The sequence below is a fragment of the Xiphophorus couchianus genome, chromosome 10 (assembly GCF_001444195.1).
Source record: "Xiphophorus couchianus chromosome 10, X_couchianus-1.0, whole genome shotgun sequence".
In the NCBI taxonomy this organism is placed as follows: domain Eukaryota; kingdom Metazoa; phylum Chordata; class Actinopteri; order Cyprinodontiformes; family Poeciliidae; genus Xiphophorus; species Xiphophorus couchianus.
In genome coordinates, this window is record NC_040237.1 from 10441969 (window position 1) to 10571960 (window position 129992).

The 129992-nt window shown below is 38.6% G+C and overlaps 1 protein-coding gene and 1 long non-coding RNA gene across 2 annotated transcripts; one reads left to right on the forward strand and one right to left on the reverse strand.

The window, feature by feature from the left end:
- Nucleotides 1-8535: 8535 nt before the first annotated feature.
- Nucleotides 8536-121614, reverse strand: thrab (thyroid hormone receptor alpha b). The gene is made up of 11 exons (XM_028029424.1): nt 121174-121614; nt 105253-105335; nt 71681-71752; nt 32402-32781; nt 22924-22985; nt 19177-19277; nt 18460-18607; nt 17570-17775; nt 12726-12872; nt 10253-10511; nt 8536-9283 (listed from the first exon to the last, which is right to left on the reverse strand). Exons 4-11 carry the CDS (start codon nt 32455-32457, stop codon nt 9033-9035), a joined length of 1230 nt encoding a protein of 409 aa, XP_027885225.1. The 5' UTR covers nt 32458-32781; nt 71681-71752; nt 105253-105335; nt 121174-121614; the 3' UTR covers nt 8536-9032.
- Nucleotides 82785-93727, forward strand: LOC114151905 (uncharacterized). Its single transcript, XR_003597041.1, has 3 exons — nt 82785-82795; nt 90212-90215; nt 93646-93727. It is a non-coding gene; the product is annotated as an uncharacterized LOC114151905 (long non-coding RNA).
- Nucleotides 121615-129992: the final 8378 nt, after the last annotated feature.

Genomic DNA, 129992 nt, shown 5'->3' on the forward strand with positions numbered 1-129992 from the left:
GATGTTTGAGTTTCTCTGACTCGGTTTCTCTTCTGAGTCAGAGAAACGGACTCAGAATCAAAAGCATTAAGGTTTTAGTAAACATAAGCTAAAGCACAAATCTAAGAACTAACATTACATTGACTAAGTGACAGTATATAAAGGCAGCAAACGGGATTAAATTTAGCTGCTGGTCCTAATTTTAAAATCTAAGTTTCTTGATGCACCGATCCCATTAAGGAACCATGAGCAGAACCCAAGCATGCACGCGTACACTTAGACTCACGCATCACACTCTGAGCAATTCACAGAAAACAACACATCTCGCTGAATCCTTGTTTTCCACAACATCCCAATGAACCCCGCCTACTTCTGTGGGATACGGACTGCTGGAAAGAGCTCCTGCGCCTTTGGACCAGCCAAAAAAGCTGGGCGGTAAGGCCAGCGCCGCTGAGCAGTCAGGATATGTGCCCACACAAGAGCAGCAAGGGTCCTTGGGTCATGCAAAGAGCCTCTGGAATTCAAGCCAGGTCAAATTTGATTTTAATTAGTCAGACTGGCTCTTTGTTGCAGTGAGCTTGTCTTTCTTTTTTGGGAAAAAGATTTAGGAGGGGAGATTGCATAGACATCTTGCTGTTTGCATGTCTCAACAAACTCTATATTTGGCATAGGGGGAGGGGCAGGGAACCAAACACAACCAATAAGAAGAAAAACAAAATGAAACAAATGACATTAGAGACAATCTTCACCTTTGTCCAAAGCATCAACATGTGAGAATAGATCAAAATTAGTTGGGGCTGGATTTAAAGTTTCTCAAAATCAGCCTAAAAAAGCTCACTTTGAGCTTAGTAGGTGGTCTACAGATGGAAGAAGCACCAATCAAACGGCCAGTTTTCCCGTGACCTACAGTATTTATTTAACCCATCAATGGTAAGGATACCAACGTTATGGATACTGACAGTAGTCAGTATCCATAACATAACTTTTATAAAAGTTGTAACTTTTATAATTCCTTTTGTGCCAGATACAAGAGAACTGTGGGTCCTTAAATAATTTCTTAGCAATTGCCATTATAAACTTGAGTGCATTGTATTATAAGTAGGATTGAACTGGAATTGCAATTTCATTGAATTGCAATCTGTCCATCTGATTGGATTATATTGAACTGATTATATTTCTAGATATAAATTGGGTCTTTTTGTTTTCAAACTTCCTTGATATGAGATTTGTTGTGAATTGGTGCAATGCAAATAAACCGGTCTGGGAATAGGATATCAGTAGCAGCCAGGAAAAGCCTGATTGGTGCATCTGTAGTTAAAACAGAGAAAAATTTTACCCTTGAATGAAACAATGGAAAGTTCAAACTGCTGTCATCATCTAAGACCCCATTTACACGCCATTTTATGTATCAAGGGCAGAATGGACATTCAATTTTGGGGAAAAAATAATAATTCTCCCAGAACCACACATACATAAACCAATAGAATTTTAAAATATTAGTGTAACTGGGGCCAGTATAAGCTGATGCTGCAACATTTCCAAGCTAGCTTTTGGAACCCAACGATGCTTTGGACAAATGGTCAGATCCATTTTACACTTTGATGACAACAATGTGAGTGCTTAGCAGCTGAATTAGCTGAGATAGATGCTAGACAAAGAGTCCAAGTGTACTTCTTTCCTTTCCTGCAGCTAACTGAGCTGCTGTCACCACTCGCATCATCAGTTTTAAAGGACAATATCTGAGCACGCACACACAAAAACCCACAGCCACACATGTAGCGCTTCATGTCGTCATGAGACTACAGAGGGTATAGGCTTTTTATCTCTTTGCAAACAAGACGAGGCACAGGGGGTTATGATTAATGTCAAGGGTCACTTTTGATTATGGACCTGCATGCACATGTGACAGCGTGCACACATAAAAAGTTGTAAAAAGCATTACACATTTCTTCGCTTATTTTGTTGTCTTCACTTACATGACAATGGGATGGAGCGGTAAAGGTGACTTTTTATAATGAATCTTGAGTGTTTTTGTATGGTTTTGTATTTACATCATTGATCATGTTTCCCCTCCCCACCCCTGAAAAAGTAAAAAGTAAACAAAAACTAAATCCAAACCAAAAACATACAAAAGTACAGAGTATTGCACCTTGCAAACGGGCAATATATCCTTTCAGTTTTTTTCCCCCCCTAATGTCTGTGTGACACCACTATCCTCTCTGCTGGTGAGTGGAAGCTGGGTTGTGGGTGCCAGGTTAAGGTCCAGTGCCCCCCTCATTCAGCTACATTCAGTTCCATAAAACAATCAGCCATTACAGAAGCAAACATCCCTCAGTCTCTGGGCCGTTCACATTTTTTTAAGTCATGATCTACAACAGAGTCAGAGAAGTGCTGAGTGATTTTAGCAAAGCATGTCCGTGGGTTCATCTGAGATCCAAATCAATAAGAGGGCCCCAAACCTTGAGGAAAAACCAACAGACGCATCTCAATAATGTAGAATATCATAGAAAAGTAAATTCTTTTCAGTAATTCTGTTTGCAAAGTAAAACTAATTTGATAGATGTATTGCATACAGTGACAGTTGGTTGATTATAGCCTACAATTAATGAAAACCCCAAATTTTGTTTCTTAGAAAAATATGATATCACTAAAACAGGATATTATTTTATGGCCATGTTATGCTCAGCACAATTATTTGGAAAACTCCAGACTTGACAGTTGAGCAGCAGAAAGTGACGGACATCTTCTGCAAGAGCAACAAAAAGCTATAGTTAAAAAAACTGGACCCTAATAGTGTTTCAACCAAGCTTAATAATAGAAAGTTCAGTGGAGGGACAAAGCTTGAATATAATTTAGAGAACTTTGGAGAAGCTAATCTTGTTTTCTAGCTGTCATGTCAACAGTAAGGGGCCACGACCACCCGCAAATAGATAAAATCCTGAAATACTTAAAAGCCCTTCTTAAAAATTCCTGAAACTGACTATTTTATACCAAACACCAAATATACCTCAATATGCAATAATAATCACCGTGGAAACTGTCTTAGCACTACCACAGGAGCCAATATCTAAATTCTACCTTGTCTCTGTACTTCAGGGTATAGCCAAACAACGGCAAGATAAATCAATACTACTCCTGGATTGGCTGCTTTGCAAATACCAGACAATAGAGTGTCACGTAGCCTTGCTCCTAAGCTGCATTTTCAGTAAAAAAAGGTGAAAAGGCGGGTTTTCTGCAAATAATTTGGCGTTGCATTCCACAGAAAAATCTGAATTGGTGAATATGCCAATAACGAGCTGAATCTTTTTGTATTTCATGCAAAAAAAAGCCCTGACCAAGTATAATAATAATAGTATAGTAATAAGCTGCTTCAGCCTCAGTCCATGACTTTCATTTTGTAGTTATCCTTTTACTTGTGCATCTTTCCCTTCTACTCAATTTTCCATTAAAATGCTTGAATACAGCACTCTCTCGTAGCTTACCTTCCTTGTAGAGCCTGTCAATGACTATACTGTCAGCTGTCCAGTCAGTAGTCTTCCAAATGATTCTGTAGACCATAACATATTGGTACGATATATCACCCCCACCCCCATTTTTTTTTCCAGAAAAACTGGATGTGTTTTTTTTTTTTTTTTTAGCTTCGAGCCATATTCATAAACATTAACTCAGAAATAAATATTTGAAATTTATCAATGTGTGCAGGAAGTCTTACATATGATTTCTCTTTTGAATTGAATTACTGAAATCAATTAACTTTGCAATAATAATCTAATTTATTGAGCTGAACTTGTATACGGATGCGTACACACAGGCCCAATACGTAACTCTCTGTTCCTTTTTAGTCTATATGCATCTCTGCAATTTTACATGTGCCTGCAAAACACGATGCCTCCCAAGTTCATATGAGTTTTGTGTTGCGTGAGGTATGACAGGCTTGTGTTTCAGTATTTTTCAGTTTAAGGTTGCATTATTTTCTGTTGTATTCCATTACAAAAAGAGAAATATATATAAGAATATAAAAAAAAGCAACTCCTGTTTTGTTGGTTCTAAGTTCCTCCTCTGATAAAAGAGGACAGACAACTGGAGAGACACTAGACAAAACACATCAGTTGGCTTCTCAACACAAAAGACAGATGTGGGCAAAAGAAGTGAAATTTCTCCAACGTTACACTGCACACATGGTCAAAAAGTGACTACAGCCATTTTCTTTTTCCTCTCTCTTTTACACGGAGCAGTTAAAGCATCAAAATACAAAGAAATATACGAAAACAAGGAAAAAGAAAATCTCCAATAATTCTGTTTAGGAGTCTTTTTTTTAAAGTCCTCTCTTTTTTAATTTTGTTTTATGGATTCATATCATTTCAGATTTTATTTTGTCCCATAAGGAAAAGCAGCATTTAACCCCCTCAGTGACACACAAAAACCATGTCAGCTCAACAAAAGGACATCAGATTTCTTACACTCCTCTTTCAGTTGTTTAACAAAGAGGTGATCCAAACCTCAATCTCTGGAATGTGGGATATCTTTTCCGACCCCCACAGTATTAAAATTTTCAACTGGAACTGAGAGGAGGAGGTGGGGGCTGGGGCTCATTTTGGGTCCTCGGCTGGTGTGGGAGAAGAGGTTGGGGCACCTAAATTGGGGGGGACATTGCATATCCAACATTTCCCCATCCACAATTCCCACTTTAATCCAAGTTAATAACGGCATTTTGTTTTCTTTAGCTTCCTTGCGTCTTCAAATCTCTCGATCTCGTCTCTACTGCTTTGCTGTTCACATTCAATCGGTGGCGCCTCTCTGAAAGGCGGTTATAGCCAGCCTTGTCTCACAAGGTGGAGAGGCCCGGAACCTGTTTGGTGTCAGGGATTCTTGGCCAAACCCGTGGGGAAACAGCAAGGTTAAGAAGAGGAGGAAAAACAATTTGGAGGGCCCCAGATCTGAAAAGTAATGATGATGATTACGAGAAGACGATAAGTGCTACACAGCCCTCCAAACCCTCCCATGCAGGGGTCTCTCACAAACCTCCCTGTTTTTTCTGGATTGTCAGCATGACGCCGACAACAGGAAAGGTTTGGGCCTGAGGCCACTGTGGCTGTCAGCCTCTGTTATACAGAGTGGTCAAGGATTCCCATTTAGGGTGAGTTGGGCCAACAAATGTGTACAGATAAAACTTTGAAAAGGAAAGGGTGAAAGTGAGGACCGCTCCAGTAGTGCAAAAACTCCCACTAGCCTGGCTGAATGGGGATGTAATGACGGCTTGAGCTCAGCTCCAAGGTAGGCCATGAGGATGGCAGAACAGGAGAAGTGATCAATCCCCAGAAGCTGTAGATGTGCTTAAGGAGCAACATTCCAGGTCCTCTTTAGCATTTCATTGCGGATGCTTATCCATCTGGTAGAGGTGTGAGTTATCCATTATGTACAGGACTGCTGCTTGACATTTAAATAGAACTGATTCTTTTATAGGAGGGGAACCCAGATTTGGCATGGACCCAAAATTGAAGGAACAGAGTGGGATTTTATAACAGATGCTGTATTCTTTAATAGTCATTCAGCTGCCTCATGTATGATGTCTGCCATGGATGTTTTACACATTACTGGTATAGTGACAAGAACTGGGATACATAAGACATTTGATTACAATCATGACAAAAAGAAATTCCACCTTTGTTGCCATGGGGTTTAAAAGTAAGTCTAGTAGAAATCAATTCACCAAGTGTGACCCAGAAGCCTCTTCAAAATGGGAGTTCTGATAGTTAGCTGGTTGGGAGTCAAACATTAGTGGGCTAGCACAATGTTAAGGCAGAAAGACATCAGCAAAGAGTTTATGGAAGGAACTGTTGGTGCCGCCAATGTAGGGATGGCTATAAGGCCATTTCTGAACATTCTACTCTGAGTTTATGAACATGATTTAAACTTGTAAACTGCCCAAAGTTAAAAACAAATTCCGCCCCAAAATGAAAATATGCAATACTCGTAAGAACTGTGAAAACCCAATGAGCATTTTAAATGTTAAGTTTTATAGCAATATCAAATTACAGTGGCATGACTTAGGGTTCCTGGTCAGCAATGAATCGTAAGACTTCAGGAACAAAGTCCTTCACCAACTCACAAGCACAGTGGTGGAAGGGGGATGATTTGGCCTCGATTTGCTGTCTCAGTAAAAAGGCGGCTTGATCATATATTCCTCTATAAAACAATGTATTGTAGAGTGAAATAAGAATTATTCTCTCCGACAGCAGGAGCATGGCTGAAATTTGGACTCAACGGGACAGAAACACCAAACTCAACAGGGAATATTTTGCTGTAATGAAAAGTGGAGGATAATCTACAGTGCTTAGAGAAACTAATAAATCCTACAGTTGATCATTCAATGTAGTTTTTTTTCTATCACTGTACTGATCAAAGGTGGAAATCAACACTGGTCACTGGACAAATATCAAATAAATATTTTTTTTTTTACATCAAAAATCAATATAGCAGAAAAGGGCGCTTAGGACTATGAACTATTTAAAGCCTCTCAAATGTCTGAGTGGATGGCGCAAATTTTGAAATTAAAATGACAGTGACCTTGTTAGAAACTTTCTTTTTCCCATGATTGTAAATCTAATGTGGTGACCATCAATCACAGATATCCTGTTTTGTTCTATATCCAGTGGCAGAAATCATGGGCGAGCTGTGGAAAGTCACTCGTTTGCAGACGCCCGGTCTCTGTGTGCTAATTCAACGGGGGAGGCCATCTGGGAGGCCATCATGGACGCTTGCTTCCTGTGCCTCGTCTGCTCCTCTTGCTTGCTCTCAGAGGTGGTCTAAGTTGGGGGTGCCCACCATTCATTGGTTGCTCCTGTAAGTCAGTTTCTGTTTTTACAGAGCGGGGGTGAAAGGATGACGCTTGGTCCCAAATAACAGAACACGAGATGATCCGAATATGATGGGTACCACTCCCCCCTGCAGGGTGGGGAAGGGTGGTCGGCCCTCCTGTCTTTTTGTACAGTTTTTCATTAGAACCAAGTGAGAGAGTTAAATGTGTGTCTGTGTGTGTTCTTTGAGTGTTTTTGTGCCGCTATGCAAAAGAACAACAACAAAAAGAAAAGTCTGAACTTTTGTGTTAGTCCACATATGAACCAGTTGAATGGTGTATGTCTGGCTGTGGGCAGCTGCCCTGTGTCCACAGAGGTGAGGTAGTGCCTGACACCGTGGGGCGGCATGGCCGCCCCATCCTCGGGGTGTGTCCGTATTTGAGGTAAATGGTAGCCTTCTTGGCCTTTTTGCCTACTCTCAGTGACTCCCATAGATTCATTTCTTTTTTTCTTTTTTTTTTTTTTTTTTTTAAAAAAGGCAAGTGTGTATGGAAGCCTGGAGGGGCCACACTGAGCTGAGTCCATGAGGAGAGGACTCTGTAGAAACCCTACGGATTAGGGCTTTAAATCCACACTGTCGTGCAGTGTGTACAGTAAAATGAGGCATTTATGTTACTCTGAGGTGAAGTTGTGTGTTTTCATATAAATGTGTGTGTCAAATGAAGACAGAGGCAGACGGGGTGCAGGAGATTTACTTCTGACCCCAGTCCGGGCATTACAACGCATTTCCTCTCCCTGCCTTCGCTCCTCCTTTTTCTGCTTCTCAAAGGGAATCTCTCCCTCCTCCCATCTCGTTTTTCCTTTCCTTCTTTCAGAGTCGTAACTCCTTGGAGAGAGAAGCGCTTCATTGTCATTCATACGACGGTATGAACAGACAGTGACTGCCTGCACATATGTATGTATGTACGTATGTATGTTTGTTTGTATGTGTATGAGTCACAGGAGCCGGTCCAATGACAAAAAAAAAAAAAAAAGTAAATATGGTCTGCCGCCTTTTTAAAGGCTGACAGAACATTTTCATCAAACTGGACTAGCCTTTTTTATATAAATATAGCACCTGTTTCAGTGGGATCTTAGAGGAGGAGCAGCTCCAAAACAAAACAACAAGACAGCAGTAACGGCTCAGATTGAGTTGATTACCTGGCAGCCGAGTCCAGTTGCTTTTGCTTCCATCGGCGCCATTGCACACCAAAGAAATGTGGAGAAAAAAAACAAACAAAAAAACAGGAAATTTTAGCTCGCAGTGTTTGCTGACTGCTCACATGACTGTGAGAAATTAGGCTGTGTTTTCTGAACTACTGTTTTAACACTAGGGCTGCACAGTGGCGCAGTTGGTAGCACTGTTGCCTTGCAGCAAGAAGGTCCTGGGTTCGATTCCCGGCCGGGGTCTTTCTGCATGGAGTTTGCATGTTCTCCCTGTGCATGCGTGGGTTCTCTCCGGGTGCTCCGGCTTCCTCCCACGGTCCAAAAACATGACTGTCAGGTCGATTGGTTTCTCTAAATTCTCCCTGGGTGTGTGTGTGTGTGTGAATGGTTGTTTGTCCTGTATGTCTCTGTGTTGCCCTGCGACAGACTGGCGACCTGTCCAGGGTGGACCCCGCCTCTCGCCCGGAACGTAGCTGGAGATGGGCACCAGCAACCCTCCCGACCCCATTAGGGACAAGGGTGAACAGGAAATGGATGGATGGATGGATGTTTTAACACTTATTCAGAAATAATACTGAAAGATTCTGACCAGCTCTGAGGCTGCTTCAAAACGTGAGCACTGCGAGAAGCATTAAAAAAAAAAGGAAACAAGGAGGGGAACCTGATCCCCACAAACAACGCTGCCCTGAAGAACTGAGGTGAAACAAGCTGTGGCTCTGTGTGTGAGTGTTTTTATGTGTTTGTGGATGTGTCTTGGCAAATGGCAACAACTCTTTCTGGATAAAACAGCTTGCTCAGACAGAAGGGCCCCCACACGGATGTTTAAACAGGAGATGGTGTAAGAAAGAGAGGGAGGAGGTTCTTGTTCCATTCTCCTGTTGCTGGTGTGTGTTTTCTTTCCGGTTATATCCAGTTTCTTTGTAACCACAAACTGTGAATTTGATGTCGGAGAAACGCAAATTCCTGCCGATGAGACTCTCCATGTGTCTCTGTGGCTTAGCCCATCTCCTGTTTCCTGTTTCCCATTGCACATGCTGGCATCTGCACGTGTCACACTTCCTGTTCCTCGAAGACCTCGAGGAAAAGCGGCGGGAACAGTTCGTTGGGACACTCCACCTTCATGTGAAGGAAACGGCTGGCGTGGCATGCACCGATCATCCGCAGGTCCGTCACCTTCATCAGGAGTTTGGGCCAGAAGTGGGGAATGTTGTGCTTGCGGTAATTGATGTAGTGTTCGAATGCCAGCAGGTACGTCTCCTGGCACTTCTCTATCTTGTCCACAGACGTCAGGCCTGAGCGATCTGTCAACAAAGGAGACAAAGGAACATTTAGAAAGCTCTGAACTTGGTAGCGTTTTCTTGACTTGTTATGATGATGTGTGGCTACAGCAATAAATCACTGAGAAAGCCAGGAGCAGGTGCACAAATGTTTTACTCAATAATGCTACACCAAAACAAAAAAAAAACAGTTTACTGACAATATAGCAGAACTGACAATCCTGTTGGCAGTTAATGGATGGCTTTGTTGAGAAAAAATGTAGGTGCAATTCAGAGAAGCTATGGGGACGGATTTTTGGTTGGTCTCAAGGAAGTTCTGGAAGTGACTCAGAAAAGAAATCATAGGATATTCCCTATGTCTTGTTTGGCATAGGGTTTGAGCTGCTGACCCACACAAAGGACCTTGTTGGGTAATGTAAGGATAACTTTGAGGATCTCCTTAATCCAGTCCCCATATCCTTAGTAGAAGAAGCAAATTTTCCAAGTTCAAAATTTATTTCCTCTACATGACTCAGTTAGTAGCGGATAGCTCCTCATCAGCACGTTGCCTGGAGTGCAGAGCATTTATCCTCAGATGGTGAAGACTCTGGGCATTATTGGCCTGGTTGACAAGCCTCTTTTCTGTTACATGGAGGACTGGGACAATGGCTCTGGAGTGACAGATTAGGACGGTGGAACCAATCTTTAAGAAAGGGGACCAAAAAGTGTGTTTCAATTACTGAGAAATCACGGTTCCCCTTTCCCTGGGGATGGTTTACACAAGACATTTCTTCAAAAGATAGTTTTTGGTTTTTAAACACCTAGTTCTAAGCACTATGTACAGTATTTAGTGGGCTTATACATGTTACCTCCCAGTGAGAAGTACGATTGAAATTTTTATTTAAATAACATTAAGTAAGACCTCATGTACTTACTACATGTTTCATTCAATGGAATGTAAAGCCATTGAAATAAAATTATAAACTGAAAGATGCCTTTTTTCTTTAAGGATACCTGAACTCATGAGAAGCACGGCCTGCAGAAGCGCCACTTCCGTGTCGTCCAGGTTGAACTGCGCCAGGCTTTTGCCCAAATCAAAGATGGCATCAGACACCACACCCAGCCCTCCGTTCTTCAGCTGCTCGCGCTTCACAGCTATCTCCCCGCTCAGCGTCAGCGTCTCGCTTTCGGGGTCATAACGGATTGCTGCACGCAACGACATGATCTCCATGCAGCAGCCCTTCAACAAGATGATCTGGTCTTCACAAGGCAGCTGGTGATCAAATAAAAAAAACAAACAAAAAAACACATTTATCATTCAATGCAAACATAGAAATGTGAAGATATATTCTGCATCCATTTACATTTATGTTGTTGAAAAAAAATTCCTTACAATGAACAAGTTTCCTCACTTGACCAACGCAATAACATTGTGTTGGTCAGGACAACACAATGTTATTGTGTTGCTAGCATAACATGAAAAATGTTTCATGTTATGCTAGCCCTCAAATCATTGCACTTTATGATAGTCTATATGGGTTATTGTCTATGGGCCAAAAATAAATGTTAGTCAGTAACTCTAACCCGTAATGTCTCCAGTATCAGAACTAAACAAAGGGTGGCAGCATTTATTTTCTATGCTTTTCAGCTCTGTGAAAACATGCTCCCTCCATTCCTGTGTTTGTGCATTTTCCAGGCAACATCAGAGCACCACATCCTTTCACTTATGGTGTTCTTATATGAATGAAGACATTTATAGCAACAGTGTTATTTCTATGAGAATATTTTAGGGAAACAAAAAGATTGTTCAGATCCGTTGTGTTCTCGTGTGGGCATGGCCTAATTTCCTCAGTTTCAGTGTTACACATGACGAAAAAAATAAATAAAAAAAATTCCCAGCATCAACCAAAGTTTAACAGATAATGAGGGAGACAAAAATATAATAGTAAAATAAGTGGTTCAAGAACAGAAGAAAAACGATGGATGAATACCAAGCATGTATTTGTTTCCATGAATAAATAGATTATTTCAAAATCACCCTGATTTACATGGATGCAAGCCCCTCTCAGCGGAATCTCATCTCGTTACGTGTGCAGAATGCGTTCACTGAATTAATCTCACCTCGGTGCGAACTCTACTCTCCCTGTGTCGCTGCTGGCACCCGAGCAGATTAATTGACATTTGTTGCCTTGATCTGTCTTGTAAATTTGTAATCATAGCTTGTAACTGAAGCTCAAACCAAACACTTACAATGCATTTATGGCTGTGTCAATTTAAAGGAGCAGCAATTAATTAGTGTTTTTTTAGTGAGTAAATGACTGCTGGCCTTGTTTCTGTGCTATCAGCTGTCCTATCAGGGCTTCAGACAGGCAGCATGAAGAAGCCTCATGGCTCAAATAGGTTTTTTCCATAGTCCAATGTTATCAGATTAAACAGCCAAATTTATAGTGTCTTTTATCATTTTGAGATAAAACAAGGCAGATTCTGGCATTGCTATCTACTAAGCTTTAATTTTCATCTCAGTTAACACAATGAGTTTTTTTTCTTATTGATTTCAGTGGTATCATCTATCAAGGAAGAAACAGTTAAACACACATTTATACTGAAAAAAAGCAGATTCAACATCATTGCCTTCGATTTTTGTTTCTAAATGTTGTACAGAATTACAGTTGCAACTTCTTCACATCTGTAGCTAATTATGCGACAAATTCCCACTCACAGGCCTATTTAAATCCATCTGCCCCATCAGACAATAACTCTTTAATCAGTGCCCAATAATATAATGCCTTGTCACTGCTTTATCAGCTGTTAACTAATTAATATTACCCAAACTGACTATCATATGTAAGAAAGCTTGTTCCCTGAGATGTCTACCTGTAAGTCAGTGCTGGAGGAAATATTGACTAACACAAGTGTCTGTTCGCTTCACAAATACAAAGCGACAAGAAATAAATCCTTTTTGAAAGAAAGTCATGAAGTCTGTCAGAGCCGAAACATACAACCAGAGCCACAGAAGGACACTTCAGATCAAGGCAGACAAGTCCAGATCAAGTCCAGATCTATATCAGACTGAGAATCTTTAGAAAGATCTTAAAATCAATGACAACAGATTGAAAATGATGAGAGTGTGCAAAGGTAGTACAGAAATAACTGAAAGACTTGCAGCTGCAATTGCAGCAAAAGGTGATACTTGAATAAACTTTTGAGAACCACAAGTCCTTCTTTTACTTCTGAAGTTATGGAAATCTATAATAGAAAATCCCAAGATGAAACTAAATGTAAAGCAGTTTAAATGTTTAAGAAGTTTGAAGAAATTTGCAATGAAATGCATTAGCCTTTCCTTCAGACAGATTAAATGATCTGCTTGACAAATTGTACTTATGACCCTCACACCTCTATGAGCACTTACAAACACACACAGCCTGACAGGGGCATTCATCTATGCACGAACTGGTCGTCTGCTGCCAAATAATCAACCTTCCCTCACCTCAGAGAACATGGGCAGTTTTTTGGCAAAGTCGACTACTCTGGTGATGGCAGGGGTGATGATCTTGGTGAATTCGCTGAAGGCTTCCAGGTCGACCTTGTCTCCGTCGGACGTCGGGGCAACCGGAGATTGGCCAATCTTCTCTGGCTGCATTGGAAAAAAGGCAGTGATTAGCGCTGGGTGTTAAATAATCCTTAAGAGATAACACCTGAAGAGGACATTCTTAAAGATCTCAATTTTCAGGGGTATCTGTCAAGACATACCGTACAAGGATCAAAACCTTCATCATGGTCCTGTAAGAACATTGTGCAGCTTTTGTTTGCCTTTGCGGTGTACAGTTAAGGCTAATAATTTTTGTGCATTTTTTATCATCACTAATTAGTTTGACAAATTCCTTTGACAATGAAACACATTTCTCATCAAGGTTAAGGCTGATGTTTCACAAAGCCCCATCCATTGCTCACCTCAAATAATTGCAAACCAACCTTTTCCAGTTTTTAAAAAAATTTACGCTCCACTTTATCTTGGTCTATCACATAAAATCTCAATAAAATACACTTTCGTTTCAGGGTCTAATGTGACAAATGAGGAAAAGTCAAGGCTTTGCATTCAGAAATCTGTGTAAATTGAGGGGTGATAATGATACATATTGTGTCACCTTCCACTGAATAAAGCATGTGTCAGAGCTATAGCAATTAATTTAAGTTGGGCTCTGGCCATGAACAGGATAAAACTAAAGCATGAGAATAATCATGGTAAACAGTAAGTCATCAATCATGAAAGACAGAGATGGATGCTGTGAAAAAGCCAAAAACTAAGCATAGTGTTTGTAGGTCAGGGACATTTTTTACATCACTATTGAGAAAATAGCTGTCAAGGGAGACGCAAGAGAATCAGCTGCAGGTTATACATACTGAAAGCATAACACTCCTTCCGCAGTCTTTCAGTCATATTTTACGTTGTTTAATGGCTTTTGTCTCTGCAGAGTTCATCCTTAACCCCAGTGTGATTAGAAAAGTGCGGAGAACCTAAAAAATTGCAGCAATAAGCAAAAAGAAGTCTTCATAGTAAGCTCTGCAGATTACCTAGATTAATGCAGGGAAAAACTTTTGGAAGCTGATGGGGATTAATCACGGTGCTTTTCTATTTCCAAATCAGTCCGATTTCTAAAATAACTGAGGAGCCTTGATAGTACTAATAGAAAATGTCTGTTTTAAGATTTATGTGGAATGCAAGCTTACTTCTTTGTCTCTTCTTGGGTCTTGTTTTCAAGAAAGAAAGAAAAAAAGGTGGCCTGCTCCAAGGTTCCCACCCATTAATTGCGTAAATACTCCACACTTTTCCAGTCAACTTTTCAGATTTCATTTGAAAGTACACTACTCTATCAATACACCATCAATTTCTGACTATGGAAGGACAGAAGAAAGGACAAGTGTATGGAATGGAATGAATGAAAAAGAGAAGAGCACTGGAGGAGAAAGAAAGCAAGGAAAGAATGAAGGTGCAAAGAAAGGACACAGTGTAGGAAGACGAGAAGGAAAGAAGAAGGAATGTAAAGACGGAAAGACAGGAAGAACATAAGGAATGATGGAAAAGAAAAACAAAAAGGCACAGGATGGAATTTATGAGACAAGGAAGGAAAAAGTAAGAGGGAGAAAAGAAGGAAGGCAAGAAGAAACAATAGAATGGAGGAAAAAAGAATGAGAACAAGAGATGAACAAAAATAATGATACAAGGAAGGAAGGAAATCAGAAAGAAAAGAAAGAAAACAAAACAAATGAAAGGAAGAAGAGAAAGAAAGTCAAGTTTCAGAAAGTCAGTCATGAATCTGCGTAGTCAAAACCAACTTTTGAATGAAAAGATGTTTTTAACAGATTTACAGACTGAAAAATACCAAAGTGTCTCATGGTGACCTTCACACAGAGCTTCCTCTTGCTCGGTGAGTCAGAATGTAATTCTAGATTTATGGGCAGTTGGGGAGCACAATCCATTAGAGTTCAAAACAAACTACACTAGGACGTTTAGGAGTAATTTATACCAGTACTTACTTTCCACCCAGTATTTTTGATGCTGTCTGCAAAACTCGCTCATTTTCCAACACAAAGCTTCCAGTTCAATATTATTCTAAAAACGTTCCAACAGCATCAGTCTTAATTGTGGATTCCTGTTGGGGGACTTTCTGACCCATGACTAGGTTTCAGAAAATTCATGAAATTTTTTTATGGATACATTGAGATTATTGAAGTTAAAAACACAAAAGTTTAAGTATTTAAGATAATACATAATATTTATTTGCCCATCTTCAAGACCTCCTTGTTTATGTCCAAGGTACATAGATGGAGAAAAGAGAAAATTTTAAAAAATGGACTTCAAGTGAATTAAAGAATCAATCAATCAGAGAAATAAAAATTAGCAGCTTGCACATGATCCATGGACCTAAGTATGAATAAAGTTCAACTGATTTACTGACAGGGGTTGGGGAGGTACCTTGTTATTGTATTTTCAGCATTAAAGTGCTGAACTGTTGACATATTATATACATATTACATTATCTCTGGAAGCTTTGTTCATAATGAGCTTATTGTACGTCTGCTTCATACCAACGGCGATTAAAACTGGTCACTCACAATGAGTCAAGTTCAAAGCCAATTTCAATCAATAAAAGGTGCTTTGCCACAATTTTGGCATCGTGGATCAAGAATAAAACCAAAAAATGTATGAATATACAATGTATGTAAAAATGTATGAATTCCCAATGACATACAGATGTTTTTGTTTTTTTAAGATGAGATAAAACGTTCAACAGTTAGAAGCCAAAAATTATAAACACAATGCACACAACATCTGATAGGATGATGAGATCTCCTCTGGGAACCTGCAGGTCTGTGGTATGGAACGTGTTTTTTTTGTGTGTTATTTTTTACTTAATCTGCACTGAACTAAAAGCAGATGTTCAATGGGCCTTAAATTAGATCAGTTTCTGTTTCTAATTGCAAAGACAGAAAACAGAGATTCAAATTCAATATTTGGCAAATGTTTCTAAGAGCAACAGTTTAAAGTTTAGGACCTGTGAAAAACAGGAGATTTCTGTGCACTGAAGGGTTGTGGAGAGGTTTTATATTTTATTTGGCTCAGAGAATAGAACAGAAAACCGAGAAGGATGGTGTGTACAAGATGATCCAACACTTAAAATGAAAAACTATTCCCACAGTTTTTGTTCCATAGAAGTTCATTCTGGATGCATCCAGCTGTTTGAAAGTGCTACTAGTAATCTTAGCTTTGACTTTCAAACAGATATCACACTGCTGAGTAAAGCTATCAGTGTGGTTAGTGTTGCTGGCATTACATAAAGCAGCAGCTTCTCTGTTGGCATTCAAGGGAAAGCACCTTAACTTAGAGATGTCCAAGAGGCTGACAGCATGTTCAAAGTCAGCATATTTCATGGCGGGGGCCTCACTAACACTGAAAAACAGTTAACTTTGAGCTTTCTTCACTCAGAAACAGCATCTACACTGAAAGATGTGGGTTGTCAGAAGAGCTGGAAAGTTCCTGAATCGGCAGAAATACAGCAGACTCAGCCGATTAGGTGGATTTGATTGACTTACTCAACTTAGTGGACTCCCCGGTAACAACATTCCTCACACTGAATGTGTGAGTCAACCGCAACATGCAGCCCCACGTCAAAAGGTGGTGTCATACACACAGCAGGTAAAGCAAACCACGACTCACTCCAGTAACAGCAGAAGAAAGGCAATTATTTGTTTTTACTTTTCTTTTAGGAATAAGGAAGTGAAAAATCAAACAAATTCCTTATCTGTGTAATTTATCTCTTATGGACAAGAAAACATCATGCATTCATTTCCCAAGAGGTACATTTAATTCAATTACTTTCTACTTTTAATTATCCCTCCTTCCTTCTAACTGGACATTTTTCAAACCAGAATGCTATCACCACCTTAATCCACAGAGACTGATGCAAATCAATATAATAAGCTGAGTTTACAGTCTCAGCAGGACCTGGTGACGCCTGGGCGTGTTGTGTTCACTGATGATAAACTAATCAAATGCTGGCAAGTCACCTGTCAAATACAAAAGTCACAATTTTTGCAAGCAAATTTTAAATAAGGTGAATGAAAGAGATAAAAATGTAAAACTATATAAAACGAGAACACAAATACAGATGGTAGAGTCTAAGAATAAAATTAACAGGCGTCATGACTCCATGTGGTTTAATTTATTTATATATGTGCATAATAGTGTGTAAAATATAAACAAATAACAGCTTTTCAAGAATTTTACATTGTGATATACATTCCTAAACCATGGCAACCAAATCTGTTTTTCCTAAAGCAGGTCTTATCTGTATTACAGAGAACTGTGTCTATTTAAATGAGTAAATAAATAACTTACAAAATGTTACTGTACAGATTTGCTTTTGGTCTCTTGGCCTTATTAGACTGAAAAGCCTTCTAAAATATTATATATTTGTTGTAACTAAGAGAGCTCAACCTGTTCACGCTTTGATTAGTAACAAAAACAAGTTTATGCACAGACTTTTGTTTCTGATGCTCTCAGGTTTGTCCTATAAGGCTTCACACCTCACACAAACTCAGGCTACGACCTTGTGTTTTGGCTGAGGATTATCTGAAGCATTCAGCTTTTATGCACCTTCAAACACTTTCAGAGCCAAACTCCTCCCTGCAGCAAGCTCTGACCTTTAGAGGAGACTCTCTTGGATTAATTTTTTTTTTTTGCATTTGAGTGTCAGACCATGAAATATTGTACATCTAAAAGAAAGTGGAGTTATCTGGGCAAAAATGGAAACCAGAGCAACATGTTCTTACCAGGAATTTGCGGTTCTGTTTCCACTGTGCGCCCTGAGCGTTGGTATGCCGATGGGCCTCTGTCACCAGCCGGATCAGGTCCCACTCGGCCACAGTGGGCTCTGGACGGGTCTGCAGGGACTTCACCATCTCCTCCTTTTTGCGTTTCTCCCTGTTCTCCTCAATAAGGCGCCGTTTAGCCACACGCTTTGAGTCATCCAGGACCACTGGGGAGGAAGAAAGAAAATATTTAGGTTTAGTTACATTAAGTTTAAAGGTAGATTTTTACTACAAAACACATTTCAACCACAATAACTTGTGAGTTACATCACTTATTATTTCCAATCCAAACTTTAATATCAATTTTCTGAATGCATACCAGTATCTACACTCTTTAAATATGTTCAAATTCTGCCATCAAACTCATGTTTCATGAGATTTTATTAAAGCCTTTGTATAATAGTTCAAGCTCAGCCTGAGTGAATGGAAAGCATCAATTTCATGCGTTGGCACAAACTTTGAGTTGGACACATAGATATACTATCATCTAAGCTGTTCCATTGTAACTCTGGACATATAATTAGGGACATTGACCTTGTAGAAGGTCAACCTCCACCCCAGTCCAAAGTCTTTCTCAGCACCCAATATGATATTTTCAAGATGGTGTAAAGTCTGCTCCACCTAATTGGGTTGTGGGCAACTGTAAACAGGAATTCGAGATTGTATTTAAGGGTAACAGATTGATAGGGGCCAAATACAAATGTGTGCCATTACTTTCTAAATTTTCTGTTTAAAGAAAAAGTAAAACTATTTAACTTTTGTTCTACTTTACCATGATTAAAAATCCCAATAAAATACATTGAAGTTCATGTTTGTCAAGAGACAGAATGTGGAAAAACCTTTGCACTTACAGTCCATGGCCATTCCCACTGAGATGCACTTCTTAAAGCGACACAGCTGGCACTGGTTGCGGGTGATCTTGTCAATGATGCAGCAGCCATCATACTTGCAGGAGTAGGTGGGGTGGAGGTTCTTTTGAATGGTCCTACGAAAGAAACCCTGCAGGCACGACGAAAAGCACACAGAGAGGGAGACTGATGAATGAATGAACGCTTCAGGCAGAGTGACAGTAGGTCACATACGGTGGAGGCCTGATGGGAAACAGAGCAGGCAGAGATTAAAGCGATGGAGGACAAGAAAAGGACAAGATAAAATGAAAACCTTAAATCCCACGTCCTACAACAGCTCAGTAAAGTCAGGATCAATCAGTCCTCCTGCTGGTCTTGTTTGTGAGAAATGTTAACACACAGTATGGTGTAAAAACCTTACATCAAGCTTCAGTTATTTTATCTTAGCTTCCACGAAGGAATAAATTTCCTATAATCTTGTATCTGATCCAAAGATCCAAATAAGCTGATTTTCAGCCTGTCTGAGGGGTTTTTTTTCTTTTTCTTTTCTTTTTTTTACTTTTATTGAATTCTTCTTACTGTGAATCACATCCAAAACATAATCTCTCCTAAGCATGCAAAGATCACTGTATTTTTACACTGAGAAAAGCCTTGGCCTGTAATATGAGCACAAAAAAATAAGCTACAGATAACTGACGGAGCGTCTCTGTGGACGCATACCTTGCAGCCCTCGCAGGTAATGCAGCGGTAGTGGTACCCTGTGGCCTTGTCGCCACACACCACACATGGCTCATCCTTTTCGAGGTAGCTGGGGATGTACCCTGAAAGAAGAAGGAACACAAGCATAAACATAAAGGGCACATTACTGTGGGAGGATGGCTATTTAAACCAGAAACTCTGCGCTCATCAAGAGTGTTGCGTTTGTATCTTTTAGGATTCTTACAGAGTTTTCAATGAAAACATTCGGAATCTTTCCAGGCTCATTATGCTAGCATTCTCATTCCTTTACTTTCCTTTTACAGTAGAAACAATGTTTTATAAAATTAGAAGTATACAAAACCTTGAAACAAATTTATTTTGGAAATAAATTTATTTAATCCATTAATATGTGTGAGGTTAATATGTTTAAAATAAGGACAGAAGGAAGGAAAGAAAAATGGAGGGAAGGGAAAAGATCACAAAAGGAAATAAAAAAAGAAAGAAAAATGCAAAAAAGAATTTAGGAAACTAGGTGGGCAGAAAAAAAGGAGGGAAGAAAGAGAAGTAGGACACCTGGAAACAAAGAAAGGAAGAACATAAGAAAGAAAGTGGAAGAAAAACCTAAGAAAGAAATTAAAGAAGGACATAATACAAGAAGTTAAGATGGAAAGATGTGGGACACAATGATGAGAGAATGGTCACAACATTTAGACAAGAGCACAGGAGATGCAGTCTGTAAGCTCAAATATCTTTCCTCACTTTTTTTTCTACACTTTGAAAATGCAAATCAATTTCTACAAGCACTGTGTGAGGAACCCTAACTTTAAATGCTCCCTCTCTACTTCTAAATTAACTTCCAGAAATGTAATTTAAAACTTTCTAAATATCTTTAATGGGTTTAATTGGACATGAACTATATGGAACTAGTTACACTTGTTTTGACACAGGGAATAAGTCATAGGTTGGGAACGGAACAGCTCGTTCTCCTCCTATGCCGCCTCCAAGACTGGGGAGAACCAAGGAGTTTGCTCAGAAACACAGGAAATAGCAGATTTCCAGACATTTCATGTGCCGTATACGTGGCCGAGCAGCTGGGAGGGGAGGAAATGGTCCAGTGCAAGTCGCAAATAAAGTCGGTGTGGGCACAAACATACACAAACTGAGTGACTTCATCATGCGTTTTTAGCTCCACAACTGCTCAGAATTTTTCAGCCCCTTCTGATGGATATCACACTGTATCAGGACTGAGGCGGACAGACCTCTTTTATGGTATGATAACAACCCCAAACATGAAGGGAGAGAGGGAGGCAGCAGAGTGCAGACGGTTTGGCCCCTGCAGAGTCTCAGATTACATCCAGACAGAAGAATCGGAGAACCTGAATCCACTGATAAAATTAAGACTCGTTTCCACGATCTTAGCTTTTTTTTGCATGTCTGTAACTGCAAAAGTGCAGTGAGGAGAATGGGCAAGGTTATGTGTGGTCAAATAGTGGCCCAATTCTTTGTCTGGCTTTAACTTATTCAAACAGATTATTAAATAAAAAGCCTTTCCTTCTTTACTCTCAGCGGATGAAGCAGCTGTGTGCGTGTTTGTATTGAGGCGTGTTGAGAGCTGTGACTGGCAGTGTCAGTTGCGCCCTGCTTTTTGGCTTTGCTACAGATTCCAGATGAGGAAGAGGATGAGGAGAAGAAGGAGGGGCAGTGCAAGAAGAGGATGGTGGGAAAGCAAGGCAAGAGTGAGTGCCAAGGGGGCACAACAAGTCACATTTCAAGCCAAATCGATTTGAACAAATACCACCAAGTTCAAGCTGATAGAACCCCACAGGGAATGGAATAAGAGTTTAGACTTGCTGAGAGGAAATAAAAACCCGCAGAACTGAAGAAGAAAATATAGAAGCTCAGAAAAGCATGAGGAAAAAGATAAGGAGAACATCAGAGGTAAGCCTGTGAGAGGAATGTCAGTGCTGCTGCCTTGGCAGGGCCAAACAGTGGTAGACCAATCCCAAAGCTAGTCTGTGGCTGCTTTCGGAAGCCAAGCCCAAAATCAATACCGCTGCAGCTCTCTGGATGTGGATGTGCCCCCTTTTTGGAACAGGAAACTCAAGAGACATCAACGAGGGTCGCTGCTGCAGAGGCAGAGCCCAGATAAATATTCAGTCTTCAAGAGGTTTGCGCCAGAAAAGCTGCTTTCTTTGTTTGGATCGGAACGTAATGGATCAGGTGTCTGACGGAGTCCCGTGGTTCTTTCTCTGAGGTCCTGACACAACAGGAGTCCGGGCGGGACGACATATGAGACTGTAAACACTGAGGACATTAGGGGATAATCCTGACTACACACACTAATCCCCTGCTGCTGTATGAACTATACAATAAAACTTTAATAGCATAATAAGCAATTACTCATGCTTATAATGTTAAAAAAAGAAAAAATTAATGAGCTCCTAATTTCAAAAAGCTTGTTATCCTGTCTTGACGTTAGATCCTACACATATTTCAGGATATGCGGTGATGAAAAAGGAGGATTTCAATCAATATCCCAGGCTTTAAACATCTCAGAGAGCTCTGCTCAGCTCTGTAACTGCCACCATCAAGTGCTGGTAGTTACTGAACTGACTATGAACTCTAAGGCGTAATATAAGACTGCGAAATGAGCGTGGCATGACCCAAAGCAACAACAACTGTTCCTGCAGGTCAGAGACATTAATCATACTCTAGTGTCCATCTTTTTGAGAAACATGAGCAGAGCCTGATGAAGATAAGATGCTGAGGATGGTGGGCAGCAACTTTGCTTGTATTTAAAGCACTGAATACTTTTGGAGAATGTACGCGAAGATTGACACACGGAGTTAAGTCCAGGTAAACTTCCAAGAAGAAATCCTCACAGCTGCCAGGTTGCAACCTATACCTTTTGGTTTCCACGATCGCAGTTCCTTGAGCTGAAAACTCACAATTAGAGGTGGATAAAAATATCGACTCATCAATGTAATTGCAATTATTTATTATCCAATTCAATATCAATATGGGAAACTCTGTGAATTGCCAGGTTGCCAGTGTTGTTCACACCATGCTGAGCAACACTTTGATGAGCTGCATACACATTTGCTGCGCTTCCAACAAAAGATGCGTGGAAGCAAAGTCTCTTTGTGTGTGGGGGTGGGTGGTGTGTGTGTGTGTTTTCTTCTCAAAACCTTTACCGTAACACCAGCAAAGAAGACTCTTTTACAAGAGCAACCTGAAGAGAAAGAGGCTCAAAATGATGGCATTAATGGGCTATCCAGCAGTGATGCAGGTGATTCAAACCATATGCTGGCTTGGAGGGAAAACAAAAACATATCTGGTGCTTTATTTTCCTAAATAAAGCTGTTCCTCCCACCGTAATTCTTTCACTGCGTCTTTCTTCGCCTGTTTACCTCTCTCCCTCAGTTCCCATGATTTGGAGCTGTCACTCTCACAATAAACACTGACCAAGGCAGAGGCAGACGAAGCAGAGGGCTATTGTCTATCAACGGCAGATGCCCAAAATATTTTTGCTCCATATTTGAAAGCAAAATGTTCACAAGGCAGCTTTCAAATAGCTACCACCAACCTTTGTACAATTGCACAGTTGCCTAGATTCACTGTGAGGAGCTTTCCTATATAAATTATAAAAAAATGTTACATTCACTTATTTGTTTAGTTTTCTAAAGTGAACATCTGTCTGCATCTGGACAGCCTTTAATCTCTGGATTAGGGATTCATGGATCTTAGAAGATTAAATCAGTCACTCACCAGTCATACTCTTCACCGAACATTGGCTGTTCTTCCTCTTCCTCTTAGGGCCATTGAGCCACCTGAGGGATGATAAAAGAAACAGAAAAGGAAATCAGACTGTGATGAATTTTCTGTTTTACAATGAGACCACCTGGTTTGTTTCACAGCTGTTATATTAAGCAGTCACAGAAAAGTTACATACACACAAGTTAGTGTGAGGTTCCCAGTTTCTGTACACCTTTATCCATCTATTGAGTTTCTGCCTCGTTCTAATGAGCCACCACAGCAATTTCCAGAAGCTGAGGCGTGGTCTTTGACCAGAACACTGCAACATCTTGATAATTTTCTTTTCCAAACATTTTGTGTTAGATTTGCTGCTGGTGCTGTATCATTGTCCAGTTGAGTACCCAGTTTGGACCATGCGCTAATTGTGTGACAGAAGGCCTCACCGAGGCCAGTATGAGTTTTTAATTGAACTAAAAACAGATATGTAAAATTTCTCTATAATGTAGTTATCTATATCAGAGTCAGACGATCCAAAATTTATACATAAAAAGCCAGAGACAATATAAGCTCATCTGTATAAACCGTCTCTGTACCAGCCATCTGCGCTCTAAAATCTAGAAAGTAACAAGAGTGTTTTCATGGAGCAATGGAGCACTCAAAGCCAATACTATTAGGAGGCCTTTTATACAAGTAATTGAGTGTATTTTAACAGTAAAAGCTTTCCTTTTGACCGTGCTCTCAAACTAAATTCAATAGCAGGAAAATGACTCTGCGGGAAATACACAAATAAGCCCCTTAAAGCCCTTCAATTACATGGCTACACATGGGGGAAGCCCCACACTGACAAAGCAGGGGAGAGAACCACTCCACAGGCACATCAACACACAGCACATCAGACGCACAGCTGAAACCACGCCAGCAAAGTTTGAAAGACATGTTGGAAACAGCCTGCTCAGATGGGAGGGGATGGAAGGTGAAGGAAGAACACGATCCCATAAAGACCATGCGTGACACACAGTCAGGTTGTGCAGTCTGTTAATGTCGGAGGTGTTTGCAGTTCAAAGAGTGTGTAGGGTGGTCGGGCTCAACCTCAGGGAGAACAAGGAGTACCAGCAGAAATTGCACACCCTAACCACAGAGATTTCTGCAATAATTAATGTTTTATGCCCAGTTTGTTTATTATTGTCGCACATAAGGACACCATGTGGAGCTTGGAAAGCCACTGAGGCAGCATATAATATGTGCTTAAATAAATAAGCTATAAAAACAGTTTTATTTGCCAAATTAAAATTGTAGGTGAAGGCAGCATTAGTTATTCAGTCTGTAATAAATGGAACAATAAAGACTAGAACCAAACATAAAGTTGCTATTCAATTAATATACCTGCTTTGATTTCTCTGCAATATTTAATAAAAAAAGTTTCAAACAAGTTGAATAACTTAAGTCATACTAAAATTAATGTCACTAAAGAAATTATAAAACATATTTATTTTTTATTTTTATAACTGAATTTTGCAATAATAATTCAATTTAATTAGTACATGTTAAGTGTTATCTAAATTACCATTAACAAGATACATTCAGATTCATTAATGAACTAATTACATAAAAAATATACATTAAAATTAGACCAATTTACTGTTTGTCATAAATAATTTATGTAGTAAATATGAATTAATTGTATTTAAATATTATATATATATATATATTTTTTTTTCTATCCATTTATGTTTGTCTCACTATGCACAACTATAATTTATTATATTAACTGTTTGTCTTTGAATTAATAACTTAATTAATAATAACAGCTTTTATCTAAGTTTATCTAACAGCTTTTTATCTAATCCAAAAACATTTCACTTCCTCCATTTCTTATTTAAGTATCAACGTTTCCTCAATTTTAGAAAATCTGCTTCTTTCTGTTTAAGTGTATTTAGCATTTTCATTCAATAAATATATTATTAATTTTCAATAGCAAAAGTAGCTTCTAGTTTTACAAGTCCCGGTGTGATGGTGCAAAGATGGAGACAATTTTCTTCTAATGTTTGCAAGGTTGATAACTTAAATTCATAATGATATGATACAGAATCAAAAGTCGAAAACAGGACTACATGTCTAGACATGCTTGGTGTTTAACCTCCCAGTGGGAAAACAAATTGAATTGCCTGTTAAGTTACCATCATTGTGCCCTAATGCTGCCCTTTACATGTTAGACTTTAATTATAGCTTGGCCCTGCTTATAACTCCCTTTGCTCTTTTCAAAATCTATAGGATGGATTACAACAGCATAAAATAAAGCTCTTAAACACCCAATGGAGCCTGATTTATTTTGACTGTTTTGTTTGGAGCGTCTTAAAACTCTCTTGTGGCCCAGTTGATTGAGATGATGATCCCATTCTGTTAGGATGTTGAAAAATGCGACTTTAGCAGCTTTTAAGCAAAATGTAATTTAATGAATGTGATCCACTGAAGAACACTCTCACATGTTTGAACTTTTCCACATTTTAAAATGTTGCAGGCAGAAACCTTAGGGTATTTCACTTGATTTGAATTTCATATACAGACATTAAGTACTGCTTGTTTATAAATTTGTGGAATTTGTAAACGAGATGCAAAGTTTAGCCCAAAATTATTGATACCCCTGGAAAATTCAAATCTTCAACTAGTGAAGAATTTTGTTTCTTTTATGAAATTAGACAAGAATCTCTCAGAAGATAATACCACAACATAAAAGGAATATCGATTTTTTTAAAAAATATCTCCAAATAAAATATTAATAATTGCAAAGTTAAAAATTACACCGTTTCTAATAATTAAAGAAAAGCTATTTACTGAAATTACAGTAATTGAACCCTTATTGAAAGGGTTCAATACGGGTTGAACAGCTTTGTACATGTTTCCAGTATTTATATAATTTCTTTGGCTTTTGACGTTGGAAGACCTCTTTGCCATCACCCTAATCTTAAGCTCGCTAGATTCATTTTATATCAGATTCACAGCTCTGACTGGGATATTTCAAAACCTGTTACTTCCAGTGAGAAGAAACATGATGGAAAAACTAAAAGATTCCTTTATTCCTATTCAAACGGATTATTAATTTGTAAAGACAACCTTTTCGCTAAATTTCTAACAATTCTGCTTATCCCAAACTGAAATGGAGAGTGTCTGTGGATATCAATTTTCGGGTTTTGCCACAGATTTTAATAAAATTCTGCATAAATTTGATTTGATCTAAAACAAATCAAATTTAGGAGCTCTCAGGAGCACTTAACCCTCCTGAGTGTTTCAAGCCTTTTGTGGTCTGTAAGGCTTCTTTTTTTCTTGGGCTTGATCCACCTTCATAACACCAACTTTTTCAGATTTTAATTTTTAACTTTTTTTTTTATTTCCATTGACTTCAAAATGGGAATCAGTTGTTTTCAAAGCACCGTACGTCTGTTTTTCACTTGACATCAGTGTTTTGTTTACATTGAGGGTGAAATTGTCAGTAATAGTTGTGACAGCACAGCAGCATCAAGATAACATTTGAGTTTTTAGCAAGTGCGGGTAACAAAAAACAAACTGTGTCCTCGTAGGTGCTTGGGGCGACAGCCCCTCAGTCTGTCAGTGGTGTGACAGCTCAGACCACCACTGTGACAGTGTGTTTATGCCGTCAGAAGCATCAACAAACAGATACTCTTTTTTTTCCAGCTTTCTGTCACTCCTACAACTGTGCATTTCTGAAGAAATCATGGTGTGGAAAAAAAGATGAAAATCACAGTTGCCACATGCTGCGGTTTGGTTTCCCTCCTCTGAGTACCACACTGTTCTATTTGCAAGCACACATCTGTTACATCACTGCACAACAGCCGGAGAACTGGCACAGTAATGATATGATTATAAAACGATAATACAAATCTCTGGCTCAGATAGAGCTCTTGCTGTAATCCTCTCTATTAAGTTCTGATTAAGCTCAAGGCAGAACCATTACTGTTAAAAAAAAAAAAAAAAAAGTTTTGCTGAGAAAATATATATATTTTTTAAAGGTTTTGTGATGTTATAAAAAGCAGGATGTTAGCAAACCGTCTCATACGACTGCTGAACATGTGCACACGTAAGTATCTCAGTTTGGAAATAAAAGCAACATGCATAATTGAATATTATGCACAGCATTATTTGCTGGAGAGCCTCAGAGGGCTTTCTGATTCTAGCACTCTTAGACTCTCAGCAGCAAGCGCAATAAGCCCCACAAACACACTTAACACCCCACCAATTACATAGCACACACTTGAGAACAACGACAGAAAAAGATTAGTATGTCCTAAATTTGCGCATAACAAACACAAACATACACACACATGTTGCTCAATAAGAGAGTCACCTTTCTTAAAATAAAGAGAACAACCAAGAATATAAAACCAAAAAAACCTGCAAATTCTCAAACTCACAGCACTGCTGAGCAGATGACACAGCGAGACTGTAAAATATGCATGGCAGAGGAGTGGCTCTAGCCGAAGCTACAGATGTGAGCTGGGGCGCTGCCTCCATGCATCTCTAACATGCGATGCTATGTTTAGTCTGGTGACCCACTCAAGTGCACTCTGCCTCTCCCTTCTTATTCTTTCAGTCTGTTTCACTCTCTCTCTCGGCTACAAGAACAGTACCACCCATTCTACCCTGACTGGAGCACTGCCAGCCTCTTTGCTGGTGACCCAAATGGTTGCTGTGGATTGTTTAGAAAGGAGTTTATTGACCCGACCACCTGCAAAAAACTAAGAAAAATGTGTTGCTTTTTTTAAAGGGGAAAAAAACATATATATCGACCTAAAAGGTCGATATATAAAAATGACAGAACACAGAAAATAAAAAAACCTAACAAACCCAACAGAAATGGGTTTGTTATAATAAATAAATATTCGAATGGTTTACAACATTTTGTAGACTGACTTTATTGCATTGTATTATAGAGTTGGAATCTTGATTTTAACACCATAAACAACCCATAGCCGAAGGATGAGAACATAAAGTTTATGTCATGAAAACGACAACAGCTTGAGCAGCTGTTTGTGAGCATAAGGTTTATCAGGTAAAAAAAAAAGTTTTATTTTACAGATAACTGTCTTTTTAGTTTTTCCAGTGTCTGAGCCAAACAAGGCAAAATAACAAAAGGATGTTTAGTTGCGGATGCAGCTGGAGCGTTTAACTTTTACTCTCATTTGCCATTTTTTTGTGTGTATATTAGTTTGGTGTGATGCTTTACACAACATGTGAGATAGTTAGTTTAAGTTGATATTGTCAAATCTGTTTTAAATTTAGTGTAAATGGACTGTTCCTGCTTTCTATACACAAACAAGCATGAACATCAATGTTTAATTTCCCTAATCAGTTGTGTGTTAATTGCATGACAGCTGTAGAAGAGAAGGCGCTTCTGTTTTTATTTCTTTACACTTATATAATATTTCTTCTTATGCAGGTGAGCGCAACTGAAGCCTAAGCAGCAGCATTGAAAGGCTTTTACAGAAAAAGGACAAAAAAAGACACTTAGTACAGAATTATATCCCTAATAGTGTCTAAATGAGGCCCCTTGTCCTATGTCTAGAGTGCTACAGTCGCCTATTGTTGTCCCTGTATGTTATCGGCTCACAGCTGAGCCTGTCTCGGCCCATGCATCAAGCGCTAATGAACACTTTATTCCCTCATGCGTCCCCTCAGTGTCTAAAACACAGTCCAAACCAGCGAAGGATACAACATGCTACTGGCTGTGCTTCTACACCACACGTGTCAAACTCCAGTCCTGGAGGGCCACTGTCCTGCAACTTTTAGATGTGCCTCTGCTGCACCACACCTGAATAGAATAATTAGGTCATTAGTGAGGCTCTGGAGAACTGATCTACACAAGAAGGAGGTAATTAAGCCATTTCATTCCAGTGTTTTGTACCTACGGCACATCTAAAAACTGCAGGACAGCAGCCCTCGAGGACTGGAGTTTGACACCCCTGCTCTACACAAATGTACTTTAAACAGCAAATAAACATGTCAGCTTCACATGTCATGTAGTGAGGCACAATGGTGACATTAAACCAGCTTGAACCTTCTATACTGAAGAACACCATCAAGAACTCTGATGGTGGACAATAACATCCAGCTCTTTGGTGGGAAAGAATTGATATCCTTCCCACATGGTCGTGATCTTCATTATTCCAACATGTATTCCAGTTTAGTAAATGCACTGCACAACTGGGTGATTCATTTGACAAAGTTTATGATATTTGTTTGAATGAATACTTTCCTGAAAGTACTAAATGCCACCTCAAATCTTCCAACGCACCAATACATTTCCAAATTACTGTCCAAGGTCAGAGAAAGTGTCAGTCCTCCACCAGCCTAAGTTGACTCAGAGTGCAGTTGTGCAATGGACATTTGTAGCCAATATATTCCAGGGCTAACACAAAAGGACTGGAATTTGAACACTTCAGACTCACTCATCAACTCTTGCTAACTTTACATGCATTCATTTTTATTGTAAGGAAAATCTAGAAAACAGAAAAAGCATGCAAACATCACATAAAAATGCCTCTGGAAACTAGTTGGTTCAAACCCAAAATCACCAAGAGGAGGTAGAGAAGGCCAAATATTCACACAGGCTTGAAAAGATGTTAATACCCTGTTGTGTTTTTCACATTTTGAGAAGTTACAACCACAATTTTAATTGCACTTCTTTTGAATTAGATAGATAAACACAAAGTGAAATAAAATCGTAAACTTAAGGAAAAATTACAACTTTTTTAAAGACATAACCTCACAAGTGTGTTGTGCATCAGCCCTTCTGAGTCAATACTTTTGATGCATTTGCAACTCAGATTAAATCACACTGTCTCGTAATTATGTGACTTCTAAATGCAGTTTATTACACATGATTTTATTTAGGGATTTCTAAGTAAGAGAGTATCACAATAACACACTGTTAATTTTTGTGTATATTCAGAAATACCAGCTTTGCCTCTTTTTAAATGAAGGAAATGTTTCTTGGGTCTCTTGTTATTTTGCTGCCATAACACAGCTGACTAATAGCGCACTATAGGTGAGATTTAGGAACTCTATGCTCGATATGACCAGAAATCAAATGGATCCTGTAATGATAAGTTTACATCACAGAAATAGTATGAGAAAAACATTCTAGTAGTTCTTATTGTTTCAAATTATGGCTCACATTGACGCTAGAAGCTAAGCTGCACTACATGAATAAATGCAAACACGGATGATCAAGCGGGAAGTGGAATCTTCTGCTGTGCAAAATGTAAAAACATAAAAAAGGCCTATTATAGCTCATAGACAAATCACACTCTTTAAGGACGTGAGCTAGTGCCATAAAGTTGTTGCATCAAAGACTATGCAGGCTTACATCAGCTGCTGTAACATGTTTGGAAACGTGATGCAACACCCAATCCATATTTACCATGAAGCCGGAGCACAAAGCTTCAAATTAGTGTCAAAAACAGCATCAAAGGTAATTGTCCATCAAGAAGTTTTCTGTTTGTGTGAAAATCAGACCGATAATCATTCCCATTTTGAACTGGAATAACAACGTTCACATCGTACAACACGGGCCTGACATCCACAGAAAGCACCGACCAACCAAAACTCATCAGCAGTGTAATTAACAGTGAAAGCACTGTTAATTATCTCAACAACGCAACAAATTGCAGCTAGAATGTGATGCTGGTGTTAGGAGAGAACATTGAGCTGAGACACCCTTAAACATGTCAAATGAAAAATAAAAGTTTGAAGGATTTACTCCCAAAAACACAACAACAACAACTGTCACCCAAGAGGGAGAGCTGGTATTCCTCCAACAGGTGTCTGTGTTGGCTGAGGAACGCATCCGAGCTTTACACAGTGAAGGAAACCTGATACCGCATTACCGCACAGACACTCAGCCAGTTCATTTACATGGTAATAAAACATTTACTGCTTCTTTTTTTATTATTGTCATGAGCCATTTCATGGATAACTTATGATTCACTCAGGATTATCTTCAACATGTATAATGATAAGCGTTTTGACTTTATTACAATGTAAGACAGCAATGCTATATTAAGAGAAATTTATAAACCGATATAGAAATATTGTTACGAAATTTAAGTGGCCACATATTTTACCATTCTCTGCTATTGTTTAATGTAGGACTGCATGATTTTAGGAAATCATGTGATACGGTTGAATACTGTGATCTACATTTTTTTCAACTCTTTCTCAGATGTTACTGTGATGCTCTCAGCACTCGCTTTGCACTGTAGTCTGCTGCGAACTGTCATAGGTCTTCAGCACCAGATTGAATAGACCTGTCAAAGAATTCACCAGTCAAAGGGTGAATTCATACACATTTATGTTATAGAATATAGCGGCCAACAACCACACACCTGTATATTCTGCAGTCCCGATGTAATGTGATAAAACTGCTATGAAGCTTACCTAAATTATTGGTTAAAAAAAGCAAATACAAATAGTTTCCCCACACAGACAAAAAATCAGTAAGTTTTTACCTGTAAAGACATCATGTGAAAAGATGTTTTATTCTGTGTTTGAAGATTTCATTTTTGTTTTTGTGCACTGTCCGGCCAGTAGGTGGCAGGCTGTTGACTAATACCTATACAACAAAACGGCATTTTTACAAGTATTCCTTCAAACGGCACATATATAATAGAAAATGTGTTTTGATGTTGTTCATTTTAGTTACCGTTATGTAAGAAGAGGTCAGATATATTTAAGATTTTGAAAGTCAAAGGTCTGGTGACATTCATCTGGGGGTAAATTGAAAGCTAACAAAAAGTTCATATTGCCCTTATTTTGCCAAAATAAGTTTTAATAGGCTGGGTGATCACCATGCCTGCATTCTAAGCTAAGTTTTGTAGCTAGGTAAATACTGTTCTGCAATATTTAATCCATGAGACAAAATTAAGAAAACAACTGAGTCGAAGTGAGACCTTAACAAATGCATACCTTAATTTGCATTAATTTAATTAATTCCCAGTCAGGGTCAGAGCAGCACCTTTAAAATTCCCACACAAATCAGCTCAATAAGTTCAGAATTTTCCTCCACAGAGTTTTTAAATATCAAAGTAGACTGATGATAAATGATAATCCTTTCTATTGGACTCCAGCCCAAAGACATTTCCTTTAAAAGGCCCCTGTTGCCTTCCTCTTGCCCTCCGTGTCACTAATATTGTTTTTTCAATAAGTAGCAGTAGCTTAGACAGTACAGTGTTTGTTTGCACTCAGCTCTGCTACTCAAGAACCGAACGTAAAGGTCAACATATCAAGGCTAAAAGCAGCTACAGACCAAAGTCCACTTGAAACCGTTCACACATGGAGTAAAAAGACCGGTGAGCAAAGTGTGTTTTACCGCTGATGCTCCAATAATGTAAAAAGTGCCTATTAAAAGAGAAAAAAACAAACAAAAAAAAACTGGTGACATGAAAAGAAAAAAAATGTCCAAAAGACTTGAACTCACTGTTTCTCTTCTCCCTCTGATGGGTTAGAGTCCTGCTCCTTGGGCATGTGTTCCATTCACCTCAATTCCATCCAGCAGCCAATCATGAGAGACTGAGGCAAGCCCCGCCCTCCGAAGCACGCTCGTCATTCGACGGTCCGGAGGGGTCTGTCTGTAAAGCACAGAGTCGTCTCGTCCCTGGAGTACCTGGGAGGGGAGCCGTGGAGGGCGGAGGGTAAGGGGTGAGGGGGGGTTGACCCCCTGTGAGGTTGTTGCTGGGTGTGAAGCTTCAGGACACAGAAGAGGTTGGGGAAACCGCGGGGGTAAATCTGCTGGCCCTGCAGCCAGGGCTGGAGGTGGACGTCGCTCTTAGGCAGACGGAAGGAGGAATGGGAGACACCCTGCAGGAGAACACACACGTACAGAAAAAGATTACAGCATCTCCAGGAGAGAAAACAATGGCCCCATTGTCCCTGGATTTCTGCCAAGTAGTAACAGTATATTTTTATAATTTTAAATTGAAAAATTAACATGCAAAAAAAAAAAAAAAATGCTTTCCTGATCTTTGTGGGTGTGGCCAAATGATGTCAGAAATGATTATATATAAGTTTATTGGTTGGGATTTACTGACTGTGGTGAAGTTGGAACTACTACAACAACGCTTTATGGCAAGAAGTAAAATTTTGAAGCCAAGCACCTCCTACATATCTCCTTATTTCTATATCAGGGGATTTCAGAGACACTTTTAAACTGTCCTTGCGACGAAAAACACATCAACTGGATTCTTCGCTTAAGACGACACCAATCAGGCAAGAATCTTTTCTCTGCTCGACAGCGTAAAAAAAACCATCACACTAACGGTTGCAAAGGAGAAGCAAATGAAAGATTCAAAAACAATTCCAAAGCGACGGCCAGCAAGAAACTTTCTTCCAACCTTTCTCGTTACTTATCACTAACACATTTTCACAAAGACAAACCGCAGTGCGAATGAGAAAGCAACACCTTCACCACATGTTGTGCCTTCACGGTCTATTGCTCCAAAGTCCCCTGGATGCAAATCTCATATTTCATCTCTCACAGCATGACCCTGGTCAGATGAAACTGGCTGTATCTTGAGCATGCAGCAGAAGGAGGGATCCTCTGAGTCACATACCAAATCAATAGTGACAATAGTAAAGAAGGTGGTCTGCAGGTCAAAAAGTCCCCCGTCTTTGTTCTCCAATTGACTAGTTCCTGAAAGCTGAAATCGTAAGGAATGTCTCCTACCATACATGCTTAAGTAGTTATTATGACCAGTGTAATCTGGAAGCACTTGGAGGGTCTTGATGTCTTCTCTTGTTTTCTTTCGACAGCTTTATCTGTTCCTCTGTTAATCCCATTATTCAGTATCTTTCTAATCCTGAACAGTCAGGGACTGGCCAGGATGCTGACCTCAGAGAGAATGGATATTATTATTGCTTTCCTGACTCAAACTGATTTTCTTGCAAGTATTTATTTTTTCTAAAGCATCTTATCACGCAAGCAAACCTTCAATAGGAGATTTAGCAATGAATGATAAGCAAACATTTAATGACAAAGCAATAAAAGAAAAGAGAGAGAGAGAGATACCACGCTCTGGTAAACACCACACCATCAAACAGATGATATTTAGAGAAAATTTGACTTTAAATCAAATTCCAGGGTTGAAGCAATCACATCAATCAATTTCAATTAATTGCTAATGAGTTTTTAAATGCTTCACAAATCTGAAATTAGGAATTTTAAATTACTGAAGTTGAGCATAGGGCTGCTGTGCAACATAACAGTTCTATATTTATTCAAAGTGTGAAGGTGGTTTCCTCTCCACAGCCACATCTTGTCAATAAAGGTATATGGGTACAACGTTAGACAGAGAGGTAAAATAGAAAAAAGACAGAGCCCAGAAATGTAACCTCAATTTCAATGAAAACTGTTCTAAGATCCACAAATCAACCAACAGGTTTTGGTTATTCAGATGCTGGGATCATTTTGTACCTAACTTTGTTCAGGAATCAAAAAGAGCCATCTGTCACATGAAATTCACAACTATGCAGCTTTTGTACCTTCCTTCGGGATATTTCTTAGGCCCAAATTAATTATGGCAAATATATTAGTTCTTTTGTACGTCTGCAGGGATTGCTAAGCATCTCACAATAAATGATTTTTTATTTTGGTTCCCTGTATCATGGTATTTTAAGTTTTGTTAGAAAATAACAATACCCAAATACTTGGTGCCAGAGATACAAATAACAAAATTACTCAATAAGGGGAGTTCAATTCTCCAAATTAATCTGAATGAATGGCAGTCAAAATTTAAGACATAATTAACAGTAATTGCAGAACAAACTGCCATGGACAATTTAGAGGTATTTAATATTTTTAATGAGTAAAGTTCAGGATTAAAATCAAACACACTTTAAAGATCTGTTCAAAAGTCTGCACAAACACCTTGTTCTGTAACAGACAATATTTACCAGCTGGTGGTCTCTTATAGAGACTTTGGTCTTATCTGAGCTTGTAAAACTCATATTTAATGTTTTAACTTGTCTGCAGGAAGATTAGAATTATCTGCATTTCTGACATCCCCACAATGTTTCCTTTAGATTAGGCTTTTTCTGGTTGGTATCAATTTCAGTCTAAGGGCTGACCTTCCATAGCTCATCATTTTATGGATTCTGTTTTCTTTCCTAAGAATTATGGGCGATGAATTGGGGAAAAAATCCAAAACAAAACAAGCAAAAAAAACTGAAAAAATATGTGCTGTGAGTTCTTTAGAATAGAACAGAATAGAAAAATAGGAACACCATGCATGTGTAGTCTAATAACATTCCCCCCCCATGCATCAGTCTCAGTTGTGTGTTTTTATTGGTGCACTTAATTAAAGGTTGTGTTGTGTCTTCATTCCATGCCTCATCTGCTGTCTCTTACTTAAAGTTTAAGATTGCAGATAAAACCATTAAACCCATCACTGCAGAACAGTTTGCTTTGCATTTTTCAATCTAAGCAGGTTTATAATAAGATGGGACAAATAACACCCAAAGAATGGTATATTTATGAAGCTCAAACTCATTTAAGAGAAAAAAAAAATGAAGGCAAACTTTCAATTTATTTTTATTTATCTACTGATTGAAATAACAGATAAGAATGCAGTAAATTAATGGTACATCTTGTCACTATTACACAGACAAATTACAACCAAAAGAATCACCAAAACATCTACCTCTGCAGCTTTCTGTAAAACAACGACCTCCAGAATAAATCTAAACACATGATATTTCTGCAAAATATTTTTGCAGAGTCTGCGGATTTGGAAATCCGTATAAGTCTGAGCTTCAGGCTCTTCTACCCGAGCACAACTGCTGAGAGTGGCAGGGAGGGTGATGACATAAAGCTGGGAGGCAAACCGCTAATGGAGTGTCCTTTATCAAAGGGCCTCTCTCTATCACATCAACTTCTGCCACAAGTGGAACCAGCCTCAGTTCGTGTTTGTGGCAAATACAATTAGTTGTTTATCACACTGGGACAATGAGGGGAGAGGAAAGGGGAAGAAAGAAAAGGGTATTGTTTGATTAGCAACTGCAATAACATTGAAACATTAACTCTCTGGTTAAAAAACGGCCAACCCACTTTAAAAGAAACTTCAATCTTTTCAATCTTGTGTTTAAAACTGTTTTCATCTTGCTCTCCATTAAAAGCCAGGCTGTCAGGGAACATTATGGAAACCCTTTGATTTGTTATGACCTGCATTTAGAGAGGCAACAAGAAATAGGGACTGGTTCTGACTGCCAATGAGTCAGGAAAGACCTAAAAACACAAACAGGTTGCCCTGAGAACAACACTACTCAGAGTGGCAGTTGTCACTGAAGGAAGACGACCCAGCATGTCAGTGAAGTGCTTGAAAAGAAAGAAGACGATAAAAATCTAAGAGGTAGAGACACCGGGAGAAGACTTCAAGAGATAACAGTGGATTACAACAGTGAGTGGATTACAACTAAATTTCTCCAGATAAATTTTTGTCTGGTGTGTAATGCTGATTCTATTTCACTTTTTGCTACAGACTTTAGCACTCTATCAAAACATGCTAGTGATATTACAATTAATGTTGAAACAAAGTAAGGATCAAACATAGAGAACTGATATCAGACTAAGACTTTGTCAAAATGAAAATTCTCCAAGAGTTGCCTTAGAAAATGTTTGTAGCACAACTTATCTGCTCCACTCACAAGTAGCATAATTCTCACATTTTCTTAGCTACTGTGTCCTTGTTTGCTCTTGCTCCCATGCAGGAAGTTCTGCTAACATTAATATCCTCTACCCGGGGGTCGGAGGATGAAAATTCATTTTGTCGAGATAAGGTGGGAAAGAAAGCAAGTGAGATAAAATTGATTTCAGATAATACACAGTTTATAAAATGGGGGTGGAAAAGTTGATGAAAAAGTGAGGAAAAGATTATGCAAGTCAACGTTGGAATAAAGATGATGCAAACTTTAATCAGAGAGCAACAAGACCTGTCAAAATGCAGATTTTAGAGGTATTCAGCTTTTTTTCCCCTAGAAGCAGTGAACACTTACTAGGTGCCACATAGTATATTTAGGTGAAGTGATTTGTAATAGTGATCACCTTTTCAAAAGTCTTACTAATGTTTTAGTGGCAACTAAATAAGTAAACATCTGTGGGGCCACAAAATCATGCCAGTGCTATATTCACATCAGGGCAATTTATTTAGGGTCAATTGTCATGGATCAAAACTGAACAAAGTAGGCCAATGATCGATGAAGTACAACAAAGCTCACTGAGTGGGCAATGCTACAAAGAAAACAATCACTGTGATATAAAAAAAAATTATACAAATCTGACATTTATAATTAAGGATTAAAATGATTATGATTTTAATTAAACAGACCAAATGTCTAACTGCCCCAAAAGCCGTAAAAGGAAAGCAGACAACCAACCAGTGAATGAACCACAAGTCCTGGAGAAGTTGAGGAACAAAAAAAACCTACGTATTTCCTTCTAACGGCTGAAGAAAAAGAATCCATGTCCCTCATTAAAAAACAAAGAGGAAAACAGGGATGGTGAAAAACGGATGGTGGGATGGTGGTGAAGCAGAGGCAAAGTGTTATGTTCCGAACTGGTTTGCTTTTGCTTTTAGAACAGACACAAATCAAATTTGCTTTCAGAACAGACTCCTAGTTTTACTTGTCAAGTCTGAGTTGTGGTACGGAACCATCACAGCAAGCATGATGCCCATTACAACTTTATTTATTTTTTAAATTTATTTATGTGCAATACAGAATTTAATGCTGCCGAATATACACAGACAGTTTAATAAGTGAGAAGGTTTAAGTTAAGGATGATCGGAGAGACAAAGGTTAACTGAATGTAGAAGTAACATACATTCAGTGAGTGCAGCTTCTCAGAGACTCAACAGTTTGCCATTAGTTTTAAATGAGGAAAGATGTGAATGGGATTAAATATCCCTGTGCTGAGTGCAACTAAATATTTGGACAACTGTAGGTCCGCTGGACCTACTGGACAAGTAAATTCAAAAATAGTTTTAGAGATAAACTGTATTCTAATCTACAACTTTGGTAAACTCTGACCCAGTGATTCATATTTTAGACTGTTACTGTCCTTATGAGCTGCAATAAAGTGAAAAATATTAGAGGAATATGCCCTGGATTTTTACAATTTTATTTAAAAAATAGTTATCCCAAACTGTCTGTAGCATCTTAACTAAGATTTCTAACTTAGCAGTGTTTTTGTACATTTCCCACAAAATATAGATCTTTAACTCAGATAAGGTTGATAAAACCTAGATGTTCCATTACAGGTAAAAGTTGAAGGTTTAAACAGACAAATCAGAGCTTTGTTGTACTCTGTTCAGCCTTCTTGTTATCTGCTGGAAGTTCTGCTCTCTCTTGTTCCTTTGAAGTCTGTAATAATTGCACATACATAATTGGCGCTAAATTTAAAATCAAAGGTTGGATTTTTCTGACATTTTTACAACGGAAGGTTTTGAAATTGCAACAATAGATGAGTTAATTTGACAGCTTTTTCCACATTTTACCTACTCATTATTCAACAACATCAAAAGACAAACTAAGAAACATTAGACATTTGCAATATCAAACGTTACAATTAACTGTAATTTGAAACTACAATCCCCTAACTGTCTGATCACAGAAATAGATTAAAATCTAACACCTCAACAAAATAGACAGCGAGCTTTGGAACTGTAAACACATGGCCATTGTGCAGTTGCTGCCAAGCAAAAATTAACAAATTGACACAATTGATGTGCTCAGAATAAACAAGATCCTTTTGTTTATGTCCTTCCATAAAACTGTCCTTGTGGAATTCCTTCTGCCTACGTGACGGCTGTTCGGTAAAGTAGGTGGGCTATAAAATATGTGCATGGAAACAAATAAATAGATGTGGCTGCAGAAAGCATACCAAACATCCTTTTGAAAGTGGTCTGAGGAATCAATCAGTGCATGATGAGTCTGACTAAACCCCCTCAAACTTGCATGCATTTTTATTGGGATTTTTTCTTCAACAGTTAAACCAACATGATAAACTATTAACCCTTTCATGCATGAATTATGATCCTTTGTGTCAGGATTTTTTTCTCCATTTTGTTTATTTTCTTAAGGCATAAAAAAGGTAGGAAAAAGAATTTGTCAAAATTTGTTTATTATTTTTATTTTATTTTTTAGGTGATCAATTGTAATTTTCTCCAAATACAAAGTTGTTATTTGAAAAATACATCAGTAGTTTTGTTCTTTAGGGGTTATCTGATGTCAATATTTCTTTTACGTGCAAGAGTCGTCTACAGTAGAAGGAGGGACAGGGTCGGTTGGCATGCTTTATTGTCTGTCGGCCATATTGGATTTAACAAAAATAATTTCTTGCATTTGCAGCTGATGGCCAGTAGTTGATAGCTTATTTTATGATGCATTAGTGTCCACTTCAGTGGTCTGTGTGCATTTATAACATAAAAATCCACAAGAAGCACAAGAAAAAGGCTTTTAGATAGCTGTCCACTGTAGTGACTACTGTGCATGAAAGGGTTAAAACTGCGGCATGTATTTTTACAAAGAAGAATATCATAGATGGAACTATCATGTTCCTCTTCTTTTGAGAATAAAAACTATCAGAGGCTGCACAAGACCTGACACTGGGGTGGCGGTTAACCTTCCAGCAGAAGAAAAACCTTCAACATACAACAAAAGGATCTTTTTGATACAAACATATTCATGTGTTAAAGTGGCCTTGTCAAAGTCATGTTGTATATCCAATTAAAAACCTTATAGTAAGACTGGGGCACTGACATTCTGAGTTGACTGAGATTGAGCTATTTTGCAAAACAGAAAGGGCAAAAATGTCTGTTTTCTGTTTTACAGAATATGATTTATATTAAAAAAAAAAAACATCTTTTCATTCAATACAATTTCACATGTTCATTGTTTGTGATAAATACTTTTGCAAGGCAGCGTAAACCTTTCGAGGATCACAGTGCATTCTTGGGCAGCCTGAAAAAGTTGATCTTGCGAAGACAACCTTTGTTAGACTTCACACCCCCGTACCAGAAGTGGGGTCAGTGACCTCAACTCATATTGCTGACCTGACTAATTAGAGGTTAAGTGACAGGGCAGGGAAGCAGAGCTGACCTGTGGATGTGGTGAAAGTGCTCTGATTATAGGTTAGACTGCAGTGAAAAGTGGGGAGGAATAGTCCAGCAGCGACAGACATAAAAATCAGCTTCTCTGCACCATTTCAGTTTATTCCACCAGTTTGCAAATTTGTTGCTGGAGAAACTTTAACATGTGGCTTCAGGTGAGGGTGAAGTGGCCATGTTGTGATATGTGACCTTGTTGTGTTGACGTGTACAGGCAGCCATTTGCATAAACTCTAGATTATGTTTACAAGTGATTCAGCGTTTAATACTTTAGAAGCAAAACTATTTGAAACTCTACACATGTGGCTATCTATAAAATTTGTAAACAAAGCCGAATCATTTACTTCCAACATCTGACTGTCGGCTGCTGCAGTAGCTCTCTGTAACATCTCTTAACTCATCATGTCGCCTCTTGTGTTGTTGTTGCTGCTGTCAACTTCTCACATTGGCGAATTCAGAATCTTTATTTTAGGCAAGCCGAACCGAAATACAAACACACACACACAGAAGCGATGTCCACGTTTGAATTTTCCTACTTTCTGAGCACACATTTTGTTGATCCTCAGCAATTTTTTGCTTAGTGGCCTGTCAGCAGCAGTTGTTCAAGGAGAAGGAGAACAGACTGGTGCCTGGCACCGAACCTGACAAGAGGTCAAAAACATACATTTTCATGAGACATCTGCATAGTTCTAGGACACAGCTATCTGACCAATTACCTCCCTCTTTCTTTCATGCCTTCCTTTTTTTCCTGCAAAGTCCCTCATTCTTAACATTTTATTGCAGATTTACAGTAAACAGGCTATGAATCTGAAAGAGTTGCATCACGATGGAGGGAGCAACAGATGTTTTGTGAGCTTGCTAGTTTGCAGGCAGCTGAAGTTTTAGCCTTCATTACAAAACATCTGTTTTCTGACACTATCACAAACATGTTGCTTGTAAAAAGGAATATAATCTGGACACAACCCTTAAGTAGTAATAATAATAATTATTATTACTACTTAGCAGTGGAAAAACAGAACATCTAAAACTGACAAAATGTCTTTAAAATGGACTGGAAATAAATGTATAATTTATTATTTTGTTTTAGGAACATACCTAATTGTTTTAACAATGTGCATATAACGGATCAGAAAACTGCAGCTAGTTCAAACATAGCAATAACAATATCTTTATTGGAGAAATTGAGGAGAAGTTCTCTCTGAATTTTTGCTCTCTATAATACTGACAATGAAATGTCAATGCAATCAGAGGAGATTTAGTTTGTTTACTTGAACTGCTTACCACGTCACAAGAAAAGAAAAATCAATGACTCAACAGCGTGCGCTTCAAGTCAATGGCAATGTGCATTAACGGGTTGATTTTTAATGTTTGCCAGTCCTGAATAATTGTATTATGTCCAAAACATTCAAGTCATTTTTTTAAAATAATGTTCTCAGTAAATGATCAGAAAAATAGTTAGGTTTTTTACATTTACAACCAAAGTCACTTTGTTTTTGTTTTCTTTCTTTTTTTTAACCACTTTGTTATGGTCTATCACAAATTCTTAAAATACATATGAGATACTGGTTGTAAGGTGACAAAATGTGAAAAAAAGTCTAAAGGGTGTGAATACTTTTTCAAGTCACATTTCTACTTTCACACATGAATAATTCCTGCACAAAAACAAACTGAATGACCCACCAGTATCATAAGCTGAAAACCTAAGAATTCAGCCAAATAAATTTAAAGCCACACATTAAGGAAATGGGAAAAGAAACCAACTCCCCTCTCACTTCTACTTCCTCTTCCCTCTGATTCCTTCCCTTTCTTCCATTCATTGGCAAAGACAAAACACAGTCCTACAAAGTGCTAGCAAAACAAATGAATCTCTCCTCTTTTCTTCCATTTCCCTTCAACAGTAGTTACTCTCTTCTCCTTAAGGAGGGTAAGAGCTTTGCAGTACTGCTAAAGGGTGGAGATTTTAGGAAACAAAGTAGATCAACTGCAGGAAAATGTCTTTTTTTCCCCTCCCACATCAGCCAAGACAAACACATGTCCACCTGTTTTTCAAGGCCCACCTTAAGAGAAGCAGCAATCTGTCTGAAACTGTTGGAGTGCTTTATTTCCTCATAAAAAAAGCACAGGGATGGACGATTTATCACAATTACTGCAGAAATAAAACCCAATAATACAACTTGATAATTATACATCTAAAATCTGGCAGGTTGGTGCTTAAATTCTGTATTGTGTATTAGTTCGTACTTCACTCTGTTTCCAGACTGAGATGATAGTGCTGAAACAGATGGCGAGAAAAGGTTTACTTACACACACGCATGCACGCACGCACGCACAGACACACAGCAATCGATGCTCTTTATCACTCTTTTCTGCTTCGACTGATTCCCCCCGCCTCATCCACCCAAAGAAGTTCTGTTGACGGTGTTTGTGGCCATCAAGAAACTCAAAAAGGTCAGCTTTCTCATCCCCTTCTGCGTCAAAACACACCCTGGATTTGCCTTGATTTGCTCAAACTTTAAGACCAGCATCCTGGTGAACAAAACACCCGACGCCTCTGGTGTGAACATGTAAAAAACAGCTGGACAACTTCGGGATGATTGCTAACAATTATACCAGGATGTCAATATAGAAAATAAAACTTAAGGACGAGGCTCCTAGCATTTGGCTGAAACTGTTTATTTTAAAACGTTTTTTCTACCACAGCTACAAGAGAACCTTACAACTGAAACTAACTCACTAGTTGTAGCAGTAGCCTTTTAAAGGTTTCCTCAAAGAACTGCCAGTGGCATGATGTTGCCATCACCGTGATTCACAATGGGGATGTTGTGTGTATAGTTATGAATGTGTACCCCATACATAGCATTATGCATGGAGGCCCAAAAGCTCAGTTTTGCAGAGGACCTTCTGATACTGAAGTCATGTTGCAAACGTTAAATTTGATCTCTAACGGCTTTTTCTCAGCATTTTTTTTTTTCTTGTCATATCTTCATAAAGGCCTGATACAGTATGTGGAGCAGCTGAATTTACACTGAGGTTAAATTACACACAGGTGGACTTTATTTATTCACTACGTGGCTCCAGATAGCAATGCATGACAAACTTCAGATATTTATTTGTATTTTATTTACAATTTTCTTCCACTTTGTTGTCGTCTATCCATTAAAATACAAAAACATTTCTTACACAGCCCTGTTTCCGAAATTTTAACTACAAAAGCGTCAAAGACACAGACACTGCTCAGTTTGGTGCGCAAAGTAAACTTATTTTACAAAAATGTATGAGTCAATACTTAAACATCATGTCTTTCCAAAGTCATCTGCATGCACTAAACTGGAAGCAGGAAGATGTTGACAAACACTTCTGTACACATCAGCTGTGTGTGTACGTGTGTGTGTGTGTATGAGGTGGAGCCCACAATGAATTATTTGTCTCGCTGGAGAGACATTTCCTGCTTTTTAGAGTGTCTGTTCCTCCCTCTGCGGCTTTTAGTAAGTTCTCCTCCTGCTCTGCTAGCCGGATCAAATTGGCTGATTTGTAATTTGCCTGGTGACATTTATAATGCCCAAAACCAACACCGGGTACATGTTCAGTGTTTAAATACTGATTCATTGCACGTTTTTCTTTCATTGACGAATGTGTACAACTTGTGAAACTTATGAATAATGAACAAACTTGCTGTTTGTTTCACCAGCAGGTCCTCGTTTCCTCCAACTACATTCTCACTGTATCATCTATAACCGTGTTTTTCCCCACTTTTCCTGGATATCTGCAGAAAAAACTAATTGAGAAGAAACCAAAGTGCTCACTTTCTCGACCATGAAAAAGATGTATGCAGTGTGAGGAGGAGTGCAAAGCTTCTGCAGCTTATACTGCCAGGTAAAAAAAAAAAAAGATCAATTTCTTGCTGATTGTGCCAATGGTGGAAAAAAGGGAGCATTAGTTTCCTGTAATATTTACAGCTTTGTATAATTTTTTTCATAAAAATGCTCTCTGCATTCTTAATCAATAGGAGTAATGGCTCTGGTATTTTAAAATGACTATGACTGTGTAGGTTCTACACATTTTTATGAGCACATGAGGCACACAGTTGCACTAAAATAAAATAAAATTTCTAAACAGGGCCTTCATGTTTTAATCAAACTGTGTTTTTCCCTCACAGAGAAAGTAGTTTTGGAACAGAATAACAGCTGAAAAGAAGCAGGAATTTTGTGGCTAAATTCTGACCACATTTGTTGATATTGGTTGTGTTTATCCTGCACTAAACTGGCCAAGAAACTAAATGCCCTATAGAAGCAGCTTAATTTTGGCTAAAGTACCAAAATTATACATATATATATATATATATATATATATATATATATATATATATATATATAAATATATATATATATATATATATATACATATATATATATTATTATCCAGTTTAGGACATAATAGCTTTAGTATTAACCTATGTCTGTGCACCTGGTTTGGATTTAGGTGCCAGATGCACCTCAAATAACACAAGCCCTAGTGAATCAGATGAAAACCTGCAGATGATCAAGCAAAAACGCAAAGCCTGTAAAATGTCTGATGAATTTATCAGACTATGGGCTGAGGTGAGGCATCTCAGAGTTTCACAGAGACGAAAACGATCAAGCTGCAGCTCTTCTTTACTGAACTATTGCCAAGTTCTGGCAGGAAGTGGATGGAAAATGAAGCAGGAGGACTATTTCTTTGTCAACCCTCACCTTTTTGGAAATAAACAACTGGATGTTCTAACAGGAAAATTATCCCAGACATAAAATATTATAAATCTAATATTAAATCTAATATCCAACCCAAACTGACCAATTTAAATGAACAATATTTGATAAGAGGAGTGGGCAAAAAGGCAAATGTGATGATGCCAAAAGCTCATTTATAGAAGTGCACTGTTTCTCTTAAACTTGCTTTATGACATTTACTCAAATATCAGTGAGGATGTATTTAATTTAAAGCCTCTGTGGATAAAAAAAAATGATTCATTCCAAACTGAACAGTTTAAATGCGTCATCGAAAGCCCAAAATGAACATGACATATATGCTGATGGCAAGTGGGTGTACACTACTGGCCAGCACTACATACGTAAAGGTGGAAACAATAGACACCAAGGAATATGGGTTGATCTTGCTACACTGCACTCCAGCATACAGGGAGCCATTTTCTGCACGCCTTGTGCTCTGAATTATTATCCCCACTGTTGCTTTGCAAACAGAAGACTCCTTCGAGAATACGCTTTCGACAGCACAGACTCCATCAATTTTGCTTATTCTGCAAGGAACAATAACATAGATTTTTCAGTTTGGAATTTGTGGAACGAATCAGAACCCATGTTCACACAATCCTGATCCGGCGATCCATGTTTAGCCTGTGAGGCTAGTTTAAGACACGCAGCCTGTGCACATTACACCTTCCCATTCATTCCCACATCTCAGCCACCTCTGTAATGAGCAACAACTGCATACTGTAAAAAAGACCACAGACACACACGCGCAAAAACTCACAAAGGACCAACAAGCTCATTTCTTGCATATGCCCTCTTCCCACCCCTCCCCCTGCCAGCTTCTCCCACCCACTGGTGTAATGAAGCCTACGAGGCCTCTTGTGGCCTCTGAGAGCACCAGGGCCATAACAACACCCACCTCACACCTCTGTCTTTTTCTGGCTGCAAACAGCACATTTTGTGAAAGCGGAGAAGGTGGTAAAAGGGGAGGAGAACAAGCTGGGGCCACAAAGGTGGAGCCGGCAGGCTGGAAGGTGATTTTCTTGGCAAAATGTTGCGTTTGGGAAAGGGGCCCGGATTCCCGACCGGCTCCCCCCGGAACGTCTGTGTGGTCCAGGACCTGATTAGATCCAAACCTTCTGTCATAGAAAGGCAATGTGCAAGGGGCACGGGGGCACAGATGCCCGCTGAAGTGCTTAACTTTTCGACACATACGATTCATAACGACAGAAAGCAGCGAGAGTCAAAATCTGTCAGAGAACACAGCATCTTTTTTTTTCTTTGTTTGTTTTGTTTTTACTGCTAACAGCCCTGAGGAATAAAATGGAAACAAACTCTGTGTTTAATCTGTTCTGTAAATTCCCCTTGTTTTCTTTACGTGAATGCTCTGCATGCTCACAAGATACACAGGTACAAAAAAGTCCTAAATGCATCAGATTGAGCAGTGTTCAGGCACCATTTCCTGCCAGCAGGTATTTCCCTGAATACTGTGACAATATGGCAGATATTACTTCTTCAAGCCAAACAACATGTTGTGGGACAATTAAGCTTACGAAGACTTATGTTTGGTTTGACAGATGGAGTCTTTAGAACAATATTTTGACCTTTACATTATTACAGTCCAGTTATACCATCATGAGTAAATCACTGATGTATTATGTGGAGAAAAGTGAGAGTTGCCTAATCACTACATGGTTCACCAATATAACATTTTCTGCCTATACTGCTGACTGCCAGAACAACAACGCTGGTCAGATGGAACAAAAGTTACATCTACCTGAATACCTCCAGAACTTTAGTGTTTGATATACTGTATATATTTTCTTTCTCTCTCTGTGGTAAAAATTACAGACAAACTGGACTGAAAAGCAGTTTTGTTTTTAAGTCTCCAAGCTACTACTCTCAGAAAAACATTTCTCCCACCCACAAAACTTTTGCCTTATGAACCCTAATTCAAACCTGGAGGCTTTCCTCCCATTACTTTTGTCTTGGAAGGAAAAATATGTTCTCCATTGTTGCCCAGTTTTCACTGTTCAACTTCTGGTCTGTGTTCCTTTTGTCTGCCTTTTATAGTTTACGCCTTTTTATAAATTTTGGTGTTATGGCCTTAAGAGCCTGAATACAGTTTAAAAAGGAGAAGTTGTAAAAATGACAAAATACACCCTTCAAAGGACTCAACGTGCAGCAGATGCATGTATGAGGTAGTGATGCAGGGGGATGGTGATGGTTATTTGATTTTACTTGGTATGACATAGATGCAGTAACATATAGTAACATAACAGAGCTGCTAGTGTCTATCTCCACCTAACGTTCCGGGCGAGAGGCGGGGTACACCCTGGACAGGTCGCCAGTCTGTCGCAGGGAAACACAGAAACAGACGGGACAGACAGCCATGCACACACACACTCACACCTATGGAGAATTTAGAGAGACCAATTAACCTAACAGTCATGTTTTTGGACTGTGGGAGGAGTACCCTGAGAGAACCCACGCATGCACAGGGAGAACATGCAAACTCCATGCAGAAAGACCCCGGGCAGGGAATCAAACCCAGGACCTTCTTGCTACAAGGCAACAGTGCTACCAACTACGCCACTGTGCAGCCCATTATGGAATCCATGGGAGCAAAAAAAAAAAAATTCTGCTTCCTGGGAAAGGTTCTGGAGTAGAAACAGACTTTGAAAAACAGAGCATATAGATGGGTTTTATTCTCCTTCAACTACCTTTGAATATATTTGGGTTCGTTTTGTAAAGAGAAATGTTAACGTATAAAAAAGGAGCAGATTTTGTCTTGGGTTTGTGTTCAGGCAGGCTCCACGAATGCCTCAGGACCTACCAGTCATTTTGTCCCATTTCTCAATTCATCATCTTAGCGGTTTCTTTCCACCTGAATTTACAAGATCTGCTTCTTCACGTAAAACCAGAGTCCCGTCTTCTTCTTGCGAGAAGTGTGTGAGAAGCACACACTGACCTACACACGATCCAGGAAACACTTTCACTCATTTTACTTCCCACTATTTATATAGCTTTCCCCATTTGCACCGAGGACCTCGGAGGAGGAAGCGGGGTGAACAAAAAGGCAAGATATGTCAGGAGCTCCTCACTGCCACCGTTTGCTTTGTGTCTCTGCCTTGTTGGCTTGGAATGTGCATAATGATCAGTTTGGTCCATAAAAGATGTGTTGCAGCAATTTGGCAGGGCATTTGTGGCCAGAAAGGTATTTCAACATACCTCTTTCATTACTTTATATCCACAATATTTCATAAAAACGTGCCAACAGTCTAACTTGTTATGGCATAAACTAAATTTGTATTCTACCTATAAAAGACGTTCTGCCTAAAGCAATAAAACTGTGCATATCAACTCTGAGGATTCCTGAGTGATCTTCTGCAGCAATAAAAATGGAAAGAAATATCTCAGTAATGATGCACAAATAAATTGTTCCTTTTCCCTTTGTTGGCAAGTGAAAAAGAAAAATCATCAAAAATGTGAATCTCTTGAAAACAAAATTTTGGTTTGAGTGCAGCAAGAGTCAGATATAGTTTAGCTGTGAGCTGTGGCTGGAAACCGTTCAGAGGAATGCTTTCCAACTACAGGAGATGTTTTCTGTCAAAAACATCTCCTGAACAAAAATGTCTCTGAGAAGCAGCAGTTTGCTTTTGGTAAAAGAAGAAAAGCCGAGGCTTTAAAGAAGACTATAACAGCCCATAAGAATTTGTTTCTGACCTCATTTAAGTCTAATAATAATTCCAGATGTAGCATCTTTAGACCCGTCTTTTGTTTAGTGCTTTGATGCATCAATGGAGGAAAAACTTTAAATTCCATTTTTTTTCCAATTTTCTATCAAATTTAAATTTTTAAGATAAAACATTTGTTCTAAAATGATGCACAGATTAAATGAAAAACGCTAAATGTAGTTCATCCAAACCACCCTGCCTCCCTGAAGTAAACACACCTGATAACTGGCCACAGCAGATCCCATCGAGTGTCGTTCACATCACTGTGGATGAACTTTGACCCACTCTTCTCTGCACAATTATTTTAATTCAGGTGGACATGCTGGGGTGTTTTCGATTATTGTCATAACTCAAGTGTGCATGAGCTTAAGGTCAGGAACTGATACCCAAATATTATTAAACTTTAGGATTTTCTGTGGAGAGCAGAGAAGGGTTCAATCAATTAGAACAAATTGCCCAGATTCTCCAGACCAGCAAACTACTGCCTCTGATTCGTCAGTACAACTGAATCTTTTGTCTCATTATTTTTACAGAATGTTCTCTAAAAGTTCTTTAGGAATTATCATGATATATTTTATGAATGCAAGACTAACCAATATTTTGATGTGCAATGACAGCACTTGGAAAAATGTAGTATTTCAATTGTTGATTTTTATGTTTTTATGATGTAAAGCAAGAACTGCCCTCTTGCTGAAATGTGCAATATTTGATTGATTGATTGAGATGGGTCTGTGTGATCTTTTTATTCAATATTAATTTGGCAATGAAACTTTCCCACCAATGTCATTGGTGCCCAGTCTCTGTTATTGTTGAACCACTGGCATTAACCGAGGCCCACAATACTTTAAATGCTATTCTAGGATCGTTTTGCCTACTTGATGTTGATGAACAGGTCCAATTAAAGTGATTTCTTGGGTCTGACCAATCAGCTTTGAGTGCGGATTCCAAAACTGAACAAAGCAAAACAAAAAAAATCCTTAATCAAAGCTAATTTATGATTGAGTTTTAAAGAACTACTGAATTTGTGGTAAAATTTAGACTTTACCTTGAATAAATATTTTTTTTTGCCATATCACCAACCATGTGCGATAATAATATTATTTAATAAAAAAACCTTATATCCTGTTAGTTCATGTCTGAGCAGAAGCCAGTGCCTCATTTTTATAGTAGTGAGGAACCATGGAAACAACAGTCCGGTTTTACCAGATGAGGAACAGCCGTTACAGTGTTCAGGTAGCAGCAGAGAGGCCCCTTCATAGAATCTGTATTCAAAACAAGCTCATATACAAATGTTTCTAACCATGTCACATACACAGCGCAGCATGCAAGAGCAGAGAAAATATGCACTAGGTTCAGTCTCGTACAGGTGTACGAACACAAGGTGAGGATGCTGCAATGCCCCCTGGCTCACTGCTCCACAGGACATCCAGCCCACTCCTCTTCACCAACAGTATTTAAGCAAAAGCATGGGCTGGCTGACCCCTGAGCGCTCTCCCCCGTACAGCCTCCTCTCACTCAAAGAGAAGCTGGAGCAAACAAAGAACGGGGGAGGAAGGGTCACCAAGAGACATCAACAAAGACGAAAGAGAGATGGAGAGAAGCAGCATGGCTGACTTCACGCTGCGTGCTGTGTAGTTGATTTACAGAACACGTATCGAGGTGAGCGCAGTCATACATGCTCACAATAATTGAACAGAGACATTCTAGCAGCACAGATCTGCAGCTGGTAACAGATGGACTCAGACACCCATGTTCAAAAGTTTTCCTGCTTTAGAAATTGATCATTGAACTCATTACTGCAGCAAAAGTATAATCCTAGAATATTTTATGCTTTCAAATTGGACGTCATGTTCGTCAATAATTTACTGGATTAACAGATTCAGTTACAGAGCTGTCAAAATATGATTTACTTTTTAAATTAGTCCAATTTACTGTAATTTATTAGATTTATTTGTTGCTATACAGATCAAATATGAAATACAGATATCAGAAAATTATATACAGCTTTCAAAATTCTTCAGACGTAAAAATGTAAACTAAACTTACCATCACTGAAGTAAATCTGTTAGAAGCAACACAATATTGGAGACTGGGCCGGATGTAAAACTACAGCCAAAGCTGCAATGGAACAGTTGATATCGAAGCATCATTGATGCATTAGGAAGACCTAGTCAAAGTCCAAACCTAAATTCAATGGAAAAATCTTTGGCTCAGTATTGAAACATGATTTTCACAGAAGCTATGTATTTTTCTAAGAAAAATAAAAGAAAACAAAGTTACTCCTCCGATGTACAGATTTGGTAGAGACATATCCCAAAAGAATGCGGCTGTAATACGCCTCGACAAAGTATTCACTCAGGTGGGGTGAACACAAATGCATGAAAGCCTATCATAAAAAAAATCCCAATGAAATGCACTGGGATTTTGTGGAATTATGTGGCTACGATGTGACAAAATGTTCCATGTACTCCGAAGGCTGCAAGTGAAAAGTGGAATTATATCATCATGTGGTAGGTAGTATTGTTTTTAATCCTTCATTTATCTCACTGACTCAACCGAAAGCATTCAAAACAAACAAATCGCTGTGACTCGAACACCCTCACTTATCTGCTCCAACTCGCTCCGTAGGCCACATACAGAGTAACAGCCAGCAATAGTGATGAACTCACAGCCTGCAGCTGCTCCCACTGCTCCTATTCGTTAAGACGGATTTGGCCTGAGTCAACATGAAAACGTAAAAGAAAAAAAAAGAAAAAACAGCAGAAAACTGGGCTATATTTCTCTGAAACGGCCAAGTCATGTCTGTGAATGAAGTTAAAACAGGGGCTTTTTACTCCAAAGTGACATGAAGAGAGCGTAACCTCAGCAAGCCCCATTACATCCAGCAGCAGAAAAAGGGATGAAACAAAAGCAAAAGCATCATAGGTGGAGATATGATGTGGGAATCAGATGCAGTAATGGGATGCTAAGCTACAGAGACACATTGAGGATTTCTGTGATTTAAGCTGAGCTAAGGATTGTGCTGGAAGGAAGATTCTGTGTCGCAGTGACACAGAAGGCTGGAATCACAGAACGGCGGTGGAGAAGTGTCTGCGATGTTTCCTGACTCGGTGCCTAAGTAGACCAAAATGTAACCAGAGAACACTGAGCTAGGCGGTATCTAATGTTGACAAGGGATCATTGTTGTGTACACTGTGCCTGAGGTCATGAGCAACACTTTGCAAATAGACCATGAAATTTCAGTTGAGCTTTGGATTCTCAACAGATATCCTCAGGATATCAGGATTCTCAATAGATATCCTCAAAAATGAGAATATTCAAATGTGTTTTTCTTTTTTTCCCCCAGTATAAATTTAGAAATATCTGTTAGTTCCTTAATTAAAAAAAATAAAAATATATCTAGATTTATCTTAAAGTAGATATATTGTGTATTTGTAGCCCTTAAATTGCACTTTTAAAAAACATTTTTTACTATTAGTGGTGGAAAAATAACACTGCAGGTCAGCCTAAGCTCACCATGCCATGTTGAGAGATGGTGTTGACAGCATCGTTCTGCGGGGTTGCATTTTTTCCAGCAGGGACAGGTCAGAGTTCATAGGAAAGTGGATCAGGACATTGCTTGGTTATAACAAAAATATCCCTTGCCCCCTTTACTCCCATATCACCACTCAAAAAACACCTCATGGGACACAGTCTTAAACCTTCTCCAGACTCATATTTTGGTTATTTTAGTATGAAATGACCTAACTTATATCAGCTCTATTGTAGAATCTATTACAGAGTTGTTAACCATATCTTCTCACAATCTGCAGGCCACCCTTCACCAGCTGCCGGGAGCTCATCATGTGACCTATCATTACACTAATGGATGGTCGATTAAGGTTAACATGCCAGCAGGGCTCATATCAGTCTGATCTAAAGGTCAGAAGGGAGCCATTATTAACATAATCAGCAGGCAGACTGGTGGTCTTGCAGCATTTTCTTTATGATTCCTCTTCACTTTACCTTCTGGCAATCTGCATCAATAAAGCTCTAAGCGATTATTATTCTATTTCATTACAAACAGCATCTGAAGTATCTCTGGGGTGTCTTGTTGCTTCCCATCCCTCCTAAAGAAATCATGCAAAAAAAAAATTTCTGGAGGATCAATGTAATGCGTTGGTTTCACATCTAAAGATTTTAACATCCTTGTGTTAAAAGGCCTGTTAGTCGTTTTGTGTAATGTAAAAATAATCCAAGCCACAGAGGAGGAGTAAGATAGTAAAGTTAAAAATGCACCACACGACACTTTGAATTATGCAAATTATTGTTGCAGTTGTTTAATACTGTAAATTTGGCAACAACTTAAAAATGTTACAACTGAAAAACTGAGAAAATGATCTGTGTTACTTGGTCGTTCCTTTGTGTGGTCCATCCAAAATTTTGCTTTGCAATATTAATAAAAATCTGAGCTCTTTAGTCAAGTTTATCGTTCTGCCTTAAATCAGCCAATGCCTGAATAATAGAACAGTGACACACTGCAGACATAATTTACTTTAACATGGATGCTTGGAGCAAGTAGTTTCCAATATCCCCGCTTTAAGAGGATCGGGGATTCCAACCTGGCAGTTTCTGCTGACTAAAGTATCACAGCTGGAGGGGTCCCACACTGGCTAAGTGCTGCACGCTCTCCACAGAGGTGGTATAATAGTAACTTTTCTGTGAGAAACGGCATGCTTGAGGGGGACAAGAAAAAACCCCCGGCATTTTACCAGTTTGGACCCGCACGCCGAGCTGTCGGTTTTAATCCTTAACAAGAGTTTCAACTAAATGTGCAGATAATGTCACATTTATGCCATTAAAGGGTAAAATCGCTCAATTCTCTTTTTTTCCTTATTATTCCATTTTGAGAAGCATAAAGTTTAATGGACACCTCTTTTTTTAAAAAACCCTTTCAAACTGATCCATTAAAGAACATAAAAAGCCCTAAAATAGTTTCATACTGAAGAATTGAAGTGCAAAGTCTTTCCCTGTGGTAGTGGTGTGTTCAGGGTGATGTCTTTCCCGCTTCACAATTACGCAGTACTCTATGCTACCTCATAAGTCCCAACACAAATACATTGGAGTTTGTGGTTTTAATATGAAAAGGTTTAAGGAAATATTTTTGCAAGGCAGTGTAAAAGAATAAACAAAACACAGAAAACCAGAGCAAGCAGCAGCAGTGGAATGATGATAAAAGTTTTCCATGGAATTTGCTCTGAAAAGCAAATATGTATCACAGAGGATCGTCTTAGAAAGTAAATCAATCGGCTCTCTGCTTTTCACCCCATTTTTATTTGCCCAGTAACTACTTTCGATTCTTTGCTAGACTTGCTCCCGGGGAATAATTCAGGCTGTTTGGTTTTGCAGAAAATAAATATTAGTGAAATATCATGCCGAAACATAATCATCATTGAGGTGGCAACAGCTAAACAAATCCTGTACTTGGGCCTCCCGAAAACATTTTTCTCCTGCACATCAACCTTTGTTTGCTCTCCCTCCTTTCAGGCATTTTAATGTTTGTGCTCGCAGAGCAAGGCTGTAAAGGCAAACATATGTTCTTTGATTGTGTTGAAGTTTTAGCTGAAGGTTTAGATCCAAGACCCCCTTTTGGTTTGATGTTTACAATGAGGCTGAAAATGTTTGGATTATCCATGAGGCTGATAGGTTGAAGGATGTGGCCTCTCCGTGCCATCATCCATTAGCAGAATTAACTACAGATCAGGACATGATAAAAATTGGCTATTTACTAGATTTTCACAATAGATTTGTGTATATCTGACTTCAAGTGAACACAAACAACAGATTCCAACTTGTCTTTATTTATTAAATAGATCAAACCACAACAAAGAACTAAGCATACCCTATGATGAAGCAGCATGCAGATTCACTGATAACTCCCAGCAGCCAGTTACTGTCCAACTTTATCAGTCTCTCACATTGTTGAGGAGGAATGTTGGACAAATCTGATATATGATATTGCTTCAGTTTATTGAAGTTTATTTGCTTCAACAGAGCTCTCTTTAGATCCCACTCCAGCATTTCATTCAGATTAAACCCACTGTGATACCTTCATCCTTGTCTTTTTCAGCTGTTCTGTTGTAGATTAGCCATTGTGTTTGGGATCGTTCTTCCGTTGATCACCTAGTTTGGGTCAAGCTTTAGCTGTTACAGGTGGCCTACTTTTGCAGAATAGTCTGGTGTACAGAGGAGCTCTGGTTGACATATTGGCTGGACGGTGTCATGCAAGGCTATTTATGCCGTCTTCCTAGCCTCGTCATTGAATTCTAATTTCAAAGCTCTGTCTAGGATTTGTCCCATTGAGCTTGATTTCATAATATGAATCTTGGCTACTCAGCAAATAGAAGGCGTAATTATACACAATAATCTTGAGTTTCTGCCCTGGTTTAGAACTGTCGTCAGGGTTGTAGTTTAGCAATGGTGGCAGAGGAAGTCCATATCGGCCACGCTCCCAAATACTGAGCAATTAAGGTCAGAGCAAGAGGAATTTTTACCACATTTTGTTGCTTGTAGAGATCCTGTGGTCGTACTTTGTTTACAGCAAACACAATTTACGGTAAGCCTTATGGCATAGCTTCCTTCACAATTGAGCTGGCATAATATATAGTTACGGCCAAACGTAACACATATATATGAACTTCAACAGAGTCTATGCCTCCAACAAGCAATCATTTCTCAATCACCAAGAGTCTAGACCCTGTGTGCGAAGCAAAGAATAGAACAAGGGGAGGCGGTGGTTTACATAGCAGCATCTGGCTGCTACATAAATCCCTAAAAGTAGCAAAGTGGCAATCAGTTTTCCTTTTACATTTTTTTTTCAATTTCAGCTTAATTTTTATGTAACAAACAACAACAGAGGAGGACATTTTCAGTAGTTTTGTATATCTGATGATGAATTTAAATACTTGGTAAAGGCCAAATCAAATAAACATTAAACCTTAGAATGTATGACTATTACTTGTCATCAGATGGCCGATCTGCCTTTATCAACAATCTGATCAGTTCAAACAGGGAACATTAAACACATGAAAGGACAGAGTCTGATTGCACCCTTGGCATGTTCAACCCTGTTGTCACTTTTTTGAGAAAAGATCTGTGCTGACTTTAGTTGAAGCCAATTTGTAACACAATTGCAATTATATATTACAACAACACAGCTCCAAAAAGACATGACTGATGCACAACCACAATGACTCATAATCACACCGCCTGAGGTTCTGCTGGAACTAACAAGAAGTTAGGACAGACGGCCCAAATAACGAGCTGGATGTACTCGTGTGTCACAATCAAACACACTTGCAGAATAACGTCAGGTAGAGCAGGAGACAGAGCGGCTATGCTGCCTCTCCTCTGCACTGTCATCTAAAGAGGCCAGACATGCATGGCTGATGTCAGATGGGAAACATTAAAACAACATGGGACCTTAGGGGCCCCGGGAAATAAGGCCTGGTGCCATCCTGCCTCTCCCGTAAATGTGCGTGTGTGTCCCCTCAGTGACCTCCGAATGCAGCGGCAAATCACATTGTGCAGTCTGTATAATTATCCATCTTATTAGTAAAGGACCTGAGTTATCTTCATTAACGGCCAAGCTGCCTGACTTGTTGAACAGTGTCTATGTTTAATTAATTACAAGTGGAATGAGTGTCATCAAAAGCTATTCAAACCTTAAGAGTATCGTAGCCTGTCATTAATGACCGTGTTGAACATTTAATGTGAGGTTGTGTGACGCTCAGACGTAAAATGTTGGGACATCAGTGTGTTGATGGGTTAACATGAGTCTGTGTTTGTTTCAGTGATTTGTACAAACAGGTTTGATCACTAAAACTCATACAAATGTGATTGTAGCTTCTGAACAGCCAAGAATTCTTTAATCTTATGAAGTTGTCGCCACAGTTTAGAATGTAAATCAAAATTACGTCTACAAAAAAGGAATTTGTCTCTGGTGTCTAGCGCTCACAATGTAAAAACACTAAGTGCAACGGAAGCCAGGTAGGGACAGTGCAAACAGGCTTATTTTGTTTCACAGAATAGTTAGTGACTACTCAGGCTGTAAGGTGTTTATTTTGCTCATCAGAGCGAACCTTGTGGAAGAAAAGGTCAATGTGCAGGCTGCTTTTTGCAAATTGCACTCTGTAGTTCTGGTCTGAAGGTAAAAAGCTGAACAGTTGGTGTCCAGGATGTGTGGGGTCTGCAGAGATGTGTTCTAAACAACAGTTTTCTTTTTTGCTCATTCTTATCTCATTTTCAGACAGGATTATTTTTTCTAGGGTATTTCCTTTGGTCATATAATGAAAGATAAATCCATACATTGTATGAAGACAGGTTCATAAAAACTGGACTTTTGTCTCAACTTTAACAACATACATTTTATTTAAGACAGCAATATGATTGAAACAGTAATTCTAGACACTTTAAAGCTGCATTGCTAATGTAGTACATATTTTAGAATAATATTAAAATAAGATGACAAAGTATTTTGATTTAAGTTAATTAGTTCATCTATGTTGCACTTATTAGCCTTAACTTTTAATTTTACTCAATATATTTTTTAAAAATTGAAACTAAATTGGTCATCTGACATTACCAGAGAAGTCAGTGTGACAGTTTTAGGCCATGAATTACAGTTTTCTAACCATCTAAGTTAGTGTTTCTAACTTAGAAGACAAGAAAATCTGAATCACAAAATTATGTTCTTTAATCCTGTAATTATACAAAGGTTAAGAGAAAAAACATGTAGTTTACAGCAAAAGCACAGAACTGTGCAAATGAAAAACTAACAAAAAAAAACAACAATCCGACATTTTCTTTTCTGAGCATCGGGTTTACAAGAAGAGCTGTAATTATTATTTTGAAGTAAATAAATTACGTTTTGAAAGCACTGTAATTTATTCAAGACGATTTGGCTCCAACCCCTCATAATAGGTTTGCACACCTTTAACACTGATGAATGATGGGCCCATAAATCTTAAAGCTGACACAAGCAATCCTCACATAGTGGAGGTAATCCTAGTTCTTTGCATACAACTTTTTTAAACTCTGTCTTGCTCGCTCACAGAACAGCAGGGTTACTCAGGATCGTTCCCGTCTATACCAAGCAAAGATAATATTTATATAAGGTTGACACGTCTGGGAGTACAACAGAGCAATAGAATTCTGTGTGCACAATAAGGTCCAAAACAACTTAAGCATAACTGACTTTTTTTTTACTCCAGCATGTGTTGCCGTGTCTAGTTAACTGAACTACTGGGCCCTGTGCTGTAGGTGTTGGTTTACAGTTCCAAGTTTCTCTCCCTATTAAAAAAAACACTACCATTTATTTTCCTGGATATACCACGTGCACATATTTGAACACAATGAAATGAGGTATAAAACATAACAAATAAGTGTGAGCAAGACACTGTAGGGTCATTAAACCAAAGCCATCACATTTTTTCCCATAATTTGAATGGTATCATCCCAAAGCAGGAAATACCAGCGATTGAGCTTCTCCTAGGAGATCCGGCATTTATGTCTGCAAATGCAGCAGAGGTTGGAAATCTGGTTTAATAATATAATATAATATAATATAATATTCTTTCTAGTCTTTTTTTGATACATTTAGATATCAGTCTTACTCTTTACAAGACAAGATCAGTATCATGAAAACCACACAGTCATCACAAAAGATCAATTTAGGTACCAAGTGAGTTGAAAGTCTATATTGCTGCTGCTTTGGGTTTAGTGGAAGCAAATGCAAGACACCCTGGATGTAGATAATAAAAGCAATATTAAGTAAAAGCAATATGAAAATGACTGAATTCACATTAAATTTACTGAAACTTTTTATGACATTATTGACTTTCAAAAATGCTGGCTACAAACTTAGAATCAATAAACTGATAATTAACCATCCCAGTCATTTCAAGGCAATGGCTCAAGAGTTTTAAACTGTTACTTTTTCAACTATCTTTTGCAATTCTAAGCTACTAAAATAAGCTTGTAATTCTAACTAAGGCTTGGAATCTGTGTGCTAACAGTTTAAAGAAACATGAAGAGGTTTCTCATCTAAATGATTGTTTCTTTTGACTTCTCTGTTAGAGTATACTATAAACAAATGCCAAAACTTTTGAAATATTGTTTTAATAGAGTTCTAAAATGTATAAATTTCTAAAGTGACTGTATCATACAGCTTCATTGAAGTGCAATACAATGCCAGTTCAACTTCAAATGGCAGCCAGGGCATTAGTGCAAGAGATGATGATGGGATTGTGATGCACTTTAGGCTCACCAAAACCCCAAAAAGTCAGAAAAACAGGATTTATTGTTTTGTGATTTCTCTTGGGTACATGAGCGCACATGACCTGAGTTGCCCTTCGCCCAGTTTGTCTACAAGCGCATATTGATTTACATAGACAAGAGGGAGCTGTACTGCTGTACTCGGAGTGCTTCTCGTTAGTGTGTAATCTTTGTGCAAAGATGTGCCAGAAAGGCTCTCCATACATGTGCGAAATTAATAAAGATATTTTTCTGCAGATTTCCAAAGCAGCTTTCAAAACAACCATCAAAGACAGAAAGAGATGAAATGTACTCACTTGCCTCATGGGAGAAAAATGTTTTATCTCATGAAACCCCAATCTAAGATAGCAGGGACCAAAGAAACACCAGGAGAATTTTACTTTGGTTTATACAGCTCTGCTTAAAGCCAGAAAGACAGTAGTAAATCAAATGCCTATTTGATATATAGGTATTTGATCTGATCTGAGTGGCTAAGCCATTGTACTGTGGGGAATGGGAAAAAAGAAACTATGTAATTTAAAAAATATCATGATTTAGTCAGTGAAGGAAGGGGATCATTTTAATTTGATTTTATTTTATTTTTCTAAGGCATGACTTTATTTCACTCATGCTTTGTAACATCTGTTTCTTTTAATTTTAATAAACTGGCTCCAATCAAACTGCTCCTGCCAAAAACAATATCTCAATTACATTTTAAAAGTGCAAAAATTAAGTTATTTTTAATTGTTAAAGACATGTTTCTTATGACTGAAAGTAAAAAACATTTTGGACAAGTCTAGTGACTACCTGGTAAAAAATGCATCAGATATCAACAATCTTTTTCAAAACAATTTCTACTTTTTTCATTCAATTTATAAGGTTTTTCTTTCATTATTGTCTTAATCTTGACTTGTTTACTGTCAGAAAGAGAAAAAAAATCTTGAGCCATATTAAAATCTGTCATTGGTATAACTTGAGGCCTAATTACATGTGTGTTTATTAAAATGGAATTAGAAAAAAAAACAATAAATCGGTATATAAAATAATAAAGCAAATACATACATTTAATTAAAGGTATTTCAAATAAAAGTATTTAATCATATAGTCTTATAATGTATCAAAAAGATAAATAATAAAATAATTATTTACAGAACATCACAATTGAAATGTTATTGGAAACAAATTCATTTACAAAAAAATTTTACTATGTAAAATTTGAGTTAGCCTCAAACAGAAATTTTGTTTTACTACTGTGACCTGTTGCACGTGGAGAAACAATTTTCCTATTTAAAGGACAATTCTAATTAGTAATTCAGTCTTGGAATTTAATATGCTCTGTGCAAATTTTGATGTGTGCCTTTGGTTGACCTCCTTTTTAAAACAAGAATAAAAGCTTTTCAATGACCTTGTACAAAGCAGGACTGCAATTCTTCTGCTTCAACTGTACTGATATGCATGTTTATAAGTTCAAATTTCCTCAGTCGAAAAATTTAAAAAGCATCTGTATGTTAAACAGTTACCAATTTAAATAAACTACAGAGGCTATAAACAGCTCCCATCTGCAATCCTTTTGATTCCCTTTTTGCTGTCAACACGTGTTCCAGGCCACAACTTCCTCGCTTAAATCTGCAAGTCGATTGGATGAGAGTGGCACATACCCCCGACACGCCTACTGCAAAATTCTTACTGAGGTTTCTGGCACCAGTTCTTGGCCTCTCTGCAAAGTCAGCTGGAGGTTTGCATTTCTGCCGTGTGACTCGGCACACAAACAGGCCCGTTTAATCATTAAGAAAGAGGAGGACTCATCAGCGACTGAGTCAGCACATTAGCAAATATCAAAAGTGGGTTGTACCCTTCAGGACAGCTGCCAGGAGTGGCACGCTGCCTTGGTACACACAGAGTGTTTTTATTCACTATTATGTCACTGATGCACTCAATGAAACACGCTTGTGATATAAAGTTGATCAAACAATTTGTCTTTTGAAGGAAGAGCCTAAAAAACCACACGCCAGTCTCTCAAGCTGCCAAAAAAACAACAAATATTTCAATTTAAACTTCTAACCTCAGGAACCCAAAAGTTGTTTTGGGAAGAAATTGGGCTTGTTCTACTCAACTGGTGTCCAGGCTCGAATCAAACATAGGAAATGCAAAAGTTTGATTTTATAAAATCACACATGGTCCCTAAAGGTGGGATAATTTAACTTGACCGTTGTAGCTCAGGTGGAAATGTCAGAGCGACAACAACTTTGGACAAAAACAAACCTCTTAAGATAGTCATAAGCAATCCTAAAACAGGCAAAACAACTAATGAATGTGTATTAAATGTGGCACTTGGTTCTGAGAGGCACTGCTACAGATTGCTTTAAGACATACAATGACCAGAAACACTGCTAATGATTGTGTGTTTGTTTCCTTTCAATTTTAGACTCACTCACATGTTTAAGTCATAATGTACGATGAAGAAAACACAGTCCAGCTTCCTTTCTGAGCGGCAGCCGTTTCAAGGGATTAGAACTTGTTGCCTTGAAGCTGTTTAGAGCATGTAAGCAAAGCACAGAGCAGGACGCTGGGTAACAGTGGTAGGGCGATCATCGATTACAGTAATTAGCAGAGAGGAAATGGGGCTATTTTTCTTTTTTTTCCTTCTCGAAGCCAAGGAGGGGAAATGAAGGAAGGGAGGCAGGGAGGATTAGGAAAACAGATGTGGCAGGAAAACATAAAACGATAAGAACAATGCAGTCGTGGCGAATGTAACATCAAAACGAGATCATGCCAAGGGGTGGAAAAACTAACGCGTGCAAACCCGATTGTTATAGCAAGGCTGTAATAGCATTCATACAATGAGTATTGATTTAAAGGGGCAGAATTATGTCAAATGTTACAATGTTATTCCCTAATCAAAGCCATACCTGCAGTGTTGCCTGAATTCTTCCATGCATGTTTGAGAAAGCCTTTAATCTCCCATGGCAACCATTCAGCTGCCCAAAACACGTTGGTGGACTAAGTGCCGCCTTCGAGGCGCAGAGTCTGCTCACAGCTGCAGTTTCTATGCTCCTCACAGAGCAGTCCTCCCCTGCCACTGCCCCCCTCAGCTCCTTCAGACTAGCCAGCAGCATTTAGCAAAGACCTGGCAGAACTGTGCATCTGCTAAGCTCTTTATAGGAGCTACTTCTCAGTACAACTCTGATAAAAATGTTGTTAAAGAGTTAATAGAGGAGCCATGTAGAGATGACTTCCTGAAGGCGGAGTTTCAGAAAGAGCAGAGTTTTTAAAGATACAGAAGCCCAATTTCAAGGCATTAAATAACAAAGTTAAATTTCAAAAATAAATAATAACAACTGAAGGTAATATCGTTACTTAATTCTATAGGAATTCAAATAAATTCAAGACAATCCTAAAGGAAAATCTGCTAAAAGCAGCAGAGAACTTGAAACTGCTACTTGCCATCCAGCAGAACTATAATCCTAAGTTTACAACCAGAACTACAAATGAATGGTTTAGTTAAAAGCAGTCTGAGTTCAAGTCTAGATCTAAATTAACAATTTATGGCTAGACTTGAAAATTGATGTTCTTCATTCAATATGCCTGAGCTATAACTGTTTTGCAAGGAAGAACATGCTAAACTTGAAGAGACATAACCAAAAAAGGGTGTGTAGCTTTAATTGTAGCTAAAAGGAATTCTACACGTACTCTCTCAGGGTCTGAATACAATTTCATGGCACACTCTGTATGGTACCCAAAGATTTTGTTACTTGCTTTGTACAAAAACATCCAAATTAAAGAGCATTCACCTGGGGAAACCATTTGAGACATATGGCAATCTTTTTAGGTTCCATTTTAGAGTCTAGATGACCATGTTAGCATGTTCAATGTAAACTCTCTAGCAGTCTAATTAAAAAATAAGAATAAACAAGGTTAGCTTGTCATGAAGGGTTGCCAGAAAAAAATATTCTCTCTCCTAAAGGAATTTGCTTAAAGTTACATCTGAATAAAGCATTTATAGAACAATGTCTTTTGGTCCAAAGTAAAGGAGATTAGCTACATACGTTTAGGAGAAACTCACCACTGCATATCAGCACAAACACCTCATTCCAACTGTCAAACACCACAAAGGAGGGGTGATAATCTGAGCTTGAGTTCAACAACATGACCTGGACATGATCCAGTCAGTGACTCAACCATGAACTCCTCTGAATACAAACGTATTCTAGAGTCAATTGTGAGATAATATACCTGGCAGTTGGAGCTTGGTTCAAACTCAGTCATTAATTCTGTTGATAATCTAAAACAGGACGCAAGGACTCTCTTCAAGGTCTGTAAATTGAACAAATAATTTAAATGATGGCAATCATGACAAATTTTCATTAACATTTTTCTAAATTTCTATTTTGAAGCCCGCCAGAACATTTGGGTCCAAACCTGACCACTATTTGACTCCTACAAATAAACCCTCTTTAAAACATTTCTTGAAATGAAATGTTAATTTTTTCCCCCTAAGAACTAAACTATAAATATCACATTTCACCTCCATGGTAAGTGAGCACTATCTGTTGGTGCCAGAGCTCAGCGGTGGGCTGCCATGATCAAGCCTCATATAAAAAATGAGTCTAAATGCAGCTTAACAATTTTACTTATTTTTGTTGCCAGACCTTGTTTAACTGCAACATGTAGCGTGCGGCCAAGGTTCTGTTCAGGCCAAGAATGTGACGGGAAGAAAAGGAGAAACTGAAACAAGGTCCTACAATTCAATCCCTGGGGTAATGTTTATGTATGCAGATTGAAATAAACTGGTAATCCAACATACTCGAACTGTGGGTGGGCCCTAATAAGATGCTACATTTGTTACAGGACTTAAATGTTGTCTAAATTAACATTTTTGGACAGAAAAAAACAAAACAATTTTGCTCCCATACTTTCTGGAAAACATTATGACGATATGTGAAAAACCTTGAAATTAAATCATCTTTTAATGCAGCAGTATATAAAAGTATTGTTTTTTTTAACTCACCCTATGGGTTTAATGTAGGATTTTGTTTTTTCTGACATAGATAGGTGTATAAGAAGATTGATTTTTGCATCTTGTTAGCCATTTCTGAGTTAATTTGGCCGTACGATTTTGATAATTATCCTCCTGAAAGACTTTACAACGAACCGTTTTCAGTTTTCTGCCAAGCTTGTCTTTCTGGCAATGTACTTAACAGTAAGCATTAGGTGCTTTTACACAGAACTTAAATGTTGCCATCACTAAGAGTTGTTGCAGATGTTTGTGCTTGAAGGAACTCAGGAAATGCAACAACTGTGAAGATGCCTCTGACTGACGACTGTTGCTTTATGACTGTCACATGACTGTCAAAACATGCTAACACATCAATATCTGGGCAGCAGAGAGGATATTTCACAATAACATGTCCTGAATGGCACCATCAGTTATTGGCAAGCGCTGCTAATTCACCTCATTTGCCCTTGCGGCGGTTCTTTAAATCTCTGTCTGGCTGTAGGGTTATAAAGTCATACAGACACATTTGAGTCACTGATTGAAGAGAGGGTTTGAACTTTCTCCCTTTATTCTCCCTTTTTCTTTTTCTCTGTTCTTTGGTTCTGCTCTGCATCCATAAAACCTCCTTTACAACTCTCCTGGGATTCTGGGTCAAAGTTCAGGTATTATTACAGCTTTTGAGCTAATCAGCTTTTGCCAACTGAAAGAAAAAACAAAAACACTTTATTGCCATGGTTACACATCATAGCAACGTAAGCGCACATGACTGAACCGCATCACTTCTGATCATCACACGGTGATCAGTGTCAGGTGTAGGTGATTCGCTGCTGTTAGACTGAACATTACATTGGTATTCAAAATGTGAGCTTCAATCACTTAGAATATACTAGGGAGAAAACCTTGTCTTATAAACAGTCTGCTGTGCCATTTAAATCAAACTGATTTGTAGTGACTACATATACTTCACACTTATGGAGCAGTTGTTTTAGAAATGTTATTTATTTTCTCTTGAAGTAGATGTGTGCAAGTTAGCCATTTTTTTAAAACTTGCTCGGACCGTTTCCCCATCTCTCCCAGTTTTAAGAGCGGCTAGGGGGCTCTGTTTCACAACATACCCCCGGGAGACAGGCAGTTGTGGACTACCAATTAAAACCTCCTCGACACTCCGCTGGAACTTTTTTGAACGCCATTTTCACGTGGTAATAGACCAGATGGAGACCTGAAAAGCCCCACCAGGCTTCTAGCTGTTAGTTAAAGAAACCAGGCCCCAACTTATATAACTGTCTCCCTCCATGACTCCAGTTTTTACCTCCCACTCTGTCCCCGTCTGCAGGATAAAATGGACTTCATCTGCCCTGCAACTGCCTCCTTCAACATCCCTCTAATGACATTTATGACCTGATTGATGGGACAATGACCAGGCTGCTGCTTGTGTCCATGTGTGGCTGTTTGATCAGTGAAAGCCCACCCCGGCGCATGATGTTTTTCTCCCGCTTCGAAGGCCGAGGCCTGATGAAATACAGTAAACGTGCAGGGGAGAAAAAAAACATCGACAGAAAACCCAAAAGGAGGAAAATCGAGAAGAGAAACAAGGAATTCTTTATGCTGTCTGCTAAAGCTGACATGTTTAAACACACAATGTTTATCCATGATGAGGCAGTTGCTGCTTAGGGATAAAATATTGTGTTTACAATCCGACAGACCTGATGACGTGTGGGACTGCAAAGGAGCCTATTCAGAGCAAAAATAATAACAGGAACACATTTAGAAAGAAGCAAAAACACACACACACACAATACGAACAGTCTTAGCAAGCAACAATATAACCAAGTGGCAGCAGAGTAATTCTGTTCGCTGAGCTGGATGAAACAGAGAAATGAGTCGCACGTATCATTGCATCCAATATCATTGAAATGAGATAGACTTTTAGAGAGGAAGAAAGGCTTGTTTATTCCACTTCATTACATAAAATGACTGCGATCAGAGTGAAATGTCTCCATTACTGGATAAATGTATCAACAAGGATTCCTGCAGACTCATCCAGTGAAGGGTCGCACTCAAGTACACAACAATCAATAGGACATAAATTTATGTCCCATTAGTGACACATACAGGCCCGTTTTTTTTTTTTTTTTTTCCTTCACGAATGAACTAAAGATAAATGATCAAACTCAATGAGAATCTAGCAAACAACTTCCCACAGCTTGGTAGGTATTCTTGTGTTATTCCACAGAGCTCCAACATTGTTGCTCGGTGACCTGTTTCTTAATTACCATAAACACACACACGCTAGAGTTTATTTTGAGGTGATCCCACACACACTTCTGCTCCAATAAAAACTCACTGCATAACCAAACGTTTAGAATCAGTTGATTTAACTTGCATCCTAAATCAGGTCCAGGGGTTCCTACACATTTTTCCCTGCCTTGATTTCAGTCTTTTATCAGACGATGGTTAGTAATTGTCAGTGCTTGGTATAAACACAGAAGTTCTCTATGAATTTAAAGCGTATATTTCTGTTGAGGTACAGCTTTAAATATAAAACCATGGAGGGGAAAGGTTGGATGACTCGTTTGATGGACTATTACAGCTTTTCAACCACATTTAAACAAGAGCAGATGTCCTAATGTGCACGCCTCTTCAACTCTCACTTATTGAGGTCTGCTGAATTTATAAGCGAACCCATCCTTATCCAGTATGCAACCTGCCAGTGCTCTAACACAACAGCTCATTAACGCTGAATGGGTCTGAAAACACAAAGCAAAAAGAACACACCCTCAAGGAAAAAAGAAAAAAAAGGCCTAAGAGCAGAGGCGCAGCTAGAAGGCTGACATCCTCGAGCACAAATAAATGCCACAGGGCAGATGAATGAGTGTGGAATTCAACCAGCACACCCGGGGGCCTTACTAGTGTGTGACAGCTGCAAATAGCCTCGATGAGCACCACTGAAGTGTAGTGGTTAGCTGAAGACTTGAAGCCATGCGTTTTTTCTGCTAATGTAGTCGATCTCCCGCTTGGCCAAAGGTTGACAGAGTAAGAGGAGAGAGAGAAAAAAAAAATACTGTTCACTTTAGTGACTGCAATGGAGCAGGCGAGCCACACAGAACAGACTCTGTCCATGTCCGGAGCCTCTCTGTTTGTCAGGAAACTATTCCCCCCCGGAGCCACAAGCAAATAGCTCCCAAGCGCTGGGAGCTATTGATCAACAAGCTGTGGACAGGCTGGCAGCAGACGGGTAGTTAGCTCTGTTGATGATAATGCTCTGACGAGCAAAGCCACTTTCAGGATGATTGAACTGGAGTCCCTCAATGTGTGAGTATCGCTCATCGACTGCTACGGCTAAAGAGGCAGTTCAAACACAGCAGGAAGAGTGAAGGAATGCGCATGGCCTGAAGCCAATATGCCCGGCTTTATCTTCATGTTCCCAGTGTAGGTCATTTGAAGAAGTAAAAATAAGTAAAGAAACAATTTCTAAAGCCAAGGCTGTGCAATTAACCTACAATTAACACTGATAGGCACTTTTTGAAATCATTTACAGGGAGTCCTAAGCTTATTCAGTTCAACCTTTTGGATGAGATTCAAGACAATCTTCAGGAAACATGAGGAAAAAGTCCATATTCCTTCTACTTAAACACTTACGACTGTCATGTCCTATGTAATATTTAATCAAATCCTTCTTAGAATGGACAACCAAGTATTTATCTTTATTAACAATGTTTTTTTTTATTAACAATGTTTTTTGTTTCAATTTAATTTCAAAGAACCAGAACATAAAGTGACTTCAACTCAAAAGTAGGACACAACATAGCAAGCGCTTTCAAAGAAAGAGACACACTTGCTTCTGACAATAGTTTAGAAAACCTCTAGATCAAGAAAAATAATTGATAAAATATAAATAAGGCAAAATAAACTTTTTTTCCCCCTCATGTTTCTGCTGAACAAAAGCATCCCGATCACCATGTTTCAACATAAGGATGGTGTGTTCAAGGTTACGTGCAGCTTCAGTTTGATATAAGATGAGCATTTCAAATGACGTCTTCACGTATTGCCTCTACAGTTATTTATATATAAATGTAAATCAGGGGGGACAAGTCACATCCTCAGGGTCAACTTGTCGACGACAGCAGTCACTGAGAGAAAATACCATTCTAATTGACTGCCTGTGTGTATTGCACTAATCCAGTGCCAAGATTGAACATATGCCAAAGTGGTTTGGTAGAATGTGCAGCTGGATCCTGTTCAGAAATAAAAATAAAATTAATTGTATGAAGTAACAGCGGAGTCATCAATTCTCCTCCTTAACTTGGCATGAAAACGGCATCTCTGACCAATAGTGGTCAGGACTTTTTTGAGTTTTCTTATAAAGGACACTTGCATAAGTGCATATACTGTATGATGACAAATAATCACATATTTATATTCTATTTTAAAATGCATGAAACAGTGGCACATTTAAAGAGACCAATCTCCACTGAAAGAAAAATCAGTTAGAAAGGTGAAGTAAAAAAAAAACAACTGATTATTTCTTTGTCTTACACTCAACCTGACATAACTATACAGGCCTTCATAATTCAGAGTGGATTCTGCATAGTCATCTGAAAAAAAAAAAAATTGACAGAGATGCTTGCTGCAGTAACATATGTTGTTCTTTCATCACTTGAGCACTACTCTGCAGTGATATTACTCCGCCTAAAAGTAAACTAGTGGTTGCTGTGCAAAAACAAACAAAACTCTTCAAGTCACCTGATAAAATATTGGCAACTTACACGGCGAGAAGGCTAAGCTATTTTCATTTAGTGGAAAAAAAAAACAGAGTCTTTGTGAGAACGTTGGGGAAAATGGGAGTTTACCTGTCAAGCCTTTCCCAAAATAGATCCCACTGAGGCCACTAATGCGGTAATTGAAGCCAAATCCAGCCAATGTGCATGTTTGTGGTTGAACATGAGCCATCATTACTGACTGTCCTGGATTAAAAACAACAGAGCAGGTGCACCAAAGGGAAAAGGGCTTCAGAAATACACATTTTCTAGTTCAATCCAGAGGTGATTAATTGATATTTAAGGGGAAATCTTTATTGCTTCTGTAGAAAAATTTGCAACTGCTGAATTTCTTTCACAAAGACGTAACAACCATCTAGTGGGACCTGGCTTACTACTGGTGGAAATAAAGAGAATAACAATGATTTTTTGTGATTTAATCACTTATGAGTAAAATGAGTAAAAAAAAAAATTTAAAAAACGCCAAAAACAACTTTTAAATAACTATTAATAGCACCAATAAAGCCTGGATGAAACTCTGAAGAAATTAAGAGAGTTTTCAGGGGTTTTTCACAGCCAGCAACACATTTCAATCAAAACTCCAAAATCTGTTTAACTATTTGGATCTGTGGATTATAATCTCTATAATTAACATTAGAGACTAATATCATTCAAGTCAGTGCAGTTTGGTACATAGCAGTATATATCTTTACAAATGGCACTTCTTCATAGTTAAAGCAGGGTATAATTATGAAGTAAAGGACAATGCTTTTTTTCTACACTTATTACAAAAAAAAATTTAAATATAAATATTTTCAAATCAGTGATTGGAAATATTTTAAATTCAAATCAAGGTGGGGACTGTGTGTGATTAGTTGTCAAGTCCTGCCAAAGATCCTGAACTGGACTTATGTCTGGTCTTTGGCTAGGCTGTTCTAACACATCAGTAACCTTTGATCTAAACCAGTCCCTACATTTAGGGTTGTTGTCCTGCCCAGTATCTTCTTTCACATGTTTGCTATGTTTCCTTTGTCTCTCTTGGCAGTTAGCAAGCAGAACTTTTCATGACTTTCTGTCAGCAACTGTAAGACAACAGAAATGCACGCTGCAGTTTTCTGACTAGTTGTAAAATCTTTTGAAAACAGTGTGTATTTACTTCCACTTCACATTAATGCACGACTTTGTACTTTCAGGTTTGAAGTTGTAATGTGGGAAAATGTAAGGAGGTTCAAGGAGATTGAAGACTTAATAAATACAGTGAAGTTTGGCTGAACTCACAGCTTCTGTAAACGTTCTCTGGTTGCGAATGCTTATTAAATGGTTATAAATGGGGTCTGGCTTGTAGCAATGAGAAATTCTTCTCTAAAGCATGTAACGCTGATAACAGCTTTACATGTCCTTACTCGCTCCCCGAAAGTCGTTGAAGACAGGTGGAAAGTGTAAGAGAGTGGCAGATGTGCTTAAATAAAAATATACCGTACATTTAGCTAAACCTGAACAGAGCACTGGAGGGTTTTAGCCAGAAGCATAACAAAGCCAGATGTTACTGCTTCTTTTGGTTTGAAAATAAATTATTTTCAATAAGTGGCGCTTTGTTCCAACAGCAGCCGCTTACGGACACATCATACATCATATTATTTTTCCAATTTCTCTCTTGCTTTTGACATAATCAACCTGTGTGCAGCGCGCACCACAAAATACCTGCGCTGTCTGTGTGAGCATGCACGGCTGCAGCTACATCAGAAGCGGGGCTTGTAGCACAAGGTGAGATTTATGAGGTGTTGCACAGGCTTGCTTTTAGCCCAGTGATGTGAGACTGATCCCACCTCCTCGCCTGACACCCCTCCTGACAGACACATAGGCACTTACAGACACACATTCGCACAGTCAAAAACTCAGCTGTACGATACGCACGCAGCACCCAACCGTTCGTATGCGCACATCGACCCCCAACACAAACGTGCAGACCACATGTAGGCAGCGTTCAAACTTCCTGGGGCGAAAACATGCCTTCTAAAATGTCCCGTTAACCTTGTTCCATCACAACAAGAACAATTTTCCTACTAAATCTCACCTCCCTCAGAGGGTTTCTGGCTAATGTGCGCAGAGATATTGTACAGAGGGGGCAGCTGTGATGGAAAGGACCCATATGAGGGTCCTTTAAAAGGTCACTGCTTCGATGACAGATGAGAAATCATTTTCAAGCTTTTACAAACATCAGTCTGAGCAAGATTTGTTTATTTTCTATCTGTCCTTCACTAAAGAAGATTATATTCATAAGAAATGTTAAGTTGGAATTTATCTTGCAGTTCATGGCTTATAAGGGTAAGAAAACGAACCGTCAGCCATGTTGTGAAAAAGTGTTTGCCTCCGTTTCAGATTTCATTTTCTCTCTTTTGCTCACACCTAAATGTTTTAATGGAACATAGATCATGTGAAGCTCAAGTTCTTCAGCTTTAGCTCAAATTAACAGCTAGCTTGGTTGAAACGTGAACAGAACCAGGTGTTCTGCCAGACATTGATCCAAAATACAATAGCTGACTGGTTTTGAACTTAGTAAAGCAGGCCTTTCAAAAAAAAAAAAACCTACCAATTTAAATCAACTACCAATTGTGCAAGACAAAGTAGTCAAATATACAGCCAGAGTTATGCCAGAAGCCAGCTAAGGGATATTTAATCACATGCAGGTAGGGAGCAATAATAGGTAGGGGGTGTATTTGAACTAGTGACTTTTTTTTTCCCCAGAAAATCTGACCTTTTTCAGAAGTTCTTGTTTTAATTATGGCTCTTGCATCCTTTTCTGGTAAATCAAACAGAAAACAGATCTTTAAAAAGTGATAGCTATACACCCACTTCCTTAGAGGTAACAGTATTCTTCTAATCAGAGCTAAAGCAAGAGTATACCGTCATATGAGTCTGCTTCCTATATAAGAAGATAACTGTCATTTAGAGTGATAATGAATAGCTATATGAACACCACGGCACCTTCCCGAGACTGCGCTGTGTGTGCATACATGATTAACATATGTTTATTTCTGAAAACACATCTGAAGACAGGAAGAACAGAACCTACCAATCATACTGTACGTGCGTGCGGTTAGTGATTCCCACGCCCCTCCGACGTGTCGTCCACCTCGTTTCTGTCCTGGAAGAGATAAAACAAGGACAATTTAGGATTGCGCAAAAGCTGAAACAGAGTAGAAAACAATACAAAGGCCAGTAATAGTACCCTGAAATCCCATGTGCTCTCATCCTTCAACAATTTTCTTTCTTTTATTTGTTTTTTTTTTTTTTTGCTTTCCTTCTTTTCTCTCCATATGCTCACCTGCTGCTGATCTGCTTCAAAAAGTTTCTCTCATCCATTGTTTTCAATCATTCTCTTTCTACCTTCCCTTCTCTTTCTACCCATCTTTTTCTTCTCTTTCTACTTTCTCATCTTGAAATCAGGAATCTCTGACTTTTGACACCGCAGATAGATTCATCTGAGGAAGTCACGTTTTTAGCCGACGGAGAAATATCTTCCTACGGCCAATGTAACTGGCTAAAAGTCAATCAAAGATAAAATAGTACTGTAGATTATCACAGTGTTCAGGTTGTTAGTGCTTACTTAGACCTTTTAAGTCCTTGCTAATCAATGCTGTGGGAAAAAGTTCAAATTCTATATTCTATCTTATCATTTCCTGTCAATGATGTGGAAATCTAACTTTCATTTGATATTTATATGGTTGTCCTAGACCAAATAATGGATACTTTAGCACTTCTTGCATGTATTCCAATGAGATACAACTTTGTATTTACGTCGCTTTGTGAGACATGTCATACGACTTGAAGCTTTCCAGCTGACCTGGTGAACCTGCAGTGAACTTTGCTTTTAAATGAGTGTTATTTAAGTGTGATGGATGGCACTTTTTTAGTTTCCAAAACATGACTATTACGTATTTCCAAACAGCTGAATTTGTCTTTTTTTTTAAAAACAAATATGGATTTTTTGAGCCTCAGAAAGATGACCACTTCATAGCAACAAGAAAGGACGTTTCAGCGCAGGTTTACTCCGGTATTTCTTTTAAAGCACCTTAAATGACGAAGCGAGGCAATTTTATTTGTACAGAACATTTTTAGCAGCAGGGTAACTTGAAGTGCTTTACATGATTAAAATAAAAATGAAACAACATCACAGTAAAGCAGTGTTTCCCAATCCTGTTCCTCAAGGTACATTGCCCTACATGTTTTAGATGTTTCCTTGCTTTAACACACCCAATTCAGATGACTGCAGTTCAGCAAAAGCCTGTAAATCAGCCATCAATTGAAATGACGTGCGCTGAGGGGAAACAGGGAAACAGGGAAATGCCTGAAATATTTGGGGCAGAGTGCCTGGAGGACCAGGACTGAAAAACACTGCAGTAAACAGAAGTTATGACAGGTTGAGAAACAGACCACAATTTATAATGTTCCAATTGTTATTAGTCCAGGGCAGCTCTAAGCAAATGGGGTTTAGCCTTGATATATAGGGACTGAGTGTTTCAGCATTTTTGCCGCTTCCTGGAAGTTTCTTCCAGATAAGACGAGCGTAAAATTTGGATGCTGCTTCTCCGTGTTTGGTTCCGATTCTGGGGATGAAAAGTAGACTTGATCTTCTAATTGACATTTTTATACAGCCATGTCAAGGGAATTTTTTAGTATTCATTAGACACGATAATTTTAGTACTTTCAATGCTGATTGAAGCTGATGGCAGCACCAGGTCAATCCACCCCTTCACCAATTCCTGCCCACGTATTGTAATTCTGACCCTTTCCACTTGACTTGACTTTTTCTGAACCTGAAACACTGCAGTTCATACCTGCACACTTAACAATTGTGTATTCATTTTCTCTCTCTCCCTATCCCTCTAGGTAACTAATACTGCACAAAAAAGATAACATCAGTCTTACATCAAGGGTTAAAAAAATATATATGCATATTTGGCAGAGGTAAAACCAGGCCAGTTGCACTGCTCTCAACAGGCTGAATTCCAAATGCTGTCCCTGTAGCACAGCATGTGTTTACTCTGAACCACAGGAAACATCAAGCAAAACTGTCAGAAACCGAGAGAAAGGAAGTCACTGTGCATCACTGTTAGCTGTGTGTTTAGGTTAAAAATGCTATTTAATAAAATGCAAAAAACAGCAGGATAGTATAAATACACAACAGGCCTCTAGTTGGAGCCATCAAGTAAAGCACAAATGCTTTAGATTCAACATCCTGTCAACCAAATCATCAGCACAGCTGATGTGTTTCGTCATGGGTTCAACAACAAGGTCATTTGTCACACAAAGCAGCTGTTTTGTATGCAATAGTGAAAAATGAGAACAAGAGTGAGAGGGGAAACATGAAAAATGAATCTTCGCAAAATATGGGACAGAACTGTGAGAGTGAGAAAGAGGAAGGAAAGCATAACGCCTGAATCTGAAAGTGCTTCACAAAGGTAGGAGGAAGAAGGAAGCTGTTCATGTCTTTATGGTCCACTCAGACAGGAAATGCTTGAAGGAAAGGATGGGTTTCTCCCTGTGTGTGTGTGTGGGGGGGGGGGGGGGGGGGGGAGGAGTTTGCGTGCATGTGGGGGTCTATATGTAGAACTGAGTGTGTATGCAGTTTTGTTCACATTTGCAGAAATTACATTACAAAACACACTATCTTTGATTATAGCTTAATCAAAGATAGTGGTTTGCATAGTATGGAACAAATATTGAACTTTTCCGCACTTTATAATGTTACAACCACATACTTGAGTGTATTTCATTCGGATTTTGAGTGATAGAGCAACACAAAGTAGAGGATAATTATGGATGCCTTTCTGTTTAGACTTTTTCATCTGACACCTCTAAATCCAGTCAGTCGCCTTCAGAAATTGCCTGGTTCATAATTCTACTAGTGTAGCATTTGGCCAAGAAGTTGCTGTTCTATGAAGGCCAAATGCATTTGATAGGGAACATTAGAAATCTAACAGTAATATGAAGGTTAAAGAACACTGCTGACAGGTCAGGAATGAAGTTGTGGAGAAGTTTAAAGCATGACCAGGAATCTAAACAGGACCATATGCTAAACGTGTAAAAAGTCAACTTCTTGGCCAACATGCAAAATATTAGGTGTGCAGGAAAACTAACATTGCATACAACCAAAACCAAACTATTTATACAGAATCATAACAAAAATATGCTTTTTTTGTTCAAATTCATCAAATGCAAAAAAAAGAATCGTTAGTGGCTTGTGTTTGTCTGGCCCCAATGGTTTTACCAGAGATTTTATTATCTGATTCACAGACCTCTGGAGAGGCAATACAGATTTATTCTCAAACAAACACCTATTACTATCAAATCTACCAGAAACTTTATCTTTTGGCCTGCATAGACTGCATATCAGTGGCATGATGGTGGCAGTTGCATGACAATGTATGACACCTTATTGAAATTTTCCTCTTTTTTCTTTTTAAAAATGTCTCCTTTTCCTTCCACTTCACAACTGGGCACTACTTTGTACGGGTGTGTCACAAAATCCCAATAAAATACACTGATATTTATGGTTGTAATGACATAAGAGGATAGGAGCCTTAGCAAAGGGTGATCAAACAGTGGGCCAAGGTTAGCAATAAACCATCGCTGTACAGTAATTCATAAAACAGAAGAAAAAAAAAATCCATAACCTCCCACACTAAATGCATTCTCGGAGATTTTTATTAGAAGAAAACAGCCAAGAGCTAAGGGCTAAAGAATTAATGTTTCTGAGGAAATGCCAGATGGGTAGATAATTCAATAGGTGGAAGTGTGAGAAAGAGCCAGAGCCACTAAACACGACTACAGTAATTTGTCTAATTGATCAGGTTGAGGGTCACTGGATCAGTTTGCTCAAAGGATTCCTGAGTCTGCAAGCGTAGTCGAAAGGTGGATGAACAGCCACACAGCGGACAGGGATTTCTACAAGCTCGGATGAGCCAGCAGCTAGACAAGACAAGTGCATTAAAGAATATGGGTCAGATGTGCCACAGAGGCAGCAGATCAACTCCATGAAATCAATAGGACAGGTCTGAACTATCACAGCCCTGTGCTGGAAGTGCGTGCCAGCAGTCAAATCCCACCTGTCTCCCCACAGTGTAAGGTGGCCAAAGATGATGGAGTGGAAAATACACACACAAAAAAAAATAGAAAAACGAGGACAGAGCTGCTCCTTTAAGTCAAGTGCTGGGATGTCTTCACAAGAGGGCGCGTTTCAAAGAGAAGCCTCTGCCAGTGCAGCCTTTCACCAGCATCATGACCTGAATGGCTTCTTTTGTCTTCTGGAATTCCACTGGCAAAGTCTCTAATTAGCCGGAGAGCTCTTCCCATGTGTGGGCACGGGAGAAGAAAGAGCAAAGAAAGGGTACAAGGAGGGAGGCGGCTTGGTGTGAAGTAAACTGTGCAAACAATAAAGAAGCTGTCAGTGTGATGCTCCCCTGCACAAGCTAAAGCTTATTATTTACTGATCTGAAAGGAGGAGAAGAGAAAAGACTGAGAGGGAGAATGAGGACTGAATCGTTGATTCCCTGAGCTGCAGTGGTGTAAATCTGACAGGTGGTTAACCAATGCTGCGTTGTCAAAAGCCCAATATGAATACCCAAGATGGTGTTCACTTTGACCCGACAGGGTGTGGCTAACCAACAAAGGGTTTCATATATCTTTGACTGTCAGCAGCTAAAGAATAAAATGATGTAACGGCATCCTGATCAAACTTGCTCTAACGGGCACTTTACTGATTTCCTCGCATAAAAGTGTCTCTAAGCTGCAGATGAAGATCATTGAGAAATGTTCTTCATTAGAAATATTTCACCTACCAAAAACTAACTTGGAGACTTGCGGCATACTGCATTTAGATGTTACGAAGTTAAAAACGGATACATTTCTGTGAATTGTGAATCGTGCAAGGTTTTGTCGCTCAAGTCATGAAAGACAAATTTAGTCCACCTTAGTTCCTTTTGTTCTTTAGAGGAAAACTTTAAGAATTAACATTAAATAATTAACATTAAAAGGGTAAAACTGGGACATAACGTATTAAAAGTCTGTTCTACAAAATGAAGTGACTGTCAGTTCATATCCTCATTTTGTAAACAAATTTCTAGATGTTTTTTTTTTTTTTAACATGCTAAGATCTTGTTATGGTTTTAATCCCAAAATAAAGCAGTTGGCTCTTATGTAATATAACCAAACTTAATCTCCATTTGATGCATAATCTTTATCAGACTCACAAGAGCATATTTACTAACAGAAAATAACAAGATGTAAAAACGTATTGAGAAAACAAAGTATATAGTCATATTATGAATGGTTTTGTACGGCAATAGACATACACACAATGTATGAAATCATTGACCAAACCTCAATGTTTGCAACATTGAAGTTGCAAAAAAGTGTGTGGATAAAAAAAAAAAATGGTAACCAATAATTTAGATTGCCGGCTGAATGGACTTTCACTTCCATTAATGCTGACTGGTGATAAAGAATAAAGAACTAACTGACTGAAATTCAAAACCATGTGGAAGGGGAAGCAAAAGCAGGCTTTGTACAACCAAGAATTGAAATATTGCCTGCAAAACTTTAAAATGCCTGCAGCAGAGGAAGACCAGTTACATCATAATGCCAAAAGTATCACCTGTCTGTTTTTATAGCATGAATGTGAGCAACATCCCATTCTTAATCCATAGCATTTAATAGGATGACTCAATCTTTACACCTCTGATAGCTTCATATATCCTGGGAAAGATTGTGGAGTGTGTTTTTGGGACTATTCTTCCTGAGGTGCATTTGTGAGATCAAACACTGATTCTGGATGAGATCCTCTCTATTCTAATTTATCCTACAGATGTTGGCTTGGATAAACTGAAAATGTAATTGTTGTTCTCACTATAAAATGTTTATGGTGAAATAAAACAATGATTCTCCAAAAACAGACCAAAATTACAGCCCCATCTCTCAGTACATCACTAAAAACCGACAAATAGAGGAGAGTTCTCCAGATTACAGGACAGAGGTAACAAGACAGATCACCAACTCCTGTTCTGCATACCTGAAAATGGTAAAGTGCACCATACCACTTTTTTTTTCTGTAAGACCATTGAGGAACAAATCAGTGACAGATTAATCATTTATTCCTACAATTTTACAACAAAATAACTGCAGATAAACAGGATTCAATATTGTTTCAAAACAAAAACAAAATAGGTATCAAGTGTGCATTTCAAACAGTCTTTCAATGCTTAAATTAGCAATGAGAAGGCCGGCATTATAAAAAAAAAGCAATTCACAAAATTAGTAAATAGTATGCATATTCCATAATTGATCAAACTTTAAATGGGAACAGAGTCACTTTTTGTAACGCATTTAGCTTCCTGTTGGCATCTTCTGACATTTAACTCTTTGTTGTGGCAACCTGAGTGAATATCGATATCAGTTCAAATTTTCATATTGGTGTTTCCCTGGTCATAAGCATACTTGGCTGACAATTTGAGCTCTCTCGGGAGGAACAACGTGTTGACAATTACATTTGTGAGGACAAACAGTCAAACTTCCTGTTAAAGCAACCACAAATACCGCAAGTAAATAATATGGAGATGAGAGGTTATGCACTCTTAGCACTATGCAGAATATGGGTTTCATGTTCTTTGCAGGGCTTTCATATGACTCAAACGCTTAATGCCAGAAAGTAGCTTCCTAACAAGGGTTTTTAATTATCCAATAGCTCTAAATTATCTATACCAGCCTGAAATCACAGCAGAAATTTGAGACTGAGGCGCTGCGATAAAAGACTGAGTCTTGTGCTCACCGTGACTGATTGTTTGATGTTAATCTCCCTACGCCTGCCCTCAGAGTCCCAACATCACCACATGCTTACACTTTCAAACTGAGCACCATAAAAGCTGCCCTGTAAGTACAGTTTATGGTGTTTTTTAAGGTCTGGCTGTAAGCTCTAATTTAGGGAAATTATGGGATGTTATTTCAGAGGCTTTTAAGCAACTTAAAGACTTTTTTCCTTCCCTTTTTCTATTTTTTCCCCCACTGAAAAACCTCCTTGATTTATAAAAATCTCATAGTGTAGCTGATTCACCAGAGAAAAACTTATAGAAGCTCAAATGTTCTGTACTCCTAGAGATGTGACTTTGATGCCAGTGAGTTGTTTTGAAGGCTTTGTGCTTCTTCCTCTTTCTCCAAGTGTCTGCAGAGAGGAAGAGTAAAAACACCGCTTGTGAGTGCTTAGGAAAGTCTAAAACAGAAGCAGAAAAGATTCCTGCCTCTTCACAGGACACTCAACTGAAAACATCTTGAGGGTAAATTCTGACAGTGGGCCCCAAGTTCACCACTACAGCCCGTCTCTAGTGGCAAATGCAAAGCTTTGAACTGCAGCCTGGGATGGCCGAGGGGAATTCGGCTGCCTGTCAGAGCTATGAATGATGGCGGATGGAAAATATCAGATGCTGCTTCGCTGTCCTGCCTTTGGTGGGGAGAAGAACCCCTCACATGGCAGACTGAGTCATGAAAAACTAATCACTGCAAGTAATAAAGAGCTCCAGCTCTAGCATTGCAAAGTGTTAACATAAAAACATTACATTACTCATACACGTCCTGCAGAAATACGGTGTAATTTTTAATAAAATTGGCAAACAGTGTAAGAAAAGCAGTCTTGCATAAATATTCCTCTGAGGAGAAAAGCAAGGATCATCAACACAAATAAAAACAAAAGAAGAACTTGGGCACAGACAATCATGGAAACTCTTGTGACTTTACACTTGTCCTATGGTCAGTGATACCCTCTGAATAGAGGGTAAACTACAAAAGGTTGTTGCTACATAAGTTGCAAAGTGGACTGAAAGGGAGAAGTGTGGAAAAATGTGCAAAAGCGCAGGATTGTTCGTGGAGGTGCAGGGAGGCAGACTCCAGCTGCAGTCAGAGCTTCCATAATCACAACACACAGACATGTACAGGACATGGTCTGTCTCTTTCCTAACGCCAAGTCATTTCTGAACCAGAAACCATGTCAGTTGCATCTTGGTCATGCCCTGACTAACCTCCTGTGTCCACAATGAGCAGCACATTCATTTCCCCACTTACTGTAAATATCTTATTTCATTTTGGCAGAAGACCTATTGTCAGCAACCAAACAGCACAGAGACAAAACAGCATCAAGCATGTACTCATTAAATATGAATATTTAATGTAATAACATTGATTCTCATAAAAGGTCCAGGAGTTGTTAATGTGATTGCCGTGTTTCTGCTAGCCTGGACAGAGAGTGCAGACAAGCAGATTCAAAATTGGGTTGGGAAAGGATGTTGAGGGAGACTATAAAGCAACAATTAACCATGAAGAATAAATAGTAAATTCCACGATTTTAACAAGCAAGTCTAATGAGAGCTCTTCAGTAAACCGTAAATGTTCACAGCTGAAAACAATCCCTGAATTAATTCCAGATTAGACGCATTTTATTCTCAAGCAATGGGATTATTGAAGAACAAAAAATATACATGTTTGATTCTGATACTGTGCAAAGATTTTTTTTAAACACAAACTGATCTTATAAAACGATTTTAAATATATGGATATAAAATGTGCTATCGCCTCAGTTAAAAAGCCATGTTTCATAAGTTAGTTCAAGATCAATCACTTTTTTTCAAAGTTTAAGTTCTGTTTGAAGGGGGATTTAGTCATTTTATCTTCCCATTTAACATCATTACAGCAAATGGTTTTAAATAAAGCTTGACTCACTCGAATCCTTTAACTAAAACCATTCTCTGTAGTGAGGTGACAAATGCTTAAAAGGTATCAGACAGAAGAAGTGTACCAAACAATGTACAGCATTTTTATACCACATGGTACAGAAAAGACAGTCAACAATAAAAGTGACTGGTCTGCATTACTGATAATAAATCAATTGAGCTGAATAGAGGGTAGACCCAGTGACTCATATGTCCTGATTGCCCCATTAGTGACCTCAATGACCCCATTAGTGTTTGTTCTGTGCCTGTTTTTTCCAACCATGTTCAAACTTAGGAAGCTTTTTAGAGGAGAGGTGAAACATCTTCAAGAAACAAGAGAAGAGGTCCAGCTGCCTGACTGTCATTTCCTGAATGATTGAGAGTCTGCACCAGTGTACAAGATAGAAAACGGTTAGGGAGGCAGCCAGGAGCCTGGGAGGAACGCTAAAGGAGCTGCAGGTTGTATTCTGAGGAGTAGAGAGGTAAAATAGAAGCGGATTCTTTTAAAGATCCCACTCAGGCCTGGCTAAAATTCCTTCAAACCTTGTGGGAAGCATGTGTTGCGGTTAGAGCTGGCCATTATATCAAATCATAATCATCTTTACAATGCTAGAGTGTGCACCAAAGGGGTGCTTGGAAGCAAAATCTGATAGGAGATATTTTAACTGTTAGTTACTCCTGCTCTGCACATCAATAATGTATCTAGCCATTTGGATGGAGTCCCACTTCCCTTAATGATGTATGTTTTAACGGCTCAGATGTTAAAACTCATCTAGAATTGGAGGACACTGAGTAAAGAAGAAAAAGCGTGATGAAATTTCAGTTAAAAATAATCAAACCTATAATTACAGCTTCCGTCAATAATATTATAGTTAAATACATTCCTTCATGTTTGGATGAAACAAAAATGAAACATTTGGCAACAACTCCACAAAGTTAGTCTGGCACAAAAACACCACACCACATCACCAGAAGATGTGCTGGGCAAAAAGTGATGAACAGCTGCAAATACCAGACAGTGTTGTAGACCCAGATCCTCACAGTGTCTGCTAGAAAACTGAACATGAAGAACACCAAGATGAAGAGACCTTCAGAATCAGAGAGGTTTGGAAAGGTAATAGCACAAATATTGACCAGTAAAGGATGTTGGATGCAGACGGACTCCTAAGAAAAAGTTGCTGCGTTAATGGTGAAACAGGTTTTGACTTTATTAATCATGGTCACAAAAAAACAGAATTTTTTATCTGGAGAGTGAACATCTTTGGCTCCTGCACTCTGACCCTCAAAGACAGACGCTACAGCAAGAGTCCTTCAGGCTTGCAGTGTGTCAGTATTTTCAGGTTGTGGATGGGGTTGTATGGGGATGTCAGTGCATTCACAGTATCAATTCAAGGTCGGTCGTTTGGTCTCCCTTATGGGGCTGGGTTCACCACATGAGCAGTCATAAAACTCATAGTGCTCCGTAGGAAAGGGCTGATGAGAGACGAGGGGGACGACAGGATGGAGAGATAGGCTGGGAGAAACGGCAAAGAGCGGAGGACACAAGGCCTTGTTGACGGGAGCCCACACTATGCACGGTTCAAGGAGACAGGAGGAGGGGGCGGATAATCCTTAGGTCACGACACACAAGGAGAAGACAATGATACGAGGCTTGTCAGAAGGAAAATTTACTGTTGGCACAGAGGCTGCAAATAGTGGAGCCTCTGTGCCCACCATACTGTATTTGCATAGAGGATGGGTTGGATAAAAAGAAAGCAACAAGGGAGGCAAAAAAAAAAAAAAAGAGCCAGAAAATTCAAACTGTAGAAGTCCTCAAAAAAATATATGGCTCTGATGAATCTGTAAATGCATAGTTAATATCTCCTACAACTATTCATGCTCTTACCAAAGCAAAAGAAGCACATAAAAAACTAATGTGATGTCACGAATGAGAATAAAATGTTTCTTAATGTAAAGTGAGATGTGACTGAGCTTAATAATCAGAGGAAGAACATGTGTATGTATTTATACCGCACCATTCATTCAAATACAGCCTGAAGTGATTTGCATTCAAATCACAAACAATAAATGATTGAGACTGAGAAAAACACACTGATTCATCATCATCAGTGCAAGACTCATCAAAATTTCATGTTTGTCATGAACCCAAAGACTGATTCATATTTTGAACACATGAGAAGAGCTGTGCTACGAATGGTTAGATATAGATAGTCAAACTGTTTTTTTTTGTTGTTGTCTTTTAAAGAGCATCAAAAATTGTTGGGTTCTGTGTTGTTTATTATTGCCTTTCTTACATGTCAAGTAAATTTTAGTAAAACACATTGGACCCCGATGCATTTGTGGGTGTTTGAGACCACAGTGATCTGCAAATAGCTAAAATTAGCAAATACTTCGGAGCCCCGTCTAAAAAACCCTCTTGACTGCTTATTTTAATGGTTAAAACACCAAGCATTCCTTAATACATATTAATGTGCAGCTTCTGTAGCACTACCACAGCAGCTGGCAACCATGGGCTTTCTTACAACTGCTCTTGGGGGAACAGTCAATCAAGGAAAATAAATAAAAATACCACTCCTAGATTGACTGCTTTGCAAATGTCGGCCAATAGCGTTTTAAGTATGACTGTGCTGAGGAATTTCAGGTTCTCAAGCTCCATTTTCTTTAGAATTTTTCAAATGTAAATAAATAAATAAATAAATAAAAATGAATAGGCAGTTTTGCTGGAAATAATTTTGAGTCTCCTTCCACAGAAAAATCTGTGATTACTGAAAAGACAGTCTTCCCTTGTAATCTATTTATTTTTGTTCCTTAAAGATATTTAGAACTATTTTGCCCTTACCCTATTTCACTTCAAAATAGGGGCCAAAGAAATAAAGATTTTTGCGCAGGGGTAACTTTTGGAAGTATGATCACCGTCTGTGTCTTGTATTTCACAGAATCTTGTAAGAAATACTGATGAGGAAGCAGAACAGTTGCCTGACAACAGCTGGGTAAAAATCAGGGCCCAAATCAAACAGGAACAATCATCCCAGAGACTAAATGCGATTAGTGTCCACTGGTAATCTAGGACCTATTCATTGCTACCTCGGGTAGGTGACATATGTGATTCAGCGGATTAGTCCGCCCCTTCTCACTAAGGAGAGGAGGGGAAATCAAAAACCTCACATTAGGGAAGTAGTGAAAGAAATCTGAGGTAGAAGATGAAGGAATATCAAAGAAACAGAAAGGGGAGCAGGAGCAAGGAGCCTAACACTCTTCCATAATTAAAGCAGGCCGTGCCTTTGTACAGCCATATCATTAACATAACCCAGAATGCTGCAGGAGCCAGCAAGCTCTTTACTTAGTGTCTTTGGAGAAGATACATGATGAGTGGGTGGGAGGTATGACTAGTCAGATGCAGCAAGATTTCACTACAGCATGGTCATAAGATCCTTTAATGTATACGACCACACAAACACCACTGATGGGGGAAGAAAGAACAGGCTACACTTGGATTTAAGGACGGGGAAGTTAACTGCTTTCTCTGGTAGTGTATAATTGATACATGGCTTTGAAGGACACAGATTTGACATTACTTTTTTAATCCCAGCTCTGCACTCATTGTTTTAGACACCCCATTGATCAGTTCTGTATTTCACTTTTTTCTATTGTGTTGAAACAGCAGACAGAAGCAAAAGAGCCTGGTTCACTTGTAAAATACAGTAAGATTAAAGCCAGAAAAAAGTGGAAGTTGGCTCCACTTTTGATTAAACGAGACGATCCATCTTGTCTAGTCAATGCAGTATCAATAGGAGAATAAGTACAATCTTAAAAAAATAGTTTTCTCAATAACTTTTACCAACATACCAACCAGAATAGCTCAAGATGTCCACATCCTCTGTGTTAAAGAAAAAGCATATCCAACAACAGCTCCTTATCAACCTTGGAAAGCTGAGGGAAAATCTAGTGCCCATGCAAATACACTCAAAAACCCAATTTTATGGATCTTTGTTTCCTCCTAATTTTTTCTACTGTCCTTTTGTACATTTTGAATCCTAACCACATAAACAAGTGCAGTTTAGAGAGAAAATGCTCTTCAAATGCTACTCTCTTTCACGTTTCCTCACGCCATCGTGGCCTCTGCAAATACAATTACACTCGACAAACAGGAATGAGGAACGAAGCTAAACATGTTGTTGAACTCAATGAACGAGCGAACAAAATGTACTGAAGGATTACAAAAGGAAACATCTCTGAGTTAAAGTGAAATAAAAAACATAAAAAATATAAAATGAATTGGACCCGCTGTGGGTCAAAGCCAAGATAGCACATCCTTGCTAGTTCTATTAGTGTTTCCTTAAGCTTTCTATTACCAGGCGGTGTTTTTGAGAATGGTGTGTCAGACATAACACTCTGCGTGGGCGTGCGCGCGTGTGTGTGTGTGGATGGATGTTTCTTCTGACTGGAAATATTATTCAACTGATGTTCACCAACACTCTTCATCCAATCAGACATAAACCTTTTTTTCCCAAAGGAGAATGGGCAAGAATATCCGTTTGTGCAAAGCTGGCAGAGAGATTCTTCACAGCTAAGTATTTCTTTGCATAGACCTGTTACATAAAATCCTAAGAAAATAATTGCTGGGTATTACATTACACTCATTTCCCAAACTGTTTTGATTTGTTGAAAACAGTGAGAGCTCCTGTTAAGTCTCGTACCCTTTACGTGACCCAGCCAGCTTTAATATCTAATAGAGATTCAGTTTGGCTCAGGTGTACATGACCCTGATTAGTCCTACCTTTGGAATGTTGCACAGGTGTACAGGACTTGCCCCAGTCGACATCTTACTCAGCAGACCGTTCCCATACCTTAAAGAATTTCTTCTACATCTTGAACACATTGAAGTTATGTGAAGCAATCCACAGTGCAGACACACCCTCGCCCTCTGCTTGACTTTAGATTTTGGTTTTACCCTAAAGCATAAGCAATGTATTGAACATTATGTTCCAACTCATGACACTGCATGTGCAGCAGCCTAGGGATCATTAATCCTCCCTTCTGTCTTTGTCAGACTCAGATCAGAGTTGAGCAGGAAGTTCGTCTGTAATGAGCCTGTTTGTTCTCGCTGTTCAGGCAAATCCTGCTTGAATTGCCTCTACATAGTGAAGAAGTCACAAGGCAGAGTTGCCTGCAGATCAGATAGGGTTTCAATCCACATATTCTTTATGTTTACACTGGATTTCTTTTATTTATTTTTTTTTGCTTCTGAAATGGACTGTGAGACAATCTAAAGAGAGATCAAAGAATTCCTTGAGCTCACATAAAGTTAGGATTTTGGCAGTACAGTCGATGCATTACTGTCCCCCAGAGTTTACGATGTTGAAGCTGCACCACATAAAGAGCAAGAAAAAACACAGCAGTTTGGTGGGGGGAGTTATCGAATTCAACTTAAATTAGGCTGCATCAATTCTAGCCAGTCCTACTTACTTAATTTATGTCTTGGAAAACAAACAGTCCTGTGGTTCTTTGAAAACAACAATCTAAAGCATGTATGACCCTATGTGTTCACAATAAACTGTCAGGGTACATAATTTACATATTTCTTAGTCCACCTTCTACATCCCTCAAAATTTTATCCAGGATTTCAGTGTATTATTAGCCTGGCGGGTCACAGACTTTACTGGTGCCCCCACCAGGCTAAGTATTGCTTATTTAAGTTTTTTTTTTATGTTTGCAATTTTTAAGTCTTTATAGTTTGTTCAGATATTAATCTTTCAAGAACACATAACTATCAAGTGATATTTTCAAATTTCCTGTCAATTTTAAACATTTTTTAACTCAAAAACACAATGGGCCACTGGATGAATGACTGCCTTAGCGCCTAACCACCGGACTTAGCGAGTTTTCTGGGGGAAACCTTGTCATCATAAGGTTAAGATAATTGAAATATATTTGTTAGAATCTTCCAGGTCTGCTTTCTAAGGATGAAAAAATAGGCTTTGTTCCCCAACCTAACCTAAGACATCTGAGTTTCAAGCTGATCAGTTAAATAAAATCAAAGTATTTAACACTAATTAACACCACAGATTTTTTAAATTAAAAAATGTTAAATTAAGGCCATAAAGGGGATGTGGAAATGACAGCTTGAAAGATGTCCCACAGACAGTCATTGAGATCCTTCACCTGGCATGTCATAAAAGGTAGTTGCAACATAAACTAGTTATTCGGACTGTATCCAAGTTGCTATTGAAAAGTTTGGTGGAAGATAAATATTTTGAAAGTAAAAGCAGCGTAACCAACAAGTACGGCTGCAACTTTGAAAAGTTTGTTAAGCAAAGTCCAAAGTTTGAAAGATATTAACAAGACGTGGGTTTGAAGTTTGAGTCAGTCTATCAAGAGACTTCACACAGAAACATCTAGGACATGGGCTACAACTGTCATATTTATTTTGTGAAGCCACTAGAAACAATGTTGGAAGACTCTTACTGGGCCACTGAGAAAAGGGAAGTAGACTGTACTGCAGAACTAGGACATATTTTGTTATGAATACATTTCTATGGTCAAAATAATTTTTTTAAATCTAATTTTCTTTAAAAGTAAATTGAATTGCCTGTATACCATAATCATCTAAATTTACAAAAGCATTTTAAGTTACCAATATAATAAAATAATTTTAATATCTAAACTGAATTGCTGAAATAACTTCTCAGTTATGTTGTCATTTATTTAAAGTGTTTCTGCATTTATTCTCAGTTTTTCTATCTAGGCATTTTTCTTACATCCGAATAATAAAGTTAAAATAAATGTAAAGGTTCCTCTGTTTCGTGACTGAAAACAGAGATTCCTGGTGAAATATTAATTTTGAAGAGTAGAAATTACAATAAGGCAACACAGATTATAAACAGAGCTAAATCAGAGAAGAGCGATAAATATACATCTGTTTATGTCCAATAAATGTACCCTCTCTTTCTGTTCTCACAGCTGCCGGAAACTCCGTTACACAATAGCAGAGGGACAAAGGCTCAGCAGCTAAACGATCACAGCTGACCTGGACTATCTTTGAAATGGACACCAGTTCAAGCCAATTCAACCCAAACCCAAACAGCCCCTCACCCCTCTTAGTCCTCCCAGCTACCCAATCAGCTCACCAAATAAGCTCAATAACAGCTGAGTAGACTCTGGCCTGGGTACAGATGGGTCTCTGAGAGGCAGCAGGAGGACTGGCAGTACTGGCAGTCTCGTCGTCAGACTCGTCGCTCAGAAAGATACTCCAACTGTGTACATGCGCTGCTGTTGCTTTTTAAAAACCGGATCAACAACAAAGCCGGCTGCCACGGAATGTCAATGTTGTATGTACAATGTGACTGCAGCGACCAGCAAACCACATCCTGCACAGACATGTAGCCACTACTGTATATCAAGGTTTTTATTTATTTTTTCTTTCCTCAGGGATTTATGCAACACCTGCAAGAGTCACATCACGGGAAAAACTATTTTTCAACTGTTTAAAGAAATATATGATATTTCTTGGCAAATATATGATTCGCTGAAGCTTTAAGTTATGGGAAACAACCATAACATATGGATGAAGGATCCTCTCCGATTTGATTTAAATGCTAACTGACTCAGTTCTCTGCTGTAGGTCTCAGTAGTGTCTCTAGATTACATGGCCAATAGAGTTTGACCTTTGCTGTGGGCAAAAAACAAAGTGCTATCAGAGTCACAGGGTGACTAGAATGACCAGAAAAAAAAGGCATAAAAGCTCCCCTTTTACAGAAAACCTGACGCCACGGAGGTCATGCATAATTGATGGCTCAACATATGAGCTCCCATGTTTTGGTTGGGTCAGGTGTCTCCAACAGAGAGCCAATCCGTGCACAGTATCTGTACTCGGGTGTTTTGCATTCAGAAAAACTGGAGCCATGACAGCTATATAATCTGTGATCAAACCTACGATAAGCAGGAAACCCATTTTGTTATCTGCCAATATTTCCACATAAGATGCCTTATAGAGTGATGGAATCCAGCGTTTTCTGAAAAGATAGAGATCACAACAAAAAAAAAATTATAGAGTCATGACAGACAGTGATGCATTCTAAGCATTTACTTCCATTTTAATGATTATGTCTTAGACCCTTTTAAAAACAATAAATGAAAGTTTCTAAAAGTCTTATGTCACAAATATAATTTTGATTTAAATAACTTCCTCTATCATCAATTTGCTGAAGCCATATAGCAGCGGTCAAGAACCTTTGCATTTTGGTCCTCGGCTCAACTGAAAGACTTGTTTAAACCCATAAAAGCAACATGTCTTTTCAAAACAAGATTATATAGATTTCTGATAAAAACATCAACAACAGGACACAACTGTGAGCTTTTTATATATATTTAATTTACAGAGACACAATTTGTTCTTAGGTATTAAAATGAAGAGCATAAACGTTTACCAAAAGATCAACTGATCTTTTTTTAAATCCAAGTGATCCATATTTGTTAAAGTCAACATTAAAGAGTTGCATTTGCAAACTATTAGAATGTGTTTTGAAATCTTAACAAAAATGTAGAAATTCTACACAAATATTGCATTAAAATGTTATATTAAAAACCATCCCTTGGTATTTTATGCCTTTGGGCAAATGCTCGAGCTTCTGAGGAACATCTAATGAGCCACTTGTGGCTTCACAGCTGTAGGCTGTAGACTGCTGGACTTTACAATCAAAGGGAAAACTGCTGACCAAACAGTTCATCAGCAGTCAGTCAATGACACTCTTGAGAAGGAAGGTAAAACACAAAAAGCCATTACTCAAAAAGCTGGAGCCCATTGGGTATATTTTTCAGTGATACTCTAACTTGCTGAGATGCACCTTGAAACGCTCAACAAAAGACGGAATCTGAAGGAAGAAGGAATGGATTCAGATGAGGAACGTCAACGTGACTCAGGCCTGTAGCGACTCCCGGAGAAAAAGGAGATATTTAAAATACAGGCTGCTGTTCAAACACAAATGTCTAAAACAACAATAGCCCTGGAGGACATTCTGTGGTTGCTGGCACTGAGATGTATTTAAAACACAGGGTGTCAGAAGACTGCCTGATGCAACCACTCCCAGCGCGCCGGAACAGGCCTTTGTGCCGCATGTCCCGCTGAATTCTCATTTTGTTTATGTTACGTTAAGCCTTTGTGAAAGACACTACATTTGTTCAAGCTGCAAAATGTTTTGAACCACAGTCGTCATGGCAATATCGATGCGAGCAATAAATAAAGGGCTGCTGGAAAGCAATATACTGTAGGTATTATATTTTAAATGTCATGTGCTCACATCAATCACATGTTTTTGCAACACATGTATGCATGTAAGTAGAATTTATAGACCAAGAAACAAAAACTCACAGAAAAAGTTAAGCTAAACAATAATGTTGTAACTGCATGCTTTGGCACAGAAGATGAGCGAACAGACATCATAAAATCAAGGAAACAATCCAGAAAGGTTAAGGATAGTGCTGTGGAAAGGTTTGACACAGGGTTTTGTTGAAGAAAACCCGATGAGGGCCCTAAACATGCAGCCAGAGTTTTAGTGGAATGGCTTGGATTAAAGCATTTTCGTTTTACAATGCTTCTGCCCAAAATTCAACTGGCTTTCACATATGCTCTCCAATAACAGTAGAAAGAGCGTGTGCTGTCTCTGCAAAGTAGAATAAGCAAAATATTCAGACTCTCTTTTCCAAACTGGATTAAATGATTAGCAGGTCTTGTTTTGTAAAACCATTTATCATTTTCATTTCACTTTGTAATACTTGGCATGGTTGACAATCACATAAAATCGCAATAAAATGCATTGAAGTTTGTGGTTTCTCGGCTGGAAAGCAACCCTAAGAAATGTGCAATCCTTAACAAATGAAGAGTACATTCCAGAATCAAAAAGAAGCAAAAACAATCCCTACACGACACTGTGTGTTAAAATAGTAAGGCTTTAACGAGTTAAAAAATAAAATAAAATCTCTGTTGGCCGTGATTGGCCTTCCCGAAAGACCACAACAAACTGAGCGTGTAGTTCACACTCACTGTACACTGATGGGTAACAGAAGGGGGTTGATGAATGAGTCAGGACAGTTTTACCAATCGAGAACAAAGACTGGCATCGCTTCAATGGTACAAAGGACGTGTCTTGACAGAAAAGTTGATGTCCAAACCTCTTTAAGCCACACACGATCGACCTAAACACTGTTCAGTCCCCTCTGAGCGTAGATGTGTTTGATGCCTTTGTGTAAAACTTAATGAAAGCTCGGCTGGGACACACTCCCCTTTTGTAAAGATGATAATCAGAAACTCTGTGGTCTTTGTCTTCACGTTGACTGCACCATCTCACGTCTTTGAATACTGATGAGTACAGTGTGCATTTACAAGTTCGCAGGTACAACAAGGCGATCTGGAAAAAGACAGTTTCAGCCTTTATCATGACACAAGCAGCTGTTGAAAGGTTCCAACACATTTCTCATATTCATTGTTTTGATCTGTTTTCGTACTGCGCAGAACTTTGCTTTGAAATGTGCTTTATAAATAAAATTTATTTGGCTTTTTGTGTAAAAATTCCAGATTTTAAAGAATGACAGATGGAAATCATACAACGTTTGGACAGCGAGAGTGAGACTAAAGTTCAGATAACACTAGTAGTGGCTACTTTTCCAAACTGTGTAGGAACCCTGGAAGGATGTTTGTGATCATCAGCTACACACATGTTCTATTGCAAAGCAGCCATCGAGGCTGGAAATCTAAGCCAGACCAGATACAATGGACGACCAAAGACGGATGAGCCAGTGAGACATCTTGGGGAGGACATGCCAACCAAACTCAGTAAATCACAGGACTAATGTGTAGCAGAGCTCGTCAGAATAACATCACACACATGTGGGTGAAAAAAACAGATTCACTGCTTTGCTGAGGATCTCGGTACATGTGAAATCCGAAGAACACAAACCCACATGAAAGCTCAGAGGAGGAACCCCTGTGCTGACAAGAGCTTAGCTTCACACCCCAGTAAAGTGATCAAAAGGGCCAGCTGTTGGTCTGTGTGTACAAAACAGACCAACATGTTGCATACAAGAGGATAACAGACAAACCAGACAAGTAAATGAGACAGGAGGGTCATTCAAAGGTAAAGGAACACCAATAGGACTCGGGTGAAAAGAGGACATAAGCCTTGGGCTCCTGGAAATACATCTGCAAAAGAGTTTGATTTTGCACAAATGACACAAACTACAAAAGCAGAAGGGGAGATTTTTGATTTAAAATACTGATTTTTTTTCAGCCGTTCCTGCCTTTAGTACATCCATAAACAGAGGGCACACTGTGTTTTATAATAGCATTTTATAGTATTACAAATCCAAGTGGATATATTTAGCAGCCTTTTTGCAGTAAAGGAGAAGCTTCCAAGGGCAGTATTATGTATTTTCCAGGAACATAGCACCCTTTTATAGCACAACCAAGTAACTGTGTTACCTTCAGTTGTTATGAAATGTTGTATGTGTAAATCATGACTAAAGAAATTTGACGTTGCAATTTAACACCTTGAAATTGGGCCTCTGTCTCTTTAAGAAGCTCCTGCTCTTTCAGACACTCCGTCTTCAGGAAGTCATCACAATGTTTCTCCATTAAGCCTTTAACAACGTTTTAACCGGCTTCAGTTTTACATAATCTGTCAGTTTAATTTTTTTTAAATTACTTTTTTACATTTTGAGTCTTTACTCATAATTTAATTATATTTGACTGTTCAAATAAGGCTTAGTTATAGCCTCAAAAGATTCACTGTAGATGTTTTCATTTTTTTCTTTTTTGAACTTTAGAAGCACGACTGAAAAATAAAGCAAGAATAGAGATAAAATATATTTGAGGAATAAAGAACATATGCTAGTTTTTGAGAAATGGGGTGGTGAGTTGGGGAAGACCAGCAAGATATAAAATAGGTTTTGGGGCAACTTTACGCATTCACTGCAGGTAAAGGACAGCTACAGACATATCAGAATATTGTCTTTAAAACAGCATGCTTTATGCAGGCATTTGTCAGTGTAAAAAAATATACATATTTTGATGAAGTATGAGATCTTAACGCTGTGCCTTCCTATTAGCAAAGCAAATACTGATTAAAAGCTGTCAGCTGCTTTATCAGGAAGTGCAACAAAATAAATTATTCTAAAATTTTACTAATTTACTTAGAGGGAGGCAATAAAAAAAATAACTGAAGAAACTAAAGTTCAAAACCTTCAAAGGGTAACCAGTCAGTCTCAAACTTTTTTTTTTTCCTGCACACAAATGCTCCCTGAGGTCAAAATGTGGGGTGATGGAGCAAAGGGGGCCCAGGCTGCTGCTGTGGCAGCCTGCAGTTGATTTAGGATTTTTGAAAGGAGGCCAAAATTCCAGAAGGGATACTGTAACCGAGGGGGCAGGCCATAAAAACTGCCAAGAACAGAGCTATTAAAAAAAGGAGGAGGAGAAGACAGGGATGTGGTGAATATTAAATATCTGTATGAGTGCTTGAGTGCAGACGATCGAGAGCTACAGAGCTAAAAGTCTGAGAATGAGGCAATGGGTGAATCTCAAATGGGAACATTGGGCGAGCAGTGCATGTAGGGAGCCACACAGCAGTTATAAAGCTGCATGTAAGTTATATGAAAGAATTTTTTAAATTTTATTTATGAAAGCAAGGAGTGAAAGCACAGGAGACAGCCAAAGAAGTTTGATTTTTAATATGTACTTTAGACTGAGTAGGCAGCCAAATTTCTTTCTTTAAACAGATTTCAGAAAGGCACAAGAAAAATCCTGGTTATTTTTTATATAACACAATCAATTCATTTTAATTTAATTATATAGAACATAGTGGAATAAAAAAAAACTAAATAAAAATAAGTTTCAATTCAGCCACACCTGAGGGCGACTATGGCTCTGTGGGTAGAATAGTTGTCTTGTGATCAAAAGGATGTACAGTAGTTTAGATTTCAAATTCCACATGTCCATGTGCCCCTGGGCAAGGCACTTAGCCTCAAGTTGCCTACCGATCTGTGTATTGGTGTATAAATGTGTGGGAGAATGAGACTCTAGTGTAAAGTGCTTTGAGTGGTCAAAATGATACAATTTCAGTCTATTTACCATGTACATACATTCCAGTGAATTAAGATCAGTTTATTATTCAGATTAGCTTAAAAAGTTTTTTATCCAAGGAAACCCAGAAGATTGCATCATCTCACCAACTCGCAGCATTCACTCCTCCTGGACGAGAACACAGCAACAGCAGACAATCACTTGACATTACAGGAGTCCTTCATACTGAGCATGCACGTAGCGATAGTGGGGAGGAAAAACTCCCCTTTAACAGGAAGAAACCTCCAGCAGAAGCCGACTCAATACGAGCGGCCATCTGCCACGTCCAACTGAGGTTTTGAGAAGACAGAACAGATTTACACAAAAGAAACAGAAGAGCTGATGTAGGAGTATTCATTATATTACTGAAAAGCAAAAAGTTAATAGGAGGGCATGGACAAAGTTTGGTATTATATCAGCAGACGCCCTCCTCCAAGAAAGTACTACAGCCGAACAGAACACCAGACCAGGCATAGATTCAGAAAGCTGAAGCTATGACTTCTGCTTTCTGAAGCTCGTTTTTAATATGTGCTTTAGACTGAGTAGGCAATGACAAAGCCACATTTCTTTCTTTAAACACATTTCTGAAAGGGACAAGACAAATGTCCCAGCTATGTCCCAGGCATAGCTTCAGAAAGCTGAAGCCTTGCCTCTGACGTGGGCTCATTTTAAAATCTATATTTGTAAAGGGGAAGAGTTCTGACAGAGGAAGTACTTGTGGTTTTGAACTTAAACACGTTACGAATGTGACTGCAGCTTAATTGTCCAATAAAAAACATAAATCCATCAAGTCCTAAAAAGTAAAACGAAAAAAAAAAACCTTACACAGAGGCTCATAAATTTCAAAAAAATTTATGAAATTCGTTAGACATCTATGCAATGTTCACCAGGATTCCTCTTGAACTAAACTCGTCTGAGCTTCCAGCTATTCCGCTCAGGCTTCCAGCTCCCAAAGCCTGAGCGTTCAAAGATGAACCAGCTTTGTGAGTCTGTTTTACATTCACCTCCGCATTGTTTTTCTTTTACGTACTCTTTATCAGCGCCATCTATTTTTAGCAGGTTTACAGGAACACCACAGCTTAGTACAGTATGTTCCATAAAATACCAGCCTCTCATGACTACATCCCCAGACATGCCTCTGCACCCATCTCCTGCTGCTGTATGTCTGAGTGCAACAAGAGCTGGAATCCTTCTAGACTGTGAAGAGTCACAGAGAGGTTCAGGCGCAAACACTCAACGCAAAGAGACATGGACAGAAGAAAGAGTTAGCATTAGCATTTCAAATTTAGTCTTTAATATTATCTCAGTTTGTCTTGATCACAAGGACTGACATATTCCTAATGTAGAAATGCCATCAACAATGACGTGATGGGTAGAGGAGGATATATGGAGTTAGAATTTTATTGCAATATTTTTTGGTACTATTGTGATAACAATACAAATTATGATTAAAAACCTATTTATTGTTTCTTTTTTTTAGATAATTGTATGGCTATGGCAGCATGATATTGTCAAACACAATTACTTTTCTTAGAAAAACCTTCCCAATTGAAATTGTTTTCTTCAGAACGCCACTTACTTAAATGTGATTTTTTTTGCTGAACGGCACACAGGAACTGCATTTAGTCATGTTTTCAATATTTATTGATATTTTCTGATGCTTTAGTGGATAAAATAGTAAAAATACCATTCAGATGATTAAGGCGTTTTATATTTAACAACATTAATTGAAAGTCATCGAGGCAACGATAAATTCTCATGATTGGTAGTTTTTCATGAATGATAAACGATGGAATGAATGTGCACTCCTTATAATCAATCTGAGAAGGGTTCTAAAGGCTAAATACTACCTTCTGATAGCCCAAAATGTAGTCCAACAAATTACCTTTCAGAAGATATATGATTAGTAATTAGAGTCCATATGTGTGTAGTTCAATCTCAGTACAGACACAGCCTTTCAGACAAGGAGTCAGAGAACATTAGTGGACAAACAGCACCATGAAGACCAAGGAACACACAACGAGAAGTTAAGGATCTCACTCATTGCTCAATCCTAGAATGGAAAGATCATGGTGATATTGCAAAAACATGGATGCTGAACTAAACTGACAGAAGAGTACGAGGCAGCCAAGAGGTCCGTGGAGATTATTATAACTGCAAAGGTCAACCGCTTAGGTGGGAGAGAACTATAAGACGATTGCATTAGTAACAGCAACTGCACTGTAACAACTTTTATTTCAAGGTGTTTTTTGTGTCTTATTTAAGCACCCTTGTATCCAGCGGTGCCCCATTGTGAATAGGCTTTTCACTGCTAAACTGAGAGAAACATAGGAGAAAAGAAGAAAAAAAAACACAGATCAAAACTAAATGCAGGGTTTTTAACAAGACTTGCCTACGGGTTTATTTACAGAAGCTAAATATGGTGGGCTTTGTTTATGGAAAACAGACTTTGACTTTCTATGCGTGTAAAAATAGCCTGTTGCCGATGATTTGGTCTTTAATGTAAGTCACAATTGCTTATTTTCCTTTGAAGATATAACTGGATACACCTGTAATAGATCAAAGCATATTCATGTGTTTTAGTGGCCTAATCAAAGTCCATTCCTAAAGCCAACTGATGTTAAAAGGTGCTCTCCATTCTATCTGACAGGGACAGATTGAATGGATTATTTTTTGTCTCCAAATGTGCAAAGCTGGTAAGAAAAAAATCCAAATACACATGTGCCTCTAATTGAGGCAAAAAATGTTGACCGACAAATTATTTCCTAACAGAACCGAGCACAAACTCAAGTCAAACTTTTCAGATATTTTTATGTAAAGAAAAAAAATGTGAAATGCTGAAACCTATCATAAAATCCTAGTAAAACTTTAACATGGGATTGCAATGTGATACAACAGGAAAAGGCTTAAGGGGTATAAAGACATTACACATTATGATGCTTTATTACACATTATGTAGGTTCTTTTTTCAAATAAGTGAATTTTTCAATGCAAAACCAGAATGGATCAGCTTGTAAGGAATTTCTGCTTGGAAAACAAATGTCCGCCAATGGACGAACTTATGCAAACCTGGACAGAGTTGATGTAATTCCAAAATGTCAACTGTGTTTAGTGACAGCACTAATAAAAAGGATTGGGTAATGGGAAATTAATGAAAGCTGCAGCATAATTTGTTGCTGCTAAGCAGGACTGGCAAAACAGACTGGCCAAATGACACGAATTACTCAGTTCAATATTGGAAATCTTCTCTAGCATGACGAAGCAATGATACATAAGCTAAAGCTCTTTCTTATGATTTCATCTAAAAGTCGAAATTAATCAGAATCTATTTTCTATGCCCAAACTTATGAAAAAAAAAACAACCTCAAACTTGAGAGGATAGGGTTTGTCTGACGAACAACGAACAATAAACATCCGCACATAAACACAGCTGCAGAGAGGAAGTGTGTCAAACCACACTGGCACAACTTCAGCTAAAATAATCTTGACAGATTTGGATGGCGTTCCATGTAGGCGTGGCTTTGCCAAAAGGCACGTGGTCAGTTTATGTAACAGAGATAAAACCTGCAGCCATCAGCTTGAAGGCAGAGAAAAGAAAAGAAAACTGAAAACAACAACCTAGGGAAATGAAGCAACAACTAAGAGGACAACATGGTTATTTGAACCTTCAAGCTTCCTTGCTCCTATGTTATCGCGGATGATAACACTGTGGGTAGAATTTCATCTGACTCCATGTCTTTGTTGATCTCTGCCAAGTGGTGAGGGAAAAAATGTCTTATAATAGGTTCAGGTAGCCTTGGCGTACTGAAACCACCCAGCTGCGCAGAAAAATGTGTCCTTAATGAGGAGGCGCAAACCACGGCTCACTGATCTGGAACTCACCCCTAAACACAGAACAAAAGGTAGGCACCCGTACATTCCTGCGCCCATCCCCTGAGTACCTGCTGGAATTTCTAGGAGAAAACCCTGCAACGTACAGTACATGTTTGTGCATGCATTTCTCAGCATGCATGGCGGAGCGGCAGGTTAGATGTCTAAAACCGCAAACTCTACAGAGCTTCATAAATATCACAGTCCAGACTCTTGACCTTCACTGGAGTTCTGTAAAGTTCACTTCAGCTGTGTATAACCGACAACAACGGCATTATAATCCTCTTTATTACATTATGTTATGTCCCCGTAGATGGTTGTCTCATTTTTGTTGTTTTAATCCTCCCCCATGTTGTCATCTACCAGGAAGAGAGACCTGGTCTTGTCACCCATAGCTTCACTGATTTAAAAAAATTGCAAGGAATAATTTCTTGGTTGGAAGGTATTTGTTTGGCTTAGAATATAACAAAAAAAAAAACATATCATGCAACTCTTGCAGTTCAGGGGTTTCATCAAAAGTTATAAGTTCACTTATGTCATTTTGTTTAAATACAAGTCTTCAACAGGCAATGCTCAGGCTTTTAAATACCCAAGTTACAAACACCGGGAATCACAATAGACTGTAAGTAAATCAAGCTTATTTGTGTAGCACATTTCAGCAATAAGGCAGTTCAAAATGCTTATTGCAAAACATAATACAGTAACCAATTATGAAACAAGCAATAAACATTACATTTTGCCAAATGCCGTCATCACAATCATCAAGCAAATATCTATCAAGGTTCCAATATTTGTTTTGTTTTTTTAAAAAGGCAACACTACACAGGTAGGGTTTTAGTCTAGATTTGAAGAAATTTAGTGTTTCTGCTTTTTAAATAGAGATTTAATAGCTATTGAATAGGAGGTGTCCCAGGATAGAACCTTGGGGTACTCCACATATGACTTCTGTCCCCACCAATGAGAAGTTACCTATTGACACAAACAAGTCTCTGTTCTTTAGGTAAGATTCAAACCAGTTCAGTACTGTACTAAAGTCCGACTCAGCTCTCCAGTTGTTCAAACAGAACCAACACTGTGGTTCCTCCACAGTCTGTATTTATGTGGATGTCTCTGAACACTTTGAAGAGGGCAGTGGTGAGCGCAGAAACTGAACTGAAATACGTCAAAGTGGTTGGTCATTGTTAAGAAACTGTTTAATGTTGAAACAGCATTTTTGGCAAGCAGAAACATTTTAAAAAGTGAATTATGTTTTTGTCCTCAGTCATTACCAGGGTTTCTGTAACTCTTCAAAAGTTCAAATTAAGGCTTTTTGAAGCATAAATTTAAGTCCTATATATTTCTAAAGATTGACTTAATGTGCCTACTTAAACTAAACTTGTCTAATAAGTTGAATATAACTTTGTCTATTTATGTTAGTGCCTTTTGGGCTCTGGTATGCAACCAAGCATACAGTAAATTTCATAGACCTCGTTAAAAATGCACTTTCCCTTGGCGAAGGACCTAGAGGCTAATAAAATTAAAGCACTGATTTCAATTCCCTACAGTAGGAAAATTAAACTCAAATTTATGTAGGGGCAAAATAATACACTTTGTATGCATGTATGTGTGTTGACTAAAACGATAAAGATGAACATTTGATCCAAAAGATGAAGACACAAACTGTACTTTTTGGAAACTGTGGAGCAACTTATTTCTTACAATGCGCTTGGTATTTTGTATTATAATTTTTTTTTTTACTTGAACAGATTTTTAAATTAGACTTTCAAAAAACATGGAGAAATCTTGATCATCTTTAAATAGTTGTAAGCAAGGCTCATTGGAAGTAAAACAGAAAAATTTTGGGTGGATTAAAGTATTTGCACTGTGCTGCAACGCTGCCAACGTATTTGTTTACTTGCTCTGCCGCTCACTTTCTCCTCACTCTAGATTAAATGTACAGTACAGTGATATTTTTACACAGTCTTAGGTCACTTGTTGAACTTGTAAACGTGCAGGCTCGGCTTGTTTTGCACTCAGCTTGAGGCTAAAGTCTTTATGAAGTCTTCGCCACACTCCAACCCATTATCTCTAATCCCTTATAGCTGAGAAAGAAGTAGAGCAAACTCTGCCAGGGCACATTACACACAAGCATGGGTCAGTCTGGTGTGGTGAGCACTTTGAACCCGTTGTCTCCCAGTGTGAACGGCACAGCCCAACATGCAGCGCACATATGACTGTAATGTGTGTGTTCATATGACTTCATATGTGTGTTCAAATGTGAGTTGGGGCCCAGCACTGCGACACAGTGCTGGGCCCCAACTCACGTAGGCTTCAGGGAAAGTGGAGGGAGCAGATAACACAAGCAGAGAAAGTGGGGCAAAAAGAGAGGTAAAACAGCTATTATACCCGTGTGGGTCTCACACTTATCAACGAAGAAAAAAAAAGCATTAAATAAAGCCTGATTTCATCTTTTTAATACAAATTAAAGGATATATAGAGATTTCTGTGAGGAAAAAAGCTATTCCAATCTGGTTATTGCAGTGGAAAATATAAATTTAACCCTTTTCATTTGAAATATTTACCATTTATAAAAAATCCTCTTGCACTGGATAACCCTGCAGCACTCGCAGAGTAACTTATAATGCTTGAAGGTATTATTTTTATATGGTTCAATCTGTCAGACTGGGTGCCATTACTAGAAGGAAAGAACAAATTAATAAATAAATGAATGAATGAATGAATGAATGAATGAATGAATGAATGAAAATATGGAGGAACAGAGGGAAAATGTATGGAAACCATGTTTAAATGGTGGCAACACCATGTTTTGGGTATACTATTTTCAGAAGATGAACAAAGCTAGACACTTTGCAATTTGCCATTAATGTCTTAGAATGACCCAGTCAAAGGATGCAAATTGGGGGCACGAATTGACAACTGACAAAATTGTTTGCAAATTGTGCTTTTCAGTAACCACAAAAAAAAAAACTGAGTTTGAACATAAATGTTAGGAAACTGGAAGTGATAACATGCCAGTTGATGCTCCACTCTGATGCAACACAAGACCACAGCATTATTTCAGTGAACTTTAACATTTAGCGACAAGGAAGCAAGGCATCCGTGCACATAGCACTGTTGTACTGCAGCAAGAAAATCCTGGCCGTTAGTCATGGTCTGCATGGAGTTTGCATGTTGTTCCTGTGTACGCAAGGGATGAGAGTGTGCGCGTGTTAGTCCTGTCTCTGATGGACCAACGATCTGTCGGTGTACCCCACCTCCATGGAAAAGCGGTTAGGCAATGGATGCAAAGCAGAAGTTATTTGTATCAGAATTTAGTGCATTAGAAATTACACAAGAAATCGCTGCCCTGTCAGGCTTCTTCTGTTTTTTTGCTTTTTTGTCACACTTAACTGTTTCACATTAATATAACTTATAATATGCGATAAATATAACCTGAGTAAATAACAGAAAGTAGTTTTTATTTATTTATTAAGAACTGCTGACTTAGAAGAAACACAAAAGCCTCTCGCAAAAAAAAAAAAAACACCTTTTAGAGATTTTTGGCAAAATTTTCTGTAAACTGACAAGAAGGTGTGAATAAGATTATAGCCACACCACATGGTGGTATTAGGATGGCCTGGGGCTGAGCTTAAATAATGATGTAATTAACGCTCCTACAAATTATACTCTCAAAGAGAAAATCCAGAAGGAAAATGCCCAGGCATCAGTTTGCAAATGTAAAAAAAAAAATAATAATAAAAAGTACAATTCAAACATTTGTTAATTTTTATAAACCAAACGACGGTATTTCAAAAAAACAGAACTGAGATGTCAGCAATCATTACAAAATGCTGACCGCAGACAATCACACATCTCCTGAATGTGGGTTTTGAGTCTTTCCTCTGACACCAAACACTTACCCCACCTCTAGGACAGAGGCAGACATGATCGCACATGAATTCGTGAAATGACAGAGCCGCGAGACAGCTTTAAAAACAGGAACATTTTGTACTTTGTTGAAAGGAGGCATAAAACCACTTCCTTCTGTGAATGACAAAGCAGTCCAAGAAACCACACTGTTTCATAAAACAGCACATGCTCCTTTCCTTGGTTGCTCTAGACCAATATTACAGCTACACACCAGCAAACCTTACCATGAAAACCTAATGAGCATCCAATCTGCCAACATCTTCACTTAGAAATGACTTTACCGGATATGGCCAGCCTACCCTTCCTTGAAATGTCATTCTGCAGCATTGTCCAACTGAATCCATCACAACCTTTATTGGCAAGTAAAACTAAATTGGTGCAACTCTTTTCTGTCCGAACAACCGAGGGCTTCAAGACAGCTTATTGGGTTAGTTTATCGATTATTGACAAAAAAAAAGCACGTTTAAATGTCACCTCTAGAGAAGGAGACAGCATTCATAAAGAAACATCCATCTGGCTGTTTAGGGTATCTGTTTAAATGTCACACAGTGTCGCTTCCTCACAGCATCATCTGTCATAAAGTTCATCAGCCGTCAAACTCAAAGCACAGGTAACATCGAAAAAAGCATATGGTGGGGGTACCCAACCAGGTGGTGAGTCACACTGGCAGAAAACTGAAGCAATTCAGCCCCTGGCTCTGATCCCCCGTTCCTAATACACATTCAAAACATGCAGTTCAAAAGTGATTTATGTACAGGTTCAAACATAACGGGCAGCTTGCTTCATGCATTTTGTCGGTGTACACGCTTCGGTCTATGCATATTCGTCTGTTTGATTACATGTGTGTATATATTTGCATTTGCAGACAGGAATGCGTGCCCAGATGGGCATATGCTCTTCTGTGTTTGTGATCCCGAGCAGGAAGGAGATTTTCCCCAACGGGAATAACAGATGGGTAGGGACAGGCGATCTTTGCGCCACCTGAGGGTTTGATGTGCATCCGTACGATCTCTCAGTCCACTGACAGAAGCTGCTTTTATTAGCTTCGCATTTCATCATCAAAACACCATAGGAAATTAAGCCTCCACTAACAGTGACACCGAGGACATTCCGACGGCAGCAGATGTCTGAATGTGAGCATCATTTTCACTTCCAAACTGGTTGTGCTCAGTTTCTCCTTGGGGGATAGAAGCACTATGAGAGGTTAGAGTATCAACACTACAGTAAGCGACAGTCAAACCACAGGACCACCAGTGTCAGTATGGAATAAACTGATCAAGTATTTCCTGTTTTAGTCAGATGATGCAGAGAAAGAAACTTTATCATTGCTATATCATAACTGATCGCAAAAAACAACACAATGGCTGAGATGCAAATTTAGCAAACGAACATAAGAAAAAGCTGATTGTATTGATATGAAGAATTTGAAATGTGAGGTATTTTCTCCAACAACTGACTTTCAAACATCACTAAATCCAATCACTCAACTCCTTATCATGCCATCTCCCCACTCCATCCATCCCTAACCCCACCCACCCAATCATCCAACCATCTATTTATAAATCAAACCACTCTTTCCATTAACCTACTAACTATCAATCATATCAATCAACCTACCCATTAAACCATCAATTTTTTTGTCACCCATCGATCCATTAACCCACCCATTAACACAAATATCGATCCAACTCTCCATCCATCTATCCATCCAATAACCCACTTATCCATCATTTTATCAGTCAATCCATTCATTTCATCGATCTACTTTTTTGCCCATCAATCATCAACCCACTCTTCCATCCACCCATTAATCCATCCATACCTAGGGCCAGCATGCCAGTGATCCATCCATCCATCCATCCATCCATCAATCCACCAATTAGACCATCAATCTACCTCCCCATCAATCAGTCTGCTCACTCAGTCACTTACTTTACCCTGTAATACTGTGAAATCGACATTTTTACTTAGGGTTATCCATACTGGGAGAACCTCACACTAATCCGTGCCTACTGAGGAATACTTAATGACAGGGAGCCAAGTTTTGTCCATTCAGTGGAAAAGAGGAATTTTACCATGTCTGGCACATAAAAGTTAAACTGATACTTTCATCTCTTATCTAAAGTCATCTTCAGCTATTTAAGACTTTGCTTTTAACCTTTGGGACATAGCCAGATGATGCCAAACACACACTAATCTGGTTTTGGAGTTTCAGGGATGAGCTTCCCAAATCTCTGACTTCAATGCTGTTGAAAGTTTGTGGACTATGATGAAAACCAACAGGTTCAAATGAACTTTACCAGTTCCGCCAAGGAAAGTGGTCTTCTTGGTGGCCACAGAATAATCAAGAGCACTTAAAAACAGATACTTAACCAGACATAGGTCAATGTCTATATTTAAGATTTCCACAATAAATTTAAACTTAAGCCTAATTCATGTTTTTTTTTAAATACATTGTACTTCTGAACCAAAGTGTATACCAAAGAAATTATGTTTCCAGACCTAACATTTGCACATCTCAAAATACACTTACTCACATTTGCTCGTATAAACTAAAATAATCTCTTCCAGCTCACTGAAAGCATAAAAGAAGAAAAAAATAGGCTCTCTCCAAAATTAGCTGCTTCTAAAAACAAGCGTCACTCTTCAGCATCACTCAGCGGCTGTCTGAACTGTGGGTTGTTTTTTTTTCCACTGAACATAACCAAGTTCTAAATCTCTGGGAAAACAATCACAGTAATCACATCACATCAGTTCCAGCTGCCAGAATCTGTCAGTTAATCTTTAAATTACATCCAAACAATCATTCCAGTCAGTAAACCAACAGCTCAGAGGACCAGCTCTGGACTTTCTGCCCCATCCTGCAGACATGTTGGGAATATTTATTCTGCTGCAAACTCAAAGTCCAAACAGAATGATGCAGAGTCCGGAGCAAACAAAGAACATGACAAAAGAAAAAAAAAATCATGCTTCTTGAATATTGTAAAGCATATTGGAAAACTAAGCGAGGAAGTTGATGATAGCATGTGGCTAATAAAGATGACAAAGCTGAGAAGTTCAACACTTTGCAAGATAACGCTCTTGAGTAATCTTGGTGATTGCAGAATGCTGATCTGGGAAATATGTAGAGTGGCCAGGTGCCAGCAGACTAACCCGAAGAAGAACCTGTTCCTCTCACAGTGTACTCTCAGAGTCCTGTCAGCACCCAATGATCTCTCGCCCTTCAACACCATAAAAAGGTTTGATGTTTCAGCGGACACTTAATACAGAGCCAAAGCAACATTTTTTTTTCCCTCAGAAAACAAAGGGCATGCAATTATAGGAGAGAACAATGAAGCACAGTCATGGTTAAAAAAAAAAGTAAATCCTCTTTCATTTAGGTTGCTACATATCAGGATGCAATAAAAATACAATTTGAAGCAAACAAAAACACAAGGAAAAAAGTCATTCATTGGTAAAAAAAAAACCAATTAACTTATAATGGAATCACTGTGTGCAAAAGACCCAAGTACTAAGTCATGTTTGATGAAACTTCCTACTATATAAGAAGTTAAGGAATTTTACTATAATCAATATGATTCTTACACTATTATTAAGTAACCCTAGATAAAAGCAGATGTAGGCTGGACTTCTAACCTGCATCGATTTTTGGGCTATTGCAGGATTTTTTTGTTTTATTTTTGGAGTATTTTATTTTATTTATTTTTTACGCTTTTTCTTTCTTTCAAACAAAAAGAAAGATGAAGCTGTCATATGCAGAGGGCATCACATTTGATTGTAGGTTTTTAATGTAAATACAGTACCTTCAAAAATAAAAAAAATAACAATTTAAAATAGCGTGCGCCAGTCGCCTTTTGGTAAACTTTGGTAAACTGTCACTGCAACTCCCACATTACAATGATCTGTGTTCACTTTAATGCATCTGCAGGAAAGTGGAGAATGATTTGCTTAACAGCGACTTCTTCAGCCTTAATAATCATCCACGACAATGAAAACACCTCTCACCTTGGTTGCCAACTGCCTTCACTTCAGAGCTGCTCCTCTATTTTCGATCCCAGCCTTCGTTCCAGCCAACGTCTCTGCAAACTCTGCAAAGAGAAACAAGCAGTCTGGTTCAGCCCCATATATCTGTGCCATCTGAAGCAGAATCTAGTCAGACAGTCCACACAGTGAGGGAGTTGCAGGGGAGTCCTATGAGAAAGCAGTTCCCCGAATGCTGCAGATAGAAATGGCAATATAAAGTCCACATGGCCACTGATGCATGCATGAGTGGCCTCCCATGTCATCCATCCCATGACATGGGATGAGTTCAATCCCAGTGAGAGGCGCAACGTTCCTCTGTCCATGAAAAGCAATGGTAGATTTTCATGTCACCAGCTTAGAGGTAAAAGGATTAGCAATCTAATCCTTTAACGAAATGACGCGGACAAACCGAGGAATCAAAGAGCGTTAATGGCGTGACTTTAAAATGGTCAACACTGTGCACATGCTGGGTATCTGGGAAGGAATTCCTCACACTTGGTATTCCCTTAATCTGCTCTTTGGCTGTTTTACTTTGGGGGCAATAGGAGAAAGAGCCACAGAACTCCTCAACTCAGATGGAAGAATCTGTCTGTTACCTATTTGTCGTGTACTTCACAAATCTGGCTTTAGCCGACAAGCAGCACCTTTAAAATAATGAGCTAGATGCCACAATCCATGCTACAGAAAATACAAACCAAATGTCTTGAAGCAGCTGTAAGCTGTCATATCAGAAGTTTTCCAAAGATACTTATACAACAGCTTTGTCAGTTCAAATTTATTGTTCTCCTTCACAATAAAACACATGTTCACACAAAAGGGAAAAATTACCCAATGTCATTAACATCCAGATCTTAATATCTAACTCTGCTCAAATAGTGCATGAATGCAAGCTCAACCTTCAGGCACAGTGAGCAAATATTTTGTTTTTCTTTCTCATCTTCAAAGAAAACCTTTGCTCTTGATATGCAATCATTTCATCAAATGTTATTTTGTGCTCAATTATTTATTTTTTTACTATGAACAGAACTGATTCTGCTTCTTTGCAATGGATCTCATAAATTGATCTGGCAAAGGCAAATTGAATTATGTCACATCTGTTCCTTTTCTGGGCTACAATGCACTCTCAGATGAGCATATCAGCAATTAAACAGGCAGGAATATGCTTCATGAGAGTATGTATAATTGCATTGCACGTGTGTTATTCTTCTCATGGTTATTTTGAAAATGGCAATAAAATGCTATCATTTGCATGAATAAAAAAAAAGCAAAACAAATAGCAGCGGTTTGTAAATATTCAGGCAGACGTGGAGTCATTTATTACATACAATCTAGTCAGGGACTCTCCTTATCTTGTAGGTCCCTGGTCTCTGTGTCCAAGCAGGCAATGCATTTAAATGGCTCACTCAACTCGGATGTAAAAGATCTGACCCCAGCTTTCAGCTGTTTAACCTCTGCCTCACAACAAGCCTCCTGGGACATTTGCATTCAGTCCTAAACGGGGCTGCAAAACAAGGAACAGAAGTAATACAATGTTCCACTAACAGAAGATAGAAGATACATTTTGCATTCTTAAACACTAGATCATTCATTCAAAAAAAGATAGATGGGTAGATGGATGGATGGCCAGGGACAGGGTATAAATTATTTCATTTTATTTTCCAGACAGGACAATACAAATCAGGAAACCCGTACAGGGTGTTAATGTAGATCCAGCACACAGTCTGTCAGTTAGGATGTTTGGCTTTCGTGCGTGCTTGTTAAAAGACATCTCGTAAATTCACAAAATACAAAGAAAAGAGACCAGTATGGCCCAAAGTACAAACAGCGATAATCTCGCTATTCTAAAAGTGTCTTTTCTAGCAGTAATCAGTTATAGGCGACATTGCCGTATCTGAATCAAATGACATTTAGACTGACAGCTTCACAGCACCAACGCCTTTTCCCAATGACTTCTCCAGCCGAACACAATCCTATCTTGGTATGAAGAGATAAAGAAATAATTCTTCTTGACAAATATATCTCTGTGTCAAAAGAAACCCGAGCCAGAATTGGCGGCCTTTAAAAGTTAAGACTTCACAAGCAAAACTGAGCAGATGGAAGTTGTTTTCTTTTTCTTATTTTAGCATTTGATACGTGTCAAGTTTTTCCTTTGTATATTGTTCAATAATACACAACAGTTCTTATAAAAGATATATGGACAAATGTAGCGAGTTGAGATCAATATTCAACTTTTGGCATTGGTTAAAAACACACTTTATGAACAAAAGCTAACGCAGCAGATTACCCAGAATGCACTATATTGAAATATGGTGGTGGCAGCATCATGCTCTTCTGTTGAGGCCAATGAAAGAAGAAGACAAGCTAGAAGTCTTTAGGCAGCCAATATTTCACTTTAACAAGTATGCCTGGTGACAGCTAAAACACTGCAACAATATTTTTATACTTTTTAAGACATTAACATCAAAAAAGTGCATTCATCTTCAAATACAGATGTTGGCATTTCCCTTTTGACTGTTAAGTCAAGGTAAAAGTCTTAAGTATTACAATTCAAAACCAAACTGACCTCTCAGATACAGAAAGTGTTGAATATTTCTAGCATAGCATCTTTAATTTTCAATATAATGAGGCATAAAATGGACATTGTCTTCCTAAGTGATCCTTCACTTTAAAATCCATTCCTGCGGAACTGGTCAAAGGTGGGCTGTTATAATCTGGATCATTAAATCGAAGATATTGAGGTTTAGTCTCCCATGTGACCTTCGGCTGCGTCTGAGTGGACTGCTCATTTTCTCACACGCCGTTACAGTCTACGGCAAGTCAATGTGGACATGCATCTTATTACCTGGTTAATCCATATGCTAAACCAGCTCCTGGCCACCCAGAAGAGGATAAATATGTAACCACACAAGTAGCACTGACAGAAATGCTGTCAGTCTTTACTGTGGGCAAGTCAAAGCTACAATGTGTGTTTTGTTTAGGTTAAACACACAGTTATATAACGCAAGAAGGCAAACAAGTAATGCCTGGAGTACTCAAAATGTGGGTAAGTAAGTAAGATCAGTCTCCTGAGAATTCCTTTAGAAAGGTTTCAGTTTTTTTCTAAATATACAAAGCTAAGTTTCATCATGAATGTATAACAGACGGATAGAAATGGAAGTTTGACACACTAAAAAGACTTACGACATGAAGGAGGAAGGGAAATAGAGGAAATAAGAAAGGACAAAACATTTGGATGGGATAGGAAATTAAATCTGGATATGTAAACTTTTTCCCCCATTCCTATTATTTTGTCTTGTTATGTTACTTCAAACCTGGAAAATACTAAAATTAAATTCAATACTTTTCCATATTAAGAACACTGTAATATAAATAAATAAATAAATCTGCTGAAAAAATGAAGTATCCCACAGTTATGAATGGGCCAGTTGTCCATTTAAGACATGCTGCAGTTTTCATAGCTTGTGGTTTGTAAACCCCTAAAACTTTACCATTGCACCTTTCCCGTGGTTTCAAGTTATTTTTAATGAGATGCCAAACACAGTGCATATATTTCTGTTGAGGGAGAATGGGAAGTAAAAATGTTCTTCCGCTACCCTCCCTCCTGTTACAAGCTTAAAGTCAGCTGTGTATGATAGCTAAATGGGGGCAACTCCAAAAACCTCTCCTCTCATTGGAAAAAGAAAAAACTGAATTGTGTCTAGAACCCTTTGCTAATAAGTTAACTTTGATTTAAGTCATTAAAACAAGGCTTTGCCACAACCTTTAGGTTCACAACAACAGCCATCACTATGGCTGTCTCATGTCTTCTGTAAAGGTAGTAGATGTAATGTCCTTTTTCAGTATTTAATCTTCTTCAATGTAATAAGAAAATAAAAAAAAATAAAACATTTGTCATGTCCTTAGTCATTTTCAGCACTTGTAAATGCAACATTTCACAACACAATATCAGCCTCAGAAAAAAAAACTAGATGGATGGATAGTAATAATTACCAAACTTAGCAAGACCTAAAAATAAAAAAGATCCATGTTTTAATGAGTTTTTTCAGTCAGTTGAAGACCTTGGCTTTGACAGATGTATTTAAAAATGAAAAAAATAAATATCACCAAAATGCATTTCGGTAAAAATCCAGAGGCATTATAGCATCACCAGGTACTGGTACCAATTTGTGCAGTTGACTCATAGTTTTAAAAGGGAACAGAGCTAAATGAGCTTGCCAATAAGGCACCAACCTATTTACCGCAAACAGTAAAGGCACTACACCAAAGTAACGGTAAAACAAACAAAAAAGACTTTGCTTGATGTGATTATACAACAAATTCCATAGTCGGAATTCCTGAATTAAACCGTGGAGTAATCTCGTTACAACATAAACACAAACACACTTTACAGCTTCCTCTCCTGTGGGTTTACAGGAGAACGAAGTCCGAGGGGACTCAGGCTGCCATGCCTACGACCGAAACTCTCCAACAGAAGCCTGCAAAGTGCTCTCCATGCCAAAGGAAATCCTTAAAGAGGAAATGTTCTAGGCTCTTTGACACTTCACCAAACCACCATCGGAATCACCTCCATATGTTTGCATATTATGCAAATCACACTGTGCTTGCTTTAGTGTAAGAACCTGCTCTCTCCCCCACTCTAGATTTTACAGTGAGGCGTTTAACTGAAGCGTTTCAAAAACATTTTTAACTTCATAACATATGGGTCCGACACATAACTCATTAGCACTAATTCCAGCTCTAATCCAATTGTATTTTTCTCCTCGGCTCTGTGTAGAAAAGGTCATTTCCATGTGGAATTAATCCGGAGAGCTTTACTTGTAGAACGGTGAGGTCGGCTTAGCTCTTATGTGTGGCCTTGCTCACATACAAACACTCTCACTCAGTGCTGTACCAGAGCCAAGGTGGAGATTGATCAGCTGGGCCGAGTCCAAATTAATGCTCGCCCTCTGCAGACATGCCAAGCATAATAATTTTCTCCTGTTTTCCCACTTTTTCCCCAGTCAGAGTGGAGACTAGAAAAACATCCACGCTAATCTAAGGCCCAAAAAGGAGGGAGAGAAATAGATGCAAGCGTTTCTTGTCTCGACGCTCTTTGCAAAAAAAAAAAGGAAATGCATGCCTCTCAGATGTCTGACCCATTTTCTACTCAAAACTTTCTCTCTTCAACTCCTCTCTAATTCTCCCCACCACCTCTAATCTACAGTAAGAACGATCTCAGACTTTTTCACTTAAGCTGCACTCATGCATTTCAATCCAATGCAGTGCCACAAGAATTAAATTTACAGAGTGAAAACTGCTAAACACCAGCATGCCAGCCTGAGAAAGAATACGCCGCTAAATGGCAATAAGTGGGGCAAGAAAATACACCCTGCTGGGCCTGGCTGACAGCTGTTTTGAATTCTCTCTGGGCTTTTTATGGGCAATGTGCAAAGCAGACACTTGCACTGTATGTGTGCATCTGCATGCTTAATGAGAAGCCTGTGCTCCAATAATCAGCTCAGTAATCAATAATTTAAGCCCCGCAAAAGCACTGCTGCGAAATGCTAATAGTAAAACCTGTTAATGCATTCTTATCGGAACATAAAACACGTAGACATTCTTTTTTCTGTTTCACCATATATTCATTTTTAGAACTTGGATTAGAGGTTTCAGTGTGCATACAGCTGCTGGCCATAGATTATATGACCAGTGGGAACATAATACCACACTTTAAACTTTGAACTGTTTTATGAATGTTGCCAGTCTGTGCAATAATGAGGAGAAAAGTCTCTCGCTGATAAATATTTCCACGTCACACACGTTTGAAAAAAGGCAGTGGGGAAATGCTGCTAAGACAGTCAGGAATTGTTTACACCTCGATCCTTCTGAGAAAGAGTCGGATTTTCCACAGAAGGAGAGCTGCGTTGCCACATGCCTGTTGCATTGTAACTTATGTTTGAACAGCCATGAGTTTGAAGATAAGGCTGCAAGTGTAGCAAAGAAACGTACATGGAAAAAAAGGAACTGTAAATGGCACCTGTGACATAATCTGAACATTTTTATACTATCTGAACTTTTTTTTTTTTTTTACATTCACTCACATTGAAATGGCAAAATGTAACTATTTTTATTTGGATAAAGTAGTTCATAGCTGCCCAGTGAAAGTCAAAATTTTTGTATAAACTGAAATCTAAATTTAAAAAAATATGTTGCGCCCTCTTCCACATGGTTGCTGTGTCTTCTACATGCTCTGGATCTCTACAGTTCCTCCAGTTAACCCAAGTTTCTTGGCGTCTTCCCTTAATAATGCGCCCAGTCCGTTTTCGTGGGAGTATTTCCAGCTCAGTCATACTGTTTACATTTTCAGACTACTGACTAAACAGTGTGACAATGCTGGTCAGAACGAGAGGAGAAATTACAGCATTTAGCGGAATCCTGCCAGAATGTAAGTGTTTTGAAATATCATCTTTGGTTCAAAGTGGTTATTTTCCATTGCGGTGATTTACAAGCTGACTGGCCTCCCGACAGAGGTCTTTTAAACCACACCTCACCCTCCCACCATGACGGGGTCCTGGTTTACTGCTCCTGACTTCATCCTCCTCAATACATAAATCACCCAAAAAAATATTCGTTTAAGAACTCGACTTGGAACAGTAGACGTTTTGAATTCAGTGTCTCAGATATAAGGTCATGATTCTTCAGCGGCTTTCTTGGCAGCTATGTCCTTGCACTTTTTTATTTTCACATATTTCTTGAAACAAAAATAACATTTGGGAGCTAACTAAATAACAGAAAAGGAAAATCTGTAGAAATTACTACGTATACCCCCCCCCAACCACACACACCATTAGGGATTTTTAAATGATGCTCAACTAGGCAGCAGTTGTGTACAAGGTCCAGCTTAAGCAACACATACAGGGAGGAAAGTGAATGAGTGTATCTGGGTTCCCCTTCCATCAGCTAACACTTGACACAAACACACGCACAGGAAAAACAAGTGGATCTAATGGACTGTGAACTATGTATTTTCAGTGCAAACACTTGATACGACACAAACAGTCCAGCTTGTTTCCAGTTGTCTGATTTTGGCACGCTCACTCTGCAGGGTCATGTCTGCTGCTGACTCTGGGACTAGATGTGGAATTAGGGAAGGGTCTGTCACTTCCAGGGCTCCAGCAGGACTTCAGCCAGCCTGGACACGGGGCAGGGACGCTGGCTGGAGAACACAAACTCCAATCTGAGCCTCCTTTCAGCCTCATCGTTCAAGCCAGGCAGTTGTACAGCAAAACACTCTGTGATAGCTCTCTTTCACACCCCTGTCAAGTGTGTTCCTGAATGGGTTTCTGATCAGTCAATCGCTGCTATAAAGGTAGGAAATAGCAAGCTTTTATTAGAGTTCAGTTTATCCTGAATACTGAAAGGAAAAACAAGATTTTTGAGTTTCCATGGCAGTGGGTCTGTTGCTTCATTCTATTTCAACAGTGCACAACATGGTGTCAGACTGCTGGCATTTCACTGCCAGGTGGCCGTGGCCTACTGTCTTTTCTTCCAAAGACTCCAGGTCTCCTGAGACACAAGAGGATGCCGCTGTCAGCGTCAACTCCCAGGGGAACATTACACTGCAAGGTGAAGCTCCACGAATAACTTCCCCTGCTTCCCGAACAGATTGCCCAGTCTCTCTTACCTCCCTATTGTGGCGTCCAGCTTATTCTTTCTTTGTGTATTTAAAGATAAATGTTTTATTCCAGGTATGATTAGATGAAGAGATCATATTTCTCTAATTTCAGCTATACTCTTCATAATGCTCCTGTTAAATCCCGAGTGGAATTTAAAATTGTGGCTCGATGATTTCTATTTCTGTCCTCTGTCCCATAAAAAAAAATTTTTACTCCCTGGAAATCTGCAGTATTTTGTTCTATATGTTTTTCTGGTTATATAGAAAGTACACCTGGCCCAGTGCTCTTTATGCTCAAGGAAATTACAAAACTAAAGCACACTATAGAAGTTATACATGAAAGCAATATGCGTTCGTAAAAGGGTAGTGGTCAGTCAAATTTAACTTGAGCTAAAAAAAGAAAAAAAAACAGCTGCTTTCATGAGTTACTTGTGGTGTGAAAAGATTTGTCAATAAGCTTCTGTGCAAGTGTGAGACAATTGTGTCCAGCGCTCACTGAGGATAAAAGCACCTCAAGGCGATAGTGCGCACTTATCACATGCAGGAGGCCCCCCAATTGAATATTGAGTTTCTGGGCCAGCCACATTCAGGGAAACACGAGCCCGTCTCCGAGATCAAGCGCTCAAATGTGGTACTGAAATATAGAGAACACCTCAAACATGTCAAGATATACTGTTCACATATGTATGTACCCAACAGATCCGTGTCGACACGTATAGGGTCCGTGAATCATAATACCTGCAGGAAACTGAGTGAGTTTGGACTTTCCACCAATATTAGGCGACTGGCAGGAGTTGAGACAACTCGTGTGAGGAATGTGTCCATCTGCCAGATCAGCAAGTCTCCGAGATCTTGTGCAAATGCTTGCACACGTGCACAAAGAAAAGGCGCGCGCCAACGCCTCTGGGAGCTTGGCATTTACTTTGCATTCTGGACCTCCCACTGTGGTGCTCTTCATCCCACTACTTGGCAAGCAACAGGTATGGATAGAAACGTGTTTTCTGGGTTTACTGTACCCAGTGCTTTATCCCCCCAAAAGTCAACTAGTATTAAAATGCTGGTTTGAATTGTTAAAAGTTTTAATCAACAAGCAGGCCTCTTCCTCAGATTTTTTTTTTTTGCTCTTTTTTGAAAAGCAGTTTTTCACAATTATTTAAGCACAACTGTCATCAAAATGTATATTTGCAGCTCTCGATCCAATATAACTGAGCTTGAGCTTTTTGCCAATGGCCATGGATGAAAATGTCAGTCTTGATGTGCAAAGCTGTTAAGCGTGTCATCATAAGTTATTGATGAGGACTGCTGAGAACGACTGCATCTACAATTCATCCAAACTACTCCCTGCAGAAAGAAAGCACTAAGTATCATACAGGATCCAAGTCATCCAGCACATAATCTATTTTCTGTTTCATCTCCTTCAGGAATGCTCCCAAACCTTAAGTCTCAGAGTCCATTCTTACCCAACTGAACTCTGACTCAGAAACACATGTTTTATGTAATCATGCATTTTACTACTGGCTGCATGGTTGAGCAGCGGTTAGCACTGTGGCCTTGCAGCAAGAGCTTTCCAGGTTCAAATCCTGGTCTCGAATCTTTCTGTACGGAGGTTGACTGTTTTCATGAATGGATTTTCACTGGGTACTCCGAGTTTGTCCAATAGTTCAAAAGTATGACTCATTTCTTGCTCTATGTAAATTGCCCATAGGTAGGTATTTGAATGTGATAACCTGATTATTAATCAACCTAATCCATGTCACAAAGTAATTATCCCATAATTAAATCATGGACTGCCATTAAACGCATTTCTGAAGCTGAATTCAAATTTGTAATCTACACCCAATTACTGCCTCACCACCAGGATCAAGATATCACTCAAATAGTGTTGCTTCTTGAGGAGATTACAAAGAGCAACAAATCTAAATAAATTAGGATAAGAAGCAAAGTCACTTGCACCTATCGTTATGGATGAAAACATTAAAGAGTGGTGAATCTCCCCAGAATTGGTCAGTCTACCAAGATTTCTCAAAGAGTGAGTGCATCAGGGAGCCATCCAGGGAGATATTAAAGAACCTCTAAAATACCGCAGGCGCCAGTTAACTCGGATAAGATCAGAGTTCATAATTCAAAGATAAGAAAGAGACCAGGCAAGAAAGTTATCCACCCTACAGTTCCAAGGTCAAAAACTTTGCTCACAAAAAAAAGAGGATAATGGCCCATTTTATATTTACACAAACACACCTTGGTGATCCATAGAAGTTTTTAAAAATATTCTATGGACTGAAAACACAAGTAGTGGAACTTAGACTTCCAGCCATGTTTTCCATGTGTTCCTCAATTGATGAAAAAAGGCTACTAGTGCCATGGAAAAAAATAACGAGTCCAAGATCTCTCATTTTGTCAGTAACTAAAACAAAAGTTTTCATAGCTGCTGTTTTTCAGTTCTCATTTGGCACACGCAACATGCTAACTGACATCAGAAATTGAGTACCATAGTGCTGTTTTTGCATTTCATATAAGGGCTATACTACCTCTATGATATTCTCGGATGAAACTGTGTGATGTGGTATTTCAAAGTACTTCCTTTTACTTTAACAGCACCTGCATATGGTGAGACACTTTTCAAAGCCATGGTGCAAAGGCTGATGTGCACCATGACTTGGATTTACCTTGTGTGTTCACTGTAAACTGTCTTGCTGCTCCACTTACATGCTTGTGGTTTCCTTCCTCAGCATTCTTGAAAATTAGATCATGAATAAACATTAGGATAATCGAGTTTTGAGGTCATGTCTGCACCTCAATGCAACAAAAAAAGCTACCAGGTGTGAGGATTCTGTGGAAATCTTGCTCCTCCCCACAGCCCCCTATAGGGTCAGATTGGTTTGGAAAGCTTTTTTCTCTTACTAAAATTATGACCTGAAAATTATTTTCTGTATTAACTCATATCTGAGTTTAAAATGCATTTTATGATCTGAAACATTAAAGTAGGTACTTAATAAAAATTTTAAAAAAAACAAAAAAACAACAACTTAAAACTCAAGACTTTTACCATCTTAAAATGCGTGTGACAACAGATTACAGATGTAGTACTGACAATAGAAATGAAGGGTGATAAACCACAGGCATTCTAATAATAAACAGAAAGGTGACTCACTTTTGTTTCCTGTTATCAAGCATCCTCCCTGCAACCTATACCACACCCACCTGCAGTTGTAACTTAATGACAAACAAATTTCTCATTATTTTTTACCACAAGCCACCTGAATAAAGCCTCCACTCTGAGGAACTGACTCGGAGACCTTGGAGCTGGTAATTTCCTTAACAAATGCAATTTTCTGGTCTCAGCTTGTGTCTGACTTCATTTTCTGTCAAACACAATTTGCTCTATATAAGCAGAGAGAGTAAAGTAACCACCGCTGGTGCACATGCCTCCATCTGAAAGGTTTGGAAATATGATGTTGGGGGAGAGGTGGGAGGGGACAACAAAAGTTTCCTCAAACAAAAAAATGCTTGGTGTGCACTAACAGAGAGGCCCGGGTCACCATGGAGTCATGCTTCAAGGTAACCCAGCTAAACTCAGCTGATCTTTGACCCCACTGGTAGTCATAACATAAACGTCTAATTCCTCAACCAGGGAAACATCTTGCATGCATACACAGTCAGAAGGAGAAAAGTCTCAGACTGTAAAAACCAGACATGGCACTGAGATCGGGGGGTAGACTCCAGCTCGGGTAGCAGCCTGCTGTATATTATAAGAGATCTGCACCGAAAGCAAAAGAAAAACTTGTCATTGCTGGACATACTGAAACTGGAAGTCAATTAACTATTTCAATTTCATTTTAATAATCAAACTGGAAGTGAAAGCAAGGAAAAGACTGATTAATTAGGCTGGGAAAGAGAAATCAGAAAGCTCTTTTCAGCAAAGAAGTTTCATGCAAGTATAGCAATAGCTGAGATTAACTGATTTTATATAGCTTTGATTTGCTCAAGATAGATTTCAGATTTATTTTTTCTCCTGAAGTACCAAAAATACAAGGATAAGACATGGAATCTTTATTTTTATGTTTTATAATTTTTCTCATTTAGTTCTAAATCCTAATTTATTTGCCTAATGTATTGCATTGTTTAGCCCACTGAATAAAATCACATCACACTGAGTTAAATCAAAACATACTGAATCATGGCTAATGGAGAATCAAGTCACATTATATCAGTGTTCGCGGCTCGTATTTTACTTTTTTAATTTCATTTTTAAAACAAAAAAAATTACGTTTCTAAAAGGTTTTTATACAATCTCATACATAATCATCCTCATTTCCCATACAAAAAAAATAAATGTTCCGTTTCAGATCCTATTGTAATACCGGGGTGAATTATTAATACGAACAAATCATATTGAGGTTTATGGTAATATCTGTCCCAGAAGACTTCTGGTGTACAACAGCTTCATCCACTGCTCCGCACAGTTTCCTTATAGAAAATCTGAATGTTTCCAATCAAACCACCAACTGTGGCCCCAGAACACTTCTTTGGGTCTTTCCCACCACACAAGTATTGCAAGACAAGAAGTGTTTTCTATATAAAACTTTAAAATACTATACTGAATCCCAAATCTACATTGAAAATATTAAGTCTGGAGTTCTTGTTGCTTGTGCACTTTCTTCTTCCACACTTTTAAAACCAGCCACCATGCAACTGGTGATCGTTTTTACACCGTTTTTAAATAATTCCAGCAAATGTGAAAAGTTCCTCCATCACATCCCAATATATTTAAACTTCAATGTGTATTTTAAGTTGAAGAGAATTTGTTTAAGACATTTTTTTAGTCCAAGTATGTGGATTAATTTATGCAGCAGGCCGTGAGAACCAGGGTCGGAAAACACTAATCAGGAGTGTTTGCATTTCACAGAAATTATGGGGCATGAAATTCAAACGATGATTTATCATCTCTAGCGTCCTGCGCACCCAAGTTTACAAGACAAAATAAATAAATAAAAATAAAAAGATGAAAGAGGAAAAACGAAAAGAAAAAACAGTGGCAACAAGGGTCAGTGACCTGCAACTTTTAAGGGTGTTAGTCCCTAAACACTATAAAAGAAACAGTTGGTTAGCAGGGCTTCATAGAACTTGGCACCTGCTGATTCAGCCATTTGATTCAGTTGAGGTGGACACATCTAAAGTGTCAGTACAATTTGATACTCCTGCAGGAGGCAGTTATCGTTGCTTTTAACATCACCTTTTTTCTTCCACTCAACTTTCCATTAGCTATCTTTACGTTAACAGCAACCTTTTTCCAGCACACATCCCTTTCTAATACTGAGAAAGCTCTGCCACTGCACAACCCACCAGTTTTAAAAGTGAAACAACAACCAACATAATGCTGGTGTTATGTCAGTGGCATTTTTCATACCAAGATACCATAACAAAGATCCATCAAACTTTGTTCATTATCCACCGTTTTACTTCTAAAGCCATCCCAGGAAACATATGTGAAACTAAGCCTTTTGCGCATGGACATCTCTTGACACATTGGATTTCCCAGCATCCTGCCTGCCTCTCTAAGCTCTGACATCACTGAATGTCAGAAACAGAACAGAGCACAGAGTTACATAAGAGGATGCTCTACAGATCTAAGCGTTGATCGCTCACGCCCTACCGCAGAGTAGTAGGTGATTTAGAAAGGAGGAGAGGAGAAAATATCACACACAGAAAAGGTCGCAGAGAGAGAGGCCCTTCTGGAGAGCGGCATTCTAGGAGAAACCGAATAAGGTCACCCTCATCTTCTACAAAGAGTCATGGCCTTGAGGAAAAGAGGAGGAGACGAGGCCAGGTCACATGGGGCTCCATCCATCCTCGTTTTTCCTCACGCTACCCTGTTACATCACTACATCAGAAACCAAGCCAGCATTTTCCAAGTGTTTTCCCTGGAAGCATTGAAACATTTTTGCACCAAACGAAGAGCAAGACCTACATATTAAATTTTGGATTACAGAATATTAAAGACTAGCTCTAAAAGACGTGTTGGCTGCCACTTGCTAGAAAGTATTCAATGGATTATTCCATCGCAGAGCGATATGTGAATGACAGATCTGTATAGGGTTAATCATCAACCCAGAAATAGAAAGGCTGGATTTATAGTGATGGTTAATGTTTAATGAAGAAGGGCAGGACATAAAAGTTACTTAATTTAAGCCATATAGACTGAATCTATTTGGTTTTAATGCTCATTCTGCCATTTATTTTCTACTGTTTTCACCTTGCAGAGTTAACGACGCTCCGGTGCATCTGTTGCATGCTGAATTCGGCCGCAGTAGCAGCATGCAGTCTTTAGATGGTCACCATCTCTCTGCACACTCCAAAATGAAATTAAAGCAGCACCGCTCAGAGAGCTCACATCCTTTCTAGAGTTTGAATTGAGTGCTAACACTGAGCGATTTAATTATTACACAGCCTGTGGTGCAGGGACAAGGACTTTTAAAGGGGAAACGGTTGCAAATGTGTGAGGCAAACGATGGCCAATATATTTTTGATCTGCATTTATGATGCGATTGATTTCTCTGAGGATTCTCCTCTGGTCTGGGTTAGGGAGATGGCGACGGAAGGGAAAGCAGAGAGCGCTACCAAAATTTCCCCAGGCAACATTAAAATCTTCTCTGAATTCATGGTGAGACAATTTGCAAAAAGGTGGGGTCTCTCTATTATTCAATAAGCTTAATGCTTTGCAAAAGTATTCATAATAAACTTCACATTTTGCCACATTATAACTACAAACCTTAATGATTTATTTTAAAACTGTATGTGACACACACAATATGATGCGTAATTGGGAAGTAGAAGGAAAACACATGGTTTAATACATTTTCAAAAATACAAATCTGAAAAGTCTGACTTGCATAATTCACCCCCTTTTACTCTGATGCACTTGAATAAAATCAAATGCAACCAAGTGTCTTCAGAAGTCACTTAAATGGAAAAGCATGTTTTTGTGTGTAATTTAATCTCAGTCTGCAGAAAACCACAACTGAGAGAACCAGTTGGCGCGAAAACTCTTAGTCACGTATTCCGCAAACCTTGAATTTATGGAATAGTGCAAAGTAGCAGATATTGTTGAAAGAAAACTATTATGTATGGTGATGGCAGCATCATGCTGTGGAGACGCCTTCCTCCAGCAAGAGCAGGATATCTAAAGCCAACAGCAAAGATGATTCAACTAAACACCGGGCAAAGTTTGTTTAGCAAAGTCAGGGATGCTGGGCAGCAACAGAGGGCAATCCTGGAAGAAAACATGCTTAAGGCTGCAAAGGACTGATTCATCTGTCAGCAGGACAAGAGTCCTGAGCATGCAACTACAGCCACTACGGACAGGTTTAATCAAAGCAAGTTGACATGTGAGAATGACCCAGTCAAAGTCCGGGAATGAATACAACTGCACGCCAAACTTCTCGGATTCCATTTTCAGAAAATTTTAAACTCCACGTCATTTTCATTACTTCGCAATTATGCATCGTGTTTGTTTATTACACTTAACCCTATAGAAACAAAGCTCAAGTTACAACGGAGTTGTAACTTGAAAAATGTCAGTGAACTTAAATGCTTTTGCAGGGCTGAGGCATTCAATAAAAACGGCAGACTATGAGCATTGCATAACTCATGCAACATGCAGCACACAACCTTTTAGAGAACCTTGTGACTACATGCAATTTACCTTCAAGTTAGTTTGCATCTATAGAAAACATTGTTAAAGAACTGGATACAGAACAACAACTAAAGCATTTTTCAGATGCTCATAAAACAATTTCTACTACTTCTGAGGGAGGGAAACTTTTATCAAATATTAGAAATCTGAGCAGCATGACAGTGGTCTGCAACATTTGCTGAGTGGGTCCATCTGCCTTCAAGTGTGTGCACGTGTGCAGGGGTGAGTGGACCATGCGCGCCCCGGAGTACAGCAGGCAGTTCGGTCCCAGTCTGGGCCCAGAGTGGAGCACGCGATCCCGGCGTCAAAACTCCAACCAGAGCACGGCTCCAACTAGCGTTCCACAAGCGGCGAAGTGAGCGTTAAATAACAGAAGGAGCGTTCAATACGCCGTGTGAATGTGCGAGTCAGTATCCGGGGGTGTACGGGTGGGTGTGCGTCTGTCAGCCGCAGGGCTGATCTGTCAAACCAGCCCGGGCTACACAAGCTACCGCCGCCGAAGTGCCTGCAGACCACGCTGCCACCGAGGCTTCGAACCCCCGAAAACAACACTTACCGTCCCACAGTTTCCCCGCGCGCCTTGGACCCCACGTTGTTCTGGGAATTGGGTCATGAGGCGGAGACGAAGCGGGAGAAAAAAAGTCAGCCGGGTTCCTCCTGGTTGCTATAGAAAGTGTGTAACGGCAGGGCTGGATGGCTCTCCCCCACCTCCGCTCTCCCGAGCGCCAGTCCTCCGCCTGGCCACTACTGTTGAGCCTCGTACCGTTTAAAAGCGGACTCTCCTGTCCGCTTTCCAACGACGCTTCCTAGTTTGATTCCTGTTTTGTTGTCCTACAGTTACGTTTGGACGACCTGCAACGCGTGTGTGTGCGTGTGGAGTGGAAAGAACCAAAAAAGAAACAGTACGCTGTCGCTCCTCCCTCCGCTGCACTGTGTGCTGTACAGTAAGAGGAGCCGCACTTATTAAAACTATCTACTGCTCTCTACAGGACCCGCGCTGCAAAACACGCACTGACACGTCCGGTGACAGGCGGAACATTCTCTTCTCGACTCGCCTCTGTGGTCCTTATTTATTGACTTCATCATGACTGAGTTCAAACCTGCTCCTCCTCCTCTTGCTGCTGCTCTTCTGTTTGGTAGATGCTATAGGTCATCTCGGATTTTGGCAGATAAAAAACGTGTGAGGTAAGGTCAGTTAGACGGAGGCATTTAGTTAAAATCCGTGGTTTTTACAAGTTCTGACATTTTAAAGCGATTGTCAAGAAGAAAAAAAAGATTCTTAAATATTTTTTTGTTGAGAAATATTTCTGAGTTATAAATTAAAACAATTATCATGGTTTCATTTCTTCTTGCTTAGATGATTTCATTTGTCATAATGTGTGTGTTTGTTGGTGGGCCCAAAATGCAGACAGCAGCTGGGTTATACTGAATGTTATCTATCGATAAAACTGAAAGCTTACAAAAAATGACAGTGAACACAGGGAGCCAGAGGCAAAAACAAGAATCCAGAACACAAAGCCAGCAGGATAATCCGGGGGAAGCAACGAGGTCTTACAGGAAGAGCCAGCAAGGCGGAATGAGGGAAAGTGTGTACTTGGAGGGTGAATGGTGGACTAATTAACTAACAGGTTGCAGGTGTGAGGGGAGTGAGAAAATTGCACAAGCGGCACAGAGACTACCCAACAGAAGAACTAGGAAAATTAATCTAACATTAAAGAATAACTAGACTTAAGAAACATAGTAGAGTAAGAAAGAATGACTTGACATGAGAAATAAACATAAACCAGAATCACTAAGAAAGGAATGAACTAAAGTAAAAACAGGGGGAAAAAGACTGATCTAATGAAAATAAGAAACTAAGGAACACAGAAATAAACAAACTCCAAAATAACTCAAATAAAGCAAGATCCTGACATTATCTTCCTTAGCAAAACAATGAAACAAATAGCTATAATTAATAGTCGCTTGTGGCAGTACATTCCTAAATGGAACCACAAAATGTTTTTTTTTTTTTGTTTTGTTTTGTTTTTTCCTAGAAAGTGTAATTTGAATAGTTTTATGTATTATTATCATTATTATTATGCACTTTCATTATGTGTGTCCTTTTTTTTCATTTATATGTTGTTGTTTTTTCTCTTTTTCATACTGTTTTGTTTTTGGACCACTTTTATTATTTTCCTGTAAATTGCCACATTTTTCTTCGACTATGTGAAAAAAAAAAGTTATGACATCACTCAATTTCAACGAAAGAAAACAAGGAAATACTCAGATTTGCCAAAAAACAAATAAAACAAAGCCTTGGAACCCATACATGTTTAGATAAAACTGAAAACATGGAACTGGTTTTCAGGTGGAAAAAAAATGTATGTTGATGAAAAACTAAAAAAACAACTCAGTGTTAAGAAATGAAATATTAAGTCATTTGTCCATGGGTGTCAGTGCGTGTGAGCATGTTTTTTCTTTTGTTTGTTTGTCTTTGTTTTGTAGTTGTTTTTTGTCCTGTATGTCTTTTTTGGGAGATACAAGTCAAATCAAATCAAACATTATTGCAGTTATTGTTTTTTGTTTTTTTTTATGAAAGAGGCAGTGCAGATCTAAGTTAACTCCTGCTACTTTCATTAATTTGTTCAATTTATTTATCATACACCTACTCACATTTATCATAAAGCGACTTTGACAATGTAATTCTGTGATATTACAGAAACATTGAGATGCTTGAAGTAGTTGTCACTGAAGTGGACATCTGGTCTGGACCAGAATCTGGATGACTGGATGGATGAATACGTGAATAAGTGCAACGACAAACAGATGGATAATAGCCCTTCTCTGTGAATTTATTCCCAATGCGACCCATTGGAAATATGGAGGAGCATCTGGGATGTTTGGGACTTTGGTTTAGGTTTACCATTCAACAATATGACTCAAGCCAAAGCCTCCAAAATATGCCAAAAGGGAATACTTCCAAATGTCTTAAAAGCTACTTTTTTATGCAGAGAGCTGGAGAGCTTTGTTTATTATGTGCTAAAACAACCTCAATGACTGAACAAACAAAATCATTATGACCTGATAAAGTCAGCAGTAAATATTCAATTTCTTTTCTACGTTGTTGTGTTGGACTTATGTTGTTTAGTGGGACGTTTACTTTTAATGACAGAGGCACACTGTATTACCATTGGAGGGAAATGTGTAATCAATAAAGGTTATAGCTTAGTGTATATTTCCCTCTATAAAAACAACTAAAACAAATGCCAAATCAAACTCAGGATGAGAAGCACAGTCATTCACACTAACAGACTGTGTTGTAAAAATCTACAAAGAACATGCAAGTCTGCTATTAAATTGTCTCCATATACAGCTTTGGCAATTGTTTATGGTCATGCAGTGTGACATTTACAGCTTAAATCCTCAGTATGCAATATAAAACATTTTTTCAGCCACGTTACAATATTAATACTGATGTGTTTTGTCTCCATTAGAGTTCAGATTAAAAGCGGATTAAAACACAATCTGTTTGGGTTGGAGACCGGATTAACCCTTCGACTTATAAAAACAGTGATCCCGTTTAAGCCCTGAAGTCCCCTGATTTCATTACTTTTAAATACACATAGTTGAAATACGTGTCTTTCAGATGAGTTGCTAATGAATGAATGATACAAGTTCTGTGATTCCTGTATGTGCAGTGCCTTCCAGACACACTCTCCTTTTCTATTTCGATTTTACATATAGTTAGTGAAATTTTATGTGATTTAAAACACTAATGTGAAGTGGAAGGAGCAATTCAAGTTCTTTTAAGTTACTTTATTTTGCACATAAAAATCTGAAAAGTATAGCATATTTTTCCAGTTGCCCTTACTTTGATGCCTTTAAGTAAAAATCCAGTGCAACTAATTGCCTTTAGAAGTCTCTTAAGAAGTCGATGGTGTCTATTTCTGTGTGTGATTTAATCTCAGTATAAATCCAGCTGTTCTTAAAAAGCATCAAAGGTTTCTTATAGACCATTAGTGAACAAACTGCATCACAAAGACCAAGGAACACACCAGACAGATCAGAGATGAAGCTGTGGAAAGTTTGAAAAAGGTTTTGGGCTGCAATGCAGTATCCCAAGTGTTAAACATTTCATAAAGCTCTGTTCCATCCGTCATCTGAAAATGGAAAGAGTATCTTACAGTAAACCTACCAAAACACGGCTTTGCACTAAACTGACATGTTTACCTGCCAGGAGTCCCATGATAATCTCAGAGGAGCTTCAGAGATCTACAGATCAGGCGAGAGAATCTGTATGTTGGACAATTGTGTGTCCTGCACAATAAGAAAAACCTGATCTTTGTGTAAGACTGTCAAAAAGAACTCATATTTTTGAAAGAAGTTCACAAGAAATCCATTACAAACCATGTAATGGACACAGCAAACGTGGACTAGGTGCTCCGGTCAGATGAGACCAAAAGTTAAGATTTTGACTTGCATGCAAATTACTGTGTGGTTGAAAGTATCTCCACTAATCTACTACCAAGCTACTTAGAAACTAACTGCTATTGGTAAGAATAGCAGTGTCCGCACCATGATATGGACATGTTTTTCTTCAGCAGACATGAGGAATTGCTGGTCAGAGTCGATAAGAACATGGATGTGGGAAAAAACAGTGCAATAGTGGCAGAAAAACCTGCAGAAGAGGTGGAGGTTCAGCTTCCAACAGAAAAACAACCCTAAACATAAAGCCAGAGCTACAACTTACACCAAAGCATGTTTATGTCTTAGATGTCTTAGAAAGGCCCGGTCAAATTCCAGCCGCAAATCTAACTGAGATTTGAAATTTTTATGATCATAGAAATTCCTGTCCAATCTGACTATGATTGAGCCTTTTTGTTTGAAGTACGGTCTGAATCAAACATAATTTGTATTAAAACGGGTTACTACTAAAGTTCTTTTGATTTTTTTTTTGCATCATAAAAACTAAAGACCTTCTCTGTCTGAAAAGAAGATAGTAGCGATGCCTTTATTCTAAAATATCTACTGTGTTGTGGGCTAACAAATGCAGTACTCATTTAGGTGTAAGATGAGACCAAAATGATTTTGTTTTTGTCTTTTGCAATGAACTTAATAATTATTAAACCTTTTATAATATTCAAAATTGCATTTAGTTTTATGGACCTCTTATAAATCAAAACTCAAGAATGCATGGATTTAAATCAGATGGGAGTAACCATTAATTTACAAACAGGTGAGCCTCTTCTAGGCCAAAGTATTTTTTACTCTTAATAAAACAACTTCAACAAACCACTCAAAGAGAGTATTAGCCGTGCTTCTGTTCTCAATTTAATCTACATTCCTGCTTTCAAATTGCACTTACACTATTCAGCTTTTCACTAATTGCATGCAAGGTGGTTTATAGCTACACCTGTGACATTTGCCAGTTGATCCACCCTTTGAAAGACTACAATGACAAAGACCAGTCTTAAACCTTTCTGAATATGAATGCAGAACCTGAGCCCCATCGTTCACAGTAACAAAACCTCTTTGCAAACTTTGAATGTTTAGTCTGACAGACAACACTTCCCAGTTCTCTGCAGAATGAATTCCACCTTTTCCCCTTTTTTGCAGTGAGCAGTGCGAGTTAATCTAACAAATGGCTGTCAGGCCTGATACCAGAGAGGCTCTGCTTTGAATAATGGATCTGTCCATCTGCAGTTCTCGCTTAATTGCAGTAGTACAGAGTCTAATCGCTGATAAAGATCTCTGTTAAATAAAGCGAATGTGTTGTTCCCTGATTTAAACTGACAGTGGTAGGGGTTAGAAGGTTAGAACCTTGATAATTGCCAAATGTGTCTCCGGAGAAAAGAAACATACGCATTGAATTGTTTTACTTTGTGAGTTTCCTCTCCCCAGCAACACTCTGCAGCCCATTCTGGGGCACCCAAGCCGTTCCATGAAGACCGAAATTGAGAATATTCAAAACCCTTCTAACCCTCACATAACTCTCAACCATTAAAAAGTTTTTGCTTTTGCAAAAACAGAAGCTCAAGTGAATTTGAAACTTTGTTGGAAAATGTGTCTTAGCATCTTTATTTTCTATATTCAAAATGAACTCTACACGGTCTTGCTGCCCTGATGGCAGCATACTGTGGGAAATGCCTCCAGCTGATCAGAGCTGGAGGCAGCAAATACCAAGAACTAAGAATCATTTTACATGGAACTGATTATACCAGCCCATGTGAAAGACAGATGTGAGGTGGTTGTGATATTTTTTCTCTGTTGTAAAAAGCTTTGAAGGTAGAACGTGGGTATAGGATAGGTAAAAAAAAAAGGATTTCACCCAAAGGATTAATAAAATAATTTTACTGGCACTGTGAATCACTGTCTTCTCTCATAAAAGCCTCTTAAAGCATTTTATAGCATTTGGTATGAGAGGTGCTCGATATTCAGGATCCTTTAGACATTTTTGGCCCAGAAATGTACGTAGGAATATATCTGTGGGAAATTACACATACAAAGTATTTCTCAGCTGGATTGCCCAATAAAGAAAATAACAGGACAACAAAATTGGAGCTACAAACACCTAGATAGTAATATCCCAATTTTATTCTTTGCCAACTATCGGAAGGCACCTTCTGAAATTTATGGAACAAGAAGAGAGAAGCAACCAACCCTATGAGCTGTATTAAAAAAAAAAAAAAATCTAATGTGACAGGCTGCACATCATCAACTCATTGGTTGAGATAATAAGCTCCTACGGCTGCACCCTGTTGCGTGTGAAAAATTACCAGCCCCATGTATCTACATTGTCTCATGCAACAAATATGCGGCCCGCTGTTAGCCAGTCAATCACTGGATCCTACGACCTCTACAGTTTTCATGTCCAATGTTTTAATTTTTTATATTAAAAAAAACAAAAACAAAACAGAATTGAAAGACAACACAGTCGAAATACAGTAACCATGATTTATCTCCCTGACAGAACTACGTATATTTATTTTTGGTTTTTAAAATGAGGAGAAACGTTATACAATTATTGCCAAACGTCATACAGTCGCAATTGCCACATTTTTTTAACCCACATGCAGAAATACACATTTTCCTTTCTTGTTTTTTTGTTTTCAGTCAAAGATATTATGAAAAAGACAGAGATTACAGCAGAGGAAACATTCCTCAATCTTCCCTGAAATTCTACATTTGTTCAAATGAAGAAATATCCATTCTGCCATGGAAGAAAAACTCATTACCAACACAGAGGGCTGCAAATCTTAAGCAAGTGTGCACGGGAGAAAGGAATTACGAACCATTCCTTATGGGGGAACATATGTTCTGTTCACTTTATAGGGAAAGGATCATTAATTTACTTTTGCAAAATATAAAATACTAAAACATTGAGAACATGATCATTGTAAAGAGAAAGGCTAAGGTTATCTCTGAAAACATATTTTTTATTAGAAAACATGAATTCACAAAAAAACAAGGCAAATCTGACTTTATACATTTGCTAAATGTATAAAATCAGATTAACACAGTATCTAAAATCTAATTTTTCTCAAACTATATTTTAGGACACATTCAAACCTGATAAAATAAGATTTTTGAAAAAGGTACCTTATTAATAGTGCAAGCAACTTTAAAAGATTAAACTGTGTCTTTTTTTATTTTTGCAATTTTGTGACTATTATTGTCTAGCCTTTCCACCTGAAAGTGTTAAACATTGTTCCAAGTTGTCAAGAGAATACATCATTTATGAAAACGAACATGAAGCCCACACAAAAGTAACAGTTGCAGGCATCATAGAACAGAGAAGTTATCAGAATCTTGTAATATTGGGGACTATGCCAATCCCAGAAACAGTTGCATTTTCATACAACAGAAGCAGGAACATAACATATTGCATGTCAATTAAATAAGAAATATCTAAAACCCTTCAGTTGTATTTTTTATAATTAGCACCTGAGTAAATGACTAAAAATAATTTGTTACAGTAAGCAATTCTAAGCTTTTGTGATACCATTAAAATTTTACTGTAAACCAACAGCCTGTCTTCATGGGATTAGGTTTATCTAGAGGCAAACTTGTAAAAACTATGGAGATTGTCTGTGTTAATCCTGTGCAAATTGGCCAATTTGTAAAGTAAAAATTCCCCCGCAAATTACGTATTACAGTTGCTGAACTCAGAGATCCTGTGGTGATACTAACCCAAAGAGAATAGGCATCTCTGTGATTTGGATCCAAAACATAATCAGGCGTTTTTGTTTTTCTTTTTTGTTTAAGTGGCACATTTTTATTTGCTTTTGGCTAAGAATGGAGGCTGCATTGGAGTGCTTTGAAAACCTTTTGGGTCGCATGCCAGCAAAACCTGTTCAACTTAAAATATTGTGTTAAAAACTGCACTGACTGGACAAAATACAGTGGACACAGATCAGCAGACGTCAGCTCCCCACATTTCCACAGTCATCACTGACCAGAAACCTCCGACGGGATCTCGAGCGACTTCGATCCGATGCCTCCTCTCTCGAATAGCTTCAGACTCTGAATTGCAAATGAAATGCAAAATTTTTCTTTCAGCTGACAAGATTACTTTGGATGACTAAGCAACAGTCTAGTTCTTTTTTTTTCTTTTTTTCATTTGCCCAAACACAACACCAATGATGTCGTCTCTGATTCAAGTAGTGGTTCAGTACAAAGAAGGCGACAGCTACAGGCCGTGTGGGTTCTGAATCTGCCTAAAAATAATGGGCTTTGATTTATAATCCTCCCAAGGTTGTGTTAATACTTGCTGCTTTTGCATCTTTTTTCCCCCAAACTTTTAATTAGGATGCTTGGATACAACACTGATCAGCCAGTTTCTTTAGTTTTGATCCTTTTGCAGATACTGTTCTTCTGAAAAGTGCAGACAGTTATTATCCTGATGCTATATACCATAATACGGTCATAAAATATTGTTTGTGTCATAAAACACTTCTCTGAATTTGAGGTTTTTATTAGCTGTGGTTTATTATTATGAGAAAAAACGCCACAAAATATATTTCTCCCATATACTGGAGCTTTCATATAAATGTAACTTTTTGATTGAATTGCAATAAATGCACAGTTAAGAAAACAATGTAGGGTAAAAACTATTCACCTGGCAAAGGCAGCCTGTGTGCATGAGGAATGTTAATGAGCCTGAACAAAGCAAGTTTGCCGCTAAGATTGCTGTCGCAAGCATCAAAAGGTTTTAAATTGGACTGAACAATAAGTCGAATTCAGCTCCAAATAACTGGAATAAACTTCCTGTCTTTCTACTGTACTTTCCTTGTTGACTTGCTCGTTCAACATACTCCACCTATGTCTTGTCCTTCTGTAGTTTCAGTGCTATCTATATTTATATCTATATCTCGTCTTACAAAAAAAAATCCT

Bases quoted from the DNA above. Each gene is read 5' to 3' on its own strand.
- thrab (XM_028029424.1), bottom strand. From the start codon at position 32,457: ATGGAACACATGCCCAAGGAGCAGGACTCTAACCCATCAGAGGGAGAA. The intron at 19,278-22,923 runs GTGAGTGACTGA...TTCTTCTTTCAG, and splicing joins TTCGGTGAAGAGTATGACTG to GGTACATCCCCAGCTACCTC. The intron at 18,608-19,176 runs GTATGCGTCCAC...TCGTGCCTGCAG, and splicing joins TTACCTGCGAGGGCTGCAAG to GGTTTCTTTCGTAGGACCAT.